Source organism: Rhyacophila brunnea, unplaced genomic scaffold, assembly GCF_057557595.1.
Source record: "Rhyacophila brunnea isolate RB1 unplaced genomic scaffold, BYU_Rbru_1.0 scaffold_37, whole genome shotgun sequence".
Classification (NCBI taxonomy): Eukaryota; Metazoa; Arthropoda; class Insecta; order Trichoptera; family Rhyacophilidae; genus Rhyacophila; species Rhyacophila brunnea.
Genome location: NW_028233037.1, coordinates 2,405,645 through 2,549,823, shown reverse-complemented (window position 1 = coordinate 2,549,823; position 144,179 = coordinate 2,405,645).

Here is a 144,179-nt window from a genome sequence, read left to right as displayed (position 1 = left end):
TGAGGATGTCAATAAAAGCGATAGCATATGCATAATCGATAGTATTACGAAAAAAAACTTTAATGTATAAGATTTATGTGTAAAAGTTGTAATAGGAAGACTGAAAGAATGATGTGCACAAAAAGAGTATGCAACATATCTAATATATAGATTAATCTAAAGTTTTGTGCGAGTAAACTATAAAGTTAAAAGAAAAATTAGCCATTTATAAATTTATAGGTAAAAGCGTCATATTTAATTATGGTGTAATCATATATTTAGCTATTTAATCTTGTTAGAGCAAAACTACAGATGTCATTTTTGGACATATTTGACCGTTACTTCCTTTTACCTCCACATCTTTACAATCTTCCTTAATGTACCTTCTTATTTCCAATTTTATTAGTACAATTTTATTCATTTATCCTATTGTTTGTTGTGTATGCTTATGCTTTTGTTGGCATCCCCAACTTCTTAATATACGACTTATAGTTTTTCGTAACCACACCACCTCAAGTTATAATGTATTGTAAATAAATATTATTTTTATTTATGGGTTAATTTTGGTATTGTGAAGAAGACTTTAGAGAGGAGAAGATAACCGAAAGTAAAAATACGCTGTGCGTACATTAAAATCAAGAAAATTGCGCGAAATCAAAAACTAAAATCATAACTATAAATTTAGCCCATAAATAAAAAATTATTTTTGTATTTTATTTTATTTTTTCAGCTTAACTTGATTGGTTTCCCGTGAACTTATATTATATATACACTTGTCTATATCCTCTTCTTCGATACCTCACCTCTTTTCACGCACTATATGTTCAAGGGTTTCCTAATCCAGAGTTCGAATATATGCCTCGATTTGGTTTGTGCTTCGAGTTCTGACAGGATTATTCATGATAAATATAATATTATTATAGTTATTTGTTTTTATATATCATGCGCTCATAATTTAGAATAAAAATTTATGGATATTATATTTCATAAGTATTCTCATTTTAGAATTATGACGATTTCTTGGTTCTGATACTGTGTTATTTCAAATAAATAAAAAAATAGAATTTATAAATAAATATATTATCATTTATGGGTAAGTGTGCAGATGAAAGTGATAAAATACACATATAATGGTTAACTATTTCTTAAAATTCAACTTAAAACATCTATCAATTTTTATCCGATGAAAAACAATGGTCTTTTAGTTATTATATGTTATTTCGAATTTAAATCTCACGATATTCAAATCTCTCTTACACAAATAAAAGCATTTATTAAAAAATAATCACTTATACGGTATTTTATTCAATAAAGCATAGACTTCAAGATACCTTTACTCTAATATTGAAAATAAAAGAAAACAATTAATATGGCGCAAACAATATAGAAAATAAATCATATATACGGTCAATTGTTCAAATAAAATACCAAAATAAAAGATTTATAGCGTATTTTTTTAAGTAAAAATAAATTTTATCATGTATTTTTTTTCTTGTATCAAATCAAAAAATACATAAATTGTATTACGAAATAATTTACAATTAACCCCCCCCCCTCACATAATACGCCCCTTTTTGTGTAAAATACCGGCTTTATTGAATATTTACATTTTCACGTTGAATCAAAAAAAAAGAAGATTTTAAGACCGAAAGAGTCACGACGAAAAAATTCAAATTAACGAGAACAGAATCTGTTTTTCAACATATGTTAAAATTTACAACATATAATTCATGGTAATCTAAAAACATGTATTTTTGATATTACTTTGAATATTTTTATTGCAAGAAGGTATAATTTAACCATTTTGAGAAGGTTTTTATTGAATGTATGGGATGAATTATAAACATTTTTTATTATATATAGTTTTCTTTTGTTCTGTCACTTACACGTTTGTACAAATAATCGATAGTCTGAGAAAGTGGATTGTTCATGACTTCTTCGTCTATATCCAAGCAATAGCACATGAAAAAAACAGCGTCCAATCCCTTTAAACACGATTCAATCTCATATAAAATACTATAAAAGTCTCGATTACTCACTTTTGGCTGAAAATCGAGTTCAATCGAAAATATTTTAAGTGTAGAATCCCAAGATGTGTTTTTAGCATCAGTTATTTTGTTATGTGGTTTAGATTCTGTTAAATTACCATTTGATTCTCTTATACCCGTGGATTGATTTAAAATAGAAGAATTACATCCATTCCGGTCATCATTTTTATTATCTCCTATATTATCGGCGATAATAATACTATTGATGTTCAACGATGACTCTTCAATGGTTTTTATATTCGATTGTGGTGAATTGGGATCGTCTTCTTTGGGGTTTTTACTGCACAAAATAGATACTTTTCCCATAAAAATAACTTCAAAATTTATCATGTTTTGACTTTCACGATCGCGCTGTGAAAAAAAGAAGTTCATTCCGTTTTTATCAATTTTCCAATGCCTCATTCCGAGTGAATGCATCTTGTCTTTGAAGCACAATAATGTTAGTGGTGATATGTAAAGCATGTTTAGCCGGATATAAGAGTTAGGAAGAAATAATTTCGTGTCTTTCGGGTCCTGAAAAAATAAATTCATGGTTTCATATGTGTCTGGCTCTATATTCATTTAACTCGATTGCTATTTTATATTTTTCTTTAATTTCTTGGGGCCGTCTAAAGTTAAAAATTAAACTGGGTTAATAACCTGAAATGGAAAGAGAATTCATTTAAAATATTTTTAATTTTAATAATCAAAAAATTAATTAAAAATTCTTTGTTAATTTGTAAATAATCAATTTTTATTTCTTTATTGATTCATTAATCATAAATTAACCAATAATTTTATGCTTTCAAGATATTTTTTATTTGGAAATCAATTTATGCTTGAAAAAAAAATGAAATCCAAATTTGAAAATATTTTTTAATCACAAAATGTATGTTGGTCTTTCTGATTAATGCTTGAAGAAAAATCTTATAAGTTAGTCTTTCAATGTATGACACTATAAATGAAATTTGTTGGATATTTACACGTGTTTTAATTAATTTTTTTCTCAGATATTTCAAATTAGAATAAATTGGAAGTATTCATTATTGAACCAAGAAATGTTTTTGTTTTTAATTTACTTGATTGATTGTCATCATAATTTTGAAACATTGAATCTTTAATTTATAAATTAAAAAATATTATGTTATATTCTGGAATATAAAATTCAAAAATACATTCAAATATTTTTAAATGAAAAATAAATATTTTCAATTTAGCATAATAAAATGTTTGTATACGTGTTTTAATTTATTCATGTGCTTGTCATCGTGACGTAATAGAAAATATTACTTTTTTCTATGGAATATTCAAATTCAAATTATTTCATTTTATGTTCTAGAGCATTTATATTCTTCATTGGTACTATAAAAACATTCTTATCTATCAATGTGAATATTTATTAGAAAACTTTGACATTTATTTAGAAAAATACTTGACATTTCTCGATTTATGTTTTAATGGATTTGTATGGTAGACACAATTCAGTATGTTTTTATTTTGAACATAGTGTAAAGTATAAACACAAACATATGATTTCCATGAAACTATGTAATAAATTGCACGATAGAGTCATATTATAATAAATTTGTACGTTTAATGAATCGGAGAGAATAATTTATAATGTATATAATTGTTTTAGATATACAGTATTAAAAATCGCATTTTTTCGATCTAATATTACGGAAAGTAAATGGTCATATAAATATATCTAGTTTGTATTCTAATAGTAAATTTTCAAGTATTTTACTCAATTAGAGAAATTTGAAATATAATAAAAAATATTTATTTATATTTAGAAGCTGTCATAAATACAGGAAAAAGATATTAACGTAGAATGTGGCATCGAAAATGAAAAAAATGCCTATATAGGTTTTTTAAAAATTGTTTCTATTGATGTAACATAGTGGTTCATCGAATACTGATTTATTCCACGCATTAATATTAAGTCTAAACTGTCCAGATATAAACCTTGTAATAGCATTTCACATATTTCCAAACGTTACATTTTTATGGTTAATTTTATTTCAAATTTAACGCTTATTACCAATTGAATCTAAAATACGCTGATATTCAAATGATTCGACTTTCGCATAATCTATAGTTTCTAGCTATCTAATCATATAATTCTTCTTTATATTTCCATAATATATTTAAGAAACACCGCTTTATACATTGAAAAAGTTTAAACCATAAAATATTATATGGCAACGTATTTATAAAACTATTCTTTTAATATAATTTTTTATTAAAAAATAGTTTAAAAAATAAAATATTACATGGCAACGCATTTAATAAACTATTCTTTTAAGTAATATAATTTTTTATTAAAAAATAGTTTAAAAAATAAAATATTACATGGCAATGCATTTATAAAACTATTCTTTTAAGTAATATAATTTTTTATTAAAATAAAGTTTAAATCATAAAATATTACATGGCAAAGTATTTATAAATCCATTCAATTAAGTAATGAAATTTTTTATTAAAAAAAAGTTCAAATTATAGAATATTATATTGCAAAGTATTTATAAAACCATTCTTTTAAGTAATATAATTTTTTTTAAAAAAGCGTTTAAACTAAAAAATATAGTATTTTAAAATGCTTATAAAATCATATTTACAAAACGGATGCGATTTAATCTGGTAATTTAAAAAAATAAGAAACCAAATAATGTTTTTATCTTTACTATAGTTATGTATAAAATAGCATTTAAGTTGGGATTATTTGAAATATATCTCGAAACCAATGATTATTTTTACAGATAATATTATACAATTTATTTCAAAAAAATACAAGAAAATAAAAAAAAAATATCACCATGAAATAAAAAAGTAAATTCATAAAATATAAAATTACATAAAGCTTTGTGCATTTAATTAAAGGCTAATTTTTCTTTAAACTTTCCATTATCGCACATGCAGAACTTTAGTTGCTCTATATTAATTATTATCTGTGTCTATTTTAAACCACATCATCTTTACTTTATCCTAAACTCATCTCAATGCTCAAGATTTATAATTTCAAGTGTGTTTCTCAATACTATTGTTTGTGAATATACTTCCGCTTTTCTTGGCATCAACAATTCATAGAGCTAAATTATCGATTTTTATGCATGTTTTAATTTGATTTTTAGATTTTATAGTTGTTCAAGCAAAAGTTTAGATTGCTCTATAGAATATATTTGGCTGATACTTCTTTCGACATTATCATCTTTATAATCTTCCTCGAATAATCTTCTTCTCTAAAGACCATAGAGCTAAAAAAATATTTATTTATATTGTTCCTTTTAAATTACACACAAAGCTTATAACGATCTTTGACGCCAACATAATTATGAGCAAGATATTTTAGTTATTAGAAACATTTATTTATTCTGCTTCTATTTTCATATATAATAAATAAGTGCAATTGCATACAATAAAATGTGTATTTTTTGCATCATTTTAATATCAAATTACAAACATAAAAAAATATTCGATATAAAAATCATAAAAAAATATATATTTAATCCAAAAAATAATACAGTAAAAAAGCGAAATATATAGATAATCTTGACATTAGATAATAGAAAATTGATGAATGTTGAAATTATAGATGATTTTATGTCCTTAAAAACCCCCATAACTCGAAAAAAAATTATATATCTCTGTTAAATCACCTAAAAAATGCATTTACAATAAAAAAACAATAAAATTCTATGTTGTATGCACAATTAAGAGTAAATACCAAAATGAACGTAAATTCTACGTCTGATGAAGCCTACACAAAAAAATAATTTACAATATTCATCTTAAATTTATGGGTAACGCATTATTTTAAAAATTTGTTCATCATATGCTTTTTCCAAAAATGCTGAAGTATTCGATCTAAATATTTATATGTTGCTTTTTCATAATAACATAACTTAGCATCGTAAAAATTTCTATAATTTCTTACCGAAACTTATCAAAGATAATAACATAACTCTAAAATAGTCAGATGGTTAACATAAATATAGTTAAAATTAATTTGAGCATAAATCAGACGTAATTCTAACGAGATATATTTTTTGTTTCGATAATAGGTTAACAAATAGTCTTATTTACATGTAATCTATATATAAACCTTTATAATGTTTGCTAAAATAACCGTTTAACTTACGATACGCTTCAAGTCACATTTCTATCAATCTTTGCATCAGTAATTACTAATAAAGTTATAAAAAATAATGCATCGGAATATGAAATTTAAAATGAATAGAAATGATATAGATCTCGAACACAATATATTGAAATACAAACTTATCATTTCATACTTTTCTAGAATTCCCACGTGGTCTAAAATACACCAAAGGAAATACCCGAACTAAAATAAATAGCGAGGGGTGTATTACATAAACTTTAAAAAAACATAAATTCTATAAAAATAATACAAACCTAGTTTTATTTTATTGGTAAAAATATATGTACATACAATTTAATGTCTAGCACTTTAAATTAGATAAGATTATTTCAAAAGCTAGTTTTTACCATATTGTATATGAAAACCCAGATAAAAAAATCATTGCATTGAAGAATCAAAAAATGAGGATTATAAATTTTATCATAGATAAGTGTATTTATTCACATTTATATATAATTTTATATGCATAAATGCTTAGTTATATGTTAAAAAATCATGAAAAAATACAGAATGAACTATTTTTTGTATTCTTTTGTTCGGTCGAGTGCTATTTTCAGAAGATTATAATTGAAATCAAAAACATATTTTAGCTACATCTAATCAATGTAAATATAATGCAATAAAAATCATTTTAATATACCTATATACCAAAATATAAAGATTATTATTGTTTATATACAAACAATGAGAGGAATTTATAATAGGAATAAAATATATGATTGATTAACAAGACAAAATAATCAAATCTTATAAATAAAATTTTATTGGATGTAAATAATGCTATGAAAATTTAATAGCTGTGTTTCAGAGTTAAGAATGCAAAAAAATAAATATATGTCATTTTTCTGCATTCTTTTTTTTACAGAAATTTGTTATATCTCTGTACCAAAAAAAATAAAAAAAGATGGTGTTTACAAATTTTATTTTAATGATTACCAATTAAAATAAAAAATATAAAATAAACTTTTTTGATAAGTATTTTTTTCTGGGTCAAGTCAAGACTATTTTCTTGTATACTTAGATTAATCTTCAAACAAAATTGTTCCAAAAATCGAAAATATTAGTCTGTTAAACAAATCCACACAGAAAAAATTTCGGTTTATGGAAAATCTCAAATGCTGTTGCACTATATGTAAAGTTTATTTTAAAAAAACAAATTTAGTATTATAAAATTAAAATTTCGACCATTTTTTTACATATTACAAAAATCATGCAAGTATTTATAACACATAATTTTAAATGCAGAAATATTTAATGAATATTCCCAATCAACAAAAATGAATATTTCAGGAATGAATATAACACCACAACAAGAATAAAACAAAAATACGTATACGAACGGCTCTGTTAGATACATTCTATGACAATTATTGCGATTTTTTGATAATTTTATCTGCTGACAACAAGTAAAAGAAAATTCCTTTGAAGAGATTTCTAATTATATAATTCTTAGCTCTATTATGATAGAGAATTAGAATATAAAAAGTAGTATTATTACTGAATATTCATTTTTATATTTGTTGCATATTTAAAGATTAAAAATGATTTTCTTTCTTTATTTTATTTTGCAAAAACAGTAAAGAAATCACAAAATCATTATATATAATGTTATATCGGTATTTTGCTTATTTTTAATGGATAGAGGGTCTTTACTTTAATAGAAATAGATATAAAATTTCTTTTAGCGTGTACATTTTGTCGAATTCAGTGCGTTATTGAGGTAATTATCATTGGGAAATAGCCATCAACAGCATTAAATTAATTTTTAATATTTTTTAGATGAATACATCACAATATTAACACAGAAATTTCAGTTTTTTTTTGATTATGCTTATAAGAAAATACAAAATGCATAATACGTTTCAAATAAGTATGGATAGATATAAAAACACTTAAATTTTTTAGTTTTTACGATATAATTTTTGGCTTTACTTACAAATATCTATTTTAGTTATGTTTGAGGCATATTTCATAGAAAAAGACACATCCGTAATAGAATTAATCTTAACGATAAATAGTTTATTCTTAACAATAAGCAGATAAATCAAGTTTACACTGAATCCTTGCGAATGTTTCAGTTGGAGCGATGTATATTTAAATGAAAAATCAAAAAAAAAGTACACGAAAATATTGTTATCTTTTACATGTTTGTATAATTTTATCACAAATATATGAATCCGATTCACTTTTCGATATCACGTGTTTTAGATACCATAAAGAAGTTGATTGTTTAGAGATAAATTTATTTTAATATTTGGTTTGTGTTTGAATCAGTGGAATGGTAATCCGCCAAAGTTTTTTATGTTTTTATATTGTACATATACAGCGGAATTAAATATTGAACGACGCCATTTGAATTCCTTAAGAACCAAAAATAGATTCAAAATGACATTATTTTATATTTTGAACAGCACATTCTAAAATTAATAAGCAAAAAGAAATGTTTAAAATAATATACATTTTTTTTTTAATTTTGGACAATGCTAATCCAAATTATTAATTACAAGAACCAGATTTTAAATAATGAATAATAAATTAGTTTGAAAAACATAATCTAAATTTCTTAAACATAAAAACCAGATGTTAAATAATGAATATCCATTTTTTTTTATTGAAACAACACATTCTAAAATTGATAAGTAAAAAGAAATAATGTAAAACAATATACATTTTTTTTTTAATTTGAACAACAAGATGTAAATTTCTTAAACATAAAAATCTGATGTTAAATAATGAATATCCATTTTTATATAATTAATATTAAAATAATTTGAAAAACATAAATTGAAATTATATAGAAACTATAATAGATGTAAAATAATATTTTTTATAAATTTTGAACAACATAATTCGAAATTAATAAACAAAAACAACAAATTTTAAATATTTAATTTAAAAAACATTAATTGAAATTATATGGCAATAAGAATAGATGATAAATAATATATTTTTTTAGTTTTGAACAACAAAGTCGAAATTAATAAGCAATAAGGCGAGATTTTATTTAATATTTATTTTTTAAGTTTTGAAGAGAAGAATAAGAAATTGAACTATAAAATGCTACATATCATGTTCAATTTTAAATGATAATAAATAACATTATTTTTAAACAATGCAACAGGAATTAAAAAAATTGTTGATTTCATCTACCTAAACTCGAATTTCTGAATAGAATTTGAATATAAGAAAAATCTAAAACACTATGATTGGTAATAGGTAAGTGATAATAATGAAAGAAACAGTGTATGAAATATATCCCAAAACTATTTATGAATATGTATTGATCTTCGGTTTTAGCTTTTAATGGGCAAGTTCGCTTTTTATTCTTATCTCTCTAAAAAGATAAAAAGCTTTAATTTTATATTAGAATACTATAAATAAAATTCATTTCACTTTATATTAAATTTGAGCAACCAATAAAAAAAAATTAATCAGAATACTTATTGATAAGCTTCTATTAAGTGACAAGAAGAAGATATAGTACTTAATTAAGCTAAATCTAATTTCTGAGATAAAAAATATTCAATATATCTTTTATTTTTTGATTTAAGTATAAATGTTTGCAATGTTTTATATCAGAGTGAATTTTAATATAAAAAAATATTCAATGCAAGCTTCTTTTTAAGTGATGAAATTAACTAAAGATCTAGTTTAGATGCATTTTAAATGACAAATCTACAAAATATTCAACATATCGTTTCTTTTTAAATGATAGAAATAAATTTTAGATTTACTTTATATCGAAGTTAAATATTAATACTAAAAATGCAAAATAAAATTTCTATGAAGTGATAAATGGTAACTTATGAGTTATTTTAAATAAAATTCAAGTGTATAAAATAATAATATTCAATATTACTTTTATATTAAGTAAGAAATAGAAAATGTAAAATTACTTTATTTATAATAATTTAGAGTTACATTTGTTATTAATAAAATTTATTATCAAACAAATATTCATTTAAAAGAAAAAAATATTTTTCCAGAAAAAAATCCAAATATTCAGATAGCCATCTACATTCACAGGAATATAAATTAAAAAGTTTGAACCCCATAAGAAAATGGAGAAAGCAGCCTCATACATCACAAAAATAAAAGAGAAGATCTATGAAATCTACAACAAGACACTAGCATCATTTATTAGCAGTCTATTCTCAAGCCAAGTGTCTATTCTATTTCTTGGTATAGACAATGCAGGCAAAACAACACTTCTCAATCTTTTAAAGAATGAAACAACACAAGCTTCCAAGCCAACAAACCATCCAACCTCTACTGATATAGAAATTGGAAACATGTCAGCAAACATTTTTGATTTGGGTGGTCATGAGCCAGCTCGAATAATTTGGAGAGATTATTTCTATAGATGCAATGGTGTAGTCTTTATTATTGATGCATTTGACACAGATAGAATCGATTCTGTAAAAGAAGCCTATGCCAGTGTAAAACAAAGCATGCGACAAGCCAAGAAACAAGACGTTCCTATTTGTTTGTTGATTAACAAAATGGATAAAGTTTACCAGAAATTCAATGGTGATTTGGGCAGAACACAAAATCATATTAATGATATTTTTAATCAAGTTGGGATTGAAGAATCTATTTCTGTTAAAGTGACTTGTGTTACTATGATGCGCGATGAGTCTACTAAAAAACACGACAAGGGAATTTATGATGCATTTGCTTGGCTTGAAAATGCTATCTCTCAATCTAAAAATACAGAAAAAAAACAAAACTTGTAGTACTATAATAATATCTGCATGAAAAAAATAAACACAATTGAAATAATTATATTAACTAATTCTTTTTTAAATTCGGAGTAATATTTTATCATATTATTTAAATAAAATATCATATCTCACACTTACTTTCTTTACTAAATCTTATTAGAACGCTATTTATGATATTATTTAAATGACAGATCTTCATTTCACTTTCATCCTTATAAAATTATAAGTGGAAATATTATTTTATCTAATTATGTGAGTGTGGCGGAGCATTTGTTTTAGAAGAGCTTAATAAGAAGCTGAGTTCCAACCACAACACACGCCCGATTCAAGGAATGTACACAAATGAGAAATACTCAAAAGGGGTGTTCTCTCGAAACTAGAAATTAAAACCATAAACAACAGATAAGCCGTGAATAATTAAGAGGTGGCTGTGTAAGACGCCGAAAACGTCCTCGAACATCCAATGAAGCCCAAACCGTTCAGCGGTATGTGTAAATGTATAATGGTAGCATAATTAACCAGCGACGGAAAGCAGATAGAACCCTACCCCCTCCATATTAACTATTGCCTGGTGAAACAGGAATAAATCCTCGGAAATGAAGCAGATTACAGAAAATCTGAAGGGCCACACATGGGGTAGAATCAGATGAGCAAAAGTTGCCAATAGTCATAAGCGAACTTCCTAAAAGGAGGATATATATGGTAAATAAATATAAATGAGTAAATTCATATTGAAACTATTATTATATTATGCACTATTATTTATTTATGGGTTAATTTTCTTTTTATCGATTTTATGTATTGAGATATAGTTAGCCCATCGGGGACATTGCACAACACCTTGATACATCTTTCCCAGATCCATCTTCATAAACTGCTCTTCTTCTCTCAAATGAGATGATTTCAATTGTCTTAATAGTATAGAAATAATTTATTTTATATTTCAACCTTTATCAAATTGATTTGAATTATTTTACGGGCTATTTAAGTGATATTGTACATTGTCGTTTCTTGGAATATTATTGGGGTAATATAATAGATATTTATTTATGGGTTAATTTTCTTTTTATCGATTTTATCTATTGAGACATGGTTAGCCCATCGGGGAAATTGCACAGCTCCTTGATACATCTTTCCCAGATCCATCTTTATAAACTGCTCTTCTTCTCTCAAATGAGATGATTTCAAGTGTCTTTTATAGTATAGAAATAATTTATTTTATATTTCAACCTTTATCAAATTGATTTGAATTATTTTATGGGCTATTTAAGTGATATTTTACATTGTCTTTTCTTGGAATATTGTTGGGGTAATGTAATAGATTTTTATTTAGGGTCAATTTTCTTTTTATCGATTTTATCTATTTGGACGTGGTCAGCGTGTTGGGAATATTGCACAACTCCTTGATACATCTTTCCCAGATCCATCTTTATAAACTATACTTCTTCTCTCAAATGAGATGATTTCAAGCGTCTTGCGAAGTGTGAGAGCTTGCATGTATGCTTCTACTTCGTCTGGAATTTTTAACACCTTAACATATTTTTTATGATATTTTGTGACCACCCCATCCCAAGTCATCACATTTAATTGCATTAATTATTTTTATGCTAATTATCTCTAACTAAAATAAAAGTGTAGATGTAGAGTTAATTTTTAGTAAACACATTAATAAAATAAAACAAGCCAACAATGTCAAAGATAGAGATGATGGGCCCTGTATAAAAAGTAAAAAAATGAAGATATCTTAAAAGCTTACACCACCAACAGAAAATACATGTTATTATAATTTACTCTATGAAGGAACAGTCTGGATAATTATTTTTATTTAACAGATTTGTGTATATTAGCAAGATAATATAAGTAGGATGATTTTTTAAATATTAAAAATTGCAGAGCAAAATAAAAATTTGTAATAAAAGTAATACGAGCGTATAAATTTAATTTTAGAATAAAACAAAAAAAATATTTCATCCTCCATTATTTCATAAAAGCCGCCCACAGCATTCGAACGATATATTCAAGCCCCAATTTATTTATTTAAGTCATGTAAGTCTTTTAATATAAAAAAAAAGAAGCACGTGATATTTTGATTTAGGCCAACTTAGTCTACGATAGATTCCGAATCAGGAAGATATATTAATATAAGATTTCTTTAATTTAATAACTACCCATTATTATGACAACGAAACATCAAATTGAAGATTTTTCGAAGCGAATTACATACAGTGAAAGATATGAATCTGAAGATTACATATTAAGACACGTTGTTATACCAAAAGAGATGGTTGCATTTCTTCCAGTAGACAGACTTATGACAGAAAAGGAGTGGCGAGATCTCGGTATACAGCAAAGTGTTGGTTGGGAGCATTATATGATTCATAAGCCAGAACCACATATTCTTTTATTTAAAAGAAGAAAGGATACGAAAAATGCATAATGCCGTGATTTGTAATTAAACATTGTTCTTTTAATTAAGGTAATTTAAATTGATGTATTAGAAATTATATTAGAGTGCAATAAATTAGAACATAAAATTTAGTAATGCCGTGATTTGTAATTAAACATTGTTCTTTTAATTAAGGTAATTTAAATTGATGTATTAGAAATTATATTAGAGTGAAATAAATTAGAATATAAAATTTAGGTTAAAATATATTAATAGTGCTTATTTAGAAATTTTGACATGATTTTACATCAAAATAAATTCGAAATAGAAAAATTACTTGAATCAATTACATTATTATCAATCTAATTTTGGTGATTTATCATCTATTTGGTCTGAATTTAATTTACCTGAATTTATATATCACATCATTAACGACACTATAATAATTATATTTTAATTCTTATTTTTATTGTTCATATTACACACATTCATGATTTCTTCATTGAAGAAAATAATAGTTTTTGTAATTCATAAAATCAACACATAAAGGCATAATAAAATATAAGTAATCAATCTAATCACACGACGGAAATTAGGCGAACTAAAATATCCCTTATTTATATAAGAAAAGTTCCATCTGTATTTGAAAACCAAATAAATATTTTCAATCTTTTAAAGTCGATTTTTTATATCTTGAAAAAATTATTATCGCAAGACGAAACAGAAATTAAACAACAAATATGGAAAATAATGGATTACTTAGATCTTATATTTTTTTGATAAGCCCACCCGGCATGAATTTATGGCAAATTTATCACAAAGATTAAAAAATAGTCATATAAAAATATAAATATTCATATGATAGAAACCAATTCACATGTTTATAGCGATATTTTACACGTCATTATGCTCTAAGAATATTATTTATATTACAAATATTAGGACTTCTGAAAGTGTATACTAAATTATAAATAAGTTATATAATGGTATAATTTAATAATGATAAGACAACTATTTATATACCTTTGTAGCGCAAAGAGATGAATATGGGTTCTAAATAGACCACGGTGTATCTAATTGAGAGAATTAAAGCTTTTGATTGAAAATGTTAATAGAATACACATATTTTAATAATAGGATAGATCACATATATTCAATAAAAATTATAACTGGCATTTATATCGTTTTATACTTTAAAGTATAAAATACCGTATAATTTCGAATTTTTTGTTTTTTAAATCCAATATATTTAATGGCTTTAAATGTATTAATAGCATTTATTTATCTTATTATCCTTTATATTCTCTTAGTTTAAAAGGCATAGGACTCATATATTTAATGATATTAATTTTAACATATGGAATTTCTTTAACTTATATTCCTATAAAAATTCTTAGTTTTAAAGGCATAGGACTCATATATTAAATGTCTTTAAATTTAATCATGGCATTTATTTATCTTATTACCCTTTATATTTTCATATAATTTAACGCATATAAAACATTTTGCATCACTTTAAATTTATTCATGATACCCTTTTATTCTATTATTTTTTTAAACAAAAAAAATAAAAAATGCTCTATAAAATTCGGCACATTTAAACTTCCTCAATATGATTCTGTTCATAATATTCGCTTTTTAGGATTTAATAAATTCTGGTGCCTTCATCAACTCCAGGCCGTTATATTAGATTCGAAACTCTTAAATATACGACTTATGGTATTTTATGCGAACACCACCCGAAACTATGACAAATCATAAGTTATAATATATTTTAAAAAATAATTTTATGAATCGAATTAGCTTCTGCATATTTTTTATGAAGTTCATATAATTTATCTATAAATATATTTTTTTATATAGGATCGACGGGAAATTCTAGAAAATTGAAGTAAATTTGGGTTAAAGATTTTAGAACCGTATAATAGTCATAATTTGCCAGTGAAATTTAGTTTTAATATTTTTTTTCAATTTAAAATTTAAAAAATCATTGAAAAATTGACTTAATAATCATGTAAATTGATATTGATGCAATTTAAATCTACAAAGTTAAAATTCCCTTTAAATCATATTGCATGCGCAAAACAAATTTCGGGTTATCTACACGCATAAAAGAAGCTCTATTTTTAATATGAATAGTTGTAGGCTATATAAAAATATGTAAATATTGATGTTTAATAAATAGCGGGCGTGTATGGAAAAATAAATAACAGATCAACATTTTATCACGTTTAGTTTAATCTATACAGCAATAATATCAAATAAAACAGTCGGAAACAAAATTAATTCACAATAAACTATCTTAACACATCAAATTAAGCAATGATTTATCTCAATATATCCAGATCACACATTAAACTATGACATAATACTTAATTTCACAAGGAACATTATTAAAACAAAAACCACAGATTAAACTATATATAAATTACACAAAAAAACATGACATAATACTTAATTTCACAAGGAACTATATGAAAATACTCAAATTACACAATTAACCATGTTAAAATATTCAAATTAAACTAAAAACTATATTGAAATACTTAAACTACCAAATAAAAACAAAAACCACACAGAAAACCATTGAAAACTGAAATCCCAGTGAAAAACGGGTATTCAATATGGTTTTAGGTGCAAATTAAACATAAAGGAATATAATTTTTTTTAACATGTACATATATTTCAAAGCATATTTCGAGGAAATAATTTCAATGCGTGAATTTTTTATAAGAGTTATTTAAATTATAAGGTGCTTGTTTTCGTAAAATATTGAACAGATATTCTTATTTAAAATTATTATAGCGTCGGCACATATAAATTAGCTAGAAATTCACTAATGACGAAAAAAAAGTTTCAAAAAATCAAGGATATTGTGAACACTTAAAAAGAAAGGTACACTTTCGAATTTATATCTAAATTATAAGTTTAACAATTTATAAATGACAAAAACTAAGAATATGCAGAGCTAAATCTGGTTTAAAGCTTAGAACGATATTATTTTCAATATTAAAAATTCTATCGATATCTTCTAAGTTTGAATAGAAGCAATCAAATGCTTGTTTTTGCAGTAATTTAATTACGCCAAAACAACAGTTTCACATAATTAAAATGTTTCTCACATCAGTATAAATAAAAAAATTAAAACACAAAGACCATGAAAAGGATATTATTCTATGCATTGCTTGTTTTCGGAATAGACCTAAATGATTATATGGTAAAGGAAGGAATCAAACACAGGCAAGATTCATTACGAAAAGAAGATTTATTTATGGCGGAGCACCTGATAGGCGAAGGATTCCAAGTAATTCCACCAGAAGAAATGGGAAAATTAAAATAATGAAATTAGTTTAAATAAACTTGAAATACTTTAAAAACATGTTTTATAGCGATAAGACCACTTCATCTTTGTTTCACTGAATATAGATATAAACTTAAATTAAAATCCACATTATCTAATATGATATTTATACTATTTCAGCATATTTTTGGATTTGATACACCGATATCAAGAGCTTTAGGGGCAAGGGATCCTATTGGAAAGCAGCACATCGACGGAATGCAATTGTTCCACAAAAACGACATAAATGCTGAAAATATATTGCAAGGAAACAATTACCCGATTCTTAATCAAAATGAGTTTGAAAAAGATAATGGTGGAATAAGCGGAAATCCAAATAAAACAGCGAAAGAAAGAAAAGAAGAAGATGAGATTAAAAAAGAAATGAATTCTCCTATTATACCTACACAAGAAGAAAGACTAATCATGAAAAATAATTATCCTGTTGTTATGCATTATTTGGTAAGACCTGAGCAAATGTTGTTGTTGATGAAGCATGGATAACAAATCTGCATAACGGATGTAAAATCGTAATTTAATAAATTTAACTAAAAATTATATTTTGTATATAGGTTAATTTGATTTTTGGCTACATATTTTAATAAGAAAAACTTCTGAATGTTCTTTAGAACAGATTCAGCTGATACTTCATTTCACTTCGTCATCTTTTAATATTTTTCAATGCACCAAAATAAATTTAACAACAACTATTAAACACCAAACTAATTCATCTATAAATTAAAGATTCGTAATGGTCATAATAGCGATTATTATTAATTTGTAGGCCCTTTCTAAAAAATTTAGAAGATGCAACTTTTTGGAAATCATGAAATACACGATGATCATATAATAGTAAAAACCAAATTTTCATTTATTTTTGTAAATTTACGTCCTTTTCTTCCATTTCATATTCTTGTTTCACCAAAGAGAATTGTCGAAAGAGTTTCGGACTTAACAATCTCTGAAGCTGCCGATTTATTTAAATGTGTGCAGAAATCAACAAAAGCAATGCAAAAACTGGGGGATGGCTTCACAATAAATATCCAGGATGGGGCCGTTGCTGGCCAAAAAGTGTACCATGTCCATGTACACATCGTTCCAAGAAAAAAAAACGATTTAGAATACAATGATAAAATATATGAAGATGGTCGATTGGATTGCTATCGCATAGATAGGTGTTTTGAGGAGATGAGAAATGAGGCTTTATATCTTAAACAAATTTTCTCACATTTTTTCTGTGATGAAGATTGAACTTTGATGCATACGCAAAATAGAAATGATAAGATATATTGATCGTAAACATTATAAAATAAATGGCATCTTTTTGTGTTTATTTAAATAAATCTAAATAAGAAAAGGTATAATAATTTTATACTAAAATCAGTTAATATATAAATGAAGCTTTTGCCAAATCTGTTCTATAGAGCAATCAAAGTTTTGCTCGAACACTTTAATAATTGAAAATCAAATTAACTAAAAATAAAATACGTATAAAATGTACTAATTTAAAGAGAAAATCTAAAATTGCAACACAAAAATTTAGCTAAACAAAAATATAAATAAACGAAATAAATGATATTCTAATTACATAAAATATATTGATATTTAGATGACGCATTCGTACTTTATATGAAACACGTGAACAAAGTAACTGCTATATTAAGAAACAAAAATTAATTTATTGGTGATTGACAATCAAATATTTTACATATGCTCTTAATTAATGTGGTAACAACAGAAGTAACTGCAATATGATAAACTCAAAAGCATATAGATAAATATGTATGTAAAGGTTTGTAAACTGTATATTTTTAATTTTTTAAGTCAAACACATGCTTCAATATAAGTCTAATCCATGTTATGTGTAAATAAAGTGGCGATTTATTTTTTGGAATCCCTAACTTTTCAATAGTGACCATTCTTTTAAAAATACTATTATAGCAAGAAGAAAAATACAGAAATATAAAAAATTATATTATAAATATTTTTATATGATTTTATCATAATTAATAAGTCTCGAAAGAAGGTGGGGTATTGAAGAAGACTTTGGAGAGGAGAAGATAGCCGAAAGTATAAATACACTGTGCATACAGAGAATCAAGCAAGCTGTGCCTGAGAACAAAAACTAAAATTACGACTATAAATATGGCCCATAAATAAAAAATATAATATGATTTTATCATTACCCCCTTCCATTATAATAGACAATACTGGCATAGACAATATATAAGAGAGGCTTTTAATTTTACAACAATAAAATAAATTTAAAAATTTATCTTAGAAAATTACTTACAAAAGACGAATTTAATTTTACACTAATAAAATAAATTTAAGGATTTATCATAGAAAATTAAAAACAAAAGAATAATTTAATTTTACACCAATAAAATCAATTTAAGGATTTATCATAGAAAATTAAAAACAAAAGAAGAATTTAATTTTACACCAATAAAATCAATTTAAGGATTTATCATAGAAAAATAAAAGTTAAACTTAATTACAACACTCATGGATGTATTTAATAAGACTTTAGGTAGGAGAAAATTGCCAAAACTATTAATAATCTGTGCACACGAGAGATCAAGCATGTTGTGTTTGAAAACAAAATCTAAAATTATAGCGAATAATATAGCTCTAAAATAAATAAATTATTTTACATATTGTTTCCAAATAATATTTTTATTTATTAAATCTATCTGGAGTTTTAATCTATAAACACCAAATTTAACTTGAAGTCCAAGCTTTTTCTTCATTTTGATAAGTAATTTATTCGAAGTATAGTATTTTAATTTCCCATACAATTCATCTAATTTCAAATATAGCGATATGCCAAATGACGCATGATAATAAACCAATTCAATTCAATTCAAGTTATTGATATATGTATTCTATCATGATTCAAAAATAAAAATAACTTGTAAATTTTCACCCAACTTGATCTAGGTTAAGTTAATAATACAGCGTAGAAGATGATTTCTTCAACATATAATTTGTAATTTATTTCACAAAGTGTACTTCCACTGTTTATTCGTGACAATAAAGCTCTTAAAGTTATGTGAATAAAAAAATACAAGAAAATGTAACCTATCGTTCTTAAATAATACATAGGTTATTATACGACACTATTGACGGTATATTTCCTTTGTAATATCAAATAACAATCATCAAAGAACCCAAATAAATACAATAATATCGATAAATTCAACCATAAAATACATATATTTGGAATAAAGGCTAGAATAATTATCTTATACAATAAAAAGTACGAGATTCCTTTTCGATATGTTGTCTAGACAAGGCAAAATCCACAGAGTAAAACATTTGAAGAAACAAATTTAGCTTTGATAAAACATGGTGGAAAAATAAAAATGAATGCAGTGAAATCAAAAAATACATTCTATTAAAAAATATTAAAATGTTGCCTACAATATAAAGACATCAATCTAGTTAATTTTGATATTTATTCTATTTTAAATTGTTAAACGTCAATTTAAAGCTATAATTTATTAAGTATTGCGCAAAAAAAATGTTCTTAAAATTGAAAGACTAAATGATAAAACTGGACATACTTTGATCGAACAATCCACGTAAATTCAATAATTATCTTTAGAAAATGTTACGAAGAGGTCGATTAAAGTAATTAAATTTGTTAATTCCATATAATCAATTTTTCAATCAAAAATAATCTAAAGACAATAAGAAACATAGATATCACCTTTATCATAAAATTGAATACTTTGAAATTTTAGATTTAGCGCCTTAAAATATACTTACTTTTAATTGTCTATTTAAAATTCACAGAATGTATTTTTCATATTTTTTTATCTCTCATATGTCAAAAGTTGATCTTATATTGATAAGTGATGATTTAATATATTAACTACGTAATATCAAAATGTACGATTAAAATTTCTTAATTTGTGTCTTAAAATCGATAACATAATTTTTCAAAATAGCCTCTAGCACTTTGTTCTTTGACATAGATAGCATTTGTATGGAATAAAGGTGTTGTAATCTCTAAAATATGCGGGTGCTTTAATAAAATGGCTGAAAGAGACATAGGAATATATAAATCTTTTAAAGAATATTTTAAGAAAAGGAGGCTTGTGAATAAGATATGATTGGAATATTCAAACATGATCTGCTTCAAAGAGGCGTCTAAAATTTTGCTTAATTTAAAAAAGGCAATACAAAGTAGATTTATAAAAACCATTTCGAAATACATATAAAAATATAAAATGAAGCATAAATATGGCGAATATAAGAAGTAATTATATTAATGCATAGTTGAAAATAATATGATAAAATAGCCCCATAAACATATTAAAATGTAATAGGTGAAAATTATGAAAATTTTTAGTTTTATATATAAAAATTATTATAGCATCTCTTATAAATGCTAACCGAAACAGAAGGATAAGATTAAACAATGGAATTGAGGAAAACGCGAATTGCTAATCATCGGAAAGAGTAGATGTATTAGTAAAGTCAAATTTGAAGAGACTGGAATAAGTATCAAGAAAATATATTCTTTATATCAAAATAATTTGCTTATGCGATTCAAATAGCTTAAAATATAATCTAATCACAAGTAAATTTTACCGATTTTAGTTCCGAAATTTATAGCTTTGTATCACCAAAACGTAAACCCATGATGCTTTTTTAAATACATATCATCATCATCGTTTATCAGTATAATAAGACACTTGAACTAATTTCATTTGAGAGAAGAAGAGCAGTTGATGAAGATAGATCAAGGGAAGGTGTCAAAAGATGTATCAAGGCATTGTTCAATGTTCCCAATGGGCTGACCAAGTCTCAATAGATGGAATTGGCAAAAAGAAACTTAACCCATAATAAAAAATAAAATCAATATAATTATGTGTTTCGGAACATTTATATGGCTTAATTTCATATTTCTCCAATTAAACTTATTAAACATTCGAATGCCCTAAAATAGTAACATTATTACCCACGCAAATTCGAACAAAGTTAAAATTAAACATCGCCGTCATACGTTTCTGACTTTGATTACTTACATAGGTGTCGAGTTAAGTTGCTCCACCCCCACAACCAAGTATATATGCAAAGCGGAAAGCTTACCTTTAATGTGGGTCGACCTAAAAATTTGGTTTCTGCATTGCAACTAGGCGGCATTAATTAGCTTTTTGGTAATTATATACTGTGCTTGCGTGAGAAGGATTCAAACACACATAATTTAAATTGAAAATTTTAGCTCGAACATTTACACCACCCATTTGCATGCTCTATATAGCAGATTTAGATAATATTTATTTCTGCCTTATAACCTTTCCTAAATACATTTATCTATTAAAACTCATTAAACAAAATATATTCCCGATCCTATTGTATGTGCATATATTAAGGTTCAAGATGGTATTCCAACCACTTTACATACAACCGAATGCAATGTTGGCCACATTATCCTAGGTTACATCCTACTTTTATTGTTGTATTTTTGAGAAGTGTTATGGTTAATTGGCGAGAAGATCATACATTCTCGGGTTTTAATTTCCATGACCTAAAAAATAATAAAATATTTATACCTGTTTATTCATAACGAAACAGATTTTTATTTTTAGCGTACAGGAAAATTTTCGATCTTCCATTCAATAGTTGAAATCTGTTTTGATTCTGGAATACAGTTTCTATTAGAATATGTACTATATGTCAATGTTGTGTTTCAAATGTGTAAATTAAATTAACAACAAAGTCAACACTAACATGACAATGCTACCAGGGGAATATTCTTATTCCTCTATGCAGTTATTATGAATTTAAAAATTTAAACAAGTGTAAGATATTTGAAATTACCACAGCGAGAAATCACATCTAAATATTACATACATCAGAAAGTTATTGTGTCTATAAAATTTATCTTTATGTATGTTCATCGTTTAAAAAATACCAGAAACCGAAAATTAAAATTCATTTTTTTAGCATCTACTACCATTCGTTAAATACATTTCTTCCAACCTTTTAACAGGCATATAGGGTTTTTTATAATATGGCAGAAATTATTGTAAAATTATGTATTTCAAATGCTATATACGATTATATATACTATTAATTTTTAATGCCTTTCATATGAAATCATTTTATAACTTTTTTTTAAATCATCTGCGCACAAATACCAAAATACAGACATGAGAAATACAGAAAAAAGTAAGATACAATTTATATTTAGATAAATTTATAAAATAAAGGATTTATCCATTGTATTATTACTAATTTTGTTACAACTGAATGATTTATGGTTTTAATTGTAAAATCCATCAATTTCTGCATAAATAATTATAAAAATAATAATTATCATATATCCAACAGTGAATAATATTCAGTTAGAAAAGCTACACATTTTAGAGATTCATCTTTTCATTACATAGAACTAAAAGGATTCTTTAAAAAAACTAGTCACTAGGTACAGTATTAGGGGCTTTTTTTTTTGATATTTCTAAATTTATATCCAAAAATATTTTGATTTTAAATATAAAAAGACCGAGAAGATTGTATTATATGCTTTATTTCCCAATAAAATCATTCAATACATAATTCACTTCTATATTTTAAATTATAAATTCTATAGTCAATTGTTTTTATTATTAATACGTTTTTTTTTGGATAAAATTAAAATATATCTAATATAAAATAAATAATTATATATAAATGTATTACTTTTGGATTTATAGAACTGATAAGTTTATACTTTAATAGCACACAAAACGTTTTTGAATCAATATTTTGTTGTAAAAATTTGTGATATACACTTGATATAAGTAGATGTATAATAACTCATCAAATTTTCCTTGCAATTATTTTATCACATCTTTTGCAATTCCAATAATTTCGGCGTCTAATTTTTTTTAATACTATATAGTTCGATCAGGAGAGATGAGAAACAAACACAAATATTCACGCTAAATAAAAATATTGTAATCACATATCCGTGTCTTTACGTAGATAATGGTTCTCCCCCGAAACGTCATTGATATTTAGAGTGATATATCATCTTCTTTTGTAAAAAATAAATATACACCCTAGCTATGTTTTTATTAAAAAATTCATCAAAATATATAGCATATGAGTATACACAATAAAATGAGCTTACTTTTGAGGTAGATTACGATCTTTTTGGGATTCGAATACGCATAAAAAATATAAAATTCTATATTTAAGAAATGAGGTACACAAATAGATGATAGATAGAACATACAAACTATTTAGAAATTATTAAATAAAAATTCAGTCAACGATTCTTTTAGTCCGAAAAATTTATTTTTAAAACATAAAAATATCTTTTGAAAAAATAAATAAACTAAATTGTTTAAACGCCGAGACATAAAATTATATCAAATTAGTATTATTTTTTTAAAAATGAATCACTGCAGATTTTTAAATTATGCGGAAAGTTTTCTGTTTATATAAATAGAATTCACTAAAAGCGCAAAATGCACTTCATTTGAGCTGAAATATTAGAAAATATTAAAGAAACTAGCCCATACACTGTGTCAATTATGTTTAAAACTTCTTAAATTTGCTTATTTTTAGTAGAAAAATTCATTTTAAATAACCAGAATTCTACATATTTCTTCAACTATATATAATTTTCTAGTTCTTGAGGTTTTAATACCTATAATTAATGAAGCATGTGATTGATAAATAAATTTGGCATATAAAAAGGTTCTTTCTGTTCAAAAAAGCGTAAAATCCGAATCAAAAACAAAACCCACGCACCCATAATAAGTAAAATATGAATAAAATTATTTTATAAGATTTTTTTACAATGTCGGCGTAACACAACTACTAAATGTTCAAATATTTATAAACATATTTTATGGAAAGATTGATTTTTCATATTACATATTTATTTGTTTTATACAACAATAGATCAGCCTGTTCAATTCACAATTGTTTGTATAATTATGACTAAATTACACATAAATTCTTTAATTAATAAACAACATCAATAAAATACAAAAACATAGATATAGAGCGATAAAACCCCTGGTCTAATATTAGACTTAAGAAAATTATATTTGTAATATCATTAAACATATTATATAATGCTTCAAACAGAATCGGATAAACCTTGCCGTGATGATTTTCATCATTAAAAAGACAACTTGCAGATAATGATCGAGCAATATGGGAACCATTGTATTAATACAGCGACAAAAAGACTAGCAAATAATCTATTATGAGTGACTAAATATTTTTGTATTGATGTAAAAAAACGCAAATTTCAAACTAAAAACATTCACTAAGTTATGACTAAAAAAGAACAAGTTAATGCCAACTAGATAAACATGTTGAAAAGAAATTAGTTTACTTTTCAATAAAAGATCCATGTAAATTTAAAACAACCACGATTAATTCAATTATATTGAATATATTTATTATAATTCAATTTAAACATTCTCTTACGTAAAATATACAATGCGAGATAAATGAAGATAAAAAATATACGTATACACCACATATTTTTTCATTTGACCATATTTATTTGAAAGCGAGTCAAGGAAGTCAGTAAAACATTAAGAGACAAAGAAATATTTTATTCAAAGAACAATATGGGCAAATAAATAAAAATGTGCCGAAATTTTTTCTTATTATTTTTTTCACATCAGATTTATGCATAAAATTCAAAAAAAAATAATAACAAAAAATGTCAAAATTATCATTATAAATCTGTTGAGAAAGAAAGGATTACACATAATCTAAACACAAAGGTCTTGAGCTTTTTAGAGTTTTATATGACGCAATATATTTTATACATTGAATATCTACTTTTATAATGTTTTAAATACAAAAAGAATCTATTCACCTGGTATAATCTATAGAAACCGTAAAAGAGGTTCATTTTAAATACAGTTTTAAAATTAAAAAAAAGATAAATTCAAAATATTTAAAATAATTCAATTCATGGTATAGAAAAGCATTTTTTAGGTCTTTGAAGCAAATCTATATGACTAGTTAGATGCATATATAATAGATTGAAGTATAATCATGCTGTAAAATTAAAAAAAGGCATATTAAACATTATAAATCCAAAAAAGTTTATAATTTTTGTCTGTTTGCCCCTCAAACATCTCATAATAGATGTAATTTCAGTTCGTGATTATATATAGCGATTTGTGTCAGTGGAGCGTATAACATTATGATTATAATAAATGTATGTAAATATATTTTCTAAAAATTTTTATTGAAATTTATGGTTAACATATAACAAAATACTTTTATTGAAATATACTATCTTGAAAATCTACAATATACACATATTTATATAAAAACGGGCTTTAAAGTTAGAGAGTAGTTTTTTACACAAAAAACCACAGAATTCAGATTGGCAACACTTAAAGACTAGAGCAGTGTTTTTATTTATGCTAAAAAACAATTTTTAAAGATATACAAATAGATTCAATATACTGAAAAAGTAAGATAAATAATATATTTGAATACTAGGTTATTTAGAATAATTAAATCTATAATTGATATTTTGGGCTAAATTTATCTGGTGTCTGATGTTTTATATATTTTTGCATAGTTATTATAACAGCTTCATTATTATTGAGCCATGCCGGTTAAGATCAAAATTTGCCTAATTCATTAAAAAAATCATTTAGAAAATTCTACTTAACGAATTTTTTATTGCAGTGAATTTATTAAAAAGTAGACACGATAGGAATAAATATAAATTTTAGTCACTAAGATCAGTACTTATATTGCCTTAGTAACTAAATTTTTCTTATTAAAGTTCAACGTACTTTCGAGAAATCTCATGAGCACGACATTCATGGTGAATGTTGGTTATAAATAGATTTTTTATAAATTGATACCGTATATTTTTTCTTTTTTCTCATATGTTTTATAATCGTTGCAGGTTAACAATATAAAACTACAGATATCTTAGAAGAAGAGATTAGAGATGAATTAGTGTGATAAAAATATAAATGTAAATTCAATATATATGATATCACCATTTAAAAGAATTTTATAGGAATAAAATTGATATTATACCTTGATATAAATGATTTGAGTCATAAAAATGACCGAAAGAAATAATATAGAACAGTGCCAGCATTTATTGAAAAACTAATTTAATGAATTTTAATCTAAATGAATGTAAAAAATCAATAAAATCACAAAGAAAAAATAAAAAAATATATAAACAGCTACTCGTATTCTTTTTTTATTCAGCTGAAATACCAATATAATCTAAAATTTAATCCACTAAGCAAAAAAAACAAGGGCATCGAGACTGCATATAGATATCCAATAGTATATTTTTTCCAACGAAATCGTATATATTTTGCAATAATGTAATTAAGGTTGGAAATATATTGATATATTGAAATTATAAATAGTTTGGGAAAAATCATATTATTATAATGCCTGATAAAAAAATAACCAAGCATAGGAGATATAGCATGCTGCGTCGAAAAAGTCCCTCATACTGTATTCATTCTATTCTTGATTTTTAATAGTGTCTAATTTAACAAACGGCAACAATTTTATTATTTTTTTATGATTTAATATCAAATTTAGCATTAATCAATTAATTGATGAGATATTCTCTGCTGTACAAAAAGAAAGATTGTATCAAATCACATAGTGAAACGATAAACCTTTTTTGGACATGAATGATGGTTTAAAGGATGAGAATTGCGCAATAATATCAAAAAATCCGAAAACATATAAAATCTTTAAAAAGAAACGTCATTTTTTTTTGGATAAAAAATCGATTTAAGTTAATGAATAGCCTTTTGAATAGGATCTAAGAATATTATAAATTTAGTATAATATATGCCGAAAATTATATTATGGACCAGAATAAAAAAATAAAGATTTCATTCTTCAAGAAAAAGTAAAAATTGCTGCGTTTTTTTCTTCTAGAGTGCAAACTATATATTTTGATGATTTCAATGAAATTACGAGAAAAAATTATTGCCTTAACTGTGACTATATGAACAATTGCATTCTATATGTTTTAATTTTTTGATAATCATATTTTATGATTGCAAAAGTTTATCGAGTTTCATATTAATACTTCCATAACTAAAAAACTACTTGTAATCATTGAAATATACTCTATATATATAATCGGCGAAAAAAAATAATGATTTTATACATACAATTTTTTATAATAGTATATAAAAAAATATACAAACTATCGTTATATAGTGAGTTAATTTAGCTTAGTTTAAGAAGTACTATCTTTTACAATGATTATAATTATATGTAAAATGCTTGCCAACAATTGAAATCATTTTTAGAAATTGAAAATATGCTACAACTTAATGCTTAAACGGAATTAAATATTATTAACAAAAAACTATTCTACTTAAATTACTGTGTAATCATCAGAAACTTTATTCATTTTATTCCTTTCTCTTTATATAAATATAAAAATATATATAAATTATAATTCCAAGCAGAATTTTTTTTTATTTTGTCCTTGGGTTCAAACAACAATAAGAAGAAGTTCAATAAAAAATTGTATATGCAAAGCCTTTATATATTTTAAATTTATAACGCCACCTCTACCATATATTTCTCTTATTCCCTTGTTTTTAACTTAATACCGAGTTAATTCCTTTAAAATTATAACAGCCGATATGAATTTCTATCACGAAAGAAAAATATATAAAATAGAGAAAAAGCAAGTTTTAGTGCAATCATAAATTTAGCATATTATTGTCAATGTCAGAAACAACAATTTTCCAATTGAATACTTCGTAAAGATATATTTCACCTACTTATAAAGTTGTATTATGAAATCAATATCATAGGATCAGTGATAAAATAAAATTTAATATGCAATTTTTTTTAATATTAGATTTCTCTTTAGATTTTTTTAAATAGAAAATGGTAAATGATCTACAAATTGGATTCAGAGATGTGCCTCTATACATATATTTATCCGAAAAATGATTTTCTTAAACATAGCAGCAAAAACGAGAAGCAGTCCCGAAAACCTTGATGCGTTTGCATGAAAATAAGATCAGCCACAGAAAATAAGCAAGATTTGATTTTAAAACTTACTCTAGGAATATAATTTATAACAACTTTGAATAATTTAAATGTATTTTTTTTATTAGAAATATCTAGAACATTATTAATTAAACATTCGCCTTAAAATAGTGCATTGAAAAAATACAACAGATGAAATGATAATATTTCTTTAAAATGAAAAAGATACAAATATTTTAAAAATTAATTTATATTTTATAGAGTATGAATAATATCTAATTTATTCACCGTCTTAAATAACTACACCAAGCGACTTAATATAGCTGACAGTGCCCCATTTTCTCCAATTTTTATATAATTTAGAAATCTATATTTATTGAAGCTTATTACTTCAGAAAAAGTATAAAACATTTTTTTTTTCTAGATACATTTTTTGTGCTTTACGCACTTAAATTAGATCGATAGTAATACACATTTGTAATTATCCGTAGATAAAAAAACCAAATATATATTGATAGGTGTGTGTCTTTTTTATTTTTAAACTGATATATTATGTTAGAATTTTCTTGCAAATACAACGGATAGTATTTAAGATTAACTATTTTGTGTGTTTTTTTGTATATTGAATCACTCCTATCCTTCATTTTAAGTTCTTTAAAGATTAATTATCTTTATATGCAAGTTTACATAAATTAACATATTGCATCAATTCTAATTATCAATATTTACAAAAATTATAAATTGAAAGGTTTTAATTCACAGTTTCTTTACGATACAAAAATGCATAATTTTTTTCGAATATGGTTTTTTTGCCGCTATTATACGCTTTTAATCCTTGAAAAAAAATTAAAAAGATTACAAAAACACAAAGGCGTAATTTATCGTAAATCAATGATGAAGATTATTCCTAGTGAATTCGAAATAAAAGTGGTGCGCGCAAAGCTTTTTATAGAATAAATATATAGTATAACCTTGAGTAAGTTATTTAAATAATTTTAGAAATTTATTCTCATAATACAAGGATAAATATGGATGTATGATTATAATATTTTTTAAGTTAATTAATGATACGCAATGCTTTCCCCCTTTTTTGCACATATATTTATTATATAAAGAAAGTAACAAGATTCGTTCATTTTAAATGCATAAAAACGTTTTTAACTTGCAAAAATATTCACTGCTAAAAGACTCAACATGCTAACTAATATTTTTTTAATATACTATAAACAAACGAAAATAGCTAAAAAAATCCAAAATTATAGATATTAAACACGGTTTTTGCTCAGAAATAACGAATAAAATTAAAATTTCAAAAGAGGGCTACAAATATATTATACTTCTTCAAAAAAAATTCATACTTTTTAACTACAGAACTGAACTCGCATAATTTTTATAAATATTATAGATAAATAAAATCATAAAAAATTGCATTTTATAGGTTAAAAGTTTACACCTATCAAGTTTTTATTTTCAAAAAAATCCGAATTCACCATAAGCAAATCTACGCCTATCAAACATTGTTGATTTCATATTAACAGATCTTGATGCTACCCCCATATTCTCAAGTGAGTTTCCCACAATCAAATTACTTCGATGATTTACATTACAATTTAAGCTTTTCAAAAAAATATTAATAAAAATGTTAAAGAGCATAAAATGCCCTCGATCCGATGGTTTCAATTATTAAAAGCGAAACATGGCGTTTATATAGATAAGATATAAATGTGTCATTACGTATACATGTATAGGGTTGCCAAATATAGATTTATAGTCAAAACCGATTGAGTTTCAACAATTATTATATGCGTTACATCAGTAAAATTCAAAAAATTTATACTTTATAGATATAACTGGTATTAAATAAGTGGCGTCTTTTAGTTTTATTTTTACTAAAAATATTCATTTTTTTATAACAAGGACACAAATTCAACAATTTCATAAGGTTCCTTATTTGCTTCTCTCTTTTACAACCATTTATAAAATATATTCCGAAAAATTTCAAGAATTAGATTGATTCTACAAAATAAACACGGAATTTTGTGTTTATAATAAAATTTTGACAATAATAATTTTAAGGAGGCGAACCATTCTTTCATTTCAAGAAGTAAATATTTTTTTAAAGCATCAAAATTTTAATTTATAAATAATAAATAATTCTGTGATATTGCATAGTTTAACCATAAAAGTCTTCTTTAGATGATATGTTGCATGGTACAAATGTTTTAAAACTATAAGAATATAAATTCTTGTTTATTATAATAGCGTTTATAAAAAGAATTGTTGTAGAATTTATATAAAGGAAAAAAGTTTTGATTCACAACTAGCCCAGCAAAATATAGACTTTTAAATCAATTGGTGTTAAAAAAAACGATGATTTTATATGACAAATGAGTAGAAGTTGTATAAATCGTAATTTTGGGATACTGGATTTGTATTTTTTATGCAGCGTGCATAATTTTAAAGACACATATAATGCTATAAGAATTTGAATATCCAGGATATGTATAATATATTTTTCTTGTATTTAATTGATTTTATGAACAACTTGAATTGGTAAATTGTGTATAAAATCTGCATGATAGTATAATTATTATGTTGAGTTAGAGCTTTTTTTATTGATTAAAGAGACTAAAAATGTATTTTTTATCGAAAAAAAAGATTCAATATATGAATTACATTTACACAGTTGAAATAATTCTAAGCATGAATTTATTTTCTATTAAAGAAGAAACGGGTAGAAAAATAAAAAGGTACATTTTCTGCAGTGATATCTCAAATCTACCAACATTTTTTTATTAAAGTGCAATTGTACAAGATTTAATTTTTTTTGCTATTTTCAGCTTTTTTACGATATTTGAAAACTAATAAAATTAATACGCTTTTGTAGTTATAAATCTACAAAGTAGCAATAAAATAAGAGTGATACGGTGGATGCACAAAACTTCTTCAAAAAGTATAAAAAAATAAGAATATTACTTTAAAACCCGAATTTTTTTTTTTAAATCTTATGGGTTAATTAACAGACGTTTGGCCCAGAAGAATCATTCCCAAATATATAAAACACAATTTTTTAGTAATATATTGAATATAAGAGTTTTCCTATTAAATTGCGAAGTTATAATTTAAAATACAAATTTTATGTACATTTAAATTTTTCAATCGTGCAAATTCTTGCCGTAAAACAATAGCGTGTAATATGCTATATATTCTCGTCTTATGAAAATGTATGCACTCTTCATGTTCTTATACAAAAAGAAAAAAAAATAACTAGAAAACTTCGCATAAACATAAATTGCAAGCTGGATAAAAAAGCAATTTTATATTAAAATAAAATGATCACAAAGATAAATAGAAATACACAAATAATGTGTCTATAATTTTTTTTTCCAAATATGTCAAAATTTTAAAATAAATTCTGTTATAAGTAAAATTGTTCTTTCCGACTATACAATTTTTTTATTCTTTTATAAAAAACCTAAAGATCAAAAAAATAAAAGAAACGATTTATACAATGAATCATAACAAAAAAATACACATGAGGTGTTGAAATAGAATATTAAGATGCAATTTCTATTAGCCAGTAAAGGGGATAAAGATATCACACGGTTGAGTATTACAAGTTAATGAAAAGCACAGGGACTTTTAAATAGTGGTTGAGTCAGACATTTAATTACTTTAAAATGATCACACGTAAAACAATTTTTTTATATTTAGGGTACAACAAGCCAAAAGATATTTTGAAAATAGGATATTGTATTCAGAGGACGATTCGGCCATAAATAACCCGAAAATTATCATATATAAAAGATTACAATAGCCATCGTTAATGAAACGAAATAAGATATATATTAGATTACAAGTAGGCCTTTTAACCCGCAAATATTCATAAAAAAAGACCCATCCTAAGCAGATAAAACTATTCGAGAATCCTTATGACCAGTGAAAATCAACATTAATTACTTAAAATTTTTTTTATAGAGCCTATATTTTATAGTAGAAATACGTCAATTTTTAATATAAATAATTTATCCAATTCATTAATTAATAACACATAAATCAATAAATTTATTTTTAAAAAACAAATAAAATAAATAAAAAAGGCCTAAATTGCATAATATATCATAAAAAAACAATCTAGTAAAATTAAAAATGCAAAGGGGTTAAAAAAATATATATAGAAGCCAAAAATACAAAAAAACAGTTTTGAGAAAAACAAAAGAATCAATAAGTAATGTACGAAGATATTGCATAGAGAGATTGCATGAAGAAATTAACAATATCAACTAAATCAACACCAAAAGAAATTCATAATTTTACTCAAATAAGCCTAAGCTGTAAAAATGTAAAAAACCATAAATAATATATTTTAGAAAAAAATGTTGTTGATTACTATATGCAATGGAGAAATCACATTAATAAATAAAACGTTTTATTTATTAAAATTTTATATTTATATCACATGGTATTACACATCGAATCCCTATGGTAGTTTTATCGTAAAAATATTTAATTTGTTAACCCATAAATGGGTTGATTTTTATAATCAAAGAAATTATCTTTTTATAGCTCTGTAAGTTGCAAATTATTTTTGAAAATTATTTTTTTAATAAGATTTACATTAAATTATCTATGAACATTATTTGTTGAATGTGAATTTGCAACTTATTTTCCAAAATGAATATTATTTTAAGAAATAATTACCATTACCATTGGGAAGTGTATTTTTTGTCTGTAAACTTAGTATAGTTGCTGATTTGCCCTTATTTTACGATACCAAAACACATTTATCATTATGAATAGATGAAAATTCCATTTTCGAAGACCGACAGCATTCAAGAAAATAAAATTATGTAAATTATACCATATATCACTTTAAATTGAATATCTACAGCTAAAGACAATTACTACCACTTTATTTATAATTGAATAAAATAATATATTTATATGTGGTCTACATCATATGCTTTATTAAAAAAAATTTACTTTTACAATTTTTAGAATTATTTATGCGTATAATTTGTAATTACTAGCCTCTCTTGGTGCAAATTTGCAGAGCTAAATCAGAGGTATTTTTCTAGCTGTAAAGTAAAATTTAAAGTATAAACTACAGTATCCTCTTACATAACACCATATTAATTCCATATATTTTTTATATTGATTGGTTTTATTATATTTATTTTTAGAATTTAAAACGATAGAAATAAAAATAATATTCAGCATAATACTACATTTTAAACATTTTAATCACTTTTTTGTTAAGCATATCTCATATAAACTTTTAAAAGGTTTAATAGTTCAAGAATGCTAATTAACCATATTTTCATGCGTAATGAGCCGAAATATAGTTGTTCACATTATATTAAATTCCAAAAATCATCTTGAATATATAATTTGGTATATTAAACTATTTTATTTAAATAAAAAGAGGTTAAGTGGAAATATACGCATATTTATCGCATTAAAATTCACCATTTATCATAATTTAAGCAGATATTCTTATTTATGACGTTCGATTGGTTTTTAAACAAAATTCTAATTTATAAAAGGTATATGTGTGTTATTTAAAGAAAAAATTTAGTTGTTGTATCGTTTTGTCTTCGTATACACAAGCCCTTATTCAATAAACTAGCTTAAAAGATATATTCAAACAATTTTTTTGTGCGTATATTTGTTTGCGAGGGCTTCTGATGCTTATCCAAATTTTTTGATTTATAACTTATGGTATTTTCCAGATACATTATGCTAATTTGACATATACTTTCTCATAAGTGTTTCATCAAATAGATTTATGGAATTTCAATTTGGTAATAAACTTTATTGAATCAGTTTATTTTTTTCCAAATCGAAAAATAAATATATTTTTTCAAAACTTAGTTGGTTTTAAGTTATCTTTTTATCATATACACTAAATCATTTCGAATCTATTTTAATTACTATGTAACTATCACATTAAAATTTATTTCCTCTGTTGGTTTTTATAATTTCTTACAATACCAGTTTGACGATTTCATTATCATCTTATACATTTATATTATCTCCTAAATCCCGGACGAAGTAGAAGGATACATGCAAGCTCTCACACACCGCAAGACACTTGAACTCATCTCATTTGAGAGAAGAAGAGGAATCGATGAAGATAGATCAGTGGAGGTGCCAAATGATGCATCAAGGTGTTGTAAAATATTCCCAACACTCTGACCGCGTCTAAATAGATAAATCTATAAAAAGAAAATTAAGCCATAAATATCCAATTTATTATCTTCTAAAGATAAATTGAATGCTTAATTTTCAATTTTATTTATGTAATTAGTTATGATATGGTGTATTTTTAAATACACTTGCTATTTTTTGTTGTTTTATATAACCACCACTGTATTGGCATTTTATTTTTAACTGAAAAATATTTCTGTCCTGATAAATATTTTGCTTGAAGATTCCTATAAAAATTTCTATATGTTTTGATATTTTAGCACATATAAAGATGAATAATCATTTTATACATCAAGGTTTTGATGTAATTTATAGTTTTTTTTTTATTTTTTAAATAATTTTTTTTAAGTAAATTGATTTTGCGTAATATTTTTTAATATCATAATAGTCGTTTAGTTTATCTTATAACGAAAAATAAGCATATTGTTTTTCTATATCAGATATTTAGACTTCTTATTTTAAATAGCCTTTTTTCCGAACTAGTAATAATTTTGCTTTATTTTTTTTACCATATTATTAATAAAGATTGTCCATATTCTAAGTTTAGATATTCATTCTATTCTTTATTGCCTTATAGTTGTAATGTAAGATTCTTCTAGTATGAATTTCTTCATTCGAATTGAAGATGATAAAACAATCTTAAAATTTGCTAAAATAGAAAATCCACCGAAAAAAATTATAAATATAAAAGAAAGGATTTTTGTAACCGTAAGAATGTAATCTATAGAGAAAAAGAAAAAACTTTAAGAAATTAGCCGTGCTATATTTTAAATGTAATTCACGCATAAAATTTATTCGGTTCTACAGGCAAGTTCTATTACTATGCCAATATAAAATTTTTAAATAAGTTTATAAAAACAAATTTTATATTTTGTCTATTTATTGTTTTTATACCATTTTTAGTTTTAATGAATAACTAAAATAGCCTGATAATGAATTTGTAAGTATCATGAATAATTATCCTTTTTTTATCAGAACTTTCGATCATACAGCATTAATAATGTTTTTTTTGGCTACAATTTATTAACTCTAGCACAAAAGCTCTATAAATATGTTATAGGTGTGTCTAAGTTTTCTAAAAAACCCAACAGATGTTGTGATATAATTTTTATGAATTTTTGTACGTTTAAAAATGTAGGATAACATATTTTTGTAATTCTTAAACATTCCAAACTCTATTGTAATCTTTGCTCGATTTATTGTATAAATCACATGTAGTATGACTTTTTTTACAGAAAAAACAAGATTTCTGTCAATAGCTCATATTAAATTTTTTTTAAAATTTAATTTTTAACCATTTACTTCATTTTAATTTTGTATTTTTCGGGAAATTCTGTTATAAGTTAATAATTACAAGACCTTTTATTTAAAGATTAAAATAGTAATATTTGATTCAAGTTAAAAAATAATTTACAAAATAATAAAATAATTATGCCTTAGGAGGCCTACTTTATATTTCTAGTGTACATAAAAAACAATTTTTAAGAGCTTAGAATCTTCGTAAAAAATGAATTACTGAACGCCTTATCGAGTATTTAATCGTAGACAAAACCTGATTATTGTTTTTTCAAAAAAATTATTTATTCCAAAATTTATTAATATGTGCTGTAGTTTTTATTCTTTTTGTATTTCCTCAAAATAATGGTATAAAATATCATTTTACATTTTTTAATTTTTGTATATTTATTTCTACACATTTCAAATATATATTTTATTTTAATGCACATTTTTTGGAAATACAGCATAACATGTTTCTTTGTTTAAAGAAGTTCTTAAAAAAAAGTCATTTTTACCAAATTAAATTTAGTGTTTAGGTAAAGTATTTCTAAGTCAGTTTTCTCTGAGTATTGTGTAGAAAAATTATATTTTTAATAAAATTACAAATGCAAGTAGTTTATTAATATGTAGTTATATGATCTTTATACAAAATTTGGAAAAATATATTGTAATAATAAAAAACCATTAGCTTAAAAATATGATTTTTCTCTCTAGCTATATATCTGTGATTTTTTCCTCTCAAAAAGAACAAAATATTGCCGATTTAATGTGGGTGGAAAAGGGTAAAACCTAAAAATTTAAAATAATAATTTTATCCACCTCATAAATATTTTCAATTTAAAGGCCTAAAACACAGGTTATATGAAACAAAGATTATCATTTGAAAATTCCATTGCAATGTAATATGTTTACAAAAAGGTTATTTTCAAATTAAATTTTTTAAAAGATTTTAGTGTTTTTTTGTTGTCATAATGCTATTTAAAAACATATAATCACCCCCATTGTGTTAGATTCTAGGAATTGGAATTTTATTTTATAATATCACGTTATATAACCTTACCAAGGCCATGTATGCCTTAACATTGGATCAACAATTTGAGGAGGTCTTACAATAGTTGGTCCAAAACCATGAGCCCAAAGTTTACTACTCTTTATATCCTTTACTGCTCTACAAAGTGTGAAACTAAATAAAAGAAAAATACTTTTAAATATTTGCATCGGAAGTTTTTTTTATCGGATATTTAAGATTTTTTATCATTCAAAACAGCATTGTAACATTTTACAATCAGTCATCTGAGAATCGATGTTTCAGGTTTCGAGGCAGTTTTACATCTATTTCTTGATTTTTTCAAATTCACGTGTTATTTTTATTTGTGAATTACATTTAATGTTAAAAATTCGGAAAATAAATAATTTATTTATCAAAAATATAATATAAATTCTATGCTTAAAAATATTTAAGATTTTAAAATTTGTTATTTACATAGTTTTATGGAAGAGATGGTCAAAATATGTTCATTTTCCGTACCCAGGACAATATAAATAATTATATTTGTAACACGTTTAAAGATCCAATATTGTTTATTAGTGAAGTTTGTATGTGCACTTAATTGAATTTTCTGGAAATTTAATAGGTTATCTTTAGTATAAAAACCAATTAAATATTAAAAGGCTTTATTTGCGGCTATATGCAGAATTTTTATATTATAGAAACCCATTATCAAAAATTTCAAGGTTATTTTAGACCTAAATTTACACCTTACTTGGCTAAATATCAAGAAAAACTTTTATTAATGATAAAAGTATATAAATAAAAAAAGAAAAACTTGGCTTTTGTTGCTATATATGAAATCATTGACTTTTGCAACATTTCAGTTTGCTAAAGATATAAAATTATTTTTAGAGTAATGAGATACAAATTTTATTTGTATGATTCGATGCATATCTACTGGCGCAAAGATTATAGACAAAAAAATTAAAACATAAAAAACCACAGAACACTTGAATCCGCATGATAAATTAATTATTTACATAATAATAGATATCATTAATTTCTAGTATAAGATCAAACGATTCAACCTATTTTTTTTGTGCTTAAAAGAAGGGAGAGCAAAATATACAAAAAAATTATCTTAATATACTGTGCAGAAAATTAAAATAATTTGCAAAATATAAAATAAAACCAAGATATTTTTTTACCATTTTGGTCTGATATATATAAAAATGGAGAATTCACGTCAAATTTAGTCCTTTTTGCATTTAATAATATTAGAGTTTTAAAAACCAATTTATAATGATTATAATAACTTTATTTACACACAATTTAAATAAAAAAATATTTTTAGACATAAAATAATATTATAATGAATGAAATTTTTTAATTTTTTTTTCGATTTTATTCAATAAAACGCTTTATATTCACAAAAATTTAATAAAAATAGATTATATTTTTATCTTTTTCCATCAGCATAGCAGGCACAGAAAAGATATTATTACTTTATATGTTAGCGGGTGAATTTTTGCTGAATTGTGCATATATCAAGTACATGATTTGCATTAAAGAATATGCTTTTTTATTTTAAGCGTATATACACAAAAAATATATGTTAAAAAAACAGTTTTTTTATTTATCTATTTTGTAAATTATTATAATGGAATTAGTAATGTGGTTATATGTATTTATTTTGTTTAAAATAAAAGATTTTTTATAGATCGAAAGAATGTTCAACTTCCACAGCGGCATTAGATAATAAAAACACTTCCATATAATTCCAACGAATTATATACAAAAATGAAATTTTTATGAATAAATACAATAAAACAAACAAAGGTACTAGAATTCATTATATTTCTAGTTTATATTCTTGATTACAATTGTCAATGCCAGTTGATTTAATTGCATAACTGATTATACATCCATAATTTCTACTGTGCTATTTTATGCGTAAACATTGCAACATACAAAATCTAAAGCTTATCATGTCAAGATTTTAGATCTATTAAATCATACTATAAGACGGAATTTGATTGACTTAAGGAATTTTATCAAAAAACTATAAATAATTTAAGTATAGAATTTTTGCAGGATTTTAACATTCCTCCTTATTTAGAATATCTTTTGTATTGAAAGTTCGAAGACAGTTTTTATGGTATAAATTAGTTCTAAAGACTATTTTCGAATAATACCCTAGATTGGTAAATTATTAACAGGGCTTTAAAGTAAAGCGTTTGGAAAAAGTATTTTTTTATGACAAGGTAATGGGTTTGTGGTATAAAATTTAAACCAATAATCTATAAAAAAAAGATTGAAGGTTAAAAAACCTTCTACTTAAATACATTGTTGATTAATAAACAGATAAATAATGCCACCTAGTTGCAAGGAATATGTTAAATACTAAAAGAAAGACCAAAAGTAAATGAAAATTTCAACTTTATACATTGCATAGACTTCGTCGCAGAAAAAACTTAACTTAATTCCAGAACACAAGTGCAAGCAATCAAAGCCATTATCGGCAAAATGAACCTCCCCCCCCGCAGAAGCGCATTTATTGATGTTATAATATCAAAACATCTATTCCACTGTTTATTTCATTCTTCTCTGCTTTTTTAATTCAATAAAAATCCAATAATAAATTTTAAAAACTAGTAACCGTTTAAGTTTACTGTTTAAAAGATATAAAAATACCAAAATGCCCAAAAGAGTTGAAAAAGTATATTTTATATTCTAAAACGCCTTAACGTATTCTATTTTTCATAATATAAACATCGTATTCAACGTTTTTTCTAATTTTTGTTGATCATAAAACCCTATATTTCATGTTCGAGAGAAATGCTCTAATTAATAATTTCAAGTCATCTTTTGGATAGAAAATATTTAATTAAAACATAAAACAGACATAAAGATTTAACATGATTTTAAATACATTTTTACCGATAAAATTTAGAAGATGTTTTGATTTTTTTGTTTTTCATTTGAAACATCTGTATACAAACCAAATTATGTATATTTTATCTGTAAAAACAGCACATTTTATATTTATTCATATTTATCCCAATATTTTGTGTATGATTCTGTAGCAATCGAAACATTCAGACTCTTAATATGCTCCTTATGATGCTTTTGACCTATAAAATGCCATGCTGTGGCGTATTTTGAAATTTTTATACAGGGATTAATTATCTTGCGTATTATATTTCACTGAAACATTGTGTTTTTTGTCGTCTATACATCAAATAATTTCTGTTTAACGAACAATATATTATATAAATTCTCTATAGGTGAATAAATTATAAAGGAATAATTCTTATTTGCCAAAAATAATATTTCCTTTATGTTTTTTTTTCCTATGAATTGAATGATATATGTTATGAAATTCAATTCTTACATGAAGACAATATAAATACATTATACACATATACTTGTATTTCTTCATTTTTTTTATTACTTTACACAGCATGTAAGTATACCTAATTAGGTAAATATGCGCAATTTTTATATATATTTTCATGCTCTTGTAATTTTTGTGCTGATAATAGATACATGAAAAGAATATTTGGATGAATTAAGGTAATAAAGAGTTTTATTAATATTATATTTTACACGGCTTGATTTCAAATAATAGATTCTGCAATCATGTCTCAAATAGTCTAAAATATCAGAAATAATATCTAATTTTTTTTGTATCCTTTAATTTTATACGGATTAATCCTTATGCTGCTTTATCAAGGAATCCCAATCAATAGCGCTCGTGTTTTCATTATAATAAATGTTATTATTCTCTAGAAAGATTTATGTAACAAATAAAAATTATATTATGAATAAAAAATATTTTCTAAGGCATTTTATGTATAATTTATTTCACCATGGCCAATCATAACCAAATCTTGGATCATAGACACCATGACCAACATCCCCGAATCCACTCCCGAAACCTCCAAAATAACCCATTCCAGAATTTAAAAACAAGTTACTTTTATTTTCAACTTCATTTGATGTGATTCTTTTCAAAAAAAGCAAACATGGAAAAAAAAATTTATGTTTCATCATCGTAATGCTTATTTTATTTTTTTATATAGAGGATGAAACACATTGATAATTCATGATATAGTTTCAATATTTATTTTAGAAAGTTAATATAATTTAGGCGTGCATTGTTCAAATACTATTGTAATTTTTTACGCGTTATATCAAGTTTTGGATTATTAAACCGATTGCAAATCGTAATTACGCAAAATAAAAAAAACACACCTTATTTTTTAATGAAAAAAACTAGCTTAATAGTTTTTTATAAAGAATTGATATTTATAAAATTGTTTGAACTCCCGAAGCAGCCACTTAGTAACCCAGTTGCCTCAAATATCTTTTTTCGTTTTACAAACTAAAATTCTTTCATGCAACTTTATCATGCATAATCTTTGAAAATTATAGCCCAAATATGAGCTAAAACTTAAAATTTCAATTGAGCGTTCTAAATAGGGGATGTATTTAACATAAGTAGATAGTATTCAGTAAGTTTTTATCCTTTTTTAACCAAGAAAACCTTTAGAAATCCCTATAGAACGGACGTACATATTTATATTCAATAATATTCATAGAATAATTTTATTCTATACATCTCAAATATCAAATTTTAATAATTATAGTTTTTTTCTACATCCATATTATCTTTGTTTAGACCTTAACCACCACTTTGAACACCAATTATTTCTTCTTCTATCTCAAATACACATTAACTATTCGCAAATGCTTTTTGTTGTTTTTTTCTCATCAGTTTTAGCTCCAAAATAAAAATAAATTGATTTTTTATATAAATTTTGTTTTCTTTTAAATTTTAAAGACGCAAGATATGTTTGAGTATAAATATGTTTTATATTTAAAGGTACATTAAAATCTTATTTATATTCCATTCAATTTTAAGAAAATAATTCAATTGAACAGGATGCAAAGTATCTATCGTAACTAAACAATTTGGATGGTCAAGCATAAATTGAAGACAGTTCGAGTCTATGGATTTAATATACGATGTATTATTTTAATATAATAATATCCATCTTTAATAATATTTATATTTATTAGAAGATATCTAAATGATTCTAGAGTGTATTGCTAATTTTTAGTGGGGTAAAATAATAGGGACATTTTATTTCTTTTTTGTAACCCCAATAACTAATCCATTTAATGTTAGAATCGTATTTACAATAGATTCAAAACTAATAGTTTATAGAATTATAAAAAAATTGTAAATAGATATACTTGATTCAAAAGATTATAAAAGGGTAGTATGAATATTTTTTTGCACTTAAACATTTGTATAACTCAAAAAATTATTGTATTATGTATAGAAAATTCGGATAACTATAAGCACCACCTGGGTCTTTAATATTAGTAATTGATATTAATTTTTTTAAAAAGACTATACAGATTAAAACCATAGACATAAAAACATCAAAAACCCCTAAAATATAACAAAATGATATTTGTTAGAATAAAAAAATAACCATAGCTTTGATCATCAAAAATATTAAAAAATTAATATGAATAACACCCGAAATTTGCAGAATATGTAATATTAAAAACGTAATTTTTTATATAAAAAATATAATGAGTTCTTATAATTTATTGAAATTTTAAAATTTTTTTTTTGACATGCTTAATACACTTACAATTTAAATTAAGGCTATTCGGCTTAAAATTTTTCGCTACGATGTGCCAGCTATAAGAAATTTCATATATATGAAAATATACGTATAGGTTTTGGTTTATTTTTTTAATAAATAGCTTAAAATAGAAAGTAGCAAAGGTGATTTCTACAATTGTGTTTTTCATATCTTTTTAAATTCTTTTGGTATTTCTTGACTAAAAATTTGCATGGTTTTTGTTGTTTTACGCACAATGAATCCATTTTTTTAACATTTTAACTATAATTTGGTCATTAGTTTCCAAAAAGGAACAAGTTTTTCTCGGTTTTCGCCGGTTCACATGCTAAATAGTATTAATTTTCTATAAATTTATTAATATTCTTGTATTTTTACGTATTTAGCTAAGCTTAATTCGATCTTTAAAAGACAGCTCTGTTGTAATATTATAAAACCTGAAACTACACGGTTTTTATCTTTGAATAATATTTAAGTTTTTCAAGAAATACATTCGAGGCTCTATTAGGTAAAAAAATAAATTTCTATTTGACTTTTATTTACAATAAGTCTAATATATTTTTATCTAGTTTTTAATATTTTCACAAGAATCCAAGCTTGATGTTTGGGATTATTTAGATTTCTAGAAATCATCATATGTCTATTAATATTTTGCAAAATAATACAATATAATGTAATTACCACCAGAAATCATAATATCAAGCTTTGGACATCACGATGTGTGTCTATAAACCATTCAAACAACACAATATTGCGTTTAGTACGTCAGAAAAACATCTTATAAACTTTACTTATTATTTTCTGCGCATATAAGGCATAAAGATATTCTATCTGCCATTTTTTTATGTTACATCGCTATTTTAATAAAAAAATATATACTGTTGGTGCATAAATTCACAGAGATTGAAAACGAAGGCTTAAAGTATAGGTATAATATTAATGTATAAAAGAAAAATGATTTTATAACGACCTAATTTCGAATTTATATTAGATAGTATATTTTTTTATCGCACAAGCTAATCTTGTTTAGTATTACTAACCCATTTACATGAGGCAAAGGTATTGTAAAGTTCAACAAAAAACCCCAATAAAACCAAAATCTTGCAGTGTTAAAATTAAGAGGCTTAATATTCTCTTTCCAAAAACATTCAAATTATTTTTTGCTGCATAAATATCAATTTTTTCTATTTAAATTCACTAGTTTTTGAATTCGACATTTTTAAAATTCAAAGGGATTTTGACACACTTTTTAAATTGGGAAAGAACTTGAGATATCTATGTAAATTTATAGGCATAATTATATGCAAATTTTTTTATTTACATCAAGCATCTTTGACCCCGCACAATGAATGAAGAAACATCAAAGTGTTATTCAATTGATTTTTAGTCGATTATTTATCAAGAAATTTAAAAAAAACTTATATATTTTAAATTTACGTCAAATTTAAAAACTAATATAGTTGAGTAACGGTATAATAGTCTAAAAATTGATACATTTTGTGATGATATCAAATTAAAAAGGGTTAAGAGGTACTTCGTAGAATAATTTATTATTTTTTACATTTTATAAAGCCAATACCAAAACAAATATAATAATAAAATCACGCGATATAATAATTTATATTTACTAATCTAAAAGATGAACAAAAATTTATGGATATTTACATAAAATAATACATCAATACAGCCATATATTAAGTATAAATCGGATTATCTATATTCATTTCGATTTAATGTCTAACAGCTAAGTTTGTGGGTAGTCTTCACCAAATTGAGGATCATATAAACCATGGCCCAAACCTCCAAAACCACCACCTATTCCATAAACAGTATCAATTTTATACTTGTATAGTAGATTACTTCTGTTTTCACACATTATATTCTCTCTCTCGAGAAAAAAAATGCCGGATACTAAGGATAAATTTTTTTTCATAGAATGATGATAATTATCTTTTTTGAATACATTTTGAAACAAATTTAAATTCCACAATTGATAATGATATATAAAATAAAGACTTAAAACACAATTTTAAATATAAAAAATGATTAAATAGTTTTTTCCTTATCGTTTTTTAATATATTAAATCTAATAATTTATTCATCGGTATTAATCACGAGATTAACTTTGTATAAACATCTTTAAATAGATAAGTGTTTTAGATTATTTTAGGCATTACATCTAAACAGAAACGATTATTGTTTTAAACCTAGATAAATATATACCTTTATATAGCTATTTAAATTTTTATAATAATGGTAATTTAGCCATAGTGAGAGACACAAAAGGCATTGGTCGGATATTTATCATGTTAAAAATGACAAAAAATGCTAAAATATTTGATGGAAAGTCATGTATTTTTTAAAATCCAACTGCATAGGTTTAACATAACTTATATCTCTACCATTTGTGTCGTTTATGCCTAAACACATGAATATTTATATTTTGATAAATATTCAGCCCAATATACCTAATTTTCACTATTATAAGGCAGCGAACTGCACATTTCCACAAAATTTGTGGAAAATCAATTTAGGTATTTAAATTTTTTTTTGCTGTTATTTAAATAAATTTTAATTGTTTCATATAAATCCTTGATTTAATTTAAATATATTAATGTAAGCAATTTCACAATTTAATTTTTATATGTGACAATTTTAGTCTTAGTGTGCTTTAATAGCGAAATTGATAGGGTTATTCTTTGAACTTCTGTTTTCATCATCTTAAAATAAAAATTTGAAGTTTACATGTTTGGGATAGTAAATCTGGTCGTATGCAAATACTCTATTTATTTTGAACTAATTTCTGTTTAAAATAGACCTTTATTGATTTTCATGCCATATTTATTGATGATCCGGTATTAGAAATGCTATATAGATACTTACTTTGTGATATAATATATTTTTAAAACAATAATGAAGATATAAGCATAGAAATATCAATACAAGAAATAATTTTGCATCTATTTTCAAATGTATAAGAGAAAGCAACATAAGTAAAAGGCATAAATAACTTTAGGTGACATTATTTTTGAAAATTTCAATTTTTCATGCTCCAAAACCTTGCTGTTAGCCAGTCATTAGCTTATAAAAATTCAATTGTTTTAAACATCTTTTTTTATAAGAAAAAATTTATACTTATTTTTAAAGCTATAAGATTACACCCAACGATAAAAAAGAGGTCTAAGGCATTTTTATTGACCAGTTCACACTAAATACCAGTATTAGCAAATTTTTTTTTTGAAGTAAATTTTGCAATTTTATTATTATTGATAAGCCTATATAATTTCAAAAAAATGGGCTCTTAAGAAATAGATGTTATACCAAAATATATATCATAAAGATATGTATAAATTTAAACCAAGAAAATACATTTTTGGTCATAATTCAAATATTTATTGGGGATGGTAATTTTTAAAAAACTTTAATTTTAACATCATCCCATATGTAAGCTAGACAAAGATGATAATATCAGAAAAAACAAATCCATTGATCGGATTTCAAACTTTTTCTATATCAATTCAATAATTTTATCGCGATTTATTAATCATAACTTTATTTAAACGTTTCAAAAATGATATTAAAAATATATAAGAATCCACGAAATTGATTAATATGCAATTAAAATTAAATATCATTTTTGGGTTTGTTGTGAGTTTTGTATTGGCAGTAGAATCACCCGCTAAAAGTAATCTATTTGTGGCACCTGGTTTCGGCCCTACACCTACAATGATGAGGCCTGGTTTTAATACTTTTGGACCAAATCCATGGGGAACTGGTTTAAATAGCGGATGGGGATGGTAAATAAAATAAATTCAAAATAATTTATTCATCTTAATAAGATATATTTTTCTAAAAACGTTTTTAAATAAATTTTACCCTTTTAAAAGATCATTAAAATATTGATTATCTTAAACTTAAGATTGATATATATCCAAGAAATAAACTTGTTTTAGAAAATTTATAAATTTAGATTAAATTTTTGATATGATGAATTTATTCAGTCTACTATTTTCTACAATGAATTCCATGGCATCTATATACGTAAATGGAACAAAATTTTTATATGGCTTGCCACCAGTAGCCAAAGCCTCATCATTTAGCACGCCAAGATTTGGTTACGGAGCAACTACCTTTGGAAGACATGGAGCCGCTATAACAGATTTATCACTCGATGCTGGTTGGGCTTAATCTAAGATCAGTGAAACATTAAACGAATGAATAGCTATAAATAAGAAAAAATAAAAAAATTTAATCGTATTTCAAAATAAATTTAGAATAAAAACCTTAATTTGTATTTAATATAATGTATACACACATAAAAGTTACGATCATGTGATTGTATTTTAAGAAAAAATAAAAATGTGAAAAAATTATGCGAAAGGTTTTAACGATTATCGATGTTTATAGATATCTGCAGGGAAATAATTGCCCTTTTTAATAGCAAAAATGAGAATTGACGATCTTTAATGTCTGAGTGTATGAAAAATGTGTAAAAATATTACATGATGAGTCTTGCAAATCTATCTAAATTTATTCTATGCCTATATACAAAAATTTATTTATAATTATGATTTGTATAAATTGAACACTTATGTAAAAAATATTTTTAACTTTCATATTTTTAATCACATCAAAATATTTCGAGACTATATATACAGATCTTTTTAAAAACAAAAGCAGAAATTTTTATCAATTGAGTTTTAGAAAAGAAGTTTAAAAGATAGAGTATTCTTAAATGTAACTAACGGTGGTTTTTGAAACTCATCAATTCTACTTATTAAAAAATAAATCATTAAAAATTCACTATATTCAGGTTTATTCATAATAATTATAATATAAGAAGCTTTGATTTGAATAAATAATGAATAAGCTGTTATAAAAAGACCCTATAAATGTCAATAGACCTGTGTTTTATTATTATTACATAATTTTATAAGTTATGAAGTATATAAAAAGCCGAATTTACCTCAAAAATTTTATTGTTTAGTTTCCCACGTCTAGTAACCTAAAAAAGATTATTCTAGGTTCATAGATATAACAAACAACACAGTTTCTACATTCACTCATTATTTACGATGCTAAATCGTAGACGTAATATTCCATGAAAATAATATATAAATATTTTCAATCTCTCCAGTCAAGTATTTGTGAGTTAGATTTATAACTTTCGATGCAGAAACCAAAAAAATATAAAAACGGCTATATTTTTCTTTCGAGGCTAAAAGATAGAGATATATATTATCAAATTTTTTTTTAGGTGGGAAAATTTCAAGTGTTTTATTCTTTTTAACCAGTGAACTGTATTATAAAAAATAATTAGAATATCATAAATTTGCAATCACATGCTCTGCAATAAATATAAAAAATAAAAATATAAAGAAATCAAGTTCACACAAAATATTTGCATCTATCACCTTGTTTCAGAGTATGTCTTAGATTGAGATTAGATAGATAATTTTAAATTATGTGCCATATATAAACACTTGATATCATTTATATAATGCCTTCACTAATTTTTTTTGTTTACTTTCTTGTTCATATGATATCACGTGAATCAGAAAATCAAAGCAAATTATTGTTTGCAAATGATGCGGCAATAATGTCAGGTGCTTCAAGATCAGCAGCATCAAGAAGTGCATCGTTTAGTGGATCTAGATATGGTTATGGCGCTGGATCTTTTGGAACTTTTGGTTCACCAGCTGGGTTAGGAGGAATAGGAGCATCGTGGATCTAAAGATCAGTGATTTATTTTAATAAATAGAATAAAAATTGTATAAAAAAATTTGGATGTGATGCTTTTTTTCATTTATATCAGTTTCCTGTGATTATAAATTCACTGAAATATAATTGTTTAACAGATAATTTAGAAAATAGGCGAGGCATTTTTGTGTTTTTTATTATTTTTTTTGGTTTCAAATCTATTAGACTAATTTTAAAAATATATGATTTTACCCTGAATTTATAAATCAATGCAAACAATATATATAAAAATAGTGAAACACTTAAAATTTTTCTTTGTTCTATTTATGATATTAGGGCTTGATTAAAATCGTTATTTTTAAATCTGTAAATTAAAATTTATGCATTTTATTTTGAGCATTGATTATAAAATATTGAACTATTTTCTTATACTAACATATTGCAACCCTGTGATGACAAAATTTTACCAAAATCAAAGAAGATCATCTATAAATATATATAAAGACTTTAAACAGGTTGTATAACAATTAAATGATATTTTCTTTGTGATGAGAATCTATATTCTGTGAATGCTATTTTATACATTAAATTGATTATATTTAATGAAATTATATTGTATAGTAGGGGCTTTATAACAAGAATATTATAATATTTAAGTAAATATACAATGATATTTTCACAAAAAGTAGTTGATCTTAAATAATTAGACCTTTAAAATAAGTGAGTTTATTTTTAAATAAAACATTATAAGCGGGATTCATGATTATTTATGGTATTTTATATGGAGATCCTTAAAAAAGGTACATGTAAATTTCTTCCACGGATATTATTGATACTAGTGTTTGGGAATATATTTAGTTTGTCCTATATATAGAATTTAAAATGCTATTCTACAAATATTCAAAAACAAACCAATATTTTAAAACTATATAAAAATAACTTACAATATATATCTAAAATCTATTATGTCAGACAAAAAAAAAGCATTTTATGGCTTAATATCATTTAAAAATTTTTATTTTTGTAAAGATATGTTCTTTTTGTACAGAGAAATCTATTTTAAATGGGTGCATTATTGTCATGGGTTAAAATTACATTCAAATAGGTTTTACAATGAATTTATTTTTCTTTGATCAGACTGTCCAAATACAAACTGAATTTAATAATTCTAGTCCTTGGATTTAAATTTTATATTGTAAAATTTTTCAGATCAAATTCTTAAACATTATTAATAAATTTTTAAGATGCCTTTTATATAAAAGAATACCTAAAAATATCAGAAAATTTTTACAAAAATAAAAATTTATTCAAAAAAATTACTTTGCTGCATATAAATAAAAGCAAACCTTCTCATTTGAAGACCAAAAATGTCGTTTTTTTGCATAAAAATATAAGCATAGAAAAATATTATGTAAAATATCTAATCAGAGATGTTAGATGGCGAATAGATATCATATGATTTTTTGCATATATTAGCTAAAAAAAACGTATGAAAAAATTACTATTGTGATATCCAGTAAAACACAATACATATATGGATTTGATCTGACATACTTAGACTTAGTTAAATACGAATTTCAAACAAAATGCAGAAAAAAAGCGATACATATCAATTCACGATAATTTTATGGAGCTACAGCCTATTTTATTTATAATAAGTAAAATTAGTAGATATAATTATATATTTATTTAAATTTAAATTTAAAACCTTAAAATTTTGATTATGTAAAATTAGTAAATATATTTTTTTTGGAGAGCAATAAAAAATCAAAAGATATTAAATTTTATTTTTATAATGACGATGAAATTCATTTTTAAAATGAAGCCTGAATACAAATATCAATACATCAAAACAATTTAATTATAATTTAACGATATTTCGGCTTACATAATTGTTAAAATCAAAACAAGAAAATAAAATCAAGTGTAATAAAATTGATTCTATTAAACACCAGTAAGATACAATATTCTGCAAAATAATTTATTTATTTCACAAGTCTATCTGATTTAATCATTTACATGCTTGAATATTATCCCATAGGACCATAATTATTTTCTTCTATTAAAAAACTTCGAAGTTTATTATGAATAAAATTGAATAATATCATCATATTTTTATCCTATATTTTAAGCAAAATAACGCCATATTTTTTTAGGTTATTACACTGCATTATGATTTATTAACCATTATAATATTTTATGAATTCGTTTTTTTTTACAATTATAAAGATAATTACCTTGTTTATAGATAAGACTTTTAATTTAAAACAATAATTTATTATCAAATAGTTATATATGCAATACAAATTAAATTTTTTCTTTATAATATCAGGCATGTTTATGACCTAAAACAATATCGGGAAATTTTAAATTATTTCTGTTGTTTGTATGAAAAGCAAGAACTAGATATAGCATTGCAAATCAACATATTATATTGTTTTTAGTCATTTTCAAATTAAAATCATGAATACATAATATTATTCAATGAAGGGAGTGTCGTGAAGGGAAAAAATAACTTTATCAGATAATTAAAATGACCACGCGCTATTAAAGAATACTTATAACACATTGAAACATATACAGTTTATAAATTGAAGCACTCAGATGGCTTGTTTGTTCTTGTAAGTATTTCAGATATCAAAGACACACCCTCAAAATAGTCTTCGAATGCGATACAAAAGAATCTTATGTGTTTTTGATATCATATTATAAGAAATATACTGCTTGTTATATGTGTATAGCATTTTTATAGTGAAGTTTTTTGCAAATATTATTATTATTACTTTATCATGAGAATTTGTTATCGATATTTATTCCAGCTACCGATTTCATATTTAAAGTTTATTCAAAAATTTTTAGTCTGTTAACAATAATAAGAAAACCAATGCATGAATTTGATTCCAATACTATTGAGAAAATGATTCCAAACCAATGCATAGTTTACTAGTATAATTGTCTAAGAATTAAAATTTTCTTATATTTTTTTATTATCCACTTTATAATATAATAGAAAGACTTCTTATTGTGATTAAATTTTTGTGTAATATTCTTGTTTATTTCTTAAAAAAAGATATAAAATATATTTATACTAGTTTATAATTCAGAAAGCATATTTTTTTCTAGATAAATAAAGCTTAAAATTCAAATGAATAAAGTGTTTATTTAGAGAAACACAAACCCTTTAAAAATCAAAACATCACTTTTAGCTAAAAAAGTAGTTTTAGATGGTATTATTCTTTTTATTTAGAGCTAATACATTTATAAAAAATATAACATGAATATTCAAAAATCTATGCATTTAAATAAGTTAAAATTACAGAAATAACATTTAATATATCAGAAAAAAATAGAATAATGCACAAAATCATTTTTAACAGCAAGAGTACTTAAATATAACCCTTTATGTTTCTCCATCAATCAAATATACCAGTAACAATCAACACATGAATCAATATTTCATTTCATTCACTGTTAAAATCTATAAAATTAATCACTTGAATTTCTTAAAAATCTATCTTGTTATACCAGAAAAAATACATATAAAAAAACGAACCTAAATATTATAAATAGTTTTTATCATAGATTTACATTGATTTTTTTACCTTTTATAGTTTATTTGCAGTGAACTTTAGTTTAAATACTCAACTTTATGATGCAAATAGCAACAATAATTAATAATGATATACATTGTTTTTTTTTGGAATTATTGACCATTATTATTCTTAAAATAGTCAATTTTTTTAAACCTTACTATCTTTTAAGTAGAAAAGCTCTTGAAGATGCCACTTTATGTCCTACAAATTAACTCACATTTATTTGTGATTGGATTTACTTTTTGAGAATATGTCGATCCGCAAGTATATGATTTTAAATGTGTAGTTATGTCAAATTTTTTTGATAATTAAATATTTTAGATATTCTGTTTTACCGAACTTTGTTATTTTTATGTATTTCAAGCGGAAAATGCAATATTTATTCTATACACAAGTGACGCGACAAATTTACGATAGAAAGATCTTAAGTAATCCCATACATACGGTAGAAAATATGATGTTTATAACAACCACGTGATTTTATTTTATAATGACAGAAGCTGTTCGTGAAATCGATTTTTTTTTATTAAGAATAAAAACCAGCTGTTACTTTAGAGTCTGTTTTCAGATTAGAAAAATAAAGATACATATTAAAAATTTAAAAAAGACAATCGAAAAATAAATTATGAGCCAAATATTAAAAAACACAAAAGTTGCATTATACATGTATTTATCCACTAAAAATCACATTAAAACTATATTTTATAGACCAGCCAGCTGACAATTAATTTTTTAAATATAATATAGTGGCGATGTTTATTTCATGTAAAGATTATACTTAGAAACTTTAATTTAAATAATCATGAGTTCAAAATGTGCACACACAAAGAGATTGGTTAAAAACCTAATTGATAGCGATGCCTAATAGCTGCAAGGGAAACAGCATATACTTCAGGTCGACCAAAAGTTAAAGCTGATTTTGGTTAAAGAATACACTTTATTATCATGTTATAACAACTTTATGAACTTAAGTACGCAAGTGAAAGTAAAGAAAGTCATTATTGGTATGATGGTGATGTTTCCCAGCAGCCATGATCCGATTGATATGGTCAAATTAAAAAAGTAAACTTCAATTTTTTTTTACAAGCCGAATTATAGTCAAGAGCGTATTTGAATAATATGACTTAATTTGTGTACATGATGTAATCTTTACAGGCCAAAATAATATTCTGAAAATCATACATAAGTACAACAAATTTAATTGAATCTCAACACACGGGTTATAAATGCTCTAAATTACATGATAACGCCTTCTTTGCATTCCAATACCTTAGAGATCACTAAAAATTTATTTGTTTTTTATTCTTTTAATGGAGCTAAATCCAGATGTTGATGCAATATGTAAATTAAAGCGATAAGCCATGAAATATTTTTATTTATTTATTCATGTGCTAAATTTATAGTTTTTGTTCTCGAGCACAACTTGCTTGATTCGCTGCGCGCATACGTATTTATACTTTCAGTTATCTTCTCCTCTCCAAGTCTTCTTCAATACCTCTCCACCTTTCGAGACCTATTAATTCAAGGGTTTCATCAATCCCAAGGTTTGTATATATGCCTGGATCCGATTCCTGTCAGCTAATTCCATCTGGTACCCTTTATGATATCGCATTCCACACCGTCCCATGTTATAAAGCCATGAAATATGACTTCTATTTACAGATAATTTAACAATTATTGAATTAGATCACAATGCGCATTTCATTTAAAGATAAAAATTACGAATTAAAAAATTATATGGCAGAGATTAATAAATTTACCATATAATTTTTATGATAAGTTGATCAAATTTGTATAATATTCTGCCATAATTTTTTAACAATAATAGAAAAAACGCAGAAGTAGAAAAAGTTGTGTTATTCGAAAAATACGTAAATATATAGCTACATTTTTCGATCTCTAAATTTAGGCGTAAATTAAAAGAATATAAACTTTGTTGATAAAATAAAATAGTCAAAAGAAATTTTATTTACAAAATATTATAAATTTACAGATACTTGAATTTTAAAATAGAATCGGATGAACTCCTCTGATCATAACTCAAAAAATCGAAAAGACAAATTTCATTTAGATTACCTGCAGATTTGATGGTCGATCCTAATTTTTCAAATGTGAAATCCTTCAAAAAAGACGCAAAACTAATATCAAGAGATTCTAGCCCCATTAAAGAACTATAAAACAATTTAGGAAACGAATCAATAACAGCACAAGCAATATTCATATTAATACCGTCAGATATACTCGGCTCACCCTTCTTACTACTAGTAATGATATAAACATTATCATCGAGTTTAGTGTCTAAAATTAAAGATTCTGCCTGACATGTATCCAGAACAAGAAGCACCTTGTTTACCCTCCGTGCCATTAAATTTAGTACACGCGCCAAATCATCATATAATAAAAAGTCTCTATCTTGAATTTTTAAAAATCCGTCGCCTCCATGCCCACACATATAAATAAAAATATTTGTATTGTCGTCTAAACCTTGCATCTTGGAATTATTACAACTCAAAATATTTAAAAAATTGTTTATAGATAATTGATTTGTACTGTAATCCTTATTTGGAGACGATTCCATTTCATTTTCTTCAATGAAGAATGTTTTTGAATCATGATAAAATCTTTTTGGTTCTGTATTTCGTATGTCTTCTATTTGATTTTCACCATGCAATACTATCATATCATTATTCGTAAATCCATTTGTTGTTAGAATTTTTTTAAATGTAAGAACGTTTGAAGCGTGTCGATAATTACTAAAATCTTTTGAGGCGTTTAAAAGTATTGCAAAGTTACGTCTATTAAAAATACATGAAGATATGAATTTCATTTATGGGCCTCTGAATAATTATTTGTAATATTAGGTGTTAATTGAGCATTATTAAATGAAATTTTTTTGAATAAATAAGGATTACAGAAAATCGGACAAGACCCTTGAAATCATATGATTTGACAAAAGAAGATCAATTGACGAATATAGATCAATATAAGGCGTCAAAATATGAATTAAGGAGTTGTGAAATATTCCTAATAGGCTGTCTACATCACTGTAGATTGAATTTATAAAAAGAAGAAACTTTACCCATAAATAAAAAAAATTGTACAAAAAATCGATTGGACAAAGCAATAAATGCAGACATTAAATTATAGCATGTACGCCCAGGTATTTTTGATTATGACAAAAACAAATACTTGATCACCTTTTATAAATATGAATGATGTAGACATTAAATTATAACATGTCCGCCCAGATATTTTTGATTATGACAAAAACAAATACTTGATCAACTTTTATAAATGTAAATATTGCGATCATTAAATTATAGCATGTCCGACCAGATATTTTTGATTATGATAAAAAGAAAAACTTGTTCACTTTTTATAAATATGAATATCGAATAATGGTAACTAGTTGATGTTAAAAATTATAGGCTTAGAAAATATGAATCAAAAGACATGAACATATCCTAGTTTAAAATGTCGAAAAGGAATATACAATGTACCTAAAACAGGATAAGGGGTCAAAAACAAGATAAGACTATATCTTTGTGTTTGAAATGCTAACTGAAGCCGAAGCAAAGCGAAAACAATAGCATCGAAGAAGGAACGTAAATATAAGTTACAAAAGAAAAAATGTATCGAGAAATATTTTAAAGAAGATGAAGCTGAAAGAATAATAAATAAATCAATTCTTTAGAACAATCCTAAGTTTTGATTGAACCTTTTGATAGATAAAAATCAAATTAGCGTTAAAACATGTAATTTGAAGCATAAAATATTTTTATTTATGGTTTAATATTGGTATTGCAATTTTATATTTTATTTCAAGAATAAAGTGATTTATTATATACGGGGCACATCATATTATACTCTCGGCTATTCCCTCTTTCTCCAGGAAGATGAATTACAAAAGATTTTTTTAAAGACCAGCGGTTTTTTCAGGCATGAAACATGTTCTTCTTAAAAAAATATGAATCCGTTTTTATGTAAAATATCTAGCTAATATATATAAAAGCACGAATAAGTTATTTTTTATTTATGGGTTGAGTTTATTTTTATTAATTCAATCTATTGAGACGTAGTAAGCCCATTGGGAATATTTCACAACTTCTTGATACATCTTTTAACACCTTCCCCGATCAATCTTCATTAACCGCGCTTCTTCTCTAAAATGAGATGAGTTCAAGTGTTTTGATATACAATTAATTAACCCCTTTAAATATAAAGAAGATAAGTTGGGTTGTGTTGGTTACAAAATACTGTAAGTCGTATATTAAGGAGATAGGAATGCCAGCTGAAGCAGAAGCATACACACAAACAATAGAATTGAGAAAGACACTTGAACTAATAATTCTTGAGTGAAAAATATTGTAAAGATTATGAGGTGGAAAGAAGTATTGGCCAAACCCGTTCAACAAACAATGATAAGTTTTTCTTGAACAGCTATAAATAGCTAAAAATAAAATTAACCCATAAATAAAAATTTCGGAATATAAAGAAAATACGCAAAAGAAAATAGCATTGAAAGCGACAATACATAATATGCTTTTTAATATAAAAATAAAGTAAAAAATAAATAAAATATGAATTTTATGCTAAAAGACTCGTGATACATCCATATGTGCATTTAAAGACATCGCGATTCAAATAAAGGATAGAAGATGAAATTAGTAAAAATACAAACAAATTATAGCATAGATTTAATAGAATATTTAGAGTTATTATTTTCTTTTAATTTAAAATTCAAATATAAAAATTATCTATATCATTCTGTGAAGCCCATTTTGGAACAGGAGCAACATAAACCTTATCATTTAAAATATACTTATATGCATGTAGACATATTGCCGAGTTCATATTTTTATAGGGGTTGTTATTTTCAGCCTCACAATTTTTTATTATAAAATTTAATGTTTCCTTTTCCATCGTTGTATTTTTTGAATTAAATATATGATCGATCTCATCTAGATCTACTTTTAACTCTTGAAGAACATTAGTATTATTCCTAGGTTCAACTGTTTTATTTATACATATGATTTCGGTCACATCAAAATCCTTGCTTCTTTTAATATTTTCATTGTGTTTTATTGCTTTTTCGTTGCTATCTGCCTTTTTATCTTTATGTATTACATCCGTTTCAATTTCCTTTTTCTTTTCTAATTTTATAGATCCATCACATACCTTTTCAGAATTATCTTTTATTGAGTTAATTATTTCACCACCATAAATTATATCATTAACAATTGGAAAGCCAATACTTTGTAAATGAACCCGTATTTGATGTGTTCTTCCCGTAAAAGGTCTACACTCAACCAAAGAATATCCATCAACATAACTTATCTTCTTAAAACTAGTTTCTGCTTCTTTCCCACTATCATCAACAATAGTAAATTTACCAGGAACACACTTTAATCTTTTTTTAACAGTTTGATCGATAAAATAACCTTTCAATTTAGCAATATATACCTTTTTAATATTCCTTTCTGCCATTAAATTATGATAAAGGTTCGAATTTTCACGGGCAAGGATCAATACACCACTTGTTGGTACATCCAATCTATTTATACAACCAAGTTTTCCATATTTATTTTCTAGAGACTTTGTTACTGTAAAATATTTATAGTTATTTGTTGGATGGCACGCTAATCCACTTGGTTTATTAACTACTATAAAATCAGATTCTTCATGGATTATTTCTATTTCTGGTGGATATGGTTCGTGTACATGAACTGTATGCTGAATAATATCGTGGTATTTTAGTATATAATTCGCATCAACTTTATTGTTATTCACTTTGATAGCTCCATATTTTATAGCATCACTAAAGTAGTCAGCTTTTCTCGATTTATATTCATCTTTTAACACTTCTAAAAGTTTTCTATTTCGCCATCTATGCCGTAATCGTGTTTCAAATGTATGAAAATATGTGTATCCACCAGGCATTCAATAAATCGGGGATCGGTAATTTTAGAAATGATTCTACAGACCCAATTTTATTTTGGACTCTGTCAAAATAATAAAAGTTGAAATGAACAACGATATGGTAATATTGATATGGAATTGGTAGAATATGATTGTATTTAGGGCTAATTTTGGTATTGTGATTTTTGATTTTCTCGTCAAATAAAATTGCTTATTATTTATTTCAATCTTTTTAAATAAAACTTCTTCTGTTAAGATTTATTATTCAGGTGTTACCTGCCCAATATTATTTGTGCTTTAATTTAGCATCCACAACAATAAGATACGAAGTGTAGTATTTTGAGACCAAAATATCCCATAGTATAGTTATAATACGTTATCCCGTGCTTCATAATTTCCAATACGTTTAAGACACAAAAATCAGCGAATATTTTTTTTTGGGGTACATAGATCAAAAGAGAATATTTAATTTATTTATGATTCGCTCTAATTTTAGCTCATAAAAAGTAAAAAAAATATAGAAAACATAGTGAATTTTTCTTATAAGTTTATGTGATTAATTTTATTTCATAATTAATTATCAGCGATTTTTAAAGAACCAATAGTATTCACAATTGAAAAAAAATGTGTTTCGTTAATTAGATTGCAAAATATTAGAATAAAAGATTGGTAATCTCATAGAATTCACGCATTTGGGCAAATAATGGTTGTCGATTTTAAGACAGGAAATTCTTACAATAAGGTTACTACGTAAAAAGGGGTTTCATCAACTACGATAAGTGCGTAATATTATTCAATTCAAACATCATCATTTTAATTCCAAGCTTTTATATGACGAATATACAATATAAATTGAAAATTATGCTGTCATAATTTTATAATAGTTGTTTTAAGATTTAATTTGTATTTTACTTTGAATTTCGATGTCAATATTTCAAATCTTTTGAATAAAATTTTATTTATTTTGTATTTCTGTAGCTATCGTATGGTGAAAAAATTTTCACAATAAAAAACCAGGTGCAGAAATATAATTTTATATATATTTTTCTTTATATTAACAAAAGCCATAATAGCATTATATAAAATCATAGCTCCGCATTACGGCTTCTATATTATCACAAGATATAAATAGCATTTGCTAGACTTTTTATATATAAGTTTGAATTAGTATGTTTATAAACCAGAAAATATAAATTACACCCCCAAAAAATATTTTAGTACCTATATTGAAGTTCTGTAATTAAAAGTAAACTGTACACCTAATTATATAAAATAGTTCACATTCTATGTTTTTTTCCAATTTAATAGGCTGTCAAATATGACATCGTGTTACAAGTATTGTATTAACTTTTTTGTACGTATTTTAAAACATTTATTATACTAAAAATATGATATAAATAGTGCTGTTGTATTTTATGCATATTTGTCTTGCGATTGATTTTAATTAGATGTTTCTACAAAAAATGCAATTAAAACGTTGAATTTTACAGATGCCATAGATAAATTTATAGAAAAATCGTAAAATCATCTTGTATACAAAAATAAAATATATTTTGCAGAAAATAAAAATTATTTTCTTTAGAAATGCGCGCCAGAATTGCATTATAGATAAAAAAATATCTTGTTTGACGATTAAAAAATTTTATTATATATACAAGAAATATTACATTCATCTTTGAAACAACAACATATTGGGTTCTTATGCCATTTTACAAACATAAGATTGTGATTTTTCTAGCATTAATTATTTATTTAAATATAATGCTTGTAAATTACAGTTACTTAAAGCACATATAAATTTTATTAATATAAAAAATCACTATTAGATACTTTTATGCGTATGTAAACGTTTTTTATTTTTTTCTTCGGGTTTAAATCATTTCTAATTTTTTAGAGTCTAATGCAAGAATTGTAAAATTTACAAGCCCTGACGTTGTATTATTTATATTCTTATATATTTTACGCCTAAATTTGTAACTTTTTAAAAAGTGAATTGGTAATTTTTTAAAATATAAATGTACGTATTTCATAAAAGAAATGTAAAAATATTATTAAATATTAACGGCCTTCCAGGTATATAAAATTCACATGTTAACGCGTATTATTAGATCTGATCTTCTATTGCCATGTGCTTATAATGAATGCCATTTACTTATAAAATGAGATAATTTAAAAGTGCACAATTTTTTTTTAAAATTTATATTTTAGTATCAGTAGATATTTATTTATATCGTTAAATTTTTGATTTAAATATTTTAAGTAAAAAAAATTTATAATCAGAACTAATATTATATTTTTTTTCTTTTTGAATTCTAAAATTGATGGAACCTAATTTTTTATAGTAAATATCATTAAAATATATATTCTAAATCACAAATAACATAAAAAATAATATATATTTTAGATCAAACGTTATTTTTTGTTCATACTTCTATAAAATAAATCAAAATACTAAAATAACACTAGAAGTTTGATAATAACTGTTATTTGTATATATTCATAATGATATTAAAAGTCACATATAAATTAAAATTTCAGCAGGGAAGATATCACTTTATAGATATTTTCCCATTTTATAAATTTTATTAATACATTATTCATCGCAAAGCTGAAAAATATTTTTAAGTGGTGATATTTTAGAATTGAATAAATCCTAAGTTATATAATAAATAAAATTTGGAACTAGTAATTTTTTTAATAAGACAATATTATTTAAAAGCATAAAAAATCAGCTATAAGAATTTTTCGATTTGAATTTAACGTACAATGCCTTATTTTTGCATCTAAAATATAATTTATAAATTATAAATATACAGTATTATTTTCAAATAACATAATTCTAAAAATTATATATTTATAGGCCTCTTTTTTTATAGAAATTTGAATTTTAAACAAAACTTTGATTACTTTTTAAAACAATTTGCTCGATAATAGTTAAATACACATCATTCATACACCTATTCTCAAGAAATATTATTCTTTCAAGGATAAATAACTCAAGTGTTTTCTTCATCTAATAGAGCTTGTGATAACGTTCTGCTTTGCTTAGAATTCAGAACCCCTAAGACCATCATGCGCAAATTTTTCACTGAACATAAAACATACTTTTTTATAAGCTTATTGATTGCTTAAAACACAAAACTTTTTTATTTAGTTTTTAAAGAATTTTTATGAATTCATAACTTTCAAAATAAGATATTAGAGTTCTTAGTCGCATGTAGAGATTTAAATTTGTCATTATATTTTATATTCTTACCCAAGTAATTCTTAATACAAGATATATGCTAATTCTATATATTTGTCCATTCCAATCCCCTACCCAAACGAAAATAAAAAAAACATCGTTGTTTCATAGTAATATTAGTAAAAAAATCATTTAAACTTGAAGCACTAGATTAAATATCAGAATATTCATACAAAGAACGAAAAATATAAACTAAAGCATTCATTTCTGTGCTAATTATATTATAAAGGCTACGAAAGCTTCAAGAAACAATTTAAGGATAGATTTATGTACAGTATATAAAAAATTATACAAGATTTTTTTATTGAAATGCACATAATAATTTATAAAGCATAACGCACAATCCAACATGTTTTTTTTTACGATAAGAACAAATAATAAATTCTGAAAAATTATTTATAACAATAAAAATATAGACCAATTGTTACCCAAAATCTATAAATGAATATATAAGAGTTTCGCACAAAAAGAAAAAATCGTAGATTCATATAGCTTTCATATAAATATATTCCGATCAAATTATTTTTTGAAGTCGCTGAGATATACATTTTTTATCGCCTAACCAAAGATTTCATGTGTGATAATGCGAATCTGAAGTTGTAGTCATTAAAAAGCTTAAAAAAGTGACATTTAGGTTGTGTCCATAGACCCCTCACTTAATAATATAATAAATAAAAACGGAGGAAATGAGACAGATGGGAAATGATTTTGAGCTTAAGTTAGGCTGTGAAGCAGAAGAGTCATCGGCCTTTTGATCTGGTACTAAAAGTAAAGAGTGAGTTTTTTGAGGAACTCTATTTAATTTTTTCTGGTTATTTATTTCCGAGGGGTTCAGGATAATTTATGAAGCCGCTCTGGTAATGGCGAAAAAAAGGAAGTCTCATATAGATGATGACTTCATAAAAAATGAGCAAAAGTGAAATGAACGCTGAAAAAAACGTATTGAATAATAAAGATACGGCAGCCTCCATGCAACTAGCCCCAAAGCCACAGAAAAAGCGGCAAAACAAGTGTGTCAATCCCAAGACACATAAAAATCCAGAAGATGCCAAAAATCAAGAATGGAAACAAAGGTCTAATGCTAATTTAAATAAAGCTAGACAGAGTGCCTACATGCTCCTTTACGGAACATACAAGCCAGAAAGAAAGTTTATACTAACTTTAGTAGAGACAAACAGAAAAATCGACCTGTTCAACGAGTTGAAAAAATTTTTGGTGGATTTGCTTGAGATATCGAAAACAGATATCCCGAGCGTTTTCAAACTCGCAAGTGGGCGCTTTATAGTGCTGGTTGAAGAAACAACACTGAGAAAACTTACTGAGGAACCAAGATACACAGATGCAATAAGAATATTGCCACTGAAAACCGAGGAACTGTCCATGTATAACGGACAGATATTTACAATGGCGGCCAACCAAATAGGAAGCCAAAAATCTAACAAAGAGACAAGGAACAGGATGAAGAGGATCAAAGAATGCCTTGAAACTGGGAACATCCGAGCTCTAGAAGAGGAATACATTCTGTCAAATGAAAAAAGCAACTGCACTGGGAATAATCCTAGTGCAGGCTTAAATTGACAGAGTTACCGAAAGAAAGAGTAAGCCTAAATAAAGCAGAACTTCTCTCTAAAAATTTAAATAGTATTAAAAATAATATTAAAAAAGATAAAATAATTGATATAATTAATATTAAAGAAATTAAAAATATAAAAAATATTAATTATATTAATAATAAAAAACATGTAATTACAGATTTAAATAATATTAATTCAAAAAATATTCTCTGTAAAAAAAATGTACAAAACACCACCAATACTGTAGAATGTGTTAAAATTATGAACAGTAACAACCATACTGAAAAAATAAATACTATATATAAAAAAAATAGTAGATCTAATAACTCTCAAAACATCGACATAGATGTAATAAAAGAGACCAATAATATTGATAGAGCCAAGACTGTCAATTTAAAAGAGAAAAAAGGAGAAGCTAATCACTTCATCTGCAATTCAAATAAAATTAATAAACCGGGAAATATATACCCGGTATTATTAAAAGAAATCAAAAATAAAGATTTCGAAATTAAAAGGATAACTAAACCAGTGTCAAATTATATTCGAATCAGCATCAAAAAAGATGCTGAATATAATAAAAACACGGTTGAAAAAAACCAGTTAAAAAAATGTGATATCAGGCTCAAAAAACAGAGCCTGAATAGAAACATAAATCTAGAAGGTCATAAATTTGAACCACTGGAAAAAATAAAAATTATGACGTTAAAAATTAATGGTATAAAGTCTAAAAACGAAGAACTTAACCTACTACTAGGGGAAGAAAAACCAGACATTATATGTATGCAAGAGACAAAACGAGGTATACAGGATAAAAAACTCTACATACTTCGTTATATCATACATGAAGTTTATGTTAATAACAATGGACATGGACTACTCCTCGGATGTAGAGAAGGCATCTCAATACGGCCATCTATCATTTTCCAATCACAGGGAATGATAGCAGCCTTAATAAGAGGGCCCTCAATAGAAGTGGTGATAGTATGCATATACAGATACCATAATACAGAACTTCGAAAGTCGACAGACCTAGAAGTCAAAACAATCTTATCCAAATATAAGAACAAAAAAATAGTATTAGCTGGTGATTGGAATGCAACACCAGAATATATAATACATAAATTAAGGAAAAAAAGGCACAAAATCAAGGCTCCTTATAGTCCAAAAAACGGTACAAGAATTTCCAAATCGAGGAAAATCACGAGAAAAACGATTGACTTTGCAGTGACAAACACTGCAAATCTGTTTAAAAGTCAAACGGTTCTACGGAAATGGAGACTCTCCGACCATTTTCCAATCATAATAACGATCGACGAAATTGTCGAGAGAAACATTCCTATAATGGTAACAGTTACCGATAGGCAAAAAAATCTTAAACGAAATAACAAGATTAAACATTATTGAGTTTCCATTCACATTGAGTGGAAACACAATAGGAGAAAGTATTATTACTTTTCACAAAGAGCTTAAACAAAAACTCATTGATGAAAAAGTTATTGAAACAAAAGCTTTCATAGGAAAAGAATTGTTGCTACCAAAAGTAGTTAAAGATGCAATATACAGAAAAAGACGCATAGATAGACGTGTCATAAAATCCATGGCTACTCTAGAAGAACTAGAAGCTGCAAGGAAAAAACTAAGACAAGTCATAAACATGTCAAAAAGAAAAGCATACCTTCGATATATCAAAAAAGGTATGCTATATCTAAAAAATAAAGACCCAAAGAAGGGCTGGGAGTGGGTTAAAACTCACTCGAAACTTCAAAACAGGGGCAAAATAGATGGAGCTGTATATGATCCTGTCTCGAAGGTTGTAGAAAATGACCATGAAAAATCCGTAGAAATATGGGGAAATCACTTTGGAAGCCTGTGCAAAACCATAGGTGACTCAAATGAAGTTAAAGATACAAGTAAACTTGGAAAGTTTACAAACATCACCGATAGAAATATCGAATGGGTTGAAATCCGGCAAGTGTTATTGCACATGAGAAATAACAAGTCTGCTGGACCCGATGGAGTACCTGGAGAGGTATATAAGCTGGTATCCAATGAGGAGATGCCAACCAGCAACTTAGCAAAAGCAATAGTAATATTGATAAATGGGATTTTTAACTCCGAAGAATTCCCAAAAATATGGAATGACTGTATAGTCATTCCTATACACACGAAAGGGGACAAATTTGAACCCAAAAATTATAGAGGCATTGCATTGATAAATACTTTCCTTAAAATAATAACAAAAGTCCTAGCTGCTAGGCTACAAATAGTCTGCCAAGACTATAGCCTAGTTAGACAGGAACAAACTGGTTTTATTACACATGAAGAATGTGTAAGCCAGGCAGCATGTCTATTAGAAACATGCACAAGACGAAGGATTAGAGGTGATAAAACCTATTTGTGCTTTCTAGATCTCAAGAAAGCATATGATGTGGTTCCGCACCAACGACTTTTTAACCGACTTAGGAAAGCCGGACTCGGTCCAAAGTTTGTAGCATTCATAGAAAGGATGTATCAAAACACAGAAATTAAGGTTAAGATTGGAAATAAAACCAGTTCTGGCCACAAGTACGAGAGAGGTGTGAGGCAAGGATGCCCCACATCTCCTCTAATCTTCAATAATTACTACAACAGTATATTAGAGGAACAAGAAAAAATACCTGTAGAAGGTATACAAGGTGGTCTAAGCGGGCTTATGTTCGCCGATGACACAGTAATAGTTTCCTCGACAAGAGACGAACTAATAAAAAAATTGCAACAGATAAAACTCTGGTGCAGTGAAAACCACATGGAATTAAATCCAAGTAAATGCGGAACAATGGAAATAAATTCCGATGAAAATTGGCCAATGATGGAACCAATTAAATATGCGAATGAAAAAATTCTTACAGTAGACAAATATGTCTATCTAGGAATTGAAATCAACAATAAACTCGACTTGCAAGAGATGGCAAGCTTTCGAGTTGATAAAGGAAAAGGGACTCTGGAAACTATCCGGAGCACTCTATCCAACATCAGAGTACCGTTAGCGTATAAAAGCATGCTTATTAAAAATGTGCTTATACCAAGACTAACATTTGGTACAGAAATATTTGGGATGAGTCTACAAAGAACTCGACCAATGAAACGAGTACTTGACAATGCCCTCAAGTGCATCGTAAAAAAATTAAACTTTAGTAGACTGCGAGTCTATGAAGAAATGGATATCTTACCACTGTATGTGACAAGTGCAGTGGCAAGAGCAAGAGGTTTTCTGAAATGGAAAACATCAAGAGGAAAAATGGCAGAACTGATTGATTCAGCCAATAACTTCAGGTCTAGAAAATCCACCTGGACAAAAGAAACAAAACGATGGCTAAGATCCAGGCATATTGACACAAATATGACCAGTGACTTAATTCTAGACCAAGTTAAGATAGAAAAGATGCGGGAGATATCCCGACAAGACACATCCATAGCCGGTAGAAATGCCGACTTGTACAACATTACAAGCGGTAAAAAGCTACGAACAAGCGAAATAATATTTGCACTAGATCCAATAGCTGTAAATGCACTGTTTAAGCTAAGGACAGGAACTTTCAAGTTTACGAACGAATTAGTAATTACACAAGCACTGCCACCAGAACTATATAATAGATGTGTCTGCTGCAACAAGCTAGTGAAAGTTGACATTTGGCATTTTTTGTGTCAGTGCCAATGTTTTGAAGATGCAAGGAAAAAGCATCAAGTAATGAAATGCCCTTTTGAACAAAGTTTTTCAGAAGGGTTTAAAAGAAATGTGATCGAAATACTCCTTGAGGGGGAGTCGGTAGCTTCCCACATCAAGCTTCCTGAGGAGGTACTTGATACAATAAAGTATCTCTCTCTAACAATACCCCGCCGAAATGCACTTGTTGCAGAACGTCGGGGGCCCACTCTCACCTAGTATCTGCTAGGTGAACCCTCAGTAATCGAAGCCGCAAGGTATGATGGGAGTGTAACACCCGAGTACTTTAATAAGAAAGATCGTGCAGGTGGTGTTTTTTTCCGCTTTCCACCGATCTCTAGGGAGCCTAGAGCCTGTTAGGCTATAATTGTAATTAAAAGTACTGTTGTTTTTTTTTTCAGGATAATTTATGTTAAAACACTTTAAGTTTTGAAGGAAAAAATCATACGATTCATACAGCCCCATGCCTAAAACAAAATTAATACGAAAAGCAACGCTAATAATAATTTTCTAGCGGAAATTCTGCTTAAATTTCACGACCTCAAGCAATTTAGTATTTTGATTCAAGCACATCAATCAAAATAAAATTTCTAAAGTGTATTTATCACCGGTTCATATAAACAACAATCGAGATTACCAAATATATGTAAAAATTTATATATAAAAACCTAAAAAACAGCAATTTCAACATTTATTAAAAAGACATTAATACTTTCAAGTAATAATAACCCAATAATGACACTTTTAAGATATATAATTCTAATTAAAAACGCTTTCAAATTCGTTAATTCTGAATACAACGCTTTCAAGATAAATATTCTAGACATGAACGCATAAAAAATGAATATTTCAGACAATAAACCAAAAAGATGAGTAATCAATATAATAGTAACTTCAAGGTAAATAACCCTTAAATGCAAGCAAGCAATCTATTAATGCAAAACAAATAAACAAAACAATGGAATAACCAAAACTTCCCATTTGGATATAAAGAAATAAAAAATTTCAAAAAAAAAACTTCACAAAAACCATAAAAAAATCAAATTTACAGAGATAAAAATTGTTTTTTAACTTAAAACACCTAAGCTATTGTTTTCAATAAAATCAATAAATTTTTTGTTAATTTATTACATATAAGACCGAAAGCTGATATATAAGATAATTTAGGTCGCAATACACAATTATTTTCATATAAGATTAATTTACATGTCATTTCAATCATTTCAAATAAATCTTTAACGTATGTATTAAATTGAAGAAAATAAGAAAAGCAAATGTGAAGACAAAAAATAAATTAAATAATTTCGAAATAATAGGTTTTGATTAAATGATATACTATATAGTTTTAAATTGCATACTTTCCAATTTCTCAATATAATCAAAATTTAATAATAATATAGAGCAAAAATACATGATAATGTACAAATTATACAAAGTTCTGCACAATATCAAGAACAATAATGTTTTTTTTAATTAAGTATTTGTATGAATTAATAAGTAAAATAATTGTATTATAATTTATATAAAATAAATGATAAGAATTTGTTTTTTTTTGGATATATAAAATGAGAAGCATACAAAAAGCTCCAAAAATTAATAATTAGAAATCTATTAAGGATGTAAAATATATTTCTAATTCGCTTGTTAGGATCATGGGGGTTCTTTTTTGCAGAATAAAAATAAATTAATCTTTTAATGATTTCATATCGAAAGTTTTATTGTAATTATTTTTTATTTTTGAAAGTAAAAAATACGCATTTAAATATGAAATAAGGAATTTTATAATTCCGATACTAATTACGATATTTCAATAAATTTCTAGACTTTTCTCAAAAAAATCACCATAAAATTTAAAACTTTCAAAAATCTTAAAGTATCTATTTTTAATATAAACAAAGCTCTAAAAGCGAAAAAAACATTTATCTTTTACATAAAATCAAGATATAGGGCATATGTCCACTAAGAAAAAAATATGCACCAGTTTTACAGGCGGAAGCGCTTCCAAAATTATTAACGATACTCTTTAATTATAAAATAGGCTACTTCTGTGTTTCATGAAATTTTGAAGCTGAAAGAGGCATAAATAAAATGAAAAAAGTTGTTCTCGTGGTCTTGAAGTTCTATAAAAAAAATACAATTTCATGAATATTTATCAAAATTATTTCCCGAAATACAAAAATCATCCCAAAAAATTATAATAAAATATAGAATAATTTAATAGTGCTATATATTTTGCTTCATTGAGGGCACATATAAAACTATGTCAAGTGGTTCATACTGTTTAAAAATACAAGGTCTGACTCATAACCATACATATCCTTTAAACAATATTAGTATTGATAATTTAAAAAATATGCACAACTATATTTACTAAATTGGATATAGTAATTAATATTTGTATGTCTAAAAATGTTAACACCAAATGTAACAAGCAAGTTAGAGGAAACTTGACTTGCATGTTGAAATATGTTAATATATGCAAAATCGTAGAAAAACATTCAAAATATTGAATTCTTAACAAATAAAAATATATATTCAGCAATCACCTTTACTTGCAATTTATGAATAGAGAATCAAAAAAAAAGCGATATAATATCCCATCCAATGGTGAAATAGTCATTTAAATTTATTTTAGCGAATAGAAAACCCATTTAATATATATACAGGGCTTCAAGTTTACACAAAATATATATTCGTAGTTTATACTTAGATCCTATGATATATACATTGTATTACCCACATGTAGAGCTTATATAATAGCGAAATGAAGATAACAACGCTTCTTTAAATCAGGGGAGACACAAAAAAGTGATGAACAATTCAAACATGCAAAACTTACAATAAGAAAAAATGTTTTCATTTCTATTTTACAGTTTTAAAGTTATTGTATGTGAATTATTGACTCACATTAACTATTAGAGGCTAATAATTTAAACTATTTAAGAAGGAAACAAAAAAAGCTTAAAGTAGAACAACATCAAGGATGTATTAATTATATTATTAAAAAAATTTCTGATGTAGCTATCTTGAGAAAACCGATTTTCTTTTCCATAAAATTCCAAGGGTGTCTCCAATACTATGAGAGAGCGTTTTCATAATTCTATGAGTATATTTGGTGAATCAGTCAAGTTTTTTCCATCTCCATGACATGTATAACGAATTTGTGTAAAATTAGATAAAACTTATAAAGTAGTCGAACAGCCTCTGATAAGTCAGATTTATAGCAAGGGTTTTTAAGCTAAAACTGAATTTTTTAATAATATCTATTAATCAGAATGTTATACCTAGATTAATAAAGGTTTTTTATACAAATTGTATTTCAATTGCAGAGGTTTGCTCACCTCAAAAACTATCAGTTTTTAATACGGAATTATAGATGGATGCAATTTTTAAAATTGACGATATTTCATGTGGATAATTTCAGGCGAGATTGAAGATCCAGAATGCTTGCTTTTGTTACTAAAAACATGACAAATGGATCATGTAGAGTAAGCAAATTAATTTAAAAAGCATGGAAAGATTTTTATGCAAAAATCTTCCACAAGAACATAAATGAAAAACCGACTTAATATTTGACTGGTTTCATATATATAGAAAACAAATTAGGGGTACATTTCGATAGGAAACATGATGTTGATAATATCAATTTAATACCATATAAAAGTATTCTACTATGATAATATAACAGCCATGTAATGTGCAAATTTTACATCAAGAAATCAGCAAAACATAGTATATCATATGTTTTAATATGATATGATTGTACATATATACAAATAAATAGCTGCAATGGAATTGTGTTATATTAATACAAGATATGTAAGTCCACGAGAAGCTTCTCGGAGACTTAACAAAATAAAATGCATGAATAATCATATTAAATTGTATTATTATCATGAGCATATATATTCATAACCAATAATATAGAAAGCTGAAACATAAAAACATGCACTATAAATCTTACATATGGATACTATATTTTTAAAGTGGTTTAAACTTAATGAGGTTGATAAAGAAGCAAGAAAACTTTATCATACTGCACATTTAAATCGTCTATGAGCAAAAATAACCCGAAAAAAGAGCAAATAGTCTCGAAGATAATATAAGTATCACTTAAGGTTAAAAGATATTTTTCTTAAGAATGTTTTTACTGCATTGTCTAGATTCAAATTTATTTGAGAATATAGAAAATGTTCATGAACTTTATTTTTACAAAATTTTGAAGAAGCGGAAACAGCCTATAATCTTATTAAAACCTTCGAAGAATGCGAAAACATATGTTAGAAGCCTCTATAGTAATGAAAACAGTGAATTAAAATGTTTTTTGGCACCTTTTTACTTTTTATCGACTGAATAATATAGATAAAATTTTTAAAATGTTTTAAAATGTTTTAAAATGAAATGATTGATGATAAAAAAATGTTCAATACAATCATATGTTAAATACTTTAGTAAACATAATGCATAACATAAAAAAAAATTAGAGATCAATTTGGAATCGCCAAGAGACAAATTTTTAATAAGGAAACAATCGATTAAGAAGGTGAAAAAATCAAATATGAAAAGAAGGCTGCTTAACTTATGATGATTTATTCTAAGCCATGAAGCTGATTCTTAAATCTGGTGTAGTAAATATCGGCCATCTTTGTTCATTGATGGGCAGGCAATATCAGGCAAAACATTTTTATATGAAACTTTAATAGGTTATAATAGAAGTAAGGGAAGTGATGTGTATGTTTTGGCAACAACATGCAAGACCGCTTACCCTTTAGAGAGTAAAAATACTGTGCATAGTGTATTCAAAGTTAATTTATTATTAATGAACATACTGTAAAAAGGGTGCGTGAGGAATCACACTTGGCGCAAAATATCAATGCTTATATTGATATAGGTAATATAAATAATAAGCAAGCATGTTATGATTGCCATTTTTAAAGCTATAAAAATTAAAAGTAATAGTACATTTAGGGTACAAACCCTATTACTCTCAGGCGATTTCTAAAAATTACCAATATAGTAGTCAAAGGAAATAAAAGTTATATTTTGATGGATAATGCTATAATCTAATATCTATGGGAATGTCTGAAAACAATAAGTTTCGCTGATAATATAAGCATAAGAAACGATCATGAATATACTCATTGGCCTAATAGCATTGGAAATGGTTAAATCAATAAAACTGATGATGCCGTGAATATACCGCAAACTATATAACAATTATAAAAATGATGTAAGCTTTATACGGGGGTGGTAAAAATACAAGTGATTTCGGAATATGGTCGGAAACAATATTAACTATCAATGATTAATCCGTAAATCAATAAAATGGTGTTATGAAACTATATTCCAGTGCATATATTATTGCACCTGAAAACGAAGACATGAAAAAAATAAAGTTCGAGTTTATTAATAGACAACACCCAACATGAACGCCTCATCATAATTTAAATCTATAACTTATTGCTATTGTGATGTTAATAGGAAACATATATCTCGGAAGAGGTATATTAAATGTGCAATCTATGTATAAGCATTTAAAATTAAAACGGACAACAAATCAGGCTCTGTAATATCACAGATATGTGCAGATCTTACGGCTTTTGAAACACTATTTTGTTTGTTTTGCAAAGAAGATAGTTTCCATTATCCTAGCCTTTAGATCTATATACACAAGTCTTAAGGATAATCATTTGAAAACATTGGCGTTTATCTTGAAGAGCTCATTTCGTTCAGTGCTAAATTATTATGGCATTTTCATGAACACGAGACCCAAATAAGCTCAAAATATATCTTAAAAACATAAAAGAAGTAACAAGAATATCTTATACGAAGAATTGACTTATTTGATTATATGGGGATGATAAAGAGGCATAAAATATTCGTTATCTATTAAGAGAACATGGAAATATAAATTCACATTTGTAAAAAATATAAGGTGGAAAATATATTTAAATTATTGCTAACATAATGCTTTAACACAATGGTTTTTAATATTTGTAATGCTTCTATAAAATTTGAAAAGCGGTAAGAAGACATGAAAAATTAGGGTGTCATTAATTTTAATAATAGTAAAAAATATATAAATGACATTTATGATTGAAAATTATGAAAACTTATTTCCACTGAATACGAATTACGATAAGAATCTAAAGAAGTAACAGCAGAAAGCTGGGGTTCGAAAAAAATTATATAAATAAAAGATTGATTTATATTATGAGCAAAAAATAAGATTAATTATTCTAAGTTACGAAAATATCTTTTGAAAAATAAAGATTAAAATAGTCCGAATCAATATGAACATAAAATATAAAACTTAAAATCAAATTACAACATCTGTCAACTTCTCAAAAGACACTGCTTTTTTTAAGTCGTATAAGTCAGCTAGTCATAAATAAAAATACAATTTATATGTTTGTACGGATATTACATACCAATCAAGAATAAGAATAATGTTATGGCAACTTTTGTGCAATTTATATCCATAAAAAATACATTTTTGTTTTATATACACCAATTGGGTGGTCATTTTAGTCAAAACAACCTTTAAATACATCGTTTTATTCCAATAGAAATAGAAATTACTCTAAAAATACAGTCTGAAGCTGATAATTAATAAAAAAAATAAAATTATTTTTCGATGGATATTATCATATTGCATAGTAGCAATAAACTACAAAAAAAGAACTATAAATTTAAATGTCTATCTATTTAATATTTTAATAAAATTTTAGCATTTAAAATCTTCTTTCTAGTGTTATATTTTAAAAATTCACCTACATCGATGATTCACCAGGTGAATTTTTGGAAACATCAATCTTCGTGTTAGACTCCTAAAAATAGGAAAAAAGACTTTGTTTTCATAGTTATTTTAGGGGAAAATCTGCATTCGAGATTTTATAAATGTGTAGATTGATCAATTTGTAGACATGAATTTAGATTATGTATCTTAAATGTTCAACTTTTTATTATGTGTTATATTTTCAGCTGTGATACAATTATATTTGAATATGTAAATTGTTTCACAGGAATATTACCTCTAATTTTCTAGATATTTTTATACCAGATTCATATTTATCAAATAAAAATCTATTTTAATATATAGAACTAAGTGGGAAGAAAAATACCTCTAAATGGAAACTAAAAAGGAGGTGAAAATTTATTTTCTAAATGCTTAGCACATTATAAAGTTATTAAATGTTCTTTTTACTTCTATAATAATGTAAAAAAAATTTGAATAGTACTGTTCTTAAGATAGCATAAATCCTTCCGTGCATTCCAAGAAATAAGTATTATATTAAAAACGACTTTATAATTTTATGATTCATTAAAAAATTATTTTACCATTTATATGTATATATTAGGTGAAAATTTTATTGAAGTATATATTGAGACACCAAAATAAATATTATTCATCCTATTCGATACAGATATAGGTATATAGCGTAATAGTGTTCAATTCAATTAAATTATTGACATTACAAAAAAATCATCATAATAATATTTAAGAACAGCATAATTTATCAAATATTTTTACACGATGATAAAATTTTATGCTATAATTTTGATGCAATTTGTTTCCCTACTATTTAAATACCATAGTATTATTCAGACATTTTTAATAATTTCAAAACAGTCATCAAAACGAATAATTATATGCATCCAATACTATTATAACAAAGCATACAATTTCAAACATGTTTTGAAATGTTAAAATTATGATTCGCGGTATTTATATTATTTGTAAAGCATCCATGTATCTTTATCTCCAAATACTTTACCTCCTATTTCATGTGTGTTCTAGAGCTAATATTAGAATACTAATCTTTAATTCAGATTTTTACCTCCATAAATTACATTGTAGATATCTGCATTGTTCATCACAAGATCCTATAAGTTATATTATCATTAATGAAAAATATTAAAATAATAATTTAATTCCATATTAATATATGATATTGACCTACAGTTTATTGATATTTAGAGTAATTTTTTTTCCATCTTTACAATAAATTAAATATTATTAGAAAGCAAAGGGGTGGTGTGGTTGAATGGTTTACAAGTCTGACCCCTAGGTCAGGGGTCGCGGGTTCCATTTCACACACCCAACTAATTTCCGAAACGAATTTACTCTAAAGAAAAATACCCAAGGGGGCGGCCAGTGAACCATAAAAGATAAACCATAAAGCACTGACAAGCCATGAGAAAAAGGAGGTTGCTGTGTAAGCCGTTGAACTGTGCCTTCAGTATTGAAAAAGATCCCACACCGTTCAGCAAGGATATAGGTAAGTGTAGAGTGTGGTTGTAGCTTGTAACTTGTAGCGATGAACAGTAGACAGAATCTCATTCCCTCCACATAATGACTGCCGCCTATGAGAAAAGGCTCAATCCACGGTGATTACGGGTGACAAGAAGTGCTGGAGGAGTCCTACAGAGAGACGCAGCAGTTAAGCAATAGTTCCTACGTATATAGAGCGAACTTCCTAAAAAGTAATAGAAGTAAAACATAAATAAATAAAGTAAATTCGATTAGAATTTTAATTAGAAAGAAATAATATTTACCTCCAAATAATTTCATGCATAATTCATAAAAAAGAATAGTACCATAAATCGAAATTAAAAAAATTTTATAAAAGAAGAGAAAAAAGCATGTCCATAATAAAATGTTTGTTCGAATTATAAATAAAATAAGAGGCATATTCTGCAGAATAAAAGAAAACCTCACGACAAAAAATGACGAGAAGAAAGACACAAAATTGTCCCGTAGGAGTAATAAGCTGTTGAATATATTATACCCTCGCAAAAGGGTAAGAGGCGAAAAAATAACAAATATGCTAGAGAATATCGACGAGGATAAACTTTTTTGGCGAAAGGTGAAGAAGGGTTTTAGAAGAAGTTTTTAAAACTTGTGAGGTCTGAATATTAAAAAAAGCAGGATAATTTTACGATTCAAGTTTCTAGTAATGATAATATAAGTGATAATAGTACTAATATATGTTGGTGCTTATGTATGTCAAGCAATTAGAGATTCTGAAATTATAGATATTGTAAAAGAAATTGATAGTGATAGCATTGAGAAAAGGAAATTGATTTTAATTGACGAATAATATATGAATAGAATTAAGAATATACTTCGATATAAGTATAAAAATGGTATTTTAAATAATCAGGTTGCAGATAATATAATTGAGGATTTGATTGTAGATAATATAAATAATGAGCATAAAATAGAGGTAGAGAATATTCATAATATAAGTGATGATATTATCATAGAGAATATAAATAATGAGCATAATATAAAGGTAGAGAATATGAATAGAGCAAGCGATGATGTGATTGTAGATAACATATATAATGAGCTGAAAATAGATGTAGATAATAGCTTAATTGCAGATGATGATAGTGATTCAGAGGCTATAAGTGAAGAAAACGATGATTTGGAGTTATCTTCAGATGATAATCATAAGAAAACGGCTGGCACAATAAACAAAGAAAGTGAAAAATATTTCTGCAAAGTAAAAATGAGGGCAGAAGACCTTCGCAATTTAGAAGATATAAAAAGGCGAAGCACTGTTCTTTTTTCTGTAGAAAAGCAAATACAAGAACAGCTAAGATGGTTAAAAATTAGGAAATCTGTGAACGAAGGCTGGAAAAAAAAGCAAAGAAAAATTCAGGCGGAAAGCACTGAAATATACAGTTGCGAAGAGAAAACTATTTCTTAGCCAACGATCACATATTCCCGATGCCCCAGAAAATATGAATGCGATGAACCTGTGCTTCTAGATGGAGGAAAGTTTATTGTGTAAATCCTTATTTCCGTGTGTAAAAGACATCAAATGCAGAAAAAATTTACTTGATCAAGTACATCTGGAAGAAAAGGAAAAGTTAAAAGAATATAGAAGTTATAGATCCATGTTGTCTTCGGATCGGATTAAAAGGCAATCGTTTATGCAATAAAATGCTTGTTTATAATTGTAAACGAAAAAAATCAGAGAGACGCAGTTGTAAATGATAATAAATGATGCTCTTTGTAGATCAAAAAAATAACTTATAATAAAATAAAAATTCGTCTTACGGTTATATTAATATTGCAGATTATAAATTAATTGATCCGTTAAGTAATTTATATATTCTTAGTTTGAATAATACGTGTAAAATTAACGAACAAGAAAATATTAAAAGTGCAATATATAGTAATGAATTTAAAGATAATACTAAAAACCGTATTTGGGATTTATCCCAAAATTAGGAACCACATCTCAACAGATCATTAAAAAATAATAATTTTCATGTATATGTTGTAAAAAACAATAAAGAAATATCAATGAAAGGTAAATAATCAAAAAAATCATTGTCAAACAATTCTTCCATGTGTTAGTTTCAAATAAAATCAAGAAAATATTAAATGAAGGGTTTAAGATTGAAATACTGGATAAAAAACAAATTAACGTAAAGAAGAACAAAATATAAACGAGGGGAATAAACGAACAAATATTGACTAAAAATAAAAGAAATTAAAAAAATCTCCGAATTTTTAAATATGATTGATAAATAAGTATGTAAAAGCAAACAAGATGAAAACAAAAGTGATATATTCAAAGACCCTATCGCAAAAAGATTACTAATCGAAAATAATAAAAATAAAAACGAATATATTGAAGCCTTTATAGAAGCCAATGACGATCTTTTTTACTTGTTATAGCCATCAAAAAGCAAACTAACTAGATTCGATAATATAGATATACTATCACAAAAAAGATCATAAAGACGAAGATACTTGTGGTGTGCTCATGTTCATTTCCTTCTTTTATATTATTTATAAAAAGTTAGGAAATAGAACAGGGAGAAATGATAGTTGCTTAAGTTAGACTGTAAAACAAAAGAGTATTGATCTTTTGATCAGGTACTAAAATATGGGTTTGTTTGTTTGTGTAACTTTATTTAATTTTTTCTGGTTTTTTATTTCTGTAGGGTTCAGTTAATTTATAATTTAGATACTTCAGTTATTTCCAAGAAAATCATGTGTTTCTCACAATACCGATATAATATACATGTGAATACATTTAAAAAGCATAAAAAATACAATCTAATTTCATTAAAAGCTGTTGTAATGTTTTTGCTAGTATATTTGCGTAAATTGTAATAAAGACATATATACTTGATAAAATAAACATGTGTTTCAAATACAGCACAAATTTTGATTTATTCCATATGTAACATCTAATTATTATCATTTATATCTATTTTTTTACTTGAATAAGTTTTTGTGAGTAAAAATATTGCTTAGAAAATTTCTTTTTACCATAAACTATATAATACTTGATACATCATTCAGCTTCGTCAAAACTTTTTATTAAGATACAATAATTTTTTTATATTTTTGACTGAGTAAACAATTATAATAATAATTAGATAGAAAACTGTATTTTGTATTTTAAAAATCATATTCGCTAGGGAAAAATATAAAAATTTAATTGTGTATATATTAAATTACACATTTAAAACTATTTATGACAGGTATACACGTTTTTTTGTATCATAAATAAAAGTAAAGCTGTTGTATTTTATAATAGTAGTAATAATACCAATAGAAAAAATAGAAAATATGTATATCACTGAATTAATAGTATAAAATAGCATGCGGATGATACCTATTTTGGAATCATTAAAAATGCACAAGAGAATCATGAAATTATTTTTATATGTATAATGAGTGGCAATGGCTTTAGAGAAGATTATGTAATATTAAGCGTTCTATTTTTTATTTTATTATGTAATTAGATCAAAAATACTTATTAACCATGATTTTTTTTGAAGCAAGTTTAGTATGCGACATTGTTGATAATTATTTTTTCAAAGTTCAATTTTGCCATAACAATAAATTTTAAACATTTCGATGTTTTTTTGCCGGAAATTATTTCATCGTAGTATAAATACATTATACTCGCACAATTCATCAAAATATGCGATTATTATTGAAGTTTTCGACATATATATTATTTTTTGGCAGTGAAGTATATAAGGTATAGAAAGCCACAGCGTAGTCTTTATTTACATCGCATCTTGTTATTACAGTCTAAATTATAAAAAATATAATTAAATATTAATATCTACTACTAAAAAACAGTTACTTTCTTAGATAGAAGCGCCTTATTTTGAGATTTCATGCATAAATTTACATTAAAACTTAAAGATAATTTTTTATTTGTAATACATTAAAAATCTCGATAAAAAATGTTTGAAAAAAAAACATTAACTCATTTGTAATCTAAGGTTTATAAAGAGGCCATATTATTATATGTAAAAATTTTCTTGTAGCATAAAAGTAAAATCTTGCTTTAATATATTGAAATTGCATTTATTTTTACGAAATCATTTTTATACATAATTTAGAGGGAACATTTTTCTGCCAGAAAAGATTGGTGTAATACAAGGATTCTTACTATAGTATATCCATGATTATTATATCAATCCACCAATCTTCGATTTAGCCATCTAGAAAGCAATAAAACGCCACATATTAAGTTTTACCATTTTATTTTGATTTTTGATCTGTTTTTTTGTCACCAGAAATACTAATTTTATAAAACATATCCGAAAAAAAAATCGCTTATGAGAATTCTGGATAAAATATATAAAAATAAATTTATGATAATAGCACATATAATTAATAAAATTCAAACTATATCAATTAAACCCACGATTATGTAGTTTCTGCAATATAAAACACTTATGAGTACATTTAACAGAATACTCAACAAAAAATAAATAAATATTACAGTTACAGATCAACGATATAATATTATATCTATCATTCACCGTACTAGCAATAGAAAAAGACTTCATGACTTATAATTATGAGTTTTTTTTGTACATTTCATACTTTGAACGCAACAGGCATATTATTTGCTAATGATGCGAAAATTTATAGAGACTTCTATCATATTTTTTTTTAAAATATAACTGTTATAAATACCTAAAAAAATATAGCTTAACCCATATATATAAATTAAAAAAAAAAATATTCGTAAACTTCGCATATTTTTGGTTTTCATGTGTATTTTTTAAAATGATTCTGACCGGATCTAGAATGATTTACCATTAATATTTTTGTATGACACGCTTGCAAAATAATACACTTTCCAGAGCTGACTTTTATTTGAAGTCGCCGTAATTTTTATATAATCATATTGGAAAAATAAAAAAGCCCGTATATAGAAGTAAAAAATCCATATTAGATATTTGAATATTTATTGATATAAATTGTGTGTTTTATACAAAAATTTTTAGTTATTAAATTTAAGTTGATTGTGTTTTATGATTATCTAATTTATAGTGTTTTACTTTGAGACTCGATTTTTTTTAAATTTAGAAAGTATTTTTTTTTAAGCTAAATTACGAAACTATTAAATTTTAAGCTGAATTAGAAATACTTTCGAATCAAATTTGTATTATAGACCGCAAAATTTTACTCCTAAAAAATCACATTTTTTTGTTTGCGTAACTTATATTTATTTCGTGTTTAACCGTTAAATTCATCTTGAATACGTAGGAGTGTATATTTGGAACCAGAATATCTCCATACAAAATATAAAAAATTTAAATTATAAAGAGTTCATGAAAAAGAATGATGTGAAATATGATTCACCATTAAACATTGCTACAACGTATCATATAAAACCCATATTACCATATTCTTTGCTTAAATATAACAAAAAGCGGTATAGAGAGATTTATTGTACTATTCGCGCAAATAAATCCATCGAAGAGAATATTTTTACGTTTGACAAGAAAATTCGAAATACAAAAAACAGTTGTTTGATTCAAACATAAAGAAGCATGAAAAATTATATTTTACAATTTAAAAAATAATTATGCCTTAATAAAGAAACAGAAGCTTATAAATTCTGCTCTAATGGCAAATAATAAATCATAGATAACACTAAAAATTTTACTTATTTCAAAATTTTACTATAACTTTAAAAAAATGTTTTATGTAATAGCAAACCGCTGTTGTTTTGTGAATGGATCTTTAATCATTCACATATAATAATTTCTTTGTATGTATTTATTTTTGTCAAGCCAGACCAATTGTTGAATAAGTTCTATGAACAAATAATTAAGAAAAAAACCTACAGCAAATTTAGGAAAATAAATACTTATATATTTGTATGTTAGATATTATAATACTAAAATAATTATATAACACTAATCGGCCTATAAAAATGTGTGTAAAGAATTATATGAAAGTACAAATTATAAGATAAAGAATTAAATATTTCTAACGATGTTTTAATTAATTATATTTATAAATCAGGTTTAATTCAAACTGAACTATCAAAAATGCAATTAATAAAAAATTCTATAAAATTGGTTTTTATAGATCAATTTATTCTATGAAAAAAAAACCGAAAATATAAGAATTACAAATTTATGGGCTCTAAATGCTATTATGTCATTAATCATGACCTTTAAAGCTTAGTTCAATAGTTTTAAAAGAAATAAAAATGCATTTGGTCTAAAAATCATCAAAATAAGATCAATAGTCAATATGTATAAAAACTTTCAGCTTCAAAAATATCATGCAAAAAAACTGTAACATGCTTATAATAAGTTGTATTAAACATAATAGAAGCTTGTTATATATGTCAGAAGAATATTGTTATACATGTGTAGGGTTATAATATTAATTTTAAAACCATAATAGTTACTATATTTTAGAAAGTTTGTCAGTATAATTTTTTATTAAGTTTTTTTTATGGCAAAAAATTATATATTATTATTTTTAATTAATTAATTTTATATTTCAGTGATAGAACTACCCTTTTAAAAACTTTATGGCTACATGAAATTTGAATTAATTTTCTATGTCCTATTTTCGTATATCATTTGTTTTTTTTATAGATAAAATTCAGTTAATTTACGCATTAATAAAATAGTACGATCATAATTGTTTTCATGAAACATAAATTAAGTTTTAAATTTAATTTAATCGTTACTATATTAATCACTGTGTTTAAATCATCTCTTTGTCATATTTAACATGTCATTATAGTTAATTAAAAACTTCAAATACATCTTTTACTTTTATTCAAAATATATTAGAGCTGAATTGCAAATCTATTCGCATGTCATTAAAAATATATGTCGATCTTTTTTTTTATAAGCTTAAAGTTAAGTCTGAAATAAAAAAGCTTATACCTCATTCTATTAGGGCGGAAAATTTTTATTCTATCCAATAATTTTTCTCCGATTATGTCGAAATCAAATGTGTTCTATAGACATCGATTTAGGATGATTATTTATATCTCATATGAATATAATAAATCTAGTATTTTCAATTTTTATTATCATTCCAATTATCTTATTCTCACGTTTAATTATACAAAAATTTAACACATATTACTTCTTGGATAAATTCAACATGAGTCAATAATAAAAAATAAATATAATGCTTTTTATTTGTTACAACTTATGACGAATGTAAAAATATGACTAAATTTTAGTGATATTCCATATTCCGTGTCTTTGATTTAATATAATTACCTCTATATTTACCAACATACAGTGTAATTTTTGGCAATATTATACTAGTAAAAAATTTTTTCTTGTTGATACATTTTAAAGGTTCCTTAATAAATTTTTTATTTATACTTTAAATTTTCTTTTATTTAACTATTTTAGAGTCACAACATTGTTATTATATTCCATCGGCATATAAATATATACAGCAATCCATATCCAACTCAAATGAATAGTTAATCTGAATTACAGTTTCGAATTCACATTGCAGTTTTTGTTGTTAAAGACAGATTTAATTACATTTTCAAAGTTTGATTTTTCATTTATACTTTAGTAAATGTATTTTATGGTTATTTTGTATCTTTTAGCTTCCAATACGAATCTTTCGAGGCTCATTTACAAGAACAAAGGGTGAAATATCATTATTAAACATCGATACAATTTATTATGACTTTAAATTTTCTGTTTATACCCACTTTATAGATATAATCATTTAGGGCGGTATTTTAATTCTTTAGATGCACTTTAATCTTTGAATTCTCTTTTCTTCAAATATCTTCTTTTAAAAATATTTATTTATCTTCTGTTAAATTGCTAGCTGGAATTAAGATTACACTGCTTCATAAATCAGAAATCGAATAGAAATAAATTCAGTGAACAACACATTTTTTCACTTTAAATAATAGAAGTGTCACAAATATTTTTTTTTGCGTTTTAAAATATTATTACTTCTTAATATAGGTTCTAACACCCAGTATTTTCATTTGTGGCAAAATTATATGTATTTTAATAATTTTATGTTTTATTTGAACATAAAATTACAAAATCAAAAAAAAACCTGTTACTTTGTGCCTTTTTTGGCCAAATCAACATTTTATCCTTGAAACAAGCCTTTTCATTTCTCTTCATGTGTACTTTCATTACATTCATTGCCTAAAAATTCACATGTTCAAGTTCTTATATCTTATCTGTATGGATTGTAGCTGGAATTTTTTTTAACATAAACAACATCGTCCTTTTATAACTTTCTATATTTAAAACCGAAAAAAAGCTTCCTTTAAAACAAAAAAAAGTTTACATCATATAATCCAGGCATTTTCTTCTTTATTTTTTTGAGTTTATTATGTTATTTTACACTAAAATCATACACAATCATGTTCACCTTAGATATTATCCTATTATTTGGTTCCAAACTTAAAAGATCGTGATCACGCTAGTTTGAAATGTAATTTTTAAAATTCATTTTTTTTAGATTTTCAAAATATGATTCAATCGTTCATTAAATTTCTGTGAATATTGCTCAACTTTTTTCTAGAGTTTTCGTCTTTTCAGTTATTTTTTTTTATTTTTCAACTTACAATATAAAATCCGATTATTCGAATATCTAAAAACACATATGAATCCTTTTTAGATTTTTTTTTCTAAAATATTGTAAGCTTTTGTCTTGTTAGTTCAAATAAGATAATTTTATGAATTAAAGAGAATAAATTTTTTATTTTGTGGAATTCAATAGCCATTTGCTTTGTTTACCATCATAGCATCTAAATTTATGCAGTTTATTATTCTAGACAAATATTATTTATATTTCGTCTTCCAATTCTGAATCTTTTTTTCGGTGATTCAGTTTTACAGTTGACAATTTTTTATGCGGTAGAATTTTAATTCATATTTTTTTATTCTTATCTCTATTAATCCCTTTAAAAAAAATTTTTATGATCCAAGCATTAAATTTATAAAAGATTCTTCCTATAAATATTGACAATATAGAACTATAGTCTTTATCTAATTTCTTGGTTCTTTTGTCACCTTCACATTTGCACATTATACCAAATTCTTAATCGTATTTCTTTTTCATTATGTATCATTTGTACCGTAACTCCCTGTAATGATTAATCATTAGAAAATGCATATATTGTATGAATATATAGTCATTACTTGGATATATTGTTCCATATAACCTAATACTTATACTTTACGCAACATCTTTCGTCTTTAATACGATTAAAAAAATACAGAAATATCTACACAAATACAACAAAATTACGAGCTTAGATCGTGCTATATATAATTTAAATATAGTTTTTTTCGGGTTGTCATGGCAAAATATGCGCCTATATCATATATAAATATATGAAAAGTATGATTAGAAAAAAAATACCTAATGCGTTTTTTCGTATTTCAAAGACCACAATATTCAGAAAACTACGTGTTTGTAAATATTTAAAAAAAAAATATTTTTTTGTGTATATTTTTAAAAGAAGACAGATTATGAATCCCCGTTTTAACAATTAAAGAGCTATTTTTTTGCTAATAAATGTCATCAATATTTAGCATTATATAATTTTACCATGTTATATGGATATACAAACATGCTAGAAATCTATTGATACCTAGATACTTATGACCCTTTATATTTTCTTAAAAAAAGCGAATCATATTTTATTTATTTTTATACGAATTTTCAGGAACAGGATTTAAAGCCCTAATTTTTCTTTAAAATATGTTTTATTTTTCTTCTATATCTCTAAACTTGAAACACAACACACATATAGAACCTTAATGAATGAATTCCATGTTCGAATAGTATTTTGTAAATGAATAATGATTAAAGAAAGTCGGTCATATATATTCTAAAAACAAATTTAAACACAACTAATATTAAAATACAGCCAAATTGCTTAAATTTTAGGTATAAATAAAAGTGATATAAAGATTCATGTAGCAATATTAGGTATTTAAAATATAAAAAATGTGACTAGAAGTCATTTCATGATAATTTTTTATGCATGAGAAGTGATTTTTATGCAGTTGAAGATTCATAAATAGATCAAGATACTTATTATTATAAAAATGATTCGATATGCTTTTTGCACTAAATCGAGAACAAAATTTGGCATATTAGTTAAAAAAAATGTTTAATGCTTTTTTTGAAAGATTATATATTAAATAAGAAGAGCCTTTGTCATAAATACTTAGTTTACGCAGAAAAATCCTATTAAATAGTATTGCGTCGCAAAAAGCTTTATTTTTGCAAAATATAGCATGAGATATAGAAAATTGAAATTTGATTTCTTATCAGAATTCATTGAGTAAACTTCTTGTTAAAATGAACGATTTACTTTTCACAATCCAAATCGAATTTCAACCCAAATTGTTAAATTTGAACAGAAAATATAAAAAATTATGAAAATTTACAAAAAAATATAAATAAAGTTTATTTTGCATTTATAAAATATTAAGAAAAACAAAAAAATTAATGAAGATATAATATTGAGGCACAAAAGGGCATAAAGATACAAATAGAGCATTAAACATAAATACTGACTTAAAGTATGCTACAAAAAATAAAATTTTTCTTAATATCATTGGTATAGCAGATTTAATTGTAAAATACGAGTTAAGTTTAAGAATACAGGATTTTTTTGTGGATTATAACTAGGTATATGGTTTAACAATTCTTAAAAATATATAAGATCGGACTGTAAATTCTTTTATTCTTTGCATATCAACAAAATATTTATGTTTTTTTTTGCATAAATTAGATAAAGCAGCTTCAAAGAACTTTTATGACATTTCATTTTCCTAAAAACTTGCAAATAAATTCTTTGCATCAAGTTTTATGTTCTTAGTTTATGGAAAAAAATATTTTTTTATCTTGGTAAGATACTTTAATATTCATATAAATTCGATTTAATAAAAATTTAGTTTTTTGCCAAAATTTATGCTCCATGCTTTTTGTTTCTAACAATAATGATTGTAGTATTTCGACCTTTTTTTTTGTAAATCTAAAATTGTTATCAGATATAGTTGGAATCTAACATCAACAGTCTTCTTTTAGTAGTAGATCCAGCCATGTAAATTTTTTTTTATTAGGCTTTTAAAGCTGTCTAAGTGTTAAACATATACCTCTATATATTTTTTCATGGTTTTTTTTTATCAACCATCACAAAAAAATAATTTTTTACATAATTTATTGTATGGTGATTCATCTCGGTACAAATATTTTAAAATAATTTCTACCGATAAATATTGGATTTAAATTAGTTAGACTATTGAAATTATGAGAATATTATTTTTTTTACAATCTTTCACATATACACGTCAAAGTAGATTAAAATAATTCTGGATTTCTTCTTAAAAATACTTTTTATAAAAAAATATAAAATCCTTAAGCATAGAAAGATAAAACAAGCTTTATTTGTATGAATTGTCTTGTTTCTTAAATCGGCATACTAGTATAATTTTTCTATGTTTTCTGTATATATAATAAATTCTTACATCGGTCTACTTGCTCTGTTTTTTTACTTTCCTTAGCAAAAGTACAAAAAGGTCACGGTTTATTGAAATCAATATTTGTTAGAGATATATCATTATGCCTAATATAACTGAAAAAATATATATCATGATAAAATAGAACAAAAAACAAAATAAGATACATTTTTTTTGAGCAGAAAAAAATTATTGACTTGTAAAATAACATTATAAGCATGATTTGTAGTCCCAGCGATTGCATTAATTGATGTCAAAATATCCAGAAAATCAAATGATCAGTGTATTTTATAAACTTACTAGAAAATTTTTCTACGATGTTTATATTATACTTTTTCATATGCCATTAGACAAAAAAACAGCCCATTATAAAAGGCATGAGTTTTTCTAATGATTTTTTAACTATATTTTTTCAAGTCTCTTAATATAAACCGATTGCCAAATAGATTTCTATAAAAATTGTATATAGACTTAGAAGATAATGAATTTTTTTATTTTAATTATTCTGTTTTTAGATTAAAATACAACTTTCGATTATATTATCCAACATCTATAAAAAATAAACTTAGTCTACTTTCAACACAGACTAACGTAAAATAATTCTAAACGGCAGAAATATTAATTATTTTTTTCTTTAATTTTGACAGTCTAAGTTTTTTAAGAGAATTCTCCAAACGATCTAAAAAAGGTGATTTTCGTTTGAATAAAATCAATACATCATGAAATATAATTTAAAGTTTTGCACACAAAATTTTGCTTTAGTTATTTACCAACTATTTAAATTGTTCATATACTCTGTTATTCACTTTGTTATCATAAAAATTGTAGACAAGTTCTGTTTTAGGATCACTAAATTTTTAAAACAACACCTCTACCGTCAAACGAAACTAAATTCGTTTATAAAAAAAATTTTCACATTAAAATTTTATAAGTTTTGAACATTTTATTCTTAAAATCACATATATATGCAAGAAAATATTGTATGAAGCTATAAACAGCAAAAAAGAGCTACATAATTACGAGCATGTGAATGCCCTTTTACAACTTTTGTATAAAAAGCATTGAATGATGTTGATTCTCTTCATCACTATTACATACACGAAAATTCACAGTTTAAATCAAAAAATAGTTTGTCTATATATATCATTAAAAATCGAGAATTTTAGAGATAAATTATATAAAATTCATATTATTCATGGAATAAAATACATTATTTTTTTTACTAGGCTAGAAATACATTTCTCTTTATCATCGTTTGCAATCCAAACAATAATTTGTGAGCACTTGCACATTATCAAATTAGCATGTACATATATAATGATTCATAAAATAAAAACTTATTGATGATTGAGTGTTTTTATAATCCTAAAAGGGTATTTTTAAAATTTACGGATTTTTTAATACGCACCACCTATTCCATTTATTTTTTTAAAAATTGGGCATATAAAAAGAAGCGTAGAGCACATACCTTTATAGTTATTCAAATAAAATTTACAAAATTTTAATCACAAAATTTTTGATCTTTTATATGAGTTCTAAGATTTTCTTCTAGCTACAAAATAATTTTATAACCAAAAAAGTCAATTTTTGAATTTTATGATATATATAAATATGTAGAATTTGCATTTTATAATGTCAAAAGTACCACCATGGTTTTCTTGAGGGTATTAGAATAGTTTACACGCAGTTATCATAAAAAAATCCTCACTATTTTTTTTAACACATTCCAATCCTAATTCCAAAATCGCGTTTATTTGGTTAAATAAATATTCTATTTAAGGTCACTAAAAGCTCCTGGTCTTCCGGGGTGTAAAAATAACCAGCTGTAAGAATAATAATTTAAAAATCTTATCGAATTCGCTAGATGGTGTGGTTGAATACTGCATACCAAGTTATTCATCATAAACCCGAAGAAAAAATTAATTAGAATTTTTATGTGAAAATAGAGAAAGTCTACATTTTATTATTCGAAGAGCCTTTGAGAATAAAAAAGATATATTAATCATTATTTTCTTGCAATCAAAGCTTCTATCTGTATATTAAAGTCATTTCTTATAATAATTAAATAGAATAAAACGTATTAACGCGCTGAACTAATTTAATAACAAACACAATTACAGAAACTCCAAACTCGAGATGAAAATTTATAAATGCTTTAGTTAATATCGTATAGAAAAGGTGTATTTTTAGAGATATCCACAGTTTCATAGATATTAATGTGTAAATCTTTAGACGTAAAATATTAAACAATGAAAAGTTATAACCTATATGCGTAAACGTGTAATTCCATCGCTATTTTATTTTTTCTTGTCTATGAACTACATAAGTACACTTTAAAGAGCGAATTTCAGCTCTAATGTCTTATACCTAATACAGGATGTATTTTATAACAATCAGGTAACTATTTTATGCGTTTTCATGTACATTATTGTATTTTCCACAATGTTTTTCTTTTAAAAACAATTATTTTTTTTTCTCAAATTCAAAAATACAAATATTGACATCACATCTATGAAATAATCCTACTTGATCTGGTAAAATTTGCATGATAGATTAGAGATTAAACTACATCAGAAATTTTTTTTCTAGAAGTTAAAGTAGTTAGAAACTCGCATCCATAACCTAAAGGATTTTTTTTGTATTATGTAAATATTTTTATCCTTTCCATCTGTAAATATTTTTTTCTTATCAAAGAGTTTTATAATACTTGATGGATTACTGCTAGTTTTTTTAGGACATAAAACAAGGCCTCTGATATGATAACATTTCATACAATTCGTAAAAACTCTTGTTAACTTTTTGCTTCTTGCTGAAATCATTAAACCACTTTTTTGACAAACTTTAAATTGAGATTGACGTGAACCTTTTCTAATTTTAAAAATGAATGACAAGAAAATGTAAAATGAGACCTAAATAATTATCCATTTAGTGTAAAAATTATGTAATAGTAAACTAAATTCTCCATATAGAATCTACAGTAATTTTTAAAAATAACTAAAGAACATTTAAATTGTCAAAACAGTTCAATTGTTAAAATATTGCTTATTTTAGGTTAATCTTATTACCTCATTTCAATCATGAGGTACATGAGAAGCTGCTAAAAACAAATCATGTATTTTAGAACGCAAATATACTAAAAAACATTTCTTTTAAAATATTAATTTTTATATTTTATTAGAAAATTTCTTTTATTCTTACAATTGTCAGATGGCGCCTTCACATCAAATGGATTAATTTCAAAACATTAAAGGACTTTTAGCATATTTTATGACATCATTTATTGTATCGACGAAATATTTTTTTAATGCATATTTATCCTATAAGTCTCAACATTTAAATAACTTAATTAGTATTTTATTTACTTATGGGCTTTATTTATAGTCATATTTTTAGTTTTTATTCTCGAGCACAACTTGCTTGATTCCCTGCGCGCATAGAATATTTGTATTTCTGTTATCTTATCCTCTCCAAAATCTTCTTCAATTCCCCTACCTCCTGCATTGCTTAATTAAAACTTAATTATAGAAAATAATTAATATCGGGCGATAAACGCAAGCCACTTGAACTTTTATCATTTAACAGAAGAAGAGTAGTTGACGAAGATATATTGGGGCAAGGTGTCTAAAATGAATTAAAGAAATCCAAATTATCATAATGGGCAGTTTACATCACATTAGATACAATTTATAAAAAGAAGAAACACAATTCATATATGAAAAAAATATTTGACCTAAGGATGAAATTTATATCTCCTAGTGTTTTAATTGACCTAACTTTGCAATAATTTATAAATATCATAAGATTTTCGTAATCTAAAACACGCTGTAAACATTTTTACATTAAAAAAGGGTACGATAGAGGAAAGAATGTATTACACAGTAGCAACAAATAGAAGATATACAAACACAATATCACAAATATTTTATCAGGGTTTAAAAACATTCTTCATGAATATGAATAAAATATACCATTATCCTCTTCAAATATAGATCTTTATTTTTTTTTTGATTTAAATAATTAATATTTATACATTACAATATTTATTTTTTTTAATGCAAATTTATTCGTTATAATTTTAGTTTTTGTGCTCAAGAATAACTTGCTTTATACATCGTTCGCACAGCGAATTAATACTTTTGGCTATTTCCCCTATCTGAAGTCTTCTTCAATCCAGATCCACCATTCAAGATTTATTATTTATGAAGTTTTTAAAATCCAAGGTTTGCATATATGCATAAATCCGGTTAGTTACTTCGGGTTCTCGCAGATACCTTTTATGATATTTTATTATCACGCCGTCCCAAGTTATAACATATATAATAATTTTTATCTTTCACTTGTATATTAATGACAGCTCGGATGCTATCAGACCATAATTTAGAGATTTCAATAGGGAATATAAATATATTACATACCATGAAAAAATTATATGGACCCCTTAATTTTGTTTAATAAACGATTCAAAGATGTAAGATTTAGACGACAATATAAATTTTTCTAATGATACGTGTGTGCATCGAGGCGATGTATTCTTACAGTTTCATGATAGAAACATTTTATTATATATTGATAAGAGACTTTTTTTTAAATAATGGTAAAGAGTATTAACACACTGCTTCGGGTTATGGATTAATATCAGGCAGGGTCCTTTATTTTAGACAATAAACTCGATGATGATTTTTCTAATACACCAGTGGTAAAAATGTGACCCTGTGTATCTGATGGTATTAATGTGAATAGATCTTGCACTTGAATTGAATCGTTTTCTAATCTGCTTTATGATTCGAGAATAAAGCTGCATTCTTGATATTAATTTACGGTCTTTTTTAAAAATTACACATCGGAAAATTAGAGTGAAAAAATAATTAGCAGGCAATTTAAATAGATTCGTCTTATATGTTTTTTGGTTTATGGTTAAAGGCTATTATCTGTTTTTGTTTTTTGAATTTAAATATCTTTAAATTTATAATAGATTTTTTGCTATAAATATATTTAACCATTTATTTTTAGCACAAAGTCGATATTTTTAAAATATATGCCTAAATATCTTGACAAAATCACAAAAAAATACTTTGTTGTATGTTTAGAACTAGACAAAATGTGTCTTTTGTGTTTTTTTTCTGTCACTATTAATAATTTCAATTAAAATTTTATCCTTTAATTTTTAGCCTATTTCACAAATGATATTACAAACAATCTTTTAAATTTAAGCACTTCTACTACACAATTTTTATTACGTTATCTATATTTTATAATGATAATAAACCATTCGATAGATCTAATTCTGTAGATAGAATGTATATTTCATGGCTTATCGTTAACATTTGCATAAGGAATCATAATCAGACGAATTTCCCATCGCAAAGAATAAATAAATATTTGGTCTTTTTTGATGAGCTTCCTTTAAATATAAATAAAAAGAAAGCATAAAAATATAGTATAGAGCATTTAAATCTTCGCGTATATGTAAATTAAAAGAACTTAGATGACGTTATGCATGATTTTTTTAATATTAATAAAACCTGTAAAGATCATATCACATAGTAAGAACGTAGTAGTTTATTTAGTCACGCCATTGTTGAATATTTATCATACTTATAAATCATTTCGTATTATACAAATACGCACCTTGTTGAACACTCATCATACCGTAAAATATAGTCATATCATTTAAAAATGTTATTTGTTAAACATTAAAAAGATTTAAAATATAAGATATCCGAAATTAGGTTTTTAAAATACAGATTTAATTAGGATTTGAGTGCAAAAATTTATTATCTCGCGAATTTCTGCATTTTTGTGTAAGATAAAACAAGCAGTGTACCATCAAAATTTATTGGATAAATATTTTCTAGAACTAAAAATATTTTTAAAATAAAAAAAAACAGTAAAAGTTTTTATATTTTTTAATCCAATAAGATTAATTTTGATTGGTTGATTTTCTTTAGTAATTTAACAAAAATCAGTATTTAAATATATTTATTAACATATTATATATCGTTATTTTATCAAACAATAGTTATAACCTGGATTTCCGATAAAAACCAAAAAAATATTTATATTTTGCAAATGATTTTAAAACAAAATTCAGTAAAACTGCACATCAATATTATTCTATGATCTTTATAAAATCCGGAACTCTCTCAGCATAAGAAATCAGATATTCTATGCTTTAGACTCTCAAAAATCAAATATATTAATTAGTGTATATAAACTGGTTATAAGTTTGAAAAAGAATTCGCTTCTATTGTTTATATCATTAAAATAATTATAATCATGGATAATATGAGTAAAAAAATACTATATCGGTAAAAAAAAGATTCAGAATTAGTCGTAAAACATTAAAAAAAGGTGAGGTTTTACAATACAAAATTATTTGCATCATACATTATTATATTTGCATTTGAAAAAACTGAAATAACTATTGAATAGGCGCAAAACCCTTTATGTCCCGACTTTTTATGTTATTTTAACTTTTGTACAAATATAAATATCGTAAAAAAATGAGATGGATATATAGATATATTGAAATGAGGTGTATTATATTTTTTCTTACATTTTTATGATGAAAAGCGATTAAAGTAAAAATCTTATAACATATTATACGCAAATTCATATATACAGGATTAATGGTTGTAATATATTACATTTTCATCATATGATACAGTATTTTTAATTTTACAGATATCAAGTGATAAACTTTAATAATTTTGTCACTAATTTATATTGTAATGATTTAAAACCAGAAAGAGTCACAAATAGTAAATTATCTGAAGTTGACGTAAAAAAAGGAATATGTACGGTTTAAAACTCGTACTAACAATATAAAATGATCATATAAACCAATTTTTTGTGTATATGAAATATTTTATATGTCGTTTGCACCGTTTCTCAGATACAAATAAATGAATATTTAATAACAATACATAAAAAAATACGCAGTATATATTTTCTAATGCATATTATTTCTCCAAATTAGCAATTTTATTTAATAATAATTTAAAATGTACCAACAGAATTCGTATTCTTTGCCTAATACATATTAAAAATATATTAATAATAATTATTACAAACTAAATTAAGTCTATACTACAAAATAAAAGACACAAATTACATATTATATATCAAATGATTACAATATATACTATATGTCGTTTTATTTGTACAATGCAACATAATTAAGATAAATACTGCTTTTTGTGACTATAAATTCTCGTATATATTGCATTTATGCAGAAAATGATGTTTTATTTGCAGATGCACAGTATAAAAAGCCAAAAAACTTAAGTTTAGTCATAAAAAATCATATAGTAATATGCATAATATTCACACAACAAGATATTTGCGGAAATTTTTATTTTGCTTATAAATTAATAAAAGTGGAGAATGATTTTATGTTAAAATGCATAAATTTGATATGATAGAAACATTAAAGTTCATAAAAAAATCTAAACAATAAATTTTAATTTTAAAAATACAAGATAAATATTTAAAGTAACTTTTATTAGCCTGAAAATAAAAATCATAGCCATATATTTTTAAATAACTCATGAACAACATTAAGGTATAAAAAGTATTTATTAAGTAGGATAAAAAAGCGAAGATATATGTAAACACATATTCAATCATTTTATATGCTATAAAAAACTTTGCATAGGTACAAATACAATCAAAATATGTCACAGTATAAAATTAATCTTGTGTATACATCATGCTAATCTATTCTTCTTTATACTATTAGATTAAAAACCAGCCCTTTCATATATCCGTGATTTAAGATGCCAGGTAACCACTGGAACGAATAAAATGAAAAAAAGTGCCAATAAATCCTTTACTGTATTTAGTTCATCACATGCAAACCAGGCATTAAAAAAATAAACACTTACTATAGCATCTGGCTATCAATGCGTGCACTTACCATTATAACTTTTTTTACTTAATTTATGGGGGACCAAGACGGCAAATTTGATCTAACTGTAAATAAAAAGAATATTTATCTAAAATTTACTAATTTAATATAAATATCAGCGATAATACGAGGAAATTTAAGTTTAGAAAAAAATTCGCGATTTTTATGTCTTTGTTATAGGGTAATATCCATTTTTTTGATGTGATATTTTACAAAATTTATTTTTATCATTTTAAAGAAATGAGAAATTGTAGAAATGTATATTTTTATTATAGAAACGCTTCATATATATTCATATGATATTACTAAAATATCCATATAATAAATTTCATCAATATGATGTACTTATTCATAATCAGAAAGTGTTTACATGAAATAATTAATTATAAATGCAAAAATTGCAATAAAAACACAAAATTGATTTTTTTTTGAAATTTAAATACAGAATTTTACAATGTATTTCTAAATCTACTTTTCGAAGCTATCAACAAGAAAATTTTGTTTTTAGTAATTCTACATGATCGCCAATACAAATAACAATTTTTTAAAAAATACAAATTTTTGATTAATTTAACCAATTGTATAAAATAAAAATCCTTAAAACTAATTACATTGATTTCAGCCTTTATTAAATATTATTTGAAACTAAAAATTTAGTAAATATTTCCGTGAGCATTTGAAAATACTAAAAATCATAGATTTTTCTGATATACAATGCGCATGCTTACATTTTTAGTGAATTTCATGATAATTATTACTTATTATCCGTATTGTTCAACATATTTCGCATAATATCACTCATAAGAAAACAAAGTATATTTTCGTAATTCAGCCACAAATTAACCACTCCCAGGCGTTTTTACTGTATCATTATTATAGTCCCTACTATAATTTTTTAATTTATAATGTCGCATATTTTATCTTAAATAACATAAATATATCGTTTAAAACTCGGTGTGATATTGGCTTTAAAATAGACCTATAGTACTTAGGATCTGGGCCATATGAAAACATATAATTTTTTAGACTGACAAGAGGTAAATCATTTACAATACATATTATATGCAATAAATAAAAAAATAGATTCTGCGATATATGACGACGTAAATACTGTTTATTATATACTTTTATATATCTCAAGTATGCAATTATATTTTATAGACAAAAATATACGTATCACGGTATGAAAATGACAGAATGAACTATTACACAATGTCAACGGGGTTTTTTATCTTTTTAAATATATTAAAATTTAGTCATTTCAATATCTTTTCAAAACATATGTATATTTTTGCAACAGACTTTATTTATTCATTCCCTTCACCAATAAAACCGCATTTTTAAAATAAATTTGTTGATATGTTAAAATAGCGAAACCGAGAAATTATAAACTTGTAGATTTATTTAAAAATCAGTATTTTAATTTGGCACAAAACAGAAAATAGAAAATTTACATATTTTTGGGATTTTATTTTGAACAAGAAAATAATACAGCAATGGTAAAATGAATTCTAAAATCCAAACAGTGGGCAAGGTTATATTTTCTAAATTAAAGACATAACATTAAATAAAGTAACGAGTCTTTTTAAAACATTTTATCAGTTTTAATATGCACCGATAGCAATATATGAATTGTTCGCATATAATATAATTATATAATTTAAGAATCTCCTATTTTTTTTACTGCAAGTTTTTCTACGTATATCTGCCACATTTTTTGAAATTAATTTCTACAAATAACTCAAATATTCATATTGCTTTTATTATTAAGGCTTTGGAAAACATTGAAATCAAAAAAATGAAAATAATCTAATACAAACATAACACTATACAAAAAAACAACAAAATCTTAGCGGTTTTAAAAATTATTCACTCTTAATTTAACTTTTCATAGTTGAAAATAAAAGTTTTTATCTGATTTTGGAAATATTTTACACAAATTTGCTGCACTTCACATGTCCGCGCTGTAAAAAAATATTTTCATTAAAAAACATTCGACGAGATACAATTACTATTCATCAGCGACTTTTTAAAATTATATAATTCGTCTAGGTTGAATAACGGCATATTTCACAAATAAAAAAAAGTTAGAAATACACCAGATTTCTTTAAATTTCTATTATGATTTTTTTAAGTTAGAATTCTAGCGCTTTTTTATGCAAATGATTTTAGATTAATTGTAGATCTGAGTATATTGTAACAAAAAAATATTTGTTCAATGTAAATGTTTATATTGCTTTAAACGACTAAACCTTTAATAATTATGAAAATATAATTAATATAAATAAGAAATTTCAAAAATTATATTATTATCAGTAAAAAAAATTAGCAGTTAATAAATTTCTAATAAATTTAGTTATATTGAGCTAAAAAACCTTTATTTTACTAAATGTACCTTTTGATCATCTATACAAGCATTTTAGGATACATACCACGTGGACCATTACCCGCATATGAACTTGCACCGTAACCTGCATATGAACCTGCACCGTAACCCGCATATGAACTTGCACCGTAACCGGCATATGAAGCTCTTCTGGCAGCTGTCGATCTTGAACGCGCTGACATCATGGCTGCATCACTTGCATACAAGAGTTTGCTCTTATTTTCTTGTTCGCATGATATTATTTGAACAAGAAAAAATACAAAGAAATATATTGAAGGCATTGAAAAAAAATACTCAAACATTTTTATACGATTTAGAACATAAAAGTTTCTATCTACAAACAATCAAAAACTTGACTGAAACGCCGAGATGCAATACACATTTGTTCTATGGGCGAGAAGCTTTTTAAAATTTATTAAAATTGATTGGAATATCTATAATATGAGAGTTTTTTGATTATTTTATTTTTCAACGCTTGTATTAAATTCTATGAGAAATAAATATTCTAATTTGTTTTTTAACATTCTAAATTCAGACATATAAACTAAATTTTTTTTATTAAATGCAACACAGTGTTCATTTATCAGTTTAAATATTTTAATGCGGTCAAAATTTGTGTAAAATCCTCAATAAAATTCGAGGTAGATCATTATTTTCTATCAAGAAAAAGAGGCAACGTCAAATCCAATAAAAATTTATTTTCTTAATAAACCATTTTCATAAAACTATAATTCCTGTTGAATACAAAAATAGTTTTTAGGCATAAAATAAAGAGATATAAGACTAAAATATAACAAAATAAAAAAATATTTGCTTTTGACAGAATCCGAACTAGATCTAAAAATATTTTTTTTGCGAAACCTTTTTATTTAATCTCCATTTTTTAAGGGGAAGGTTCCGATTTATATAAAAAAAGATTTATTTCTTTACCAATTTATTAAATAGTAAATAGAACCGAAATGAACTTATAATTGAGTAAAGCGAATTCGTGAATGTTAAAAAGAAGTGCTAAAATATAATAGCACAATTTATGCAGAACAATTACTATTTATTTCTAAAAATCACAATTGCGAGCATTTTCCGAATATACAGTAAGCCTTAACTATAAAATGCTTTGAAATATTCACATGTCTAAAATTTTCAATTTACACATTTAACTATATAAACATAGTTGAATACGAGCTATAATGAGAAAAGAAACATCGCCACACACTTTATCTTCCCTGGTTACAATTATAAACCATAATAAAATGTAAATTCTATATCTACGTTTTGGTTTGTGGATGTTACTTCATGTAAGTAAAATATGATCATATAGATCGATTATACGTAACAAAACTACATTTTAAGAACAGAAATGAATATTATAATGGCGAAATATGTTCAGGATCAGGGCGAAAGTAAATATTGAACAATTAAATTATATGTATCTTGTGCATAAAATCAAATTACCAATTATTGTCGTTTAAATTTTGATAATTATGCATATAGAATAAAAAAAAATATATTTTTGGCTAAAATTATTGTAGATATAATCATAAAAAAATATAAATAAATATGAAACGATGGTTCTATGTGCATATCAAGCGATCATATCATGATTTATTGCAAATATTTTTTTTAACGCTAAAAATACGCTCAGAATCCATAACATGACAGGTATTTGGATTTTGCGCTCTTATTCTGTTAATCATTTGTTGCTTATCTAATCAAAAACGTATTTGATGATGATTATTGATAATAAACTAAAAACACATCAAATTCTAAGAATAATTTTGAAACAAAGGTCATGAATAATCATTTGGAAGAATTTTAAAGACAAAGAAAATTTAATTCCAATGAATTTATTATATTTTTGTTTTTAAGTAAAATAGTATTATATTTAACAGCTAAATTTATACAATATACGCCAATCGAATTTATCTATCTCACCACATTTGAATAAAAGAACCGAAACTTTAAGTTTCTAATAATAACTGCTTACACTAAAATCGCATAAAAAATGCACAAGCGAAGTATTTTGGATTTCTATAATGTGGTATAATGATATGATAGAAGCACAATATAGACAAATGTGCGATTTAATGATGCATAAACTACAAATAAATATAAAAAAGCAAAAATATTGCGCTTAAAAGCTATTTTTGTGATCTAATTGTAATTCTATTTATTTATTTAATTTAAATAAGAATCTAATGTATTTAGTTTACCGCTCCGAAAAATAAATGAAGCAAAGTTTCATCTTAGATACATTTCCCGATGCTACTTAAAACTGAATACGGTTTAAATTTTTGATTTAATAAATTGAGATCAAATAATAGTAAGCTTCGTATGTATAGAATGATTTTTAGGTATATAGTAAAGCATAATTTTTTTGTAAGTTTGATGTGCATTTGTAGAAAAAATAGTGAAATATCTAAATTTTAGTGTTAATAAATGACTCGAAAAACACCGTGAAATTCACAAAACAAAAATTAGATTCAAAGTTATACAATTGATATAATATAGTCGTAGACATTTTAAATATAGATAATATATGCAAGTATGACATATAAAAAATTAAATTTATCATTTCTTATATATGGCATGAACGCTGTATATAAGTTTTTAAACTACGTAAAATTGCTCAATTTATGTCTAAAGTTTAGTTATAGTCGATTTATAGAAAAATCCATCTACACAAGTTTCCAGAAATATAATAGATATGCAATTAAAGAACTACATATTTTTATCGGTGTTGTAGTTTGAATTTTAGTAAAAATATGAATTTAAGAACATAGTATATATATATATGCAAAATCTGTTTGAATTGAGGAAAATTTATTGAAGAAGAGTAAATATCAACCGTCAAAGACTTATTTGGCCACTTCAATTGAAGTGACCACCGCACAAGGAAACTTCATATCATACTATATTTGGCAGTGACTTTTTGTATTTGTTTTAATGAATCGATAATAAAGTTGTTAAAGGCCAAAAAGTAAGGATTTGTAAACCGAAGACTTTCAAAATCTTTGTGTCTTCAACAATGTACGTTTTTACTCTTGCAGCTATAAATTTTTATTACTAGTTCAGTAAAATATCAATTGACTTTTATATTAGGGACTCATAACTTTAATTATTAAATTTCAGACATTGCAGATAAATATTTTTACTAGAGAATCATTGCTTATATAATTATACTTCTTGCTAACCTTGACAACAAAACTGTACAAAGATTTTTTTCCATTTAAACTTTGTTATTGCGAGAATAATCTTTTAGTCGTGATATAAACAAATTCATGATTTTTTTGATAATAAAAGTGATGATATCAGCTGTAGATTACTCTACTAAAAGAAAATACCTTATAAACCTTTTATATAAATATATACTATGTCATTATGTCAACGTTAACACGCTATTTTTCAAAATTTGATTTATAATATATATATGGAAATATTATAGTCAATGGATATCTGTTTTTTAGAATAAAGGTTTTATTTAATTTTTTATATTTTAAGCTAAAAATATAGTTTTGAATTATAAAAATCCATTTACTTGTCTTAAATTATCTTAAATATATAAAGATAATTTAGATTATACTTTGCAGGTGATATGGAATGTTATTTTGAAAAAAATTTTATAAAATATAATTACAGTGAAATATGAAAAATGTTATAAAATGAGTATATAGAATTCTTCAAATACCAATTTTAATAGGACTCCTAAATTTTGAAGAATCGATTATAAGAATGTATTAAAAAAAGAATAGAAAAAACAGAAAGTAAGTTCAGAATTTCACAACATAAGTATTATAGATAAATTGTTTAAACATTTTTACAATGTATCAATAGCAAAATATCAGCATTAAAAAAACTTATATGGTTACTAATGGATCATATTTCACATATCTGGCGGTAATATTATACGAATAATAAAATATATATTTAATCTCAGGCATTAACTAGTTAACTACACAAATAATAAAAAATTCATAAAAACCCGAAAATTTAGTTGGCTTAATATAGAACAATTAATATAAATATAACCAATAATGATCGTAAAGTTTCGAAAGAAAAATACAATGATTTTCTATAATTACATGACAACTAAAAAGAAAAAACTAACAATAAGAAGAAAAATATGTTGTTTTTTTAAGCACTATTTTATATTATTTTCATTCATTGCAGTTCATTTTACAAATTAGTAAAAACAATAATCTTTTAAATTTATTTTTTTCGTTTTTAGATTATTAAAACCATTATTTATATAGTACTTTCAAAATTTTTCAGTAAAAAACCAATGAAAGGTGCAAAAATTGCAATGGTACGCTTCCAAAATTTCTTTACTTCATACTATCAAAAAAACGTGAAATAGTTGTAAATGAGCAATTTTTTTAAAACATTCGGTATAGTTATATGATCGAAAAAAAAATTCATGTTTTGCAAATATTTATTTATAAAGAGAAGTCTTTTCTATTCAAACTTATATAAAAAGCCAAAATCCATACAAGCTATAAATTTATATTTTTATTTTAATGTTTGACATGTAAAACTCAACATTTTTTTATTTTTTTTTGTGCATGTAGTTTTATTGCATTTTTTGGTATTTGATATTTGTATTGATCTATGAAGAAAAATTAATATATTATACATCTATAATTTTTTTTTCTCTATTTTTTTGCAGATTCAACAATTTCATACCTTAATATGTGTATATAAATCACATGCATATAATATAAAATAAATTTATTAAGCTCTTAAATTTTGTCATACTAGTATTTATATAATAAATTTTTTCAAAAAAATTACATATGATCATATATTTATGAAAGCATTTTTAGTTCTTTTTTACTATAAACACAGATATTTAATTGCTTTTTTCTTTGAAAAATTTATAATGCGCTATTGGTTGTATTTTTTCTATTAGATGTCATGTATTATATAGAATATGAGCTTAGACCATTGTATTAGATTTATAACCATACTTTTATAATGTATAGAAAAATGTCTTGTTTGAGTTTTTGATATTAACGAAAAACAATTAATTCAATAAATCTTGCAATGTAAATATTTAAAAGCCTAATAAATCAAGTTATTTTATTTATTACAATCTTGTTATTTAATTGAATATAATGCAAGAAAAAATTACATTTACAATAAACTTATTGCTTAACAGATTTAAGAACTCTTTTTATTGATTAAATCAGTATATTTATTATTTTTGTTTTAGTTCTAACATAAAAATAAAAAAATGACGCTAAATTATCTATTATATTTGCCCGTAAAAGCTTTTAAAATTACAAAAACGATAAATCTGTGCCTTCATCACAATATTACGATGCAATGACAAAGATGCAAACATTTAAAAACTTTATATGTACGGAAAATGCAGATATAATACATACATAATATATCGTAACAAGAATACTAGACTTCATTGATATTTTTCACATAGCAGGTTATATTGATTATAATCTCTATGGAAATATAATATAGATACTCAAAAAAAAGAGAAGCATAGATCAAATTCAATGCCTCTGAAATTCAAATCAATACACTAATAAACAATCAAAAAATCGATATGAATATACTTGTTACGATGCAAAAACTCCACACAAGGGATCCCTTTTCATTTATGAAATGCATATTTTAAAACCTTTAAAGAGAATAAACGTTTAAAATACATGATTTACGCTTAAAAATATTTTATTTTAAAAGGAGGTAAAAAAATTACAATTTTTATTTGTGTTATTATAATTTAAGTGTGCATAATATGATTGTATAGGGTTAACATTTTATTATATTATATTAAACCAAAAATATAGAACTTTTCATTCTTTTTTATACAAAACTTTATATTTATTTTATTAAAGTTGAAGGCAAGACAAATGAGACACTCTACTTTTAAAAAAATTTCTGGTAATTTATCTATATTATATGTAGAATGCTCAAATATCATATGAATCCAATTTTAAAAAGAAAACTTGAGCCTTGTAGTATTCTAATTTTGATCGGAAATACTAATTTTCGTTTTATTTTTTATATATCAGACGGGCTTGAAATACACTATAATGAGAGATGCATCACAGTTTCACATACTTTACATACAAAATTCATGTGAATATTGATTAAAATAGAAATTCAAAATCCATGATTTTAATCAAATTGCAGCCTTTTTAGTATAAATTTTTATAATATGAAATGATATAATAATGCTTTTTTAACTGCTGTTTTTACTAATGTAGAAAAAAAATTCCATTTTAGGCATTTTTTGATAATTATCAAACACAGAGAACCACCAATTTTATTTTTGCCAAACGAATATATTCATCATTATAAATATGTCACATATCGATGATGAAAAAGGTTTAATAAAATTTAGCTGAAATATATAAGATTTTACAAAAATAAAAATAAAGATTGCGCATCTTTTTTTAATTCAGCTTTTGGTATTTTTTTACAGTAAATAACCAGGGAAAAAACATATATTTTATATATTCAAAAATAAAGCGATTATTCATGTTAGAATATTTTTTTAATAAAATTAAATGTTTCTTAATTTATAAATTCGATTCTTTAGCGATTTTTATCAGCATAAGTTGAATAGTTCTATGATGAAATACTTTACCTTTATATACTGCAAGTACACTTAGGTATGATAGAAAGCAAAAAAAACATTAAAATATGCTATAGGCACTCAGATGTATTAGTGTGAGCATAAATTATCCAAAAGAGATATTATCTTATTCATTATTTTATATATTTTATTTTTTATAGCATACAAAATTTATGTCACTATCAATTTTTATATAAAATTTAAATTGGCGACTTTTAATACATGAATTTTGTGCTACACTTGTTTGTATTCAAGTAGTTGGATTCGATGCTATAGAGTATTTAAAAATGAAAATATTTGCTGATGAACATTTTATGGTATTTTAAATTTTTATCAAACTCATATCTTTAGGAACTTTCCGCAATCAAAATGAAAAGTGTTTATCAACAATTTTCGAATATTTTTCCATAACAACAAAACTATTAGTTCTTTCAAATTGAAAAAAATCTCTTAAACATACAATAAATTAAAAAAGTAAACATCATTAAGAGATAACAGCGATTGCAAGAAAATCATTTAGGTACCTCAAATGCTAACCGAAATATCTCTAATAAAAAAAAATATAAACATTTATACTCTGGTCTAAATTTGTAGCTAAAGCCTATATTCCAGCAAAAAAATATATGAGAGTAATATCTAAATTATACTGATTTTTAATATGCTTGGACTCTATATTTAAAAAATATTTTCAAAACTAATCTATGCTTTTGAAATGATCAGCAAATATTTGTTGCAATAGGAATTCCCCGAAATTGTCAAGAAATATTCTATAAATTTATAAAAAAATAAATAAAAGGCACATCGAAATACTAATAATGCCATATAGAGAGAACAAAAATTAAATTTATGTTAGATTGTATGTATTTATCTGATTAAGGCCAATAATTTTTTTTACATAATAACGAATAAAATATTCTTTTATTTCAGTATCATTGGAAAGTAAACTTTATGGCTTTTTATGTGATTTAAAAATTATGGATGATATTTTGATATTCGAAAGGCTGCGTTTATTACATAATTAAAAATTTATAATTCTATTATTTAATATATTAATTATTTCAGTATTTTCAAAAATCAAGGATTGGATGAGTGTTATAAAATAAACGCCTAATTTTGTGATTAAAAAACAGTTTCAGCAAATTTTTTTTGCGTATTATAAACAAAAAAAAATCCATTAAATGTTTACAATTTTAAAATTCGAAATAAAAAATTTATAAAGTATACTTAAAAATTTAATTTTATATTATATATAATATAAAAAATATACAAATTTATAAAAAATTAAATAAGGATATGAACTGTAGTAAAAAGAATTCCTTCAATTATCTTATTATTTTCGCGAAAATACAATATTTTCTGTTTTACAGAATATAGGTATCATTGCTTAAAAACGAGCATTTTTTCGTTATTTCGCGTAATAATTAAAACTTAAAATAATTTCTAGTAGTAGATATGATTATTCTAGTAAAAAATGTAATTTTTCTAGTTTAAAAAAATATTTTTCGCATAAAAACAAATTTTATCATATTGAGAACATTTTTTACAAGAAAAAATAAAGTTTTACTGCTATTTATGATTAAATAATACTAACCATATTTATCCTTTATAAAGTTATGCTGCAATTTTGACATAAAACCTTTTTTAGTTAAACATAGAAGTTAAAACAGATATAAATAGAATTTTCGAATAATATATAACTTTTTACATTTTTATTGGCAATAAAAAACTATTGTGAGAAATTAATTATAAATTTATATAACTATATAGACATATTATTTATATGTTTGCATCAAATTCATTCTGCCACTTATATCTTAGCAATCATAGCTTCTTATAAGTTGTCGCTTCGCATTCGGCTTCTTATAAGTCAGTGTTTTATGCCAGTTTTAATATGGTTTTTTCAAGTTTTAGTAGACTATTCATAATTTATTATAGAATTAAGTGTAACTGCTATAATATATATAACCTAATCTCCGTAAAGAAATGCTATAAATATTTCAAATGCACTGCTTAAGTCTAGTTAATAAGCATATAATTATTTGATTTCAACGTTTAACATTTTTTCTATATTTTTATGTATTATTTTTGGCTTTTTCTTGTGATAGCTGTTTAGATATATAAAACTATTTCTATTTTTGTAATGTAAATTTCGATAACAAATTCAAAAAGTGAAGAATATAACTCAATAGTTTCATATAAAACATAGAGCTGCTTTAAAAAGCAGTAAATTCCACTTATTATATGTTTTCCTGCCTTTAAATACTTTTTTTTCTATAAACCTTTTTATGTTCGATATGTAATTTTTCTAGTAAAATTACAATATAAATACACATATTTTCGGTTATTAGAAACATAATATCCTTTGAAAGTAAAAATATAAAACCTTTGAAAAAGGTTTAACAGTGTCTTTCACACATTTTTGAACAGTTTAACAATATCTAAATCTTGATTTATTGCACATAAATAATTCTTCTATATTTTAAGTCTATTGAAATAATGAAATTTATTGTTGCTTTATACATTACGCCTATAATTATTGGTGTTCATTGGCATAATTTCATATGTGAATACATGATGTAATGATTATTATGTTAAAAAGATAAAGAATTTTTGTAGAACTTTTACAATTTCATCAAGATTTCCAGTTTTATATTTAGACACAATAATTATATTTTTCAAAATTAAAATAAGATCTATTATACAACAATATTAAGTAAACATGTTTTTATATGCTGTTCATATGTAACGGGTGTTGCATACAGTTTAGATCACTAATATACTATAAAGTCTTAAAATTGCAAGTTTTAACTTTTAAACACAATTTTAAATGCTTCATCATAATAAGAAAAGCAAAATATATTTTATATTTTTATAGACATTTAGCTTATTTCTGGAATTTTTTTTAAACACTTGAAATCATAGACCCAATAAAATATTGAGTTCTTATTTTTTCAGTCATCAACTATGTTTCTACATTGCTAACAGTATCGAGCTATGGCCTTTTATTTCAGGAACCACTATCAAGATAAAATATTATTATCTTCTGATCAGAAAATGTTTTTAACTCTTGACTAGGTCAAAAAAAACTATATTTATAATTTGTGGTAGAGTCCAGAGAAAAAACTACTTTGAGCTTGATAGGAGTAATCTTAGCAGAGAGTTGACTAAAAAAATAATTATACAATCGAAGCGTCAAATAATCAACTACAAATTTTGGATATAAATAAACGGAAAATCACAAAAAAAAAATTATGACGATCATCTATGCCCATTCTCACCAGTCCAAAGACAGCTAAAATAAGCAATATAAAAGAAGTTGAATTTAAGACATAAAAAAATCACTGCCGTTCTGGAAAGCTGCTAGACCTGATGAAATCTTTAATTTCTATATTGAAAAGATAATGAGCTTGCATAAATAGATATATCAAATACATTTTTGTTATAATAAAATCAGAAAAATGGTTTTTATCCATGGCAAGACAGATCTTATACCAAAAGAAGATGTCAAAATAGGAAATAAATTCAGACCAATCACATGTATGTCTAATTTATATAAGTAAACGACAAAGGCGTTTTTAAAATCATTCGATATGAGGTTGAGACAAAAAAGATTGCAGAAAATCAGTTTGTAACAATAAGGCGCGTTTAAGGAGCAATAGAACAAGCTCTTTTTGATATTTCGAAAAATAAAGAGCATGGAAACAATGAAATACAACTTGGATTGGTAAAAAATAGTATTTGAAACATTTTTACAAATAACTGCCTGCATGTATGTATTTATTGAAAACTTGAACCCACCTACATGAATAACGTCTTTAGAAAAAAGATTACAAGCAATTGAGTATATCTTTAAGGTTGAATAGAGAAGAAATCGTGCATATAGAAACGCATAAGAAAATACTACAAAATGGCAGTCTGTCACCTGTATTATTCGTTCCATGTGATGATTTCTTGTTCAGAAATTTAATAAACGCTTACCGGGGGTATGTGTAATGAATATTAAAAACGCCTTTAAAACAAATATTATACTGTTCATAGATGACCTCACATTAATATTAAAAACTTCAGAAATACTTAAACTCATGATTATGAATCATTAACCATATTTAATTTGTGGACCTTGAAAAAAACAAAAAAAGTATACCACTAACCATGAAAATGCGCAGATCTGGCAACATTTATTGAAGGCCCGCTGCTTATTAAAATCGTTGAGCAATTAAGAATAGCGAATTGGATATAAAGCTAGAAACTTTTGAATATATTTCAGACTAATACTAAATCAAATAAGAAATATATGTAAAGCTAAACTCAATGCTGGGAATTAATTTAAAGCCATTAATGAACTTGTAAAATCACACATAAATTAAATTAAAGGCGTATTAAAATTAGAACCTGAAGAATACACATAACTTGATAATATGATATTGGATATTTTAAATTTATTATCTACCCACCTCCAGCCTAGTAATAAAGAAAGATAATCTTTAAAGAGACATACAATAGGACGTGGGCTATGCAATATTGAATTTAAAGCTGAGAAGATGATCTAAATGACAGTAGAATTGCTTAAAAATAGTAAAAACTGTTCATCGAGAGGGCTTCAATATTAAAAGTAGAAAAATATAACAGACATATCGCTCACTAATTGAAGAATATCTTAAAAATAAATATCATGTTTATATCACCTAAACGAGACACTTGAGAAAAAGCAGCAAGAAAGTCTACTTCGTAAAATAAAAGAAAAACCATTACACCAAAAACCTATTAAAGCCAATAATTATGAAATGATTGAAAATGTGGGAATATCAAGATAGATAAAGAACTGCAACATATAATCGAGTGAAGATGGTAAATTGTGTTTTATTCAGGAAAGAAATATGTTTTTCGGGGAGAAATAAAATTTCCACATTGTAACGAGACCATTAAAACAATTAACCACCTCGAAAGGAGATGCTAAAAATGTAGAGCATTAATACATGCGAAGGTACAACTTAAGAAAACAAAAAAGGTCAGAACTCACAAGTACAAGAGATCTGAGAAAACGAAAATGTAGAGATAGAGATTGACACCAGAATAAAAACAGATTTTTAATCAAACAAAATTAACCAGATATTTTTTTATACGATAAAAAAAAAGTTTGTTACGTTGATTAGAATAGGTATAAGTAGCCTTGTTAACTTAACTGAAGTTTAGAATGAAACATATAGGAAATATGGAATCTTGGCGAATGAACTTGGTTTAATTTACAAATTTAAAACAAGAATAATACCATATGAAATGATTTGGGATGGAGTATCAACAAAATTCCAAAAAAATATGTTAAGGAGTTAAAAATAACAGACGAAGTAGAAGCATCATGTAAGCTCTCAACACCGCAAGACACTTGAACTCATCTCATTTGAGAGAAAATTTGAATTTCATGAAGATAGATCTGAAGAAGGTGTCAAAAGATGTATCGAGGTGTTGTGCGATGTTCCTAATTTGCATACTACGTCTCAAAGAATGTAATTGGTAAAAATAAAATTAACCCATAAAAAAATAAAATAATTATTTTACAATATACATTTTTTTTATTATAAAAATCAGCATTTTTCCAATATATTATAAGATTGCTCATTCTCATATAATTTAATCTGCTATAATAGCAGACATAATATAAAAACAAAGAAATCTCGTAAATATTGTAATATTTCTGTTTTTTTCAATTAATCACATAACATATATTTAGTAGAAGTTATAGATGTTTTGGGTGTTAAATTAATGTATGAAAAAATTATTAGCTTTATAAACATCTTTTTTAAACAAAAAAAAAATAATATATCATCCTCAGAAAGACTAAAATTGCAATGAAATTGATATAAAATAAATTTTTAATTTTTAATTTATGGCAATAAATGCCAGATTTTAGTTGAATTTCTATTTTATACAAATTAAAGCCGAATCGGAAAATTATATAGATATTTTATCCAAAAACTAAAGTCGTTGATTACAAATATATATCTGAAAAACTTCATTTTAATTTTCAAGTGCCTTGTAATGGTGTAAACCAAAAAAGCTATTATTACAAAATAACAGGCTATTTTACAGGATGAATTAGCATCGTAAAATATGTCTTTATGTCACAAACTCGATGAAAGGATTTTAAACTATGGCATCTTCCATTTATCTTTTATAACACATCCAAGAAGATCCAATATAACTAGATTCATATATTATAGCTACGTTATTCATATAAAACTTATAGTTTAAGTATAAACAAATTAAATAGATTTATATTTTGATTTTAACAACTTTTAAATGAGGGTCTTTGTTTAAATCAATAAAAAATAGAAAAAAAATATATTTTAATAAATTATTTAAGTGGTTTGCATAAAGAACTGTTGAATCTATAAACTAGAAAACAAAAAAATATTCATCATTCTAAGCCATGCTATAAATATTTATAGAAATCTAAGGGCTTAAGCTTTTAATTATCGAATGAAGGCATAAATTTCGCAAATTTTAGCTTATGATGACATAATAAAGTATATATTTTAAAAATAACACTCTTAATTTAATTTATGAAATACTTTTTGGCTAGACAGACTACAGAAAATAAATGAATATTATTTGTTTTGAGATTTTCCATATAAAATGAATATAAGTCAAGCGAAGAGCTATATTCTTGGAATACTTCTGGATATTTTACTATGCATTTGAAGGCTAAAATTCGGATAAAGAGGTATGATGAATTAATTTCTGAATATATATATATGAGAAAGTCTTTAAACAGGTTGTGCTTAGACAAACAGTATTCAGTAACGTAGAACATGCGCATTGCACAGTAGGCTTTTAGGGCATTTTCATAATTAGGTCTTTCAGTGTAAAATGTAATATATCCAGCCAAGAGATCAAATATATCGGTCAACATATCATTTTTGATATATGCTGAACACATGAATATGATTTCAAAAAAAAACCTTTGCAATGGCGCAAGTATTTCAAATGGATTACTATTATACATTTGATCATTAAATTCTTGGATCAAATGTCTTAAGTAAAACTTCCACCAAGGTATCAAAAATTCAAAAACAAAGAAATACACATTGGGATGATACATATTTTTTTCATTCAAGCAATTAGACCCAAATACAGAAAGTGATGTAAAAGAAGCTTCTATATATTTATTATATTTGAAACTTGTAGCCTGATCGATCATGGAATTTTGATAATTGTAAATTGTTTTCAAACCTTTCATGATCATATGCTTTGCTCGAAGAAATAGCATACAATCCATATATAAATATACAGAATCGAACTGTCCGCTTTCTTCCGAATCTGAATCGTCTACGGTTTCAAATGAATAGTAATGTGAATAAATCTCAAGTGCATTGTATTTTATATCCATAAAGAATAATTTATGTCCTTCTGTATAATTCTTTGCTTCTTTAAATAAATCTTCTATTTCGAAACTCTCAAAAATACATATCAGAACCTTTTTGGCTTTTTTTCTAAATTCCTTTGATCTTCGATATCCACCTTTACAAAAATTCATGTATGTTTCTTTTAAGAATATTAAAATTTTTGATACATAATTATACTCTTTCATCAACAATGAGTCATAAAGAATATCCAGAATTTCGACGATCTTAACATCATATATAAAAGTATACTTTTTTGTTAGGCTACCCAAATTTTCATAATATGATAGAATTTCATATAACTTGATGCACTGTAGAACATTTTTTCGTTTATCGATATAAAGATAGCTTTTCTCAATTGTTTTACACCATTCTTCCAGAGGTGTTAGCTTACACAAATTCTTGTATAAATTTTCTATCTTATTATTTATCTCTTGATGGTTCGATGATTCTAAAATATCGAGGCTTGCTAATAAATAATTCCTTTTAAAATTCTTATATACAAAATTATTTACATCAGTGGATAGTATATTTATTAAAAGCGTAGCACTCGATTTGGAAGTTTCAAAGTTTTGATTTAAAAAGCAAGCTAAAATATGATTCATTAAAATAGATTCTTCTCTGTTTCTATCTATTTCATCGGATTTTAACATGGAAATGATGGGTATAAGAATTACATAATAATACCACACCAAAGTCGATTAAAAGTTTTATCACCCCTTTTTTCTATTTTAATATAGATAAGGCGATAAGAAAATATAAAACATTTTTATATTTGGAAAATAGATTTTCTTTGAAAGATAACATAAAACTAACTACATCTTTAAGTAAAATTCAAAGAAATCTGCCGTGTTAAAGATAATTAAAAAAACCCTTTAAATAGCAAAAAAAATCCAAAGATATCAATCATTAATGAAACGAAGTTTTAGTTCATCTAATCCTCTTTTACATATTATAATCATGAAGCATTTAATTTCTTTTTTAGTTTCTGCCAATATAACTTTTGAAGCTAAGGCAAATGAGTTTTTTATAACACATATAGACGATGACTATATAATGAACTAAAGTAATCATATAAATATCATATAGACACTTTTATAGTGGTGATAACAATTTTTATTCGACTTTAATAAGTGAATCAAAAAGTTTACATATCATGCCAGCCTACTCTTTAACTTAGTCAATTGATATATCGATCTAATTCTGTAAATATATTGAAATTAAGTGGTAAATCTTCATTGTTCGCAATATAATTAATTTTTATTTATGGGCTATATTTATAGTCGTAATTTTAGTTTTTGTTCTCAGGCACAGCTTGCTTGATACTCTGTACACACAGTGTATTTATACTTTCGGCTATCTTCTCCTCTCCAAAGTCTTCTTCAATACCCCTCCTTCTTTCGAGACCTATTAATTCAAGAGTTTTTCTCAATCCCAATGTCTGAATATATGCCTCAACCTGGTTCGTGACCTCTAGTTCCTTCAGGTACCTTCTATGATATCGTGTAACCACACCGTCTTCGCAATATAATAAATCATTTTTACTTTTATTTTTTTGAAATTAAGTATACCCGTTTTTATGTTTTTTTGTTAATAATATGTGGTATTTGTTGTTTCTAACCTTAATTTCGAAATTTTTGAAGATATTAATTTATGGTGGAATAATAATTTATTCTAAAATTTACCCACAGATTTAATTACATTGTTTTATAATTCATAAGTATTCAATAAATCAAATAAGATATTTTAATAATTTTTTTTTAATTTAACCCACAATAATATAGCAGCGAAATGCCATTTGTAAGGTTGAAGATATATTTTTAATATCTTGGACTCCAGTTGCAAGATATTGTTTCGGAAATTAAATATTTTGTTACGAAGTTGTAAATAAGGTCTGCTTTTTGTTTAATAATTTTAATTATGAATTTTTTTAAGCGTTTTGATAAGCTAAAAAATGCGTTTTATAATTTATTAGAAACTAAAAATTGTCTTGAGTAATTGTGATAATAATTGTTACTTAGATTTATCTTGTTATATATAGTTTGGTGTTCATAAATTGATGAATTGTAACGATAGAATGATATGATGAAATTGGTTTTCACGAAGGATAACTTAAGAATCAGAATTATAATTTGTCTCAATATATAAGTAAAGGGTATTATTGGATCTAATAATAGAAAAAAATCAATAAATCACAAAAAATTATCGTATTAAAGATAAACAACCGTGATATTCTTTTAAATATTAGATACAATAACAGCAACATGTGTGAAAGCATTATATTAGTTATAAATCTTAGACATAATAAATATAAGAAGTACATTATACATTAATTTTGGTGTATTTAAAGATAATTTAAACAAGTTGAAATATGATTTTTTATATATAAGATAAATACATTTTGATTGGCTGCGAACCTTTTTACACTAGAATTACGGTTTCTTGAAGAAATCAGAGCGAAAAGATTGCTGGATATATAATGAAATTGTTAGTCCAGAATTAATCTGTTTTAATTTATATTATATATCATATAATGTAAATTTAATTTTTATCTCAAAAAATATTTCTATTGGATTGCTCAAGTGCTTCCTTCAGTAATTTTAGGATACTTTCGTATTCTCTATCTATCACTTTTATGCAGTGTGTGTTTTTGAAGACATTATTCACAACCTTGAATACTTAACCATAGTTGTCATAATTTTCTAATATTATAAATTCTTATTATTGTTCCTTTACCTTCCATATGTTATAACATGGGACGGTGTGGTTACACGATATCATAGAAGGTACCTGAAGGAACTAGATGTCACGAACCAGGTTGAGGCACATATTCAAACATTGGGATTGAGAAAACCCCTTGAATTAATAGGTCTCGAAAGAAGGAGGGGTATTGAAGAAGCTTGTGGAGAGGAGAAGATAGCCGAAAGTATAAATACACTGTGTGTACAGAGTATCAAGCAAGCTGTGCCTGAGAACAAAAACTAAAATTACGACTATAAATATAGCCTATAAATAAAAATTACCTATTGTTCCTTTACCAAAATTCAATGATACGTAACACGATACGACACTGTAAGAAATAATTTTTTATTGAATCCACGCTCGCCGCTTATTTTTTTTATTTATATTTTACATTTTGACACAATTTAAAATGTTTCGTTATATATCCGAATTTAAATCATACTGTTTATAGGTAATATAATTCACTAATTGTAAGGTTCATGTTATTACACATGCGCTGAGTCGCCTGTTTGATAAATTCACCATGAAACGGATATATAATAAGACACTGTGACCAGTATAAAATAAATTTGTTTCATTGCAATCAAATATACCTTATAAACATAGAAAGCTATGATTCATCTTAAATTCACAAAAAAGTATGGTATATAACATCGAAAAATAGTAAATCGATTGAATATATTTTTCATTATTATACGAATCTGTAAATATATTGTAGTTTTTCAATCAAGTTTCCTTTTTTATCAATTATCTAGATCTATACTATCAAAATTGCATCAATAATAATTTTTTTGATGGAAAGTGTTATTTTAATTTTGTTATAGAAACAAGAGATATAGAGGAAATGATATATAACCATAAATGTGATTCAAGAACTATAATTACGTAATTTTTTAGTAGAAGTACACAGGTTTCTTTTACATAAATTCAAAACAAATAATAATGGAAATCGACTCTGCAGAAAATCCTACATATAAATTCTTTTAATGAAATGATCGGTATGTTTTTATGTATCTATTTTATAACGCTTAATGTTATATAAATCTATATGTATAAAAATATATGCACAATATATGCTTTTATAAAAATTTAAAAATATCATATTATTTAGGATATATATATTTGCATTGTTAAGCCCATTTTTTTTCAGCTCGTCTATTTTATGACATTATTTATCTAATATAAACAATTTCGGTATGTCTTATTTATTTTATATATTTTGATAACAATTATTTTACCTTAATAATTATCTTGAATCGTAATTTTTTTGGTTTTTTAAACCGACATTTATTTATAAAAAAGATTATCAATAAATAATAAAATAATTATTTATCATTTTTTAATATTTTATCTATAGTTCGCGGTATTTCATGCGACATAAACAATACTTGGTGCTAATTTTATTTTATAGTGATTTTAAATTACTTTCCTTAAAAATGCAGTTTTAACTAATAATTACCTTTGCAAATAGTTTCGAGATAGATAATAATATAAAGTATCCTACATAAAATAATAAATCTAAGATATCTTATTTTTAGAATATACATCTTCCGTCCTACAAAAACTTGGATTATCTAATATGTTCAAATAGGGTTATTAATAAATAGAAGAAGGATATATTTATGTCAAATCTCGATCAAGGATACACAAAAATATGGATTAAATGTCTTTTGACGATAAAATGAATTAATGAATCAAAAGAAATTTTTTTAGCATTTAAATATGTTCAGTTCATTTAAATAATATCAAAAATAATAAATAAAACATCTTCAATATGTAATGTTCGGTATGGAAAAGGTTTCACTGATTTCTGCTGCCACTTAGTATGATAAATTGTTCGATCGCGAAATCTATAAGTTGTCAATGTGTCCTATATCATATTCTTTGAAAAATATTTCTCAACTGAAATTCAAAAAATTGTTATGATGGCGATTCATGCCTTGAATAGTCCGAGGCTGCACATATGCGTCTCTTAATATCCAAAATTCATAAATTCATTGCAATATTAGTTTAGATTTCATGTGTTCTTATTTTAAATCAGATAAATAGTATATTAGTTTTTTTATTAAAATCTTGTTAACCAGGCAAGTCATGTTATGCCATATATTTTATTAATTTGAAACTGTGATATCTAAAAAAACCATAATCATATATTTCAATCCAAGAATATATATTATATTTTATTAGTTAAAATATCAATGCTTTTTAGTTCTTTACGTGATAATTTAAGATTCTGGCATTTATAATGCCTTCTTAATTTTTGTTTTGCGGTTTTCAAATTAAATAAGTTGGTTTTTTTTTGTTTTATTGAACTTGTAGTGTCTTTATTTGAGAAAATCTATAAAAATAAATCCCGAAGCCTTATGTTTTCACGTTTGAGCACGTAATAGAAGTGCATAGTATATAATTGCTTTAAGTCATTTTTTTGTTTATTTATAAAATTATACCTTATTCTAAGTCTTATTATAAAATTCAAATTTCAATAATTTATATATATACGGTATAATATATCTTTTAATCACATAATTCATCGATAATATTGTATTAAATATATTTTTTCCATGTTTCAAAAGTCTGTTTACGTCGGAATATATTTTTTTAGTAGACAGTGGATTTTATCTTTATATTTATCTATTGTATTAGAAGAAATAGTTTTTAGAGCAAAATATAATGATTAATATCTTTCATATATTATATAAATATTTTCAAATCTTCTATTGTTATATCTGAATCATCAACTACTTACGTTTACCTTAAAAGTTTTTTATCTAGTTAATCATATTCTTTAATTTCATTTCACTAAAAATAATAGATATTTTAATTCTTTCAAATAGTTAAGAAAATTATAAAAACTTGCATAAAGGGAATATCACATTCGTAAAACAAAATTATCATGACATTATTAATTTTGTAAATTGGTTTTAGGCTCATGATATATACTTATAGCATGAACTCTTCACGTTATGTTTTCTAATATTTTTTTTGCTCTAAATATACTTTATCTATAGTATTTGTCTTACATAAATTGATAAATTGGTTCTTTTCTTATATGGATCATATTTTTATTTTTGATTTACCATTTTAAATATCTAAAAAGATTGAAGAGTTATGAAGCTAATAGTATAGAGTTCATAGTCCACATTGTCATGGTGATGGAAGGAATTTTTTTTGTTGATTTAAATGTCAATTGGTGTAAAAGAACATCGCTTCAGCATTCAATTTTCAATGGTATCTCATCTTGCAGATTAAATATATCATCTAAAGATCAAAAATTATTTAATTTACCGGCATATTAAAATCAATATAGTATCACTAAAAGGTTTCAATCCAATTTTTTTCCTTATAGTATGTGATTCTATTCAATGAATACGAAAAGGGATGAAATTTTGTATTAGCCTCTTATATATATTTTAATCGGATATTACCGCAGTTAATACATAGTGGGATATGCAATTACATTTTTATTTATACCACAGGCGTTTTATACCAAAAGATCTAAATATTTACAAACATATATATTTTTAAATCGTTTATAAACTCAAAAACCTTAAAATCAACACATGGCATCTCAAATTGAATTCATCTTTGGTATAGTTCCAAAAATTTACTATTGATTTTTGCATGACGTTCATAAATGCTACGTAATTAAAGTTTTAGTTCTTTATTACGTTATATTTTTTTATAGTGTACATTATAATATTTTTAGGTTGCTTGTGTAGTCGAAAAAAACATCGGGCAATAATTTAAGAAGCCGAAGAAATTTTCGATTGATAATTTATTTTAATGCATGACAAGTACGACAAATAAAACAAATATTTTACAAAATTAGTTCGAAATTTAGGAAAACACATCTTTTTTTGCGAATTTTTCGCGTCGCAATATTCTTTTAAAACGAGATTTTTTTTTAAATTCTATATCACATATACACCAATAAATTTTTTTTAATATATTCAGAATCCATTAATATTTATAATTTAAGGTGCTAAAGATGCTTATTATAATTTTAAAGGGATTTCGTTATTTTCTAACAGGCATTAATAGGTAAAAATCGTGTGTTTATAAATTTTATGCCTTGATTACCTAGTACTCATATTGATTATTTTTTTTCTAGTATTTCATTTACAATTCCGTAATTTTTAAGATCAGACAGTTTTTATGCTGCTCAATTTCTTTTTATATTATATATGAGTTTTTTACCCACTCGTTTATAGCAGTTTTATATGATCAAGGAAATCAAAAATTTATTTTATTGATTGCATTTTTTAATGGATTTTATTTTTTTTAGCATTTGAATGCGAAAAATATTTATGAACTTACAAATTTTAAGCCTATTTTAACAGTGCATATATAAAATGTTTACGTTTTTTCTTTAGGATTTAGTTATTATGCCCTTGCGATTTTATTGCAAACAAATAAAACTTATTCTTTTAAAAAAGTGCACAGTTTATAATTAACATCTTCGCATGAAGAATCGAAAATATTAAAATGTCAATCGCGGCGGAATTTCTTCAAACATTTCACTTTTTTGGATTTTTATAATGCTTATAATTTGCATAAATTGAATTTTATTCGCTTTATATAAATATGAACTTAAAAATATCAGACGCACTCTCTAATTTTCATGATTTTTACAATTTATGTAAATCATTTGACGCATATTTAACAAATTCGGTGACTGATATTCGTAAAGTCTATTTACATTTCAATTGGGAAATATTACGTTAAAATTTATTATGAGTAAACGGATAGTGATTATCTTTAACATCAAGAACCTCTGGCTGTACTAATTTTTTTTATTTGTAAGTTAATTTTGTATCAATTTTATCTATTATGACGTTTTCTGCCTTTCGGAAACATCGCAAAACTCCTTGATACATCCTTTGACACCTTTCCCTAATCTATCTCCTATAACTACTCTTCTTATCTCAAATGAGACGAGTTCAAGTGTATTGCGTTGTACTACAACAAAATTATTTAAAAAATTATGGTCAAGATTTAAAAAATATAATACAAGGGCATTTAACATAAATAATATTTAAAAGAAAAAAAAGCGCAATTTATTTTGAATACATGTCAGGATCTTATACAAACTAATATGTCATTTGCAATTTTTATTATCATGGATTTCTTTACAAGCTGCAATTTAATGTTTTCGTTTTGCATCATCGCTCGATAGTAAATCATATCAGGCGATAAAAAAACTAAAATTTTAGAACTACTATATTAATACATAGAAAACATATTAGAAAAAAAAATGATTTTATTTAGCATTAAATATAGAATTTTTAGATTTTTAGATTACAAATCAAAGAAGTAATCAAGCAAAAAAATATCAGATCCATAAAAACCAAAAAATGGACACAAAAGTCAGAATAAATACATATTGAAATTGCATATTAGAGTAAAAACTGTGTTTTCATAATCTACATAATATTTATCACAATGTTAATTTATTAACCTTTTCGCTTATGCTGTCTTAAATATTTTTTTTTATTTTTCTTATCAAACAATATATAGGATTTTATATTTATTAAAATTTATTTTTTCTTGGCAACAAATAGTTTATTTTTGGTTAAAAATAAAAAAATCTATGCTGCTTTTAAGAATATAACTTTCATTTACTTTTACGAGTCCAAATTTAATTCCCGCTCGTTATCTGAATATTAGGTAGGAACGGCTTTAATATTCTATAATTCAATAAATTATAGAATTCTTGTGCTCATTCGTTCAAATTATAAAACCAAACTTATCTGTTAAAAGTTTACTAATGGTTCACATCATAGATTAAAGGATAAAATGAAAAAACATTTAATACGTATCCCATTTGCATAAACACAATGGTTTTATTGTCCAAATTGAAACAAATACTTAAATTAATCATATATTAAATTCCCGCTAGTTCTATTTAGGATTTTTTATATAATATAAACAATTTAGAAATTTTATTAGATGGCAAAACTATTTACATTGTTCATGTAATTCTAATTTCATTTTCTTGTATGGAAAATGATCAATACTTTTTCGAGGCATACTATGAATAAATAATTTTTATTTGGAAAAAAATTATCTCTGCTCAGTAGTGAGATTTTAAATATAATTTTTGATGAATCTTACTTATTTAGTATATAAACCGAACAAATAAATCACATTAAGCTGAAAAATAACTGTCTTTAGTTTATATTTCGTTAATTAACAGAAAAATAATGGAAACATAGAAACTGATAAAAAAATGCCTTTTTATAGCGAATATTATATATTAAACTTTTGATATGCCTCTTACTAAATTTAAGTAAACATAATTTTGCACACTTATTATATAAATGAGATTTTGTTTAAAATAATAATAAAAATGTTGAATTGATATCAATACCTGCATTAAACGGGTAGAATCTATATACTATTGATAATATATAACTACTGAAAAGGTAATTATTATCATAGATAAAGTTATATCATTGGGTTTCTATAATATTATATGAAATACTTGCATAAAACCGTATAAAGTACACAGAAAAGTATCACTTGATTTATTTTCTTTCAGCTTAAAGTTATTTAATTTAGGGGAATGAAACTACTGTTAGCCTATTAATACATAGAAAGAAGATGAAGTATCATTCTAAAAATACAAAAAGTGCTTTTATTAGAAACTGAACAACATATTTTTTTAGATCCAAAAAAATGTTTATCAGCCCTGTCAAATCAAGCCTCTAATATATAATGCAAAATTTTAATTTTCTATTATTATATGCTATAAAAAAATATTTGGTTTTTGAAAAAAGCTGTTTGTTTTAAATCTTGATTTTGAATTTATTTAAAGGTAAAAAGAGCAGATAAAAGAGAATGATTAGCAGAGAAAATCCATTTATATATAAATGAAAATGTCAAAGGCTAAATATAGACACATTGATTATCATGAGATCCAGTCAAAAATAGCTTAGAATAAATATATATCGTTTGATTTTTTTTTCTACATATTTTATTTTCTGTTTTTTTAACTACAAAATCATATCTATCTCATAACAATTTACCCTACGGATTTAGAAATTAAAAATGAATTCTAATTTTATAGTTGTGATAACTTATCCTTTTTTCTAATTAGTAAAAGATAATCTTAAATATTATTATTTGTATTGGTATAAGTTTACACATTTACCTTTGTTTTTTTTGGCTTTAATAATCAATAAACCATGTGTTTTTCATCAAATATCGTCGAGTCTAATATAAAATAATACGCATATAATTTAATATAGTGTTTAAAATATTTATCTTTTTATTTTATAATATTTATTTACAAAATTTTGTCTATTTATATACAAAAATTCTTTTTAATTTAATATAACACGGTCAAAAATTTTACACCTAGGAGGTTTATTTCATGGTTCAAAGCAGCAACAATAAAAGATAATATTGCATATAATGATTAAACTGTTCTACTGATTGAAATAAAGAATGTTATTAAATTTTTTAAACATTTTGTAGACAAAGTTCTAACAAATGTAAAAAGAACATATTTATATCGATTCACTTTTGTGAATGGATACATTAATAGAAATTAAATGATAAGAAAAAGTAAACAATTATATTTTTTTATCTTAACTGTCGTTTACAAGTTTAAACGAAACCGCGATACCGGGTATAAATACTGATATTTATTTTTTTCCATAAATAAAACATTGTTGCAATAAATTTTTTTAAGAATAATATAATTAATAAAGGTTTTGATTTAAAAATAAAAATTTATTACAAAAAAATATCCGAAGAGAAGATAGAGTGTAGTTTATAGAGAATTTAATCTTCATAGAAAAATACTTTGGCGAGTCAATTGCAAGATAATCAAAACCTTTAATATAAAATTTAATAAATGGGTATAAAATGTCTAAAAAAGAAGCTAAATCGATACATTTTTTTACGATTTAATATTATTTTTTCTCATAAAAACATAGAAATGTAAAAGATAATAAATTTAAATAGAAATTCTTTAGATAAAACAAATATTTAAAAAAATCAGAATCTTTAAATATTCTATGTTTAAAATGCAATAAAATAATGTGGAATCAATTTTTGCGCTGGACTATCATGGCATGAAAGTTTCTAGCCATGACTACTGCATCGAAAAGAGCAATTCTACAATGACGGGTATAATATTATCAAAATGCAGTTATATGTAGTAATGCCGTTATAAGAACGGATTATCTTCGATGTGACTGAGTCATATTTCTAAGAATCTGTATTTTAAGACATTATAGCTTTATTTTTTTCTTTGGGTTGAGACATTATTTTTCGGAACTTGGAATATCATTATAATGCAACAAATTTGTTTAAGTATGTTTAGCTTACACAAAAAATATAACTAGAAATTTTATCTATCTCATATTTGCATTTTGAAACTGCATTTTTCTGTTTACAATCTTAATAAGAAATTTGGATAAATTATAATTACTAAAAAAGTTAAATATTAGAAATAAATAAGGTTTATTAAGCAAAGAATAGTTATATATATAAAACTAAATTTCCTATATTTGAATTTCATAAGGATTAAAAATATTTTTGCTACCAATATTTTGCATAAATCCATGATTGAGCAAAATATGAAAAAAATATCCAAATAATCATTCATAAAAACAATTTTCTATTTTATTTACGTATTTTAGTATTTAAAGCAATTAAATATTAGAATATCATCATATCCTGCAAACTAGAAATATTTTCTCTTCCGAAATTATCTAAATTTTTTTAAATCTTGTGATGTTCTTATAATTTATAAAATATTCCATAAGCTTTTTTCGAAAAAAACTACAATGGTAAACATATTATATGGGGTGACAAGCGGTTTTACAATGCCTCAGAACACCATATAAAATCATAAGTGTGTTTATTAAAGCCTGGTGTATTTTAATAAATAGGCATGTTTTAATTTATTTAGATGTATATAAGATATGACAACAAAAATTTATGGGAAATATGCTTTTTATAAAAGAAGATATAAAGGTTTGTCGTCTCAGTTCACAGTAAATAGAAGATATTTATGATTGATAAAAAAAATCGAAGTTTTAAAACAAGCTACTTTTTTGTGTTACTTTATTTATTTTTGGTCAGAAATTCATTACCGAGTAAATTCTACATCTTCAATTTTTCATATGTATAATTATGACATAAATACTTTGTTTTTTTCATTAAATTTTTATTAAATACCGTGTCTTATAAATATTTAAGGCCAGTAATCAATATTTATATGTTTTAAATTTGGTTTTTACGAATAGAAGTTTTGTTTATATAAATATTAGCCAAAAGAAAAATTTATGCTTAAATATATCATATCTTTCATTTTAGAATTTATTTATAAGTTTCATAGTAGTTATCATATATATCAAATAAGCTATAATTCATAGGTATTTTTTTATACTTTCGCTTTATTTTTATTGATACTATCGTTTTTTTAAATTTGACCTTTATAATATTACTATGTATTTTGATATCCATCATTATCTAAGCAGGAAGAAAATCATTTCATCTCGCACTCAAAATCCAATATATTTTATTAAATTCACGTCCGAATTTTTTTTTTCTTGAATGAAAGAATTTTGTAAAACATAAAAGTATATTTTAGCACTACATAATACTATAATTTTATTTGATTTTGTAATGTTGATAGGAAATTCGATGCTATTATTGCTTATAAAGAATCCTTGGAGCACAGATAAAAAGTTTATTTATTTGTCAATAATGGATAAATGCCATATACTACTTTACTTTATGCGCACTCATGGCTAAAAACGATAAGTTTAAATTTTAGATTTTAATTTAGCATTGTCATCAAAGTATTAAATCCTAGTATATACATAATTATTTTACAGTGTGCATTTTTTTGTACTTTGTAGGTGCAACCGCATGAAATATACAAAAATATATTTTAGATTGCTTCTGGATAATTACAACTCTATTTGAATGCAGACAAGTTATTGTTGTTTAGTTAAGTGTTAAATATGTGGTAGTTTATTATGTATAAAATTGTGGTTTTAATTATTCAACTTAGTAAATTACAAGATCTATGTACCATCTGAACCATATAATTACTCTTTTATTAGATAGAAAAAATTTATAATATATAAAGAAATTTTTATATATATTCTCATCAGTTTTTATAGAATTTAATTTGGAACATTTACCTGCATAATGCGCAATTTTATCGATTTTTTTATTTTTTATTCGATTCATTTTTTTTCATATCATTTAATTGTATAGGTAAGGCCTATTATTTAAGAATTTATGAGGCCAAATACATTTTTTTCATTGAAGTGTAAACTAATAAAATCCAAAAGGTTTCTAATTTAATATCAACATTTTGTTTTCTTAATGTCAAAAAAATGTTGATAAATGTAATCTGTAAAGTTTCTTGTCCGTATTTTTTGTAATTATAACATAGAAAATTTTGACAAAAATGGCTTTTTTTGTACTTTCAAATCACACAAAAAAAGTAAAAATTATAAAAATAAGAGCATTTTTTAATAATCGCCTACCAATTTTGCCATATGATTGCTTTATTAGATTTCATATCTGCTAATTAGCAGAATAATTTAAAAGTTATTACATTGTGCTTTTTAAATAGATCATGTATGTGTTTCGTAAACAAAAATAAAAAGTAAAGTGTAAAATTTTTGATGTTTATGATTACTAGCGTGCAAAAATCTATCATAAATAATTTTGAGCCTATTAATAAATAACAGAGATACACTATATTTTGTGTCAATATATATATCTCAAAATCCTTAAATGAGCAGTCATATATATATAAAGAAAATACAAATATATAATTTTGTGTATTTTATTGGAATAATTGTAATAAATTTATAACATCTAAAAAACAATGCAAATATATCAATTGTTTCCATAAATATCGCTATTTTTTAATAAAAACTCAAAATTGCAGGTTAAAATGAATATGAAGTGCAAATAAAATAATTAAAAACCGCGGTAATTTTTTTAAGAGTATATTGGTGTGTAGTGAAAATTTTTTATTCTATTGCTTTTATTTAGAAAGTTTTATTTGATTAAAAATCCATCAACTATTATATTTTAGTCAATAAAATGTAATTTTTTGACCATATATCATATAAGATATTTTGGTACACATTCGGTATTTATAATTATAGATAATTTGTTAGAAATGTAGAGGGTTTATTTAAATCCAATCTATCAATTGATATAGTATTTGATTTTTCATAATTGGTGATATTTTTTGGATTTATTATGCTAATTAATATCGTGATCACTGACAGACTTTTTGAACAAGAATTTCGTAACATCATGCCGTACAAATATCAGCATAAAAAGTTCATCGTCACTTTTTATAATATAATAATTAAATTGTAAATATTTTTTGTAAAAATAATACATTTTTCACGAATAATCTTTATATCTTATACAAACTTTACATTTATTTATAAATCTTTAAAATGCACAGTTCGATTTTTAATATGTTTTACGAATGGTTTTTTTCAATGGTAACTATCAAAGTAACAAGTTCTATATAACTTAAAGTTGATATATAAGACGAGAAACATAAAAAATGTGTATTAATTCATATGCAATATAACATAAAGGAATTCAATTAATTTTTTATGTTTTCGTTTTTAATCGGGTCTGTTGCGTATAAAATATAGAAAAAAACTAAAATCTTATGTTTAAAAGGTGAAGGTAAATTTTTTATCTTGCATATAGATTTCATTCTGAACTCTTTTTATGCATTTTTCACGAATAAATTTTTATTAAAAAGCGAATATTGGTCAATTATAAAAAATAAATCACACCCATGGTCGAACATAACAAGATTTTTGGATGCCCATAAGTGATTTATATGTAGCACTTTTGCTACTAGCAATCATCTGATTGTTTAAAGTTAAATGATCAAAAAAACTCTTATAGTATTATAGTTTTTGGGTTTTGAATACTAAGTATATTGCGTATATCATATATTACAATTTTAATCCAACTATATTTTTTTTATTTATGGATTAATTTTCTTTCTATAAATTGTATCTCTTTAGACGAAGTCTGCCTATTGACAATATTGCACAACTCCTTGATGAATTCTTTGTCACTTTCCGCTGATCTATCTTCTTAACTGCCCATTTTCTCTGAATGAGATGAGTTCAAGTGCCTTGCGAAGTGTGATTGCTTGTATGTATGTTATCATACAGCCTAACATAATTTAGATATTTAAAGAAATCAAAACTATAATAAAACAAAAATGACAAATTTTAGCTGAAAAAAAATAAAATACAATAAAGATAAGATAATATTTATATTTCAAACATTTTTAACACATAAAAACTATCAAAGCACAGTCTAAATTACAATTTTGACGAATGGCATCATAAATTTACATTAAAAAGGGCGGTAAAATCATATAAAATGCTGACTAAAATTATTTGATTTATTCTAAGTTCAAAAATAATATTGAGATTATATTGTATCAAATAACCAAATAATATATGCAAAATATGATTAAGACATTCTATTTATTGTAGTCAAAATTTTTTAGTTGATAATGTTTTCAGAGTTCGATAGAAATATATATTTTGTTTCGAATTTGAGTTTACAATATCTTTTGCATCTAATGCTTGTAAATATAAGGAAATTGAAGTTCTGCAGTCGGTTTTGGAAAGTTTTTATGAATGTCTTACTTTCGAATTCATAAGAATATACTCAAAACGAAAATACCCGCAAGAGAGCTTAATGTCAAAAATAAAAAGTAAATCTATAAAAAAACTGTTGAGCCAAGAATAAAGCAGGTGTTTTCTATTAAGACGCCGTTCACGTAATCTAAAATTATATATAAAAAATAGTTTTGAAAAATTATGGGTGAGTGTGGAGATGTGTTGATAGCAAAATTTCCAGCTGCGTTATAGAGAGTATATTCCTCTCTATATCGACCTCCGTTCGGTTAAACTGGTCTGATTCACGGTTATAAAACTTTTGAAAAGTAAGCTAAAGAACTACACGCGAGGATACATCCGATGAGTAAAGTTCCTGAAAGTCATAAGCAAAATTCTAAAAATGAGGTATTTATGAGAAATAAATATAAATATTGGTGTATGGCCGAAAATATATGATTTTTAGGGTCGAAAGTCTTTTGATCTGATTAACAGTTGGTTAATTTATCCCTCTCGTCAATAAAATTTAGAAAGAACATTTATATGCTAAATAAATTGATATGGATGCATTTGTGATTTATATGCTTTATGAATTAGTTTAAAATGAATATGCTACCTATATCCAGGTATTATATCTTGATTTAAATTAACACTAATTATAAAAAAATTCTTTCTGTAGTTTTTGAAAACAGATTATTCATAACTTTATACGGATTTCGTAATTTAGATTGTGTCATTATTTAATGTTTAATTTATCGTTGTAATTCTGATTATTGTGTCTTTAAGCTCAACTATATTGATCTGTCAAGTGTACACGTATTTATACTTATGGCATTTTTATTCACTCTAAACTCTTCTTCTGTTCAAGACTTATTATTTAAAGGGTTTTCTCAATCTCAATGTTCGTATATATGCCACAACCTGATTAGTTACTTCGAGTTCTTTCAGATACATTTCAATTTTATGTTAGCACATCGTCCCAAGTTTATATACGGAAAATTTTTTGTATTGCAATTGTACATTAATGATAGCTCAAATTTAATCAGATCATACTTCGCGAATTTTTCGTTTTGGACAATATATGTGCTTCTTTTACTGGTCAAAATGATTTTTATGTGTGTGAAACATAATTTTTTTATCATTTATAAAAAAGTCAGGTCTGTCTTTTGATGATTTTATATCGATTTTAATTCTTGTATATAGTTTAATCTCCGCGAATTTAATTTCCATATTTTATTTTGCTCAGTGTCTATGGTTTTTTTATTTATATTTACATGCTAGTAATAAGTGATAAACTTTACCTTAAAGTTTCTTCTCCTTGTATGGTCATGAACAATAATTTTTTTTCATCTTCTTGTCAAGTAAACGAAGTTTTGAAATCGTCGTTACAGTATGGAATTCTTCTTTGCTGAATAATATGTTTCTATTATAAATCAAACAAAACTTGGTTCTTATTTTATTCAATATATCCGTAGTTATGCCACTTTATCGATCCTGAGTATGATAGGGGTTTTATTTATTTCCAAGTAGAAAGGTTTTTCATGCTAATATTTTGTTTTTTTAGTTAAAAATAAACTCTATATTGTTTAATTCGAGCTCTAATAGATCTATGTCTAATTTTATGCATTTAATCTTTAAAATTCATTTAATAAGGCCAGATGCTATGCGTTATATTTTTAAATTTTTAGTAAAGCTGCTTTCCTAGGTGATTTTCCTCTTTCTTGATGCAGATTTCCGGAAATATCATTATAACGGTTGTTTTATTACAATGAAACAAATTTATTTTATACTGGTCAAAGTTTCTTATTATATATCCGTTTCATGGTGAATTTATCAAACAGGCGACTCAGCGCATGTGTAATAACATGAACCCTACAATTAGTAAATTATATTACCTATAAACAGTATGATTTAAATACGGTTATATAACGAAACATTTTTTATTGTGTCAAAATGTAAAATATATTCATGTCATTTTTTTGAATAATTTATAGTGTCTTGGAAAGAAATTTATTTACCAGAACTAAGAATAATAAATATAAATAAAAAAAATATGCGGCGAGCGTGGATATAATAAAAAATTATTTCTTACAGTGTCGTATCGTGTTACGTATCATTGAATTTTGGTAAAGGAACAATAATAATAATTTATAATATTTGAAAATTATGACAACTCTGCGTTAAGTATTCAAGGTTGTGAATCATGTCTTCAAAAGCACACACTGCATAAAAGTGATAAATAGAGAATAGATAAAAGTATCCTAAAATTACTGAAGAAAGCACTTATGCAATCCAATAGAAATATTTTTTGTGATAAAAATTAAATTTACATTATATTATATATAATATAATTTAATTTAAACAGATTAATTCGAAATTAACTATTACATACCCAGAATTCTTGTTTCTCTGATTCACATCCAGAAACCGCAACTCTAGAGTCAAAAGATTTGCATATAATCAAAATGTATTTATCCTTCATATAAAAAATCATGGTTTAACTTGTTTAAATTATCTAACGAACAAACCAAGTATTGATATATTATGTACTTTTTATATTTATTTTGTCTAAGATTTATAACTAATATAATGCTTTCACACATGTTGCTGTTATTGTATCTAATATTTAAAAGAATATCACGGTTGTTTTATCTTTATTAGGCCCTTTTTTTTATTTGTTGATTTTTTTCTATTATTAGATCCAATAATACCCTTTACTTATATATTGAGACAAATTATAATTCTGATTCTTAAGTTATCTTTCATGCGAACTCATTTTATCACATCATTCTATCGTTACAATTCATCAATTTATGAACACTTGACTATATATATCAAGATAAATCTAAGATACAATTATTATTACAATTAATCAATACAATTTCAAGTTTCTAATAAATTGTAAAACGAATTTTTTAGCTTATCAAAACGCTTAAAAAAATTCATAATTAAAATTATTAAACAAAAAGCCGACATTATTTACAACTTCGTAACAAAATATTTAATTTCCGAAACAATATCTTGCAACTGGAGTCCAAGATATTAAAAACGTATCTTCAACCTTACAAATGGCATTTCACTGCTATATTATTGTGGGTTAAATTAAAAAAACTTATTAAAATATCTTATTTGATTTATTGAATACTTATGAATTATAAAACAATGTAATTAAATCTGTGGGTAAATTTTAGAATAAATTATTATTCCACCATAAATTAATATCTTCAAATAATTCGAAATTAAGGTTAGAAACAACAAATACCACATATTATTAACAAAAAAAAATAAAAGTAAAAATGATTTATTATATTGCGAACAATATAAGTTTATTACTTAATTTCAATATATTTACAGAATTAGATCGATATGTCAATTGACTAAGTTAAAGAGTAGGCTGGCATGATATGTAAACTTTTTAATTCACTTATTAAAGTCGAATAAAAATTGTTATCACCACTATAAAAGTGTCTATATGATATTTTAATGATGACTTTAGTTCATTATATAGTCATCGTCTATATGTGTTATAAAAAGCTCATTTGCCTTAGCTTCAAAAGTTATATTGGCAGAAACTAAAAAAGAAATTAAATGCTTCATGATTATAATATGTAAAAGAGGATTAGATGAACTAAAAGTTCGTTTCATTAATAATAATATCTTTGGATTTTTTTTGCTATTTAAAGGGTTTTTTTAATTATCTTTAACACGGCAAATTTCTTTGTATTTTATTTAAAGATGTAGTTAGTTTTATGTTATCTTTCAAAGAAAATCTATTTTCCAAATATAAAAATGTTTTATATTTTCTTATCGCCTTATCTATATTAAAATAGAAAAAAGGGGTGATAAAACTTTTAATCGACTTTGGTGTGGTATTATTATGTAATTCTTATACCCATCATTTCCATGTTAACATCCGATGAAATAGCTAGAAACAGAGAAGAATCTATTTTAATGAATCATATTTTAGCTTGCTTTTTAAATCAAAACCTTGAAACTTGCAAATCGAGTGCTACGCTTTTAATAAATATACTATCCACTGATGTAAATAATTTTGTATATAAGAATTTTAAAAGGATGGTATTATTAGCAAGCCTCGATATTTTAGAATCATCGAACCATCAAGAGATAAATAATAAGATAGAAAATTTATACAAGAATTTGTGTAAGCTAACACCTCTGGAAGAATGGTGTAAAACAATTGAGAAAAGCTATCTTTATATCGATAAACGAAAAAATGTTCTACAGTGCATCAAGTTATATGAAATTCTATCATATTATGAAAATTTGGGTAGCCTAACAAAAAAGTATACTTTTATATATGATGTTAAGATCGTCGAAATTCTAGATATTCTTTATGACTCATTGTTGATGAAAGAGTATAATTATGTATCAAAAATTTTAATATTCTTAAAAGAAACTTACATGAATTTTTCTAAAACTGGATATAGAAGACCATTCGAGTTTAAAAAAAAGGCAAGAAACGTTCTAGTATACATCTTTATGTGTTTCGAAATTGAAGATATATTTAACGAAGAAAAAAATTATGCAGAAGAAGATAAATTATTCTTTATGGATATAAAATACAATTCATTGGAGCTTTACATGCATTATTATTCATTTGAATCCGTAGACGACAATTCTGATTCTGTGTTAACCGATCAAGTAGAATCGGCATATTTTTTCAATGATAGAATGCTATTCTTTCAGGTAAAGCATATGGTTTTTAAAGGTTTAAAGCATATTATCACCCAGTTGTATTCGATTATTGATAAACCCAATAGTTTCAAGTTAAATAAATATATTGAGGGATCTATAACAACTCTTGACGCATTTGGGTGTAGTTGCTTGAACGACTCTGACATTTATCATCCCGATCTTTATTTATTTGTTTTTGAAATTATGATGCCTTGGGGGAATTTATGCTTAAGAAATTGCATAAAAGAATACTGTGATCATGAATATAATATGTATTCATTTAAAATATTTCATTATTTACAGTATTTTTTTACGGGCGGTCGGTCCAATCCATTTATACCACGCATACTTAGCACATATACGGATATATTTCATCTCTTATGGGGATATATTGCGATTTATAAAGAAACACCAAATTATGAAAATGCTCTAAAGGCATATTGTGCTATGAGTATGATTCATCTTGGTGGGTACTGTATGTCAGATGAAAACCTATATAAAGACTTTCTTGAATATATATTTACAGAAATTAATTCATCATATCTCTTTATCCGAATTTTAGCCTTGCAATGCATAGTAAAATATCCCGAAGAATTTCAAGAATATAACTCTTCACATGAATTATATTCAGTTTATATGGAAATTCTCAAAACAAATAATATTCACTTATTTTCTATAGCCTGTCTAGCCAAAAAGCACTTCATAAAATAAACTAAGAGAGTTATTTTCAAAAGATATGTTTTATTATATGATCGTATGCAGTAATTTGCGAAATTTATGGCTTCATTCGATAATTAAAAGCTTAAACCCTTGGATTTCTATAAATATATATAGCATGGCTTAGAATGATGAATATTTTTTTGTTTTCTAGTTTATAGATTTAACAGTTCTTTATGCAAACCACTTAAATAATTTATTAAAATATATTTTTTTTCTATTTTTTATTGATTTAAACAAAGACCCTCATTTAAAAGTTGTTAAAATCAAAATATAAATTTATTATATGTGTCTATGCTTAAACTATAAGTTTTATATGAATAACGTAGCTATAATATATGAATCTAGTTACATTGGATCTTTTTGGATTTATTATAAAAGATAAACGGAAGATGCAACACTTTAAAATCCTTTTATCGAGTTTGTGGCATAATGACATATTTTACGATGCATATTCATCCTGTAAAATATCGTATTATTAAGTAATGATTGCTTTTGTAGGTTTACATGATTTTAAGACACTTGAAAATTAAAATTAAGTTTTTCAGGCATATATTTGTAATCAATAACTTTAGTTTTTGGATATATATCCATATAATTTTCCGATTTGGCTTTAATTTGTATAAAATAGAAATTCAACTAAAATCTGGCATTTATTGGCATAAATTAAAAATTAAAATTTTATTTTAAATCAATTTCATTGCAATTTTAGTCTTTCTGAGAATGATATATTATATTTTTTTTTGTTTAAAAAAGATGTTTATAAAGCTAATAATTTTTTCATACATTAATTTAACACCCAAAACATCTATAACTTCTACTAAATATATGTTATGTGATTAATTGAAAAAAACAGAAATATTACAATATTTACGAGATTTCTTTGTTTTTATATTATGTCTGCTATTATAGCAGATTAAATTACATGAGAATGAGCAATCTTATAATATATTGGCGAAATAAAGATGTTTATAATCTAAAAAAAAATTTACCGTAGTCGATAGAAATATCTAATGAAATTTTAGAGAGGAATAATAAATTTGAATATTGTTTTTTTAAATATGTCCAATGTTTACAATTCAAAGATTTAATGTGGAGCAATAAAAAACATTATAGGTCTGATTTTTATCGATTTTATGGGTGTATTCTTCCTATCATGCCATTGAATGATGTATATAGGGAAAATATTCATCTAAAATTTTATCTTTACAGGCAATTCAACTTAATAATAAATATGAAATTTTAAGCGGATAGATGAAATGAAGTGTCCAAATTTCGATAATTTTAAATGATGTTTTGTCTAAAACCAAAATATTGAGATCAACCCCAATATTTTCTAGGGGAATTTCGGAGTTGCGTACCAAAAAGAAATTACATAATTGAATCAATGAAAAATTTGATTTTAAACTTAAAAAGTCATAATTAAAATTTTGAAATAAATTAATTCCACATATAAAAGAATTTAGATGGCAAATTAGTAACTATGAAAATCATTTAAATATAAACTACCTACTCAAGAGAAGTTATTCTCTTTTTGGTCTTAAATCTAGCCTTCTTCTTGTACCCAAATTTCTATCGTTGTTTAATTATTTATAGCATGTTGATTACTATTTTTTTTGGCCTTTGAATACATTTTTTCGTGACTTACAGTGCCATCTGCATAATTTATCTCTATTCAGGTTACGACAAGTTCTATGCGCATCTATATGAATTCAAATACATAGGAAAATGAGGGTGCATATAATTGGAACTATAGTGTAGGCTTTTGTCCTAATCGTAACTGTAAAATACGTAGTAATGTATAGGCGTGTTTCTAGTATGCAAAAAAAATTGCCCTCTTGTAGCTGACGCCCTCGATGAAATTCTCACTTTTGATTATGTATTATTTCAATTAGACCAATTATTTCATTTATATTGATAAATTACTAATCGAAATGGATACATACATTATTCGAGTTTATAGTTTTTCGACAGGCCAATTTATTAATATTCACAAACATGTTTAAGAAGTTGAATTTAACCTCATTATAATATATTATATAAATCCGTGCAAGTTCTTGTGTTGCACCACAATGTAAATTTTTTTGATTTATCAAATTTTTAAATAACTTATTTATACACATTTTTTTGGCATAAAACTACATTGAACTAGCATTAATGAAATTTTTATTTATAAAAAAATTTATGTGATTGTAATCTATTTTTTCTTTGACAGAGTTATTAAATTTCATATATATTTGCAACGATTGTTTAAATACTTAATAATTTTTAATCAAGCTTTTAATTTTGCTTTAATTATTTTTATGGTAATTTAGACTTGATTCTCATAATTAGAGCACCGAAGCTCGAAAAGTGCAATTTATTGCTCAAATACACGTTACAAATTTAATATTTTTTTATTTCATGATTGAATTTCGTAGAGATTATTGCATCCCAATAATATAGCAGTCGCTTATTTTTATTTATTTTCTGTATCGCATTCAAATTATCATATTACAATAGATACTTTGCTTTTTATTACAGCACATATTTATATTTCTGTATTTTTATCAATTCTATCAATCAAAGTTAAGTATTATAAAATTTAAAACTTTCTATAATCTTTCTATGTACCAAAAATTTTTCAAAAAAAAACATCCATAGGCTATCTTTTGAATATGTTTGCCCTTTTAAATTCATTATACCAAATTTTTCTTTGAAAGAAACTTTTATGTCTACTTACATGCAAAAAATCAGTTGATACATAAAATTATTTTTATTGATAGAATTTTATACATATACTTGAATTTGCGTATTAAATTTTTCACCTTAATAAAATTAATCGCAGGTATAAAATTCGAAAATTATAATACAAAAATATCTAAAAATAGAGAAAATGTTTTTTAGTTAGTAAGTTATAGAAAAAAAGAACTTTCAAAGAAAAATTTTTAGAGAATATGTTTATATCTATGATTGAGTTTACTGTTATAATTCAAATAATCTTTTATTATAATGAAATAGTAAAATCTTTAGAAAAAAAATCGAAAAGAATAGTTCTTAATATGATGAGATTAAGTGTCAATTTTCGCAAGATAGGAATATTATACATGCTAGTTAAAAATGTAATATAACATAATTTTAAAATTTCTAACTGCTAATTTATAAAACGTATATTTTTCATGTAACTTTATTTATAAATAAACATCTCGAGCACAATGACAAGTTTATTACCATGTTTTCCATTTTCCAAAGATAACAAATCTCATATTATAACTTTTTAAATATGTTTCATAGAGATGTGTTCAATAATAATTCTTTTTTTTGTTTTGGTTTTAAGTGAACTCCTGATTAGAGGCTTTTTTTGTCAGTATGCATCTTTAATTAAATTCTATTGCGTAATAATTGACTATTTCATATCTAAAGAAAATTCCATTCGATGAGATGTTCATAAACGAATTTTATTATGTGGGTGACAAGCGGAAATATATCTCTATTTCGTAAAAAAAATATTTATCTGTTTTTTTTTATTTCTTATTTGAGTATGTCTCTAAATTTTAATATCATGGTGTATTTTTTCGAATCCGTTCTAGATAACTGTAACATAACTACATCGAAGCCTTTGCATTATTGTTGTAAAACACGGAGTTCAATGATATATTAAAATACATGCAAAATTGTCATTTATATATAATAAAGATGCATCAGCTAAACAGAAATACTTTTTAGGTCAGAATTCGATGTAAAAAATACTCGATTGTTTTGAAATCAACATTGAAAATATATCAGATGCGTGCTAATTTTTCCATGGAATCGGCAGCCTAAGAAAATTTGCATTTTCTATTGCATAGATCGTAAACTTCTAAAATATTCTTGTCGACTCCAATTTTTTGCAATAAAAATTATAATTTATAGATTAGAGGCTTTCCGAGCAATAATATAATATTAAAAATTGATCACTTACTTCATATAAAAAAATCTAGTTTTTATAAGGTATTTTATTTTTATTATAAATCAAAAATTTGTAATTTTCATTTATTGTAAATTTTATGGTTGTGCTATTTCACTTAAATAGAAGAAAATATAATAATTTGCCTTTACTTTTGTAGTTAACACGACAACCAGATAAAATTTGTATAATATAAAAATCTGATTGTAAATCACAAGGTTTAATGCCCATCAAAACACCCTTTTATCTGGTATAAAATCAAATATATTTTTTCATAAATATTTTGCCTAGCGATAATAAAATATAATACTTTAACCAATCTCTAAATTACAATAAAGTTTAAGAACTATTTCCTTCGGTTAGAAAATATTTTTTTTTATTATTCTATTCAAATTTGTACCAATAGGAATTGTTCTTTTTATTGAACTCACAATTATTTTTGTCTTCTTTATCTTTTTTATATTTATGCGTGTGCATCTGCATCTATTGGGCCCCTAACGCTAAATAGACAATCCTGCTGTTTTTTAATAACATTGACCCAGTTTTGACACATTATACTGGCAGTGTCCAGCATATATTTATAGGAAACATTTTAATTGCGTTTAGGTACAATTTTTAGTTTTACATTTGAAACTTTAAAAAATTATCTGATTTTTATTTCAATTTCTATTAATATGATCGTATCTTTCATTTTATCGCAAAAAAGATTTCTTGGCATATCGATCAATAATTAAATAAACATTTTTATTATAGTGCCCATTTTTATTCCTGTCTGTTGATTCTAAATCATTTTTTGAATTCTTGTCTTTTACTTTTCTTATTTTTACTAGAGGTCTACTGTTTTATACGCTTTTCCGCATTTTTTACATTAGAATTTAACTAAATAACATCTTTCTATTCTGTATAGAAAAAATTTTCGCTTCTTATTTTGGTTTTTGGCACACAAATATAGACGATCTTGATGATCCGGCTTTATGACTATTGGCTTGCTATGAACGCGGTGCAAAACATGGTTTAGTTGTTAATGTTTATTTAATCATAAATTTTTATTTTCTCTGCTAATGGGATTATATGCATAGTTTGTCTAGGTTATATAGTGTCACTAGATACTTGTTTATAATGAAATATATTCTATAGTCTGCTGTGCGATTATTTATGTTTTTTTCTTCTTTGGGTAATTTATCAACAGTGTCTGTATCTTTTAGCTGGTAAAATATTTTATATTTAAACTTCAATATGTGATAGTTCTTCTTCATATGCTTTCTTTACTTTTTAATATCATTATATATTTGCTGCTTGATATTATACATATTCTAGTATTTTCTTGTGCAACCGTATATTTTTTTAAGTTTTTCGGTTAAGTTTAACCACGAATATTTAGTAGTTATCTGTAGAATTGTATTTTCATACTAAAGCTTGAAAAAATTTTAACCTTTAAAATTAATTTTGGTTAGATTCGATTATCCTGAATTAATTTAGCCACAAAAATTTTTTTCTGCTATTCCTGATACATATTTTCTATAATTCCGTGGTATTTTTAGGCATGTTTTTCCTTTATAATATTTGAAAAATCGCTGCACTAAACATTATTTGTTACAAAATTTTATTTCTTCATATCTATTCATATGCAATTATGAAAAAATTGTGCTTTAGTGCTGAAGTCTTTTTAAAATTGATATCGTTAAAAGATGAAAATGAAGCTTGTTATTAATAGATTTTTCTCATGTTATATTTATCGTTTGAAATTTTTCTTTATAACTTTTCTTAGTGTCTTCATCAGAAGAACAAATAAATAAAATGACGTTTCCGCTTGCGATTGCGCTCTGTTTATTTATTTTTGTTAATTTCATAGTGTTATATTGCCCTAAATGTTTCATTTGTCTGCTATCTCGCCTTTAAACTATCTCACCTAAAAAGATGCTGTGCTAAAGAATACAGTATTAACCAGTCAAAGTTATTTGGGTCAATGTCTAATTTTACATCGATCCATTATGTACTAGGTTTTCTAACCTTGTCCTTATATTGTTAGTTTATTTGTATGTTTTCTATAGATCCTTGTATCCACCGTATAGTACCAAGCTGAATTTAGGATAATAGTTAAGTCTATCTCACATAGCTAAATATTTCGAAATTCACTTTATTTTTCTGTATATAATGATTTTATATCCAGGCTATAGCCCCACATTAGTCTCTATTTACAGAATTACCTTTTCATAAGTTATGACATCCCTTATAAAATCATTCATTCTTTATATTCCTTTTTTAGAACATATATTTTCCATTATTGTAATTTAATTATCGTAAACATGTATATTTGGTTTTAAAGGTTTTTAAACTCTGCCCGACCTAGCAATTTCTAATTGAGCAATGTTTTTTTATTTTTATAATTATTAAAAAATATATTATCTTTCTTTGTATAGACTTACAAATTTGTTTACAAATTTCAACCTTTCTTTTTTTTGGATTTTTACACAAAATCAATCAGTTTATTTTTTCTTTAGCTTTTAATTGAATTACTTTTTCCTATTCATTCATATAATTATCTTCTATCCAATCGGATTTTGTGGTAGTTTAAAATCATATGTTTTGTAAATTGGTTATTCTGTATTTACTAATATGCTTTTTTAATATTTTTAATTCATGACAAAATAACATCAGATTTTCAATCTAGAATTTTACTCACAATTTCCGCTAGTATGTTTTTGTACACTTAGCTTCAAGTTATAGTAATGACCTTTATCTCTGCTTATTTCTAGTGGCTTTTGAAATTTTGTTTTTTCAGTGATATTTAATTATTTATCTGGCACGTAGTCGTATTTTTAGAGTGCTGAGATTCTCATAAGGTAGTAATACGCTTGGTAAAATGGGAATCATAGTCATGTTTTAAAGATGATGCTTATTAGTATTTTTCAATGCTACATCATTTATTTCTATACGGATTTCCTTATTTACCGGTAAAATATTTTTTTTTATTCTGGAAAAATCCCGTGCCATTAGATTTCACAATTATTGTTATATCTATGTTTGATTGATTTGCCTCTAAAAAAATTCTTCTTCCTCTAATTTATGATGTGTTCGTTATTTCATCCCTTTCTATTATTCTTTTTTTAGGCCTCATAATCAAATTTGCAGATAGATACTAGCCTCAATGTTTGTCCATATAAATTAGTAAACCATTTTCTTTATAGACTGTAATTACAAGTACGCTATAAACGTAGTATTGTAATAAGTTGTTATTTTCAACCAATCAAAGCACAGCATACGCTTGTTGAGTATGATAATGTATTTTTGGCATTCTTGAACGCAAATGCATTTTTAGAAATCTCATTTTTTTCAAGAATGATCCTTTAATAACACATTAAAAAGAGTATCGTTGTCTATCTAATGAAGTTTTCTTCCTATTATAGCGTGAAATGTTTTTATATGATCAATCTTGATGTATTTACCTTTGTCATATCTTTGTTCTCGTTTTTGTTATAAATGTATAATATATTTCTTATAGACGGTGTGGTGACACGATATCATAGAAGGTACCTTAAGGAACTAGATTTCAAGAACCAGGTTGATGCAATATTCAAACCTTGGGATTAAGAAAAACCCTTGAATTAATAGTTCTCGAAAGAAGGGGGGTATTGAAGAAGACTTTGGAGAGGAGAACATAGCCGAAAGTATAAATATGGTGTGCGTACAGAGAATCAAGCAAGCTGTGCCTGAGAACAAAAACTAAAATTACGACTATAAAAATGGTCCAGAAATAAAAAATTAATATTTCTTAAATAATATTTCAAGATTAAAATTTTGCTTTTTTGTTTTAAAATTCAAATTTTCGTGCTAGTATGATGAAATTAGTGCCATTAAAATTAAATATTGTATTATATGTGTTATATATCATTTTGTACCGAGTGTGTCGATATAGTATTTTATGTATTATCTTTTTGTAAAGTTGGCGATAAAACCATTTAACATTTCAGATTGAAAAGGTGCCTGTTTAAGAATATGCATTTTTGTATAATATTTATTTTATTTTAGAATTCATTAAATAATACATATTTATTTAAAAATAAAAAACTATATTATGCGAAAAAGAATAAAATTCGTCTTAATCTTATAAAAAAATTAAAAGAAAAAATAATTTTTTATAAATAGACATTTAATACCATGTTACAATGTGTCTATTCTTTTAAGACAGAATAAATCTTAGATAAAATTTTGTTGATGCATAATTTGATTTTTAGCTTTATATAGTTGTACAACCAACATTTTTGATTGCTTTATATAATATATTTGGCAGATACTTCTTTCCATCTCATCATTTTTACAATCTTCTTCTCTCACGACTTCTGATTTCTGAATAAAGTATTAAATACGATTTTCTTTTGATCTGTCTTGTCAACTTTTTATAATCAAATGAATTTCAAAAAAGCTGAAAACTTCGCAAATCAAAGAATTATACAGTTTTATTCGTTATGAAGGGCTATTTAGACACATAAAACCTTTTAAATATTTTCCAACTTATTCTCATGATTTTAGATAACTATTTATAGTTTTCATCTATAATATCAACTAAACAAGCCGTTAAATAAAATATTTTTTGACTTGAAAAAAAAATAATAGTAAATTGACTGTCATGATTCTGTTTCGGATAACTGTGATTGATCTGTAACTTTTTTACTTTGTATAACAGTCTCAGTGCTAGAAAAATTCAAATTTAATAGGCCCAAAAATATTTATATATTTTTTTCAACACGATCCTGACCATAAAATATTTTATATCAATCTTTCAAAAACATCAATTAAAAAAGTCGTAGGGGTATTGATTTGAAGATTTTAAAGCTTTTTTACATTAAACAGATGTAAATATTTGTGAGCATTCATTGTTATATATCTGAAAATGTAGCAATCGAATTTTGGAAATCATTCTATCAATTTTATATTTATGGTATCAACAAATTATCTTACAGCAAAAAAATTTAGCGTATGAGAAATTGTGCTGGTTCTTGGTTGCACTGATGGTTTTTTACATGTCCAAGCTACTCACAAGGCATCGATAAATGAACCTAATGATAAAAATAGGTTTTTGTTTTTATTCAAAAGTATTTAAAAATTATTTCTAGCACATATTATTTTTAATTTACAATTCCAGACATAGAAATGACGTTTGGATTATATGTCATTAGTCAGTAGGCGAATCATAATTTGCAGCAAAAATAAATTTAATTGATATGCTTTTTGTTATTTTGAAGTTCCATTTACTTATTTATAAGCATCTACGGCTAATTATATATAAAAATTTTCACATGGCAAAGACTTATTCTTAATATATTTAAAATTATTTTATTTATAAAGATTCTAAAAATTACAAAAAAAAATAATTAATTTTCTGCTATTTACGAATATTATGGTTTGCGTATTTATTTATACGATATAATCGATTTTATTACAATATAACTAGATTTTTTTTTTAATTAATAGAACAAAAAAATTTACCGTGTATTTTTATAAAAAAGCTTCTATTAATATTATATATAAAAATAATAATGAATCAAAAAATATTTTATTATAAATAATTATATATGATATTTTTATAGGACATGAACATCTTAATAATAATTGAACATGAAAATCTTGCTTTATTACTCTAAGCGTGATAAATCTAAATTTTTATATATCTGTGTGCTCAATCATTATGTAAGTTGCGTTTAAATGGATATTATGAAAACATATTAGCCAAAACAGTATAGTTTGCTTATATTAGAATTTTAAGCAAATCAAAGTACATATTATGTTTTTATTATCATTTTTTTCTCTTTAAAATTGAAATTTGATTTTATTGCAAGCAAATACTCATGTCTACGTCTAATTAAAAAATTAATCATATGTTTATTATTTTTACTTACACATTTTATGGTAAACATATAATTTGTATGTAAGTATATCACTTGATTTAAACGCTGTGTAAATTTAAATATAAATATAAAGAATATATATAAAATAATGATAATTTGAGATATCGTACTGCAGCTATCGCTACATATATTAAAAAAAAATAAAAATATTAACCCTTACCTTTACACAAAAGAATTAATAAAACTAATAAAAATATCTTTTATATAAAAAATACTATTTTCTGTTCTAGACATAGAAAGGGTTGATTGTCGCAAAATCTAATATTCTAGGTTGATTAAGGCATATTTTGCATGTCAAAATTATATTTAAATTTGACAAATATACTCATAAGTCGTACTCACAATCTAAATATTTTTTTACATTTATTTTGGTTCTTTCCGTGACTTTCTCATATCATCTAAGATATATAACACAACCGTCTATCTTGTTCTGAGTTATAAATTTCGATTTGAGAGCTATAAATGTTTCTTTTGTCAAATTTACATTTTTTATTTTACACATGCGTATAAATTAATAAATTATTCTAATTAATGCTTTTTGAGCTTTTTCTTATTCTTATAATATTAGAGTTTTGTTCATAAAATCAAACACATAGCTTCAAAAAAATATACGCGTCTTTATTTTCCACTACGTGTTATAAAGAACATTCCATAACGTTTTGTATAATATAAGGTTTTACTTGAATAAAATCTTAAATGGATCCTATAAGGCTTTACAATTTTTGTTAAAAATAAAAAAATTGCATTTTTAAATAGATCAGAAAAAAATTAGATGTCTTTATCATGTTCATATTATTTTTCTCTATTTTGTAACATCTAAATTTTTATCCATGCTCGAATTTTTTTTTCAATTCTATGAAAACATTTTTTTCATACTTAACAATGTTTTTCGCGTTGTATAATTTACTGGAACATTGCATGGTTAGAAATAGCTATTTTGAATAATCTAAACTATCTGCATATGACTTGGCTGAATAAATAAATAGATGTAATGAAGCAAAAAGCCACCAAGAATTTCAAGAATAGTTTATCATATAGTTTGTATAAATAAATTCAATTTTTTATTTTAATATGGCGGTATAAAATCGATGATATCATTGTCATGATATTTTGATTGTGTCTATCGATTATCGAAAGATTAATGAGATAATTATAAAAAATTAGAGATTTGTCCGATCATAATTTATTATTTGTTTCTGAAATAATATTATATCTCTTAATTGGATATTTGATTTCTTTTATATGCTTTAAACGACTGTACTTCCTTATTTACCAATAAATTCGGTTTTGTTTGTTTTTTGTAAGATAATATATGTAAATACCTTTATACCTAGACATTTAATGAATTGTAGTAACGATTATTTCTTTTTATTTCATACAATCAAAAAAAGTCTAGATATTATATAAATTCAACTGGATATTTCTTTAACTATATAGTGTTTAAAAATGTACAAGGGTAGTAAATATGTCACAAGGGACATTTCGCCTATAATAAAAATTATTTGATTTTCTTTTAATTCATTTGTTCTGTTAGTTTAGAAACTGGCATATTGCATAGTTTATCTTTGATTTACCTAATTTATGGTATAATTTGGGCCTCAACTGCTTTGATTGGTTCGACTAAACCCTTAGATTTCTCTATAGGGCATATGTAGAACCACTCTATCAATATCATTATTCTATACAAATTTTTTCTATTTTTATTCTTCGTTAAAGATTTATTAATTGTTTTAGTTTTATCATTTATTTACAGCGAATTAATATTTATTCAATGGTAATTCTAATTTTCAGCTTTTTGCTTTTGTTCAAGAAAAACCTTTGATTGCTCTATATAATAGATTTGGCAGAAATTTTTTACACCAAATTATCTTTAAAATCTTCCTGGATGCATCTTCTTCTATCAAGACTTATTAGCTCAAGAGTCTTCCTCAATCCTATTTTTTGTGCGTATACTTCAGTTGAAATTCCAACTGCTTAATATATGACTTATGGTATTTTGTGTACCCTCCAATCCCATGCACTTACGCGTGGGGGTATTTGTATTCTAAATTGAAAATTTGTGTGTGTTCTTTTGCTAATAAATATTCTTTCTTTGATTTATATTTTCAACATTTTTCAGTTTTAACGTTTATATGTAGATTTAGAATTTAACTTGAAGTCTGGAAAGAATAATTTTGATAATTGTGTTATTTTTTTATAATAAATTTATCTTTTTATGTGAATTCCTCAGAAATTAAATAGATGATTTTTGATAGTATAATTATGGAAATAATTCATAAATTTTTTGGAAAATGTGTTATTTTCTGAATATTTTAATATCACCATGAACTAATATATTGGTTTTTATAGTCTTTAAAACATTGAATACGCCTAAAAAATGATTATATAAGAACCGATTATATTTATTAACATTCCTTCTTGCTTTTCTAGTACATGTTATGGTCATTACTACCCGATTCTGAATATGCACCATCATAAAGATTATCTTCACAGCAAGGTTCGTCCGGTCCAGGTTTATATAATATATCACCGTAGCTTTCCACATTACATTCATGCTGGCAATAATTGTGACTCCCAATTGTATCATAAACAGGTCTAAAATTTCTTCCATAGGTGTTAAAATTTAACATTCCATATGTCATGTCGATATATAGCATTAAAAGCAGCAAAATGCCGTTTTTCCTCCACTTGTAACTCCTGGTATAATTTAACTTCCAAGTTTTCATTTCGATTTAGTAGATTTGGTTTATCTCTTTCCTTGGTATTCTCTATCTTTGATATTATTTATTACCCTGTCATAAATTTGTTTTGGATAGTTTTATAACAGTGTTTTGAAACTCTTTGTTTCGGAATACAATAAAAAGATTGATCTAAAATGTTCTACAAATTTCATTTACTCATAAAAATTATTGATTTTTTGTTGATGATTTTTTCATGGATCTGATTTGATCAATGATCTTAGTAAAGAACGTTTCAAAT